The 132,401-nt window shown below is 51.1% G+C and overlaps 2 protein-coding genes and 1 pseudogene across 5 annotated transcripts in view; 2 read left to right on the top strand and 1 right to left on the bottom strand.

The window, feature by feature from the left end:
• Tspan18 (tetraspanin 18) overlaps nucleotides 1–20,014 on the top strand; it is a 135,756-nt gene extending 115,742 nt beyond the window's left edge. For both annotated transcript variants that reach the window (XM_041641278.1, XM_041641279.1), the window contains exons 3-9: nucleotides 226–298; nucleotides 2,954–3,148; nucleotides 11,103–11,177; nucleotides 12,079–12,177; nucleotides 13,182–13,364; nucleotides 16,279–16,362; nucleotides 17,562–20,014. In XM_041641278.1, the coding sequence (XP_041497212.1) occupies nucleotides 236–298; nucleotides 2,954–3,148; nucleotides 11,103–11,177; nucleotides 12,079–12,177; nucleotides 13,182–13,364; nucleotides 16,279–16,362; nucleotides 17,562–17,609 (747 nt within the window). In that variant the 5' untranslated portion in view covers nucleotides 226–235 and the 3' untranslated portion in view covers nucleotides 17,610–20,014. The remainder of the gene's footprint in view (nucleotides 1–225; nucleotides 299–2,953; nucleotides 3,149–11,102; nucleotides 11,178–12,078; nucleotides 12,178–13,181; nucleotides 13,365–16,278; nucleotides 16,363–17,561) is intronic.
• Nucleotides 20,015–20,051: 37 nt separating this feature from the next.
• Nucleotides 20,052–35,092, bottom strand: Tp53i11 (tumor protein p53 inducible protein 11). 3 transcript variants are annotated; one of them, XM_041641280.1, is made up of 8 exons: nucleotides 34,781–35,089; nucleotides 25,745–25,829; nucleotides 24,918–25,204; nucleotides 24,358–24,416; nucleotides 24,134–24,182; nucleotides 23,663–23,759; nucleotides 22,376–22,477; nucleotides 20,058–22,040 (listed from the first exon to the last, which is right to left on the bottom strand). In XM_041641280.1, exons 3-8 carry the CDS (start codon nucleotides 25,089–25,091, stop codon nucleotides 21,907–21,909), a joined length of 615 nt encoding a protein of 204 aa, XP_041497214.1. In that variant the 5' UTR covers nucleotides 25,092–25,204; nucleotides 25,745–25,829; nucleotides 34,781–35,089; the 3' UTR covers nucleotides 20,058–21,906. The 3 variants fall into 3 exon arrangements, with proteins under 3 accessions (XP_041497216.1, XP_041497215.1, XP_041497214.1); XM_041641281.1 differs by lacking the exon at nucleotides 25,745–25,829 and having other exon boundaries at nucleotides 20,057–22,040; nucleotides 34,781–35,092; XM_041641282.1 differs by lacking the exons at nucleotides 24,918–25,204; nucleotides 25,745–25,829; nucleotides 34,781–35,089 and having other exon boundaries at nucleotides 20,052–22,040; nucleotides 23,740–23,759; nucleotides 24,358–24,397.
• Nucleotides 35,093–42,924: 7,832 nt separating this feature from the next.
• LOC121440538 lies at nucleotides 42,925–102,905 on the top strand (annotated as a pseudogene).
• Nucleotides 102,906–132,401: the final 29,496 nt, after the last annotated feature.

Raw genomic sequence — 132,401 nt, 5'->3', positions numbered from 1 at the left:
GAGGACCGTGACAGACAAGAGACAGGGTACTAGAGAATGAGAGCTAAGGCTCCAGATTGAAGCTCCAGCTGTCCTTGCCCAGTGCTGACCCAACAAGAAGCAAATCTTTGCCCTTGAAAGAGGAATTGTTACTGGGTCTCCTGGCCGAGGCTGGGCCGGGCTCCAGATGGAGGAATCTGTCTGAGTGTCTCCAGCTGAAGAATTGCTTGGCCTTGTGTTTTCTAGGTGGAACACCATGGAAGGCGACTGTCTGAGCTGCATGAAGTATCTGATGTTTGTTTTCAATTTCTTCATATTTGTAAGTGACCCTGGGTCTCCACTGGGTGTCCCCTAGGTCTCTGGTCTCTGCTGGTGACAAGCCTAATCTCCTCCCTAAAATGCCCACAGGAAGTTGATTACCCAGAGGTAGATGAGTCTGACCAGTAGGCTTCCTGGGAGGCCTGGCACTGACTGCGCTAATCCTGAGTCCCAACCGCTACTCCCTTCACAGCAGACATTTCAGTCAGGCCCTGAAATGGACAGCCTCTGGCCAAGGATAGGCTAGAGGGACCAGGGAGAGGGCTCATTTACAACCCACGTTTAGGGCCTAGAACCCACATAAAAAGCCAGGGGCTTTGCCTAAGCTAACACTGTCAAAAGCAGTATGGAGGGCTCCTGGGGAACAGCACCTGGGATTGACAGGTGGCATGCACATGCACACACATGCACACATATGTATGTGCGCCTGCTTACCACCCCCCCTCCCCACACACACACAATCAAGCAGTGACCTCAGTGCTGTTCAGGCCAGCCTTGTGGGAGCCTCTCAGGGGAGCCTGCCTTGACACCGAAGCTCTGGAACTGGAAGCACGCTTCATCACTCTGAACCTCAACGTCTTCATCTCTCTTTGTTTGATTGTTCTATTTTTTTTTTTCAAGACAGGGTTTCAACCAGCAGTGATGGTGCATGCCTTTAATCCGAGCAGTCAGGAGGTAGAGGCAGGCCGGTCTCTGTGAGTTCAAGTCCAGCCTGGTCTACAAATGGAGTTCAAGCGTTGGCCCCATGGCTACTGAGAAACCCTGTCTTGAAAAACAAAAGACAAAAAACAAACAAAAAAAAAAAATCAAGACAGTGTAGCCCTGACTGTGCTGGACCAGGCTGGGTTTAAACTCAGAGATCCTCTGCCTTCTGAGAGCTGGGATTAAAGGCATGCACCACCACTGCCTGACTGTGTCTTCATCTCTTAATGACTTACCCAAACAGGCTTTTTGAAAATTTATCAAGATAGACAACAAGGTGACTAGAACATAGCTAGTACAGAACAAGTTTGTCCATATCCTCCACACCATAGCCTGGTTATGAAGGGGCAGAGGTGCTGGCATCAGGAAACCTTGTCCATGCTAGCAGCCCACCAAATTCCCTACTCGGCTTCTTCCAATAGCAGAAACACACACACACAAACACACACACTCTTCTTGGGCCTTTATGGGCTTCCCTGACCAGCCCTGGCCCACTAGCTCAGGCACCATGGCTGGTGGCTGTGGCAGGCTGTCTGCACTTATGCTTGTCCAATTTCACATCTTTTTGTGTTTCCCTGGAACCCGCTTCCTGGACTTTGGAGCTAGGCAGCCTACAGACCAAATGACATTCTCCTAGCTGGGGACCCCAGCCCATTTTTCCTGTGCCTGAACCCTCCTAATTAACGCTCATCAGATGACTATATAGCTCCAAAGCCACCCACAGTGATGAGGAGCAGAACTTACTGGAGGATTTGTGGGGAAACTGAGGCAAAAGTTAGGGTGCAACAATCAGTGCTGGCCTCTCTTCCAGCCTGCCCTCTCCTCCTCCAGTCTCTCCACCCACCCCACCTGATGCACCTGTCAATGGCCTTCACCCGGCTTTTCTGCTCTGCCCACGGCTTCTAGACCTGCTGAGTCAGCCAGGGCCAGCAGTGATCCCAGCTACCTACCTGTGCCACCAGGAACATCTGGCCCCGCTAGACCCCAGAATCAGTGTAAACAAGTTCCACACACAGCAGCCCCACTTCTGTGCTATCCTTTCTCTAGAAAAATGGAATTCCCTGCCCACTGGAGTCTGCTGTGTCTGCTTATGGGGCTGCTGTGGGAGGTGGGAATTCAAGCTGCTGGTTAACCATGAGGGTGCTGAGACTCAGAAAGAGTCGGCCACTTACTTGAAGTCACACAGCTAATAAACAGCAGCCCTGCTCCAGCTTAAGTGGCTTCTCTCCCAAGACAAGCAAGGCGTGGAGAGAGATGGGCCATGCAAGGACATCAGTGAGAGGCTTTGGGAGTGCAGCTGGGCCGTGGTGGCACATGCCTTTAATCTCAGCACTTGGAAACAGAAGCAGGTGAGTCTCTATGAGTTCGAGACCAGCCTGGCCTGTAGAGTGAGTTCCAGTACAACGAAGGCTGCATACACACAGAGAAACCCTGTCTCCAAGAAAAGGGGGGAGTTGATTGAGCAACTAGTGTGGCCACTGTGAGCCACCCTCACTGTGAGCGTCACCCTCACAGCTTGTCCGTGGAGGTTTGTTCTGTGTCAGGGAGATCTAAGCTGCAGTCTTGACTCTGCCATGAACTTGAGAGGTAACCTTTTGCAAGTCATTGACCTCCCCTGGGCCACAGTGTGGAAACATCATAAACTTGAAGCTGTGACATTTAAGAAGCACGTGAAAGTCACAAATAAACCTTGTGTGGCACAGTTCTTCACAGCCTGAGGTGCCACACAGGTCAGAAATAGAGGGTATGAGCTACATGGAAGGCCAACGAGCTACAGGCCACTTTGAGTCCCACAGAGACTGTGGGCTGTGGAGATCTGGGCTCAGCATGTTGGGATCCTACCCAACACTGCAGGCCGCAGCACTTCAGACCCAGGCCTCACTGAGGGAAGGGTGTGGAAGAAACATCTAACTGCATTGTCTGCCCTCTTTTCTCCGTGCCTGCCTGTGGACAGCTGGGAGGAGCCTGCCTGCTGGGCGTAGGCATCTGGGTCCTCGTGGATCCGACTGGCTTCCGGGAGATTGTGGCTACCAACCCCCTACTGACCACGGGTGCCTACATCGTCCTGGCCATGGGAGGCCTGCTGTTTCTTCTGGGCTTCCTGGGCTGCTGCGGTGCTGTCCGAGAGAACAGGTGTCTGCTGCTGTTTGTGAGTGACCCGTCCCTCACCTCCACTCTACCTGTGGCTACTGTGGGAGGGACAGAGGCTGCTGACTCCCAAGCCCAACCGGGTTTCAGAAACTAAAAAGTTCTCCCCACCTCTATGACTGTCAGCATTAAGGCCAGTGGGTCCTGGGATCTGGGGATGTTCTCTAGATCTGGGATCTAGAGAACCAGTATCCACCCATGAGGCTCTGGGTTCAATCCCCAGCCCACTGATTGTGGTCAGAGGTCTGGAAGCCCCGAGATGTCCAGTTACTTACCCATAGCGCTGCAGAAGGTTGATGCTGAGGCTGTTGCTGGAGCGTGAGAGTGTCGTCTCACCCTTGGGTAAGGTCTAAGGTCAGGACACCGTCCCAGAGTCCCTTTCCAGAAACATGAAACAGAGACTAGAAGAAAGGTTGAGAGAGCTTTGAATTTGGCGGAAGTAGAAGGACACACTTTGGCGGTGTGAGAGAATGAAGAACCTGGTTCCTCAAATAGTGGTCCAGGGAGGTGGGCGTGAAAACCGAGTTCTGCCCAGGATGATACCTGAGCTTTTGACATGAAAACTGCTCTCCACTTCCCTAGACCATGGAAAACTAACTAACCACTTTCTGTTTGTTTAACTTTGGGTCTGGTAAGTCTGTTCCGAGTAGCCCCTGACCCAAGATGGCTGTTAATGATAGGGGATAACTAACTCTACTGTCGCAGATACCTATTAGCTGGGGGCCAGGAAAGGGTTGGTATCTGTATCTATCATCAGTTTACATTTTAACTTTGTGACCAGTTGAGAGGATCACGGCTGTTCTGGTTCATTCATGGCTCAGCAGTGACAGAGCAGTTTAAGGACTGCAGTTTGGTGGAACGCTAGTGTCTGAAGATTCTTAGCTGCTTCTTAAGCCAGTCTTTCTCCTCTCCCCAGGCTAACTCCTTGCCATCCCAACACACAGATCCAGTGATGTCCTGACTCCCCTACCTCCCCTCAGGAAGTCAAACCAGTGCCCTTGGCCACTGCACACTTGGCCGTGTCGTCCCGATTCTGAGCTTAGTGGACTGACCTCCAGGAGCAAGGCAGACTCTGAGCTTTGCTGTTCCAACTCCTAAGCCTGCTGTCTGCATGGGGCCTCTGCTCCCAGTTCTTAGAGAGGCCTTGGCTTCTTGAGTTTAAACAGTCAGGCTTCTCCGGGTCCAGTCCACTGCTGTTGGCTGTGATAGTCTCCTTCCTCCAAAGCCCCATCTGTGCACCCTCAGTAACGAAGCCACGCTGGCTGTTGGACAGATCACGTGCCCTGCAGCTCTCCGAAGCTGCTTGTTAGCTCTTCGTGTTTGTTACTTTTCTCATGGCTATGACAAATTGCCTGGCAAAAGCAACTTCGGGAAGGAATGGTTTCTTCTGGCTCAGTTCAGAGGTGCAATCTATCAAGGGGAGAAGGCACTGTGGCGGAAGCTTGAGGCAGCTGGGTCACATTGTCTCTGCAGTCAGGAAGCAGAGAGAGGCGCGCTGGTGCTCGGCTCACTTTCTCCTTTTAATTCATCCTGAGATCTCAGCCCATGGAGAGGTGATGCTCAAGTCTAGGGCACATCTTCCCTCTGTGCTTAACTTCCTCCCAGGCAAAAGCAGAGACTTGTCTCCTCGGAAACTCTAGATCCTGCCAAGTTGACAATCCATGTTAACCATCACAGTCTTCTACTCCTGCTTTGGGGGTACCCTTGCAGCTCCCTTGATGTTAGAAACGGGTCAGGGACCTGCAGTAGCTGTCCCCTCCCTCATGCCCAAACTGTGAGAGGTGACCTAGCCACTGAGGATGTTCTAGGCAGGAGGCAAACCTGGTTGTGAGTGTGCACCCTGATCTGTGCTCCATCTGGTTTTTCAGCCTCTCAGCACAGTGGTTTTGACTGTCAAGGGACCGCCCAGCTCTGCTGGAGGTTGAAGCTCTCTAGACAAAGCAGCAGCAGAAGGTCTTTCTCTGGATTCTCCTGGGCTCTGGAGAGGTGGACTTGCTGTCCTTGATGGGTGGCTTTCTCTCCCAGGAGCTTCTGTGGGCCTGGGGCCAAGAGAACTTTGATGTTGAGCCCAGCCCTGCTGCAGGGCTCCTGCTTAGGGCTGAATATGTACCTCAAACCTGCAAATACTCCTTGTGTATACATAGATGGCAGGCAATTCAGTGATAGGGCCATCTTGGTTGGTGGGCTGAAGGACTTCCTTGTAGGGACCTGTGGAGGGTACTTAACACACTATGGACTGAGGCCCAGGGCAAACAGCAGGCTCAGGAGCTGGGGCCGGAAACACTGGTCAATGCCTCTCTCCTGGAGGACAGACCACTCATTTTAGACCCCCAGGGGGATTCCCTGAGTATGGACAGTGTGCAGAGATCAAAGGCTCTGCCTTGCTAGTAGTGAAACTGTCTTTGCTACAGACAGCAGCAGCAGGCACGCTAGAGGAAGACATCTGGCCAGGGGCTCCTCCCAGATTTACACACCCCCGTGTGGCTCATTCCTACCATAGCTGTGTGTGCCACCTCCCACGGAGGAAGTGCAATGGCCTGTGACATGAGCGGCAGGGGAGCTGTAGTTCCTTTTAGTTCTCAGAGCAGAACACTGGCCAGCTTTACTGGGAGAGACAACGAGACCTGCCGGTACCCCCTAATGGAATGTCCCTTCCTCATCAGTCAGCTCCTGAGTGCAGCAGCTCTAGCTGGGGACCTGGTCTCAGTGTGTGAGGACCCATTTGTGCTGCTCCCAGGAAGGTGCCCAGAGGGTCCCACAGCCCTACCACGGAGAGGCTTGCTCATCCATGTTCACTGCTGCTCTGCTCACAATAGCCAGGAAATGGTTGAGTGGATAATGAAAATGGGATGCATAGGCACAATGGAATTTTATTCAGCCATAAAGAAAAATGAAATTTATTAAATTTGCAGGCAAAATGGGTGGAACTGGAAAATACTGCATTAAAGTAAGGTAACTCAAGCACAGAAAGACAAATAGCTCATGTTCTTTCTCATGCAGATCCAAACTTCTAATTTTTATTTATGTGTATTTATTTATGTGGGAATAAGTACTTCGTAGAGGCCGGAAAACTAGCAAGGGGCCCAAGAGAGGAAAAACAGAGGCTTTAAGAGAGGGAATGGGAAGATACCAGAATATATATGATACGAAAGGTGAATTAGGTGTGCTAAGAAGGAAGGGGTGAGGAGATGGGGAGATGGGGGAGTGCATAGAAGGAGCAACCAAAGCTAACGAGGTATGAAAATGCCATAAAGAAACTTGCTACTTTGTGTGCTAACTGAAATACATATACAAACAGGCACACATAAGGAGAGGGTTTGTGAACCCTGCATGGTGCTATCCACCTGTAATCCCAGCATAAAGGAGGCTAGTGCAGAACTGCTGTGAGATCAAGGCCAGCCAGGGGGCTACAGTGTTAGATTCTGTCTCAAAAAAAGAAAGAGAGGGGAAAGAAAAAAGATGCAGAAAACTCACTTTGGCCCCCAGGGACGCATCTCTGTTAATGGGTCCATCCCTGCAGCCAAGCCCGGAAGGCAGCCTGTGCTCTTGACTGAGAGCAGTCTGGGCGCTGCTGCTTTGCCAGCCTCAGCTAAGTGTGCCCTGCACCCTGCCAGCCTGCACCCTGCCAACCTGCACCCTGCCAGCTGGAGAGGAGAATGGGGCATTTGTTTTCCATCAAGTTGTGGAGAAGGTTGAGAGCTGGGACAGGCTGAATCAGCCTAGTCCTCTTAGGACAGCTAAGAGCTGTCCCAGCCAGGTCCTCGCTGGCCCTGTCTCCACATGGACCCCTCCACTCCCCTCTCGGCTTCAGCCATCGCTCAGTTCCTCTTCCTGCTCATTTTCTTTCCCACACTACCACTCTGCCTCTGTTTCCTGCTCACCCCGCTCCCAGGTCCAGTTCACAAAAGCCTAAAGTCAGTGTGGACCAGAGGCAGAGCAGAATACTCAGACTGCTGCCATCCAAACCAGGGCTATTCAGGCCCCAACCCAAAATAGACCTTTACAGGCCAAAATCATACACAATAGGGCTACACTAGAGCTGTGGGCATGTGTGTAGGTAGAGACTGCTCTTTCATTTCCTGGTCGCCCAATCCCGAGATAATCACACAGAAACCATATAAATTGCAATACTGTATGTCCAATAGCTTAAGCGTATTTCTAGCTAGCTCTTACATCTTAAATTAACCCATTTCTATTATTTTATATTTTAACATGAGACTCATGGTTTACCAGTAAGGTTTCCAGGGCATCTGTCTCCTTTGGCAGCTACATGGCATCTCTCTGATTCCACCTTCTCTCCATATATTTCTGTTCAGATTTCCTGCCTGGCTTTACTCTATTAAGCCATTGGCCAAAACAACTTCTTTAATAACCACTGGCAATAAAACATATTCATAGCATATAGAGGGGAATCCCACATCAATGTGTGTATGTTCTAAGTATGTGCATGTATGTGTGAGTACACATGAATGTGTGCTGGGTGTACATGTATGGTATGTGGTACCCCATATAGTTTGTTACAGGTGCATGTGTACATATTATGTGTGCATTTATGTTTCACCATGTGTATATGGTGTGTGTACCTGGGTTGTGTGTTTGGTGGGTTATGTAGTAGTATGTGAGTTGTATACAAACACATGTACAGGGGGCATGCATGTGGGAGGGTGAAGCTGAGGAGGCACTGATACTTTAAGAAGCTTTTCTGTGCTTCTAAGCAGGGCCTTATGTAAGCCCAGGCTGCTATGGGAATGAGGATAATGATGTTGAGCTTCTGAACCTCCTACCCCCACCAAGTGCCAGGATTACATGTGTGCCCCCAAACCCAGTTCATGCAATGCTAGGGACCCAGTCCAGGACTGAATATGCTAGGCAAGCATCTGTCTCCTGAGCTACAGTCCCTACTGCAAGGCTTTCTGGTAGGTTCTAAGCAGTCTGCTGTGTGGTTGCTGCTGTAGAAGAGGGCCACTGAGTCAGACCCTGGTGGCCTCTTGGGGCTCCCTGGAGGCTTTAAACTCATCCTGAGCCTGGTTGCCTGAACAGGAAAAAAAAAACATGGCTTTAGCCATTCCGGGACCCTGATCCCAAGGTCTGCAGCAATGAGGCCTAGATACGGAGCAAACCTGCCTGGTTCTGGGACTAAGAACCCGAAGTCTAAGGACAGTTGGCCCTGTGACTAGTCACCTAATGACCAACCTAGCTAACAATGGCAGCACACATGTGGGTCAGTGTCCCCAACACTAGCTCTTGCCATGCCTCTATTAAGGGTCTTCTGGCCATTTCCTGTGTCTCCTCTGAATGTCACAAGAAACCCTATGTCCAACCTACCTAAAGATTCTAATTTTAACGAAGATGGGGAGGGGAAAGAGAAGGAAGGGGAGGAGAGTGAGTGTATTTAGCAATTACCTTAGCTGTACTGTGTGGAACTTGGTGACTGTTTATTAGGAAGGAGAACCAGGACATTCATCATGGGGAAGAGCACCCAGGCTTAACAGAGGTGGGGATCAAAGGGCGGGTGTTCCCTGGGAGGGTATCCTAGCCCTGTAAACAGAGACTACTCTGTCATTTCCTGGCTGCCCTGACACAGATAATCACACAGAAACTATATTAATTATAACAGTGTTTGGCCAATGTCTCATGTGTATTTCCAGCTAGCTCTTATATCTTAAATTAACCCATTTCTATTATTCTCTGTTATACTGGTAAAGTTTCCATGCCTGTCTTCTTTGGCAGCTACATGGTGTCTCTTTGACTCGGCCTACTCTCTCTCTTTATCTCTGTTCGATTTTCCTACTTGGCTGTACTCTGCTAAGCCATTGGATGAAACTTTATTCATTAACCAATAAAAGCAACACATGTACAGAAGGACCTCCCACATCCTAGGCCCCCTGGGGAAAGTCCCAAGCAGTGAGAAGCTGCGGGAGTGGGAGGGAGTAACTGGGCTGGAGGAGCCCAGGGGGCTGGAAATAGCATCGCCTCTGGTGTAGGTGTTGCAACCTGAACTTTCCACTTGAAATTCACACCCTGTGCAGGGCAGATCTGTGAGTGGGAGCTCCCAGCCTCCCTGCCTCTGCTGCTCTTCCCCTTTCCCAGACCAAGATTTGCCCCATTCATTCTTGGCCTCTTTCCTGAGGCTTGAGCAGCCCAGCCCAGGGTGAGCCTGCATCTGCCTTGTGTGCGTTGGTTGGTCTGTCCATGCCAACATTATCTCAGCACAGGCACTCTATGGAAGCTTTGGGAAGGAGGCGCAAGGAGGAGACAGATCAAAGACGTTGGTGAGCTTGAGCTTTGATATTTGGCTGTGCAGCAAGAAGCCCCAAGTGGGAGAGGGTTGGTCTGAGGCTTTTCAGTCTTCACACCTTTGGGCCAGTCATCAACTCCCCAGCCTCAGCTTCCTCTTCTATGGACAAGGGAAAGCAATAGAGAAGAGTCATGGGGAAGACAGTGGTCATATATCCCAAGGCCATCTAAGATAGGCCTTCTCTCTTCAGACATGTCATTAACAGACCATTTGACAGGTCTATGGGTCTTTCTGTGTCTTACAGCCGTCTTTCATTCTTCCCAAAGTGACCCATGCAAAACAGTTTGGGACCTCTGTGGGGAAGCTGTGTTAAGGCAGAAAAGCCACAGTGGGAACATGACTGGGGTCTCCCAGGATGAGGATAAAGTGACAGTTTCTGATGAGGAAGAACATAGGAGAGAAACCTCCTCTGAGCCATTCACTGTGGCCCAGGGCATCCGGGAAGTCATGGCTAAGTGGCTGAGTTCTGAGCAAGAGGCAGGTTCTATAGCTCATCCAAGTAACCTGGGGACACTTCCACGGCATGGGGACATCTTCACTCCATTACATCATCGATCCTCATTACCAGCCCCATGTTGAGATTTCCTCAGGCTAAATCCAATACACCATCTCCTGGTTCAGTACAACCAGTATAGGCTGAGTGTGGCCAGGAGGATGGGATATAGGGACCAGCCCCTGTGTGTGCCCGCTCACTGTGGATCCTCTGCTATTGGTATAGAGTTTGTACTGCAATATTTTCTGAGCCAAGTCCAAAACAGTGTTGGTGAGGCCAGGGCCTGAGACACACAGCACATCACAGAATCGTCATGACAGTCTGTCCATTTGTGAGGCCTCTCAGATGTTGGAGGAAGGCAGCCTGCAGTGAGCGGCTAAGTCCTACAGCAGGAATCTGCTGGGCACTGGGCGGGGTGTCTCTGTTGATGCTATGAGAGAGGGCCTGCTGGGAGAGGTCAGGAAGGCCTCTCAGGAGTGAGGCTGGAGCTTAACTTTGCCACAAGGGACCACCCAGCATGGGAAGGCCCCACACCAGAGCATCCTGGTTAATCTGTGGAACATAGGAATTTAGTGAGTGGAGCAGACAGGTCTCTGTGTTGAACATCAAACTTCCCTCCGCTGGCCTTTCTGGGAGTCCCACTACCTTCCTGACAATCTCACACCTCTGTTTCAGCTGAAGATAATATGGTTTCCCTAGTTCCACTGAAGACAGCATGGCCTCACTATTTCCATGGCAACCAGAGGCACAGGGGCAGGAAAAAAGTGGCCTTGAGGTTGACAGGCTGGGAAACCCAGCCTGGGATCCCCAAGAATTCAGGATCCCACAGCTTGGATAATTGATAAAGTTAGATGTTTCTAAAGGAAGTCCAAGCAGATTCCAGCAGCCGCCGCAGCCTCCTCCTCCCAGGGCCCCCAGTTACACACGACACAAAGCAGCCTCTCTAGGTGACCATGTACTGGGAAGGCAGATTTATTTGTCTGCATTGCTCATACGTTTTATTGCAACTCTGCGGCTCCAAGGGTAGATCCTTGGTGTGTTTGTTATGAAAACAGTGATTTATGGCGGCGATGGTCTGTCTTACAAGATGAGTGCGCTCCATCAATCACAGGGGGTGTGGAGGACGGTGCCCACGTGGGCCTCATGACTGCCCTCTCTCTGCAGTTTTTCATCTTTATCCTGGTCATCTTCCTGGTAGAGCTCTCCGCAGCCATCCTGGCCTTCATCTTCAGGGAACACGTATGTACCGCTCGGCTTTCCACCCTGCTACCCTCACTGCCCACTGAGCTCTGGGGCCTCCTCAAAGAGCCTCTTAGAGCTAGCTGTCTCAAGTCCAGTGCCACAAGCCTAAATGTGGCCTTCACCCCGAGGAGGGCCAGAGCACCCCAGCCCAATGAAGTCTCCTCCTATAGAAGTATTTCCAGAAGTCCTCACCCAGGGGTGCCTGTGGGTCCCCTCTCCAGCCTGGTTCTAGAATTTATATCCTACCCAGTAACAGCCTGTTCGTGGGTGGCACATGGCCAGGTGGTTGGAGAAGACAACCTCGGTCTGGGCATGTGGTATGCCCAGCTAGGCTACCAGCCTCTCTGATTAGTCTACTGCATGGTCCATTCATTCCAGAAACTTCTGTCAGCTCCTTATCCTGAGCCTAGTGGACAAGGCCTGGCAGTACAGGTAGAAGGGCCTGACCTCCAAACAGGGGGGGCAGGAAGGATAAGATGTATGGGCTGGCCTGGGACAAGGAGCCAGCCTGAGGAAGCTGCTGAAAACAGAGACGTTGAAAACATAGCTGGGAGCTATGGGTAATCAAAGGCTTCCTCTTTACCCATACCTTGGCTTCTTGAAGGTTGGGCCTGGCACCTGTTCATTCTGAAGGATGGGATGACAATCGTCTCCTCTCCCCCACCTCCCCCATGCTCATCCTCTGAGAAGAGCCGCAAAGCTGAGCAAAGGTTCTAGTGTGTTCCATCTTGGGGTTAGCTGAGGCCTGCATATGCAGACATTTTTGTCACAACAGTGGTCTGTGATGACACAGCAAGGCCCCAAACCTTGGGAAGGGGTGCCTGCCTAAAATGAACAAACTTAGGATGACCTGGGAGGCCAGGCTGAGAAGACTCAGCTCCTTCTCCTCTGTCCCCAGCTCACCCGTGAGTTCTTCACCAGGGAGCTCACCAAGCACTACCAGGGCAACAATGACACGGACGTGTTCTCTGCCACCTGGAATTCGATCATGATCACAGTGAGTGTCCCTTCCCATGCCATCCTGGGATGCATGAGCATTCAAAGCCATCATGTTGACGGGGAGGTCGACCTCTAGAGCTCTCCCAGGGGACTGCCTGACCAGACATCAATAATCAATCAAGAATCACCGATCCCACTCCTGATCTTGGTGTGTGAAGCACACTAAGCTGTCACAGCTAGCCACTCACAGTACAGACTCTTCACAGAATCTCTCCACTGCCCCTGACTCAAGCCATAGCTATTGCCATTGGTCACTGATGTTAATAATAATCAATACAGGGCCTGGGAGATGGTTGAGTCTGTAAGCGCTTCCTGTGCTGTCACGAGGACCTGAGTTCCATCCCCAACACCCATGTAAAAAGCCGGCTGTTAGGATGTATGCTCATAGTGCCAACACTGGGAGGAGGGGTGGAGACAGGAGAGACAGGGTCTACTGGCCAGTCAGTCTAGCCTAATGTGAGCCCCAGTTCCCGGGAAAGCTCCCCTCTCAAAAAAAACATAAGATGCAGTTGAGTGGTGGTGGGCACAAGCCTTTCATTCCTACACTCAGGAGGCAGAGGCAGGCGGGTCTCTGAGTTCAAAGCCAGTCTGGTCTACAGAGCGAGTTCTAGGACAGCCAAAGCTACACAGAGAAACCCTGTCACACACAAAATAAAAAAGGACAGCACCTGAGATTGTCCTCTGGCCTCCATGCATATATATACATGTTTCCCCCCCACCACACACACACATACTTCTGCACATGAGCAAATATACACATGCCAAATGTAACAATAATAATTAGCATATCATGATGTGAAATCATAGCAACTGTACATGAAGTGCTTACCAGGTGCAGGGGAGGTAAGGGATACACTGCCATGTTCTTCTTACACAGAGTACCCTGTGCACAGAGACACTGGGCATCATCACTGTCACACAGAGGGCAGAGGAGCTGGGCTCTGGCAGAGGCTGACATCCCCTCTGGTCTAGCTCTAGCTCCCTCTTTCGGTTCTCTTCTAGTTTGGCTGCTGTGGGGTCAACGGGCCAGAAGATTTCAAGACGGCCTCGGTATTTCGGCTGCTGACACTGGACAGTGAGGAGGTGCCCACGGCCTGCTGCCGGAGGGAACCCCAGACTCGTGATGGGGTACTGCTGAGCAGGGAGGAGTGCCAGCTGGGGAGAAGTCCATTCATAAACAAACAGGTACGGCCCTGTTCCCAGTGGGGAGACACTCCACAAACAGGCAAAGCTGGGGGGGAAGCAATGTCTGCCCAGAGGGTCTGAAGATGGTGGATAGATTTTTAGACAGAGTTCTGGTTATGGCATGGGCTCCTACTCATGCTTCTGAGATCCAAGGAAGTGGGGAGAGGATCACAGGGACAAGGAATGAGTTGGGTTCAGGCTGGGGTGGGAATTTGGGATATGGTTCCAAGGTGAGTTTTCCAAACTTCTAAGAACAAAAGTTGGGGCAACGGGATGTTCCATAAGCATATATTCTACGTATAAGGAAACTTACCCTGACCAATTGGGACATTCCTTGATCCCAGGGGAGCAGACTCTCATTGACCTGACCCTAGACGATCAGAGAAGTGTCTAGACATCTTTCTTCTCTTGTAATCTAAGGGTTTCATCTCAGCCTTGTTTTTCATAGGAAACGAAGGTCCCAGCTTGGTCCCCTCAACAAGGAGCACAGCTCCACTTCACCCTTAGCTCCCTCCTTCCTGCTGACCAGAGGCCCTGACCTCCATAAAGATAAGAGACAGAAAGAGTTGGGTGGAGCATGCAGGGAGGAAGGAGGGCATGAGGATGAGAACCACCCTTGGGTTTCTCCCCTGGCCAGACTTTGCTGGGACTATTCCAAGTGCCAAGGAACCGCTGGAACATAAGAGACAAGGACCCACTCCCATGGGGATCTGGTCTGGGGGAGGTGGGAGCTGGTGAACCATGAGCAAACGTGATCCTTCCCTATGGTGCTGGTTGTGAGATGACAATGGGTTGAAGAAGTGCTGGAAGGTTCACGGGATGGTCTTAAGGGTCTCAGAGTCCCAAGAAAGGGCATCATGAGCTGAGACCTGATCCCACGACCTCAAGTTGACACCCTGTACCTTGCCTGGGATAGGCCAGAGCTCGGCTCCTCTGCCAGGCATTCTGTTTTCCTACCCCAGAGAAGAGACAGAAATAAAGATGGTGAGCACTGGGGAACGAATGCTATGGAGAGACAGGTCACTGAAGGTTCCGATCTCAGGTACCTGTGTGAAGAGCAAATGGGATTTGGGGAGCACCAAGGCTGTGGGGAGTCCACAGCTGACAGGTCTGAGCTGTTACCTATCCACTGAAAGCCAAGCCTGCTGACCCAAGTGCCCCCTTGCCCCTTTTCCTACGGGGGAAGAAAGTCCACCACAGCTCTGGCGTGAGGCAAGAGAGGCAAGGCTAGGGGATATGAGCAAAGAACATTTGAGCAACTGAGTCACACCCTTATGAGAAAGTGTGACATCCCCACTTCCTTCAGAATGCAGCCACCCAGGACCTTGCTGAGGACAGGGAGCTCTGGAGTGGCAGGAAGTCTACAAAGAAGGAGCAGAATTTCCAGAGAAGATGCTCACTTAAGGAGCTGCTGAGGGCTCAGGGGCCAGGCTCCTGCCCCCTCCCATTCTGATCTTTCTCCTGCAAGTTCTAGACACTTCCCCCATGAGCACCCTCCTGCTGTCTCCTGGGCTGAGAACCACCATATTGATTTTTTGTCGCAGAGTCTCTCCAGGTTCAGTGGGGCCAGCTGTTGGGGCTGCTTCCTTCACTCACATCCCATTGGAGCCATCTCTTCTGTTAGGAGCTTCCGCCGGGAGACCAGCTCCAGTTGGGTTCTCTCAGAACTGCCTTCCACAAATCCCAGGACATATTTGTGGCTGGCACAAGCCAGACTGCTAGGATTTCCCTCGGGGATGTGGAGGTGGCTGGATCGGCACTCTGGCTGCCTTGGAACTAGGAACTCAAGACAGTTCTGCATGAACAGTGGTCCCAGGGAGGAAGGATGGTGTGATAGACTGGAGTGGCGGTGAGGTCATTTGTTGGCCTCGTGACAAGTCTCAGTGTGTGTGCAGGCTTGTGACAAAGGTATTTCTATGCTTTCTGAGTTGAGGGACATTGTGTGTGAATTTGGGGAATGTTGAATGTGACATACTTTTGAGATATCCAGGGATCCCGAATAGGCAGTAGGGTATTCATCCTTGGGCCTGGGAAGGACACTTGAATGACGAAGACGTAGGTGTTGCTACCCAGGATGAGCTGGCCTCTCTGTGGTTGGTTTGGGGTGACCATGAGCAGGAACCAGGGTGGGGAACATTCCCTCTCCCAACAAAGGGGGCAGGTGTTGAAACATGTATCTAGAGAGTGATGTTCTGTCCCCATACCAGGTGGGGTGCCCCATCGTGGGGTGATACCCAGGGTGTGGTCAGTTCCAGGCTCTGACAGATGAGGTTGGCCAGACAAGGACAGGCATTTCTGAAGTACAGCTCTGTCCACTCAGGGTGGAGGAAAAAGGAATCTCAGGCCCCTTTCTGAATCTGGGCTTCCCTCTTTCTATGTGTGTGGCCTCGAGCGAGCCACCCACCTGGTCTCTCTGTTTCTGAGGAGGTAAACCACAGATGGGGGCTGCATGGGGGACCAAATGATGTAGGGCTCATGAAGGAAGCTCCTGGCAGAGGGATACTAAGGGTAGGTAGCACCGTCCCCTCTGCCACTCACGCCAAGGCTTTCACTGGCCCTGGGGAGTTTCCACCAACCAACCTGCTCAGCTCAGGCCTCGTGTGCTAGGGTCTGGGTATGTCTAGGCAGTCTGTCTGTCCACTCGGGTCCCCTGCTTAGCTTCTAGCCAGCCTCCCCTTGGAAAATACCATGACTCCCATCTGGCCACTGTCCCTGATCAGGTCCCACTGTCTCCTTGCTCAGACATAGCCTCCTCAGGTCCACTTCTAGCCAAAGATACTGGGATTCTGGGTAGGAAACAGCAAGAGACTTGAACACCAAGACCCCAGGGAAGAAAATGCCAGCCTGTAGTTACTGAGCCCTGGAGCCCCAGCTGCAGAATGCACCTCCCTCATCCCTGGTCTTTCCTTCACAGGGCTGTTACACTGTGATTCTCAATACCTTCGAAACCTACGTCTACCTGGCTGGGGCCTTTGCCATTGGGGTGCTGGCTATTGAGGTGAGTAGGGCCCCCTGGGAAGAAGCCCCGGGGCCTGGACAGCCAACCTACTTCCCAAATGCATGACTGCTGGCTGCTGCAGATGTCTGCTGCTCAAGAAATTCTTGTAGCCTGAAGTAGCATGCCTGCCTGACCCAGAAGAATAAAGACAGACAGGCCCTGAGGACACCCCACCTCACCCCAGCTCTGCAGTCCAAGTGCACTTTGTAGGACACCTGAGCTGCCTTGAAGGCTGGGGCTTCCTGATAAGGCCCTGCCTTTGCAAGTGTTCGGGGTGTCTTTTTAATTTGTCAGTGGAGCTTTAGTATTTTTCATCCCGGGGCCCCAAACCACACACATCTGAGAGGCTGCTGACCTTTGAGCTACCACTAGGTGGTGCTTCAGCCTTCCCTTCTTACCGCGCCCTGCCCAGTTCTAGGCTACACTTTGGGACAATGAAGCCAGGCAGCTTGATGCTTGACCCTTGCCTCCCACTCTTCAGGGGCCCCCTCAAGAGTGCTCTGGCCACCCGACACCCTGGATATCTCCTGTTCAGTGTCCTCTGTGTCTTGTCTCTCGGGATAATAGTTCTGTGCTAGTCACAGGGGAAATGGAGGTGACATTTGTTAATTCCACAAGCATGTACTGAGCCCTTGCTATATGCTAGCCATGCTGGGCGTGAGCAAGGCCTCCTGTGGGAACTAAAGCCAACAGCAGGCACACAGATCTTCCTGAGGCTGTAGCCACAGGTCAAGGTCAGAGTGCTGTGACCTCTGCAGACCTCCTCAAGTCCCTGTGAAGTGGCTGAGAGTGCAGGGGCTGGAAGCAAGGGCTCTGGGGACAGTGTGTCTTTGCTCAAGCCGGGCTACCCCACTGGAACTGTGTGACCTGAATCAGGTTGTGCAGCCTCCCTGTGCCTCACTTCCTGCTGGTTAGAAAAGCTGCCGACACCAAACTTAAAACATACTTTACATGGTAAGCACTTGGTACACACTCGGAGCCCAAGAAGGGTCATGCTTCGCTTAAAGTCTCTGCTGACCCGAGAAATACAGACGTGAACTGCTTAACCGGATCACTTACTTCCCAAAGCCCACTTCTTAGACAGATGGCAAACACATGCTTGCTCTGGGCGGTGTCAAAAATCCTCTCAGGAAGCATGCTGGGTAGCCCCTCAGTGTAAAGCAACCTGACCCTGGATCACCTTCTTCCTTTCTCTACAGCTTTTCCTTATGATCTTTGCCATGTGTCTCTTCCGAGGCATCCAGTAGGCCATGGTCTGAAGATACGCAGCCTGCCACTGCCCAGTAGCCAGCCCCCTCCCCTTCCTGTCCTCTGGCCCCAGGGGAGGAGGCAAGGCCAGCCTGGAAGGCCAGGAACACAGAGCTAATTTTAAAAAAACAAAAACAAAGACAGACGTGAACTAAAGAGGCCTCACCTTGGTTCCAAGGCAAGAGCCATGAACTAGTCAAGGACCTAGGGCTGACCTGGGACCAGCTAAGACCAAAGGATTTTCAGCCTCAGAGCCCCCGGGCCCTGTCAGACTGGACTGTCCCCTGGTCTGGGTCCCCTCTCTTAGCATTTCCAGGATCTGAGCAACCAGAAGACAGAAACAGGCGCTGGAGAACCAGACTCTTTTCACAAGGACAGAATCTGCAGCACCACCTGCTGGATGGTGAAGCTGTCCCTGCTCCTGCTGGCTGAGGGTGGCTGTGTGTGGCACTGGATCTGATTTCCTCACCTCTCTGATCAAAGCCTCTCCGAGGGCCACAAAAGGGCAGTGACCTGCCCACAGTCACACAGCATATGCATGACAAGATCACCCCAGGGTTGCTGTTACTCCAGCCAGGACTCCATCAGATCTGCCTCAACATCCCAATGTAGACTGGCCAGCAACTGCCCACACCTCGTTCTACAGCTGAGAAAAGTCCATGCTGTGTCCAGTCTGCCCTGCTTGTTCCTTTACCTAAGCCTACTGTCATCCGTCACTTGTCCTCGTGGGCCGTACCCCTCACTCTGCCCCCCGGTGGGAAGACACCCCCAGTATTGTCTATTGCTCTCTTTCTACCGGGAGCTGAAGCTTGAATGTGTTCTTCAAGGTCCCTGCCAAGAATTCACCCCCTGCATACCTCCACCCGAGGAGCTCACTACCTCCCAACGCAGCCTCTGGGGGCACCAGCCCCTCAGAAGACAGAAGGGGGTTCCGTTTTCCTGTGCTTCTGTCCATGTCCCTTCATTGTGTCCTTCCTAGAGGTTAAGGTCAAAACTCTTTTGTCTACAGACAAGAGCCCCACAGCCTCTCAGTCATCCCTACCACGACGTCCTTCCTGTCCTTTTGCTGTCTGTATGGCATTTTGTTATTCTCTAGTCTCAGACTTCCAGACTCACAGGTTCACAACCAAAACACACAGACACACACACCTCAAACTACAGACTACATTGCCAATTGGGTTACAGGATGCCCGACCCTGTCAGGACCGTGCTGAATCCGTAAGTGTTGTCTATCAGGATCTCAAGTTTAACTCTGCTGTGGGCTCAGCAGGGTGGGGGGACGCAATGGTGGAACAGCATGGGGCCTGCTCTCCTCTCAGAGGGAAGAGCCTGGTCTAATCCCAGCTTCCCTCTGCCTTCCTTCCTGTCACCTGAGTCTCACCCATACTGGAGCTCCCCTGCTGCCTGTGCTAGTTCAAGGGACACTCCTTTCTTTCCTTGTGTCCTCACCCATCCTGGCCTTCCTGAGGGTCTTTGAGCACCACTTTTCAGAGCTGTCTTTCTGCATCCCCATAAATGAAGCCTAGAGACTGAGTCACCAGATCAGGGGACCCCACTGCTGCCTCCCAGCCTTGACTAAGAGAAACTTGGCTCTGACTCAAAACCCACCATGTACTGGACTCTGATTGCCTAGGAAGGCAAACGGATCGGCTGGGGTCTGTTGGGAGCTCATGGCCCAGCCGAGCAGGACACAGCCCAACCACAGGGGCTGCTGCCCAGAGCTAGCCCAGGCCTCTAGCAACGGGCAGGGACAAAGAGGGCTGAGAAGTCAGATATCGAGTCCAGGCAATTCCAGGGTAGAACAGAGACTCTCACCAGATGAACTTTCCATACAGCTTTTGAAGAGCCCAAGGCAGCTCAGATCCAACAACTCCTCAACCAGCACCCTCATAGGACCGGGAGGGGCAGGCAGTCTTCACCCTATGAGGTTGTTAATAGCCACCTACAAGGCTGTCTGAGGTCACTCTACTGGGGCTTGATGGGCTGCTCTGTGTACTTCCAGGGGAAGAGAAGGGAGCCCTTCCTTCACCTCTCACCCCAAGACTATCAGCCTCCCCTGAGATGCCTGTGACCCTCATTCAGTAGAGAACAGACCCTGCCTGACCCAGAGCCACCTGCTGAAAAGACAGCCCTATCCTACAGGCTGGGAGCAAAGACCACATCTGTGCCCACTCCTCAGCACTCTGTCCCAAGGTCCTGGCTGAGCCCAGCACCTCCAGAAACTGCACCTCTCTCTCTCTCTCTCTCTCTCTCTCTCTCTCTCTCTCTCTCTGACACACACATGCACGCACACGCACACACACACACACACACACGTTATAGTCTATTTTGGAATCTGTAAATGTCCCTTGTAGTAGGAAACAGAGTTAATTTATCATTGTATCTCCCAAGCCCCTCTTTTATATTCTATATCAAGAGAAATTTTGTAATATAAACAGGACACCACACAAATCGTTCTGCACTGGTTTTTGTGACTGTTTCTTACAAAAAGAAAAAGGACTGAAGAATAAATAGTGACCATGACAAAGGCAGAAGCACAGGAGGAGCTGGGGCAACCAGGGCACCCCAGGCTTGGATTTAAGGTGGGGTTCCTATCTTCTTCTTAGCCTCCTTCCAAGCTTAGTGTCTCCCCAAGGCCACAGGCATGTCTGTCTGCTAGCCTTGGTCTGGCCTTGCCCCCACCCCTGTGAAGTTATCACACCAGGGTGACCTGGCCACCCTACCCCCACCGCAGGGCAGGACCTTCCACCTCCTGTCACTGAGGGGAAGACTGGCAGAAGTCTCCGAAAGGCTGAGCATGGCTGGCGTCTTCCGCTTCTCTGACTACCTCCCTTGGGACTCTATCTGCATTCACAGAGCATCCAAGAGGATAAATCCCATCAGTGCTGAGAAGAGTCAACAATGTCACCCTCTACAGCAGTTGGGACTGTACTGAGAGGTGGCAGTGGCTGGGCCTGTGCTCTGAGTCAAGAGGTGGGACTGAGGGACTGGCACAAAGCCAGCGGCAGAAGATGGATGCACACACTGGTCCCATCTTGAAAGCATAGATTCTCACCACTCTGCCGGACCATGGCTGGGCATGTCTCCACTAAAACTAACCTTCAGTCCCCTTGCTGGGCACAGGCCATTGTCATGGGGCAGTTGGCTGCGGGGGCCGAATGAGCTCAGGGAAGCTGTGCACCCAAGTGCCCTAGAGAAAGGCTCCCCAGGCACAGAGGACCACTCCTCTGCAGAAGGGGAAGAGAAAGGCCTACAGCCACCTCTCTTAACTCAGTGTGCTTGCTGCTGAGGGAAGGAAAGTGCTGAGAGCTAGGACCAAGGGGAGGGGCCACATGGGCTGGTGTCACTAGTGGTGGCTTCAGCTCTAATGGCCCATTGTCAGGGTGCTGAGCAAGGGCAAATCCACTTCTGTTTCCTTACTTCTATAGAATTTGAGGGGCTGTAGGCCTTGGAATAGCCTCTGGAGGGGATATTTAGCAGATACGGGCCAGGTGTAGTTAGCCATACAGGCCTTGGAGGCCATACCAAGAAAATGCCCCTGCTTTTCTTCCCTTCAGAATTCCTCACGCACTAGGAGCCTATGCTAGCTGAGGTGCCAAGGCCTGTCAGGGCCTGTGGTACACTGCTTACCCTGGCCTGTTGGGGAGAGACTCTGGTGCTTTGGGGTGCAGGCAGCCAGTGTATAGAACACTCTACAACAGGCCAAAGAGAGGGTCAGGTATGCAGGCCAAGGAGGGGACCTAGGCCCAATGGAGGCAGGCATTCCCCTGGCTAGCTGACCACAGTGGGGGCTCTGAAAACTCTGTGTGTGTGTGTGTGTGTGTGTGTGTGTGTATGCGTGTGTGTGTGTGTGTGTGTGTGTATGCGTGTGTCTATGCGTGTGTGTGTGGTGTGGAACTAATATGGGGACACACAGTTTTCAGGTTTCTGAATGGAGAAAAGCTAAAACCTGCTGTTGGGGCTGACACAATCTCCTGGAGAGAAAAGGGCTTCCCAGCAGAGGAACTAACCTTGACTCTGCCCAGGCCCCAGTGCTCCACTCCAGACTGTCTATTAGAGTTTAGAGGTCAAGAAAGCCAGGGCAAGCGGTTGCCCCTGTATGGGGTGAGGAGTGGGGTGCTCCAGCCTGACTTATAACTCCTAGAAGCCCAGGAAGTCCAAGTTGATTCCAGAGAGTGCCTGGGAGGGGAGGAAGCTGCGTGCACCCTGCCAGCCTGCAGGCCTGCTTGGGGCCCACAGACAGGGACTTCCCCAGCCACTCTGGCCCAGGTCCAGGCCCAGGCAGGTCCCAGCCAGCTACACTTTCTTGGGTTTCCGGCCAACTTGGTAATAGTAGTAGATGCTGACAGCGACAAAGAGGAGGCGGCTGGCCAGGAGCAGCAGGGTCCCCAGGGACACGAGGCCTGTCTCCGCAAGTGTCGCAGTGACCACTGTGAAGGAAACCAGGGGAGCCAGAGGTCAGGAACAGACATGTTCTCAAGCCCCTCCCACCATGGAGCTATGCTGAACACCTTCCTTCATCTTTGGGACTGGGAGGCCTGGTTGACCTGGAGGAGCTCAACACTTGCCCAGTCCAGCTGACAGATACCTCTAGTCTGCTTCCCCCAAGAGGCAGGTGCCTAAGCAATGCATAGTCCTGAGTGTCCGTGCCTAAGGGAGGGACGTGGATTGTGGATTCCACAGGTGGGCTGTGGATTCAGGATACGGTGTATGTCGCAGGGAGTCCCCAGTGCTCTGCCCCTGTAGTACACCCTACACTACTCACCCAAGGACTGCACCCCAAAGTAGCAGGCCTCAGTGAGCAGCGTCCAGCGGATGATGACCTTCTCGGCTGTGTAGAGCGCGTTCCACATGATCAGGGAGATGCCTGTTGGATCAGCACAGGGTCAGCCTGAACCCCAGCCCAGGGGTCTGAACCTCCTTATCACAATACCCACCCCTCAGATCAAACTGCCACCCCTCTCCTAGTCCTTGTCTCTGTAGACCCAACTGTCTGCTCTTGAAGCTGCTGACACCCTTCTAAAGCCCCATGCGACACAGAGCAGGCTCTCGTCCCTGGGACTTCATGTCTTCATCTACACAATGGCGCCATGCTAGCTCCGTTCTTGTGATGTTGTGTGGAGAGATCTGGGATCTCAGTTACCTGGGCCTATAGCTTAGTGCCCCTAACAGAGGAGCCCTGGGAGACAGAGAACTTGTGTCAGGAAGGACTTCCTCTCAGGAATTCCTGAGAGAGTAGGATAGGCCATGATTTTAGTGGAAGACCAACTATGGTAGCTTACGCCTTGATATCTGATCTCTGGACACCAGAAGTTACCACTGTGTGCTCAGCTGGTGGCAGCCACCCTGAGACCCATCTCCATCTCCACAACTGCTTTGCCCACAGCAAGTTTAGGTCCAGCTGGCACGAGACTGGAGAAAGTGTGTGCGAAGGCCCAGTGGCCCTCTGAAACAGGAATGTGCATCTTCCAGTGTGCCTGCCGTTGAGACCCAACACACAGCTCACAGGAAGCAGGCACGACATGTGGCTAGGTCCACTGATGTGCCCATACCCAACACAGGACCTTGACTGTCAGGCATAAATGCAGGACTTTGATCTGCATACTATGGTAAGCCATAGAACATTTTAGGGAAGAAAGTGATGGCCCCGTCTGTTGAACTTTAAAACTACAATTTGGACTCTGGTCAACTGTTGTGTCCTCAGATTAGAGAAAAAAAATCAAAAGGACCAAATGCCCTGGGGATAAAGAAGACACTGTGTTGAGTCTGCCCTCCTCTAGGCTATGAGACTCTGGAAGGCAGGACCTGAGCTTCCTTCAGCTCTGCTCCTCAAAGCGCACTGCATGCAATTGCAGCCTCAATACTTCCAACTAACCATGTGCATTCCACAAACGGCCACAAGGTGGCAGCCCATGCTCAGCACAGCCACCTATGAAGGGAGCAGCCTGCTGGGAATGAAGGGAGGCTGTATAGGCATCCCCAAGGGTTCAGGTGTTGCCCTGAAGCCAGGTGGGCCTCCCTACTCTCCCACCATTGGCCCACAATTACTCACTAAGGAGGGCACCACCGTACAGACGGATGGGGGTCTTGCTGGTGACCTCAGCCCCATCAAAAACTGCATCGTAGAGCTGGTCAGGGAGGGCGAGGGCCTGTGGGCAGCAGAGGATCGCAGGGTCAGCTCTAGGCTGAGATGAATGCTGGGGACAGCCTTTCTCCAAGGACATATCCAGGGTTCCCCTGGTAGGACCTGATTGCCCCCTTCCTGTGGTTCCCAGAGCCCAGATCAGGTGGTGCTGGTTGCTTTGGAGCACAGCACCCTGGGGAAGGCCAGAGTGTCAGCTCTGGAACTAGCAAAGACCCTACAGGGTGGGTCTCAGTGTGGAAATAGCAGTGATGGGGTGCAGAAGCGGGGGGGAGGGCAAAGGCCACACCAGCCACCTCCTCCCTCCATCTAAGTCTCAGGGGTCACCAGCTGACAAGCACCAGACCTGCCTGCAGCCAGGATCGGGGCACAAGGACTCACCATGATGGCCACACTGGAGAACAGCATAGCAGAAAGAAACTGCCAGACCCTGGGGAGATGCAGAGGGGAAAGTTACAGTCACACTCTGCACCTGGACCCCAAGGGAAACTCTGTGAGACCAGACACCTAGGTCTGGGGAGGGATCCAGAGCAAGGCCCAGTAATAACGTAAGACCCTACACATACCTGGGACACAAAACTATCAAAACAAGACCTGCTACTCACCTGAGCCCCAGAGGCTCCCGAACAGCAAACTTGATCTCATTGCCCAAGACCTGGCTGATCTGTGGACACAGAAGTCAGAGGCATCAGGGAAGGTGGCCTTCAGCATCCACCCACCCACCCTGTGTACACCCAGGACCAGAGCGCCTCTGACTGACATAGAGGTCTCGTCTCTGACCTCTCCTGTCTCCTCTGGCACCCAAATAAGAGGAAGCTGAAAAGAGGAGGTTAGGAAGGAAAGCCGGGATCTGCCCGCCATGGGCTAGAAGCCTGGTTCTGTCATCACTGACATAACTTCACGGAAGTTACTTAGTGTCTCAGCTTCCTCATCTCTACGTTGGGTCAATAAACAAAGGGAAACCTTGCAGGGTCAGCAGGGTCCACTCAAGTCTGTGCCTGTCCCCTAAGGAGCACTGGGTTCTTCCCACAAACTACTGCCCCTATACAAATCATTCCGCTGCCACTGCAGAGAGTCCTAGAGGCACGGGGAAGCCAAAGGCCCCAGCAGTCCTTTGGCCTTGCCTCCTCTCCTCGCGTGGCCCACCTTTGACTGCGTGGCTCACCTTTGACCGGTGCACTTCGCCATCGTCATCCTCCCCGCCCACGCCCAGAATCTTCCTCGTTTTCAGGCGGCTCACAAGGTCTGTCTGGCTGTGTTTCTTCATGAGCGGAGGAGGCTGTTTGGCTGCCATGTTGTCCTTTGCTGAGGGACGTGGGGAGACACTGGCCTCGGCCATCGTTCCTGCTGGACTTCCAGACCCCAGGTCCCAGTGCAAGGCGAGAAGGGTGTGGCCAGGCCCAACTCAGGGCCTGAGAGAAGATGAAGCTGCAGCTGCCTCAGTTTCTTCTCCTGTAAAATGGGTTACGGAGGATGCTACCAACCTGGCCCCTATATAGATATGGCACAGCCCAGGTGATTAGATCAGTCAGCCCTTGAGCAGCATATGGGCTTTAGAAAAGGCATTTGGACCAGTTTGGATCTCACTGACAAAATTTATGGGTCATAGAGACAAAAAAAAAAAAAAAAAAAAAAACACTTCAGAGAGGTAAGGACTCTGTCCAAGCCCAAAGTGAACCACCTAAGTCCTAGGTTGTGGGCCACATGAACCTGTCCAGACAATCCCCACGGCAGCAAGCCTGCTGCTGTCCTCCTGACCCTAGACAGCCTCTTTCGCTGGCCAGGACCTAGGGAAGGAGACTGTTTGTCATGATGAATGGAGGCATTAAGCCCAGAGAATGAGGCTGCAGGTAGTGGTCATACAGCCCAGACCTCACCCACTCCCGGCTACCAGCATCCACAGACTCTGTCCGATCCCACATCTGCCCACCATCTTCCAGAGTCCCCAGCCCTGCAGGCCAGCAATACCACAGGCCAATCCTGGGCACGTACTGTGAGACCAGCAGTGAGCCAGGTGCTGAAATGGGCACTGGAGTCCAAGACGAATGTTCTTCTCCTGTGTTCAGTCCTTAATAGTCTAGAAGGAGACAGAGTTGGGAGGGGTAACAAGGTGAGGCTCTGGCTGACCCTACGTTGCCCAGAACTCTGCATCACAAGGCCCTGAAGGATGGGCGCAAATGAGGATGATTCCACAGGTGAAGAGAGCTCACCTGGAATGTATGGAGGCCAGCCAAACAAAAGGACAAAAGCATCGCAGCTAACCTGAGCACCAGCCAGTGCCAAGTGCCCTCTGTGCCCCAGCAACTAACTTTCCTTCACAGCCCCCTGTACCCCACCCTCAAGCAAACTCATTCCAAGTCACAGTTCAGAAGCTGTCTTTCCTCCTCCAAGCCACCTGCTGCCCAGTGCCATGTCCCTGACTGAGCACACATCTTCCACCCCAGGGAATGTCCCCAGATCACCCTGGTTCCTTTTCAAACCTGTCAGACTCTTGAAATGAAATAAGCCATCCCAACAAACAAGCGGTAGAAACACATGGACTGTGCACGCTAGGGTGGAGTGCACACCTTAGAAGAGGTTCAGTGGCTTTTGTTCAAAATGACATAAAAAGTCACCACTGGGTCAGGGGCCCTGACACCCAGCCCCCTTGTAAAATCTGTGGCTGTGTTTTTCCTTCCTGTGCCTGCTGGGGGTGCTGGAGACACTGGCGGGACCACAAAGGCTGCCTGTGCCCCTCAGCAGGCCTGAGGGAAGCAGGGGTGCCCTTTCAGCCACACTGTCCCAGGGAGGGCCCCAAATCTTTCTTCTGACCCCAAACAGACTGAACACTCTCACCAGCATCTCTAGCCCTCCATTCAAGGGTGCAGAGCCCAGACCAAACCACGCCTCCTCTAAGGACGGGGAGGTCAGTCCCTGGCCACATTCTCCCACGTCCCCTCTGACCTTTCTTTTTAATCCATGCCAATAACTCATGCCACTATGTCCTGCAGGTCAGGACACTGGTTCAGATGTCCAGACTGCAGGGGATGTGTGCCGTCCCAGCTAAGCCCTCATCTCCACTTCCAGCAGTCTGATGTCTGTTCCTCTAGTTTCATTTGAATTTTCTCAAATGCTGCATCATAAAGCATATGAGCACCTGCCTGCCCAGCTTCTCCCCACTCCCAACAGGATGTCTTTTCCGACTCTCCTAGACCCAGTGCCCCAAATGCCCACTCCTTTTTTGTGCACATCAGTATCCTGTGGGATACTTGTACCACATGAAAGACATCCGGTTGTTTCCTGCCTTCCTTTGCGTGTATCTGGAAGGATCGCACATTCTCGTGTCTCTGAGGTAAAGGGGTCAAAGTGGGCCTGCTGAAGGGTGTGGACAAAGTGAGAAGCCAGGACACCACCCGAGCTTCCACAAACCACATCCACTCCTGTCAACACTTGCTGTGGGCCGTTTCTATCTTAGCCCCATTCTCTGAGACCCCTGGAGTCCAGCCAGGTATGAGGATGCTTGACTCAGTCCTGCTGTGCCCCCACTAGTTTCATGACCTTGGCTGAGTCACCTCACTAATCTGAGCCTCAGTTTCCTCACTTGTGAAATAGGACTTTAGCTCCAGCTTCCTAGAGGCCTTGAGGCAATAAGAGAAATTGGGTCAGAGTATGCAACAAGCAGCTGCACAGAAGGGAGCCCGTTCAGTGAGGCCCTGTGAAGGCGTGGGCATGGGACACCAGAGCTCAGCTGGTAGAGAATGGGGCATCTTGTCACCAGCAGTTGGCGCAAACTAATCCCACTCTTCTCATCTGGGATATGGGGACAGCCACCCACCCTCGCTCCCAACTCCACCGCAAGCTGGTCTAAGGAGAAGCAAGACCCTGGGCAGAGCCGAACTCAGAAAGTGACCGCAGTGCCCACAGCAGGAGGGCTGCACACTTGCTGCCTGGACTCACTTTTGGAATGTTCAGTGGCTTAAATGGCCTAACCCATCTGATTAGCATCTGTGCCTCATGTGGGGAAAGAAGAGGCTAACTCACACAACATAGCAAGTCTGCAGGCAGTGTCTTGTCTTAGACTGTCCACTGAAGGTGAGTACTAGACAGGGTACCACTATCCTCCCCAGCACATCCCCTACACTCTGGGCGGTGACTCTGGACTGAGAGGACCAGGAGACTGGCCTCATTACCACCACATGGGACTAAGACCTCAGTGCCCTGTGCAAGACCAGCTCCAGCGTATTCCTCCTTGTTGGGCTGGAAGCTTCTCAGCACTGTTTTCCTCTGCCCAATGCCTCACCCAACACACACACACACACACACACACACACACACACAACATCACAACACACACACACACACACATACGCCAGTGGCCTTCTGGCCTCTCCTCCCCCACTCTTCCCTACCAAAGCCACCTGCCAAGGGTTTCAGGCCTGATATCATTGAACATAAGTGAGGGCACCTCCCCCACTCCATTCCTGGGAATCCTGGTCACACGCTGGCTTTGAGCCAATGTATCTGGCCTTGAATCTTGGCTCTACCTACCTATGAGCCTCAGGGCCTCAGTTTCCCTCTTTGAACTGGGGATAGGGATGCAGAGGAGCCTGTGAATACAGTCGTGTACCCTCCAGCCACCCACCGCCCTGCCCTGGGAGGGCTCTGCCCTCCTTCCTGCTGCCCTCTTTCCAGACCCAGCAGAGCAGAGCGGAAAAGGCAGCTGGCACTCAGACCTGCCCGACTTCCTGCATGCTACTCCGAGGGCCTCCACATCCCCACTGTGACCGTGGGAGGGGGAGGGGTGGCTAATCCTCCACCCTCAGGCTCAGATGTGAGATGGAGGTATCAATGAGGCCATGCCCTGCATGCTGCCCCTGTCAAACTCCTTGGCAGCCATCCCCACCAAGACAGCAACTATCCATCCTTCTAAGAGGGACAGTCACTCTGAGCCCTTGTCCAAGTGGGAAGGCAAGTTCTACCTTGCCCTCCTCCTCAGAGCTCGGCTGGTCTCCTGTGTTCATTTCTGGCCATTTACAACTCACGGCCCATTGCTTCTCATTCCCAGACCTCCCTAAGTCTGAGAGGGAGAGGCAGAGAGGGCAAGGGGCAGGCTCTTGATTCTTCTGTACACCTAAGCTACACGCAAGCCAGGGGTCCAGGACAGGAGAGGGGCGTGGAAGATGAGGGGCCACTCTCTAAGAGGCATGAAGGTTAGGCTAATGGTTTCATTGGGAGCTCTGGTATAAGGGTTTGGATGATAGTGCCTTCCTGGCCAGGGAAGTGGGTGTCTCAAGGCAGGAAAAGGAAGATTCTTGGGGGTACAAGGCCAGAGGATGAGGAATGTCCCTTTTTTCTTCTCTTTCTTTCTTTCTTTCTTTCTTTCTTTCTTTCTTTCTGAGTAGAAGTTTCCCTGAGTAACCTTGGCTGTCCTAATAGACTAGGCTGAACTTGAACTCAGAGACACACCTGCTTCTGCCTTCTAAGTGCTGGGATTAAAGGAACATACTCTTAATGATTAGGAAAACTTGAACTCAAACTTCAGCTCTTTCTCTTCACTACACTGTGACCGCAGGAAAATTACTTAGCCTCTCTGAGCTTCTAAATCCTCATCCAAGAAACTCGGCTGAGTCTACTCAGTAGGCCTGTGGTGTACCATAAAGAGGACAGCCTTGGAGCTGGGCCCCTGAACCGTGCACCACAAAGGATAGCAAAACCCTGTGTTATTAATGAATTCCTAGCTACTAGATTCAGCTCTGGGCAGCAGACCTGATGAGGCAGGGGCTCACACCTCCCATGCTCATCCTGGAGGACTTCCCCATCCTTCCCAGGAAGCCTGGTTACCATAGAAACCAATGGACTACAGCGCTATCCCAACAGGGAGGCTGTGCCCAGGAGGGCTGGCTTAGGAAACCTGCTGCCCTGGGAGGGGGAGGGGAGGAAGGGACCCAGAACACACAGCTGCTCTGGAGATTTCCCCTGAGTCAGTTACAGCCCCTGAGCCAGAGAGTCACTTCCGCCCCAGTGTGGGCAGAGGTGCAGCTGCAACTGCCCTCCTGCCAGTGAGGAGAGATCAGCCTACACGTCCAGCCTGAGCTGGGGACAGCCGCCAGCCACCACACATCCAACCTAGGACCCCCTGAAGTCCACATTATTGCCTGTAACAACAGCCAATTCCATTCCACTTTTCAGATGAGAGCACTAAGGCCCAAGCAAGTTATTTACTCAGGAGTCCCTGGCTCGAAGGGTGTGGCAGCGCTAGAATTCAAGTTCGCTGTGAGCTGAGCTCTCACTGAATCTCCTGAGAGGGTCTAGGGAGGGGAGGTTGAGAAATGGATGTCTGTGTTTGTCTTTGTGAGTGCCTGGTAATGGAGTGTTCCTGGAACACACACACACACACACAACACACACAGCCAAACATAACTGAGCTTCAAGCTGTCTTCAGAACACTCTCCCCTGGAAGTCGTGGTGTGTCCCCAATGCCTAAAGAGCTCTCCTCCCTAGGACTGGCCTCTCTCGGGTTCAGGGCTGCAATGGGGGCAGGGCTCTGAGAACCAGTGCCCCAGATCAGACCCTATTGTTCCGTTATCGCTTTGTTGCAGAATAGCTGGAAGTGGGCCTGAACAGCGCAGCTCACAAGTGGGGACAGCCAGAGGCAGAGTTGTCCTGGTCAGAGGGTAGACTGCAGCGAAGACTCTGAGCCCAGAGCCTCTTCTAGGGCACCCCAGGGACAAGATGGAGGTCTAGCCCCCTTCTAGGAACCAACTACTGGGACCCTGTGGCAAAGTGACCCATATCTCAGGTGTCACAGGGAGCAGAAGGTGAACGCATCAGGTTCCCACCCTAGACCTGCATTCCCAGACGCGGACTCAGGCAGGCCTGCCGCTGTGGAAGAGCCGTGTTCCCTGCACATGAGTGTCATGCCCCGCACACAAAGCCAAGGGCCACAGAACACGGGTAGCAGTACTGACACACATAATGCTCCCTGTGACTCGGTCTCTTCGGCCATCTTCCAGGCCCAAGCAAAGGGAAGACGGAGGGATGCTGCTGTGCACAGTCCCTGCTGGCAGCCCAGCTGCGCCTCGGGCCCCAGAGAACATTATTCTAGCATGCTCCCTAGGTGGACAGAGCAATGATGGTGGCTGTCCTGTCACCTCCTGCCAGCTCACTAAGCTGCTGTGAAAGGGGAGAAAGGAAGGGTAACAAAGAAGGGAGCCAGCAGACAAATCCTTTAGCATGGCAGCCATGACAGACCCATCCCAGCGGCAAAGCTACAGAGTCCATGCCAGGTTCCCTGAGCCTTCAGGAACCTGACCCTAGGATCTGGAGCCTTAGGGTTTGCCCTGCCACTAAGAGGTCAGGGTGCCCTGGGTCACTGTGCTTTCAAGGCACAGCTGGGGTCACTGGCATGATGGCCCAGGGCTTGCCTTCACAACTGGTTTCTGTGTAGATGTTGGAAAATGTGGTGCTGCGGGCTGTCCCCGGTCTGACTAGGCAACCAGGACTCCAGCCACGTAAGCACATTCGTTTGTGTTTCAGCTTGGCCCTGCCCAGCCTCGGCAGCCCTTCCTCCTCTCCTACTACCCCTTCCTCCTCTCCTACTATCCCTCCCTCCTCTCCTACTGCCCCTTCCTCCTCTCCTACTACCCCTCCCTCCTCTCCTACTACCCCTTCCTCCTCTCCTACTACCCCTCCCTCCTCTCCTACTACCCCTCCCTCCTCTCCTACTACCCCTCCCTCCTCTCCTACTACCCCTTCCTCCTCTCCTACTACCCCTCCCTCCTCTCCTACTGCCCCTCCCTCCTCTCCTACTGCCCCTTCCTCCTCTCCTACTACCGTGAGTAGATTTTATCTTCTCACTGGTCAGTCTGACTTCCAAAGGGGCAGAGGAAAAAACCTTGCTGAGTTGAAGAAAGTGGGTGAGGACCAGTCCTGGGAGCCCCAGTCCTGGGAGTCCCATCCCTGGGGAGGGGCTGGGGAGGGACTTCACCGTCTGAGGCAGCAGCCCTATGCACACAGCCTCTCACGACTCAGGAGTCATTGACAGGGCCTTTCCTGTCTCGCTGTCACTTGCAAACGACAAGACACAGCATGGAGAATTACTGCCCTTTTCAACCCAGAGCGGGACAGCCTTCCCAGAGTCTGGTGACCGAGTCAGTGCCCTCAAGGGCAACTGGCCCTATCATCCATCAGGACAGCCCTGCCTCTTGTTCCCACAGGGCTGGGCCTCCAGTGTGAATGGGGCAACGGGGGCTTCCTTAAAGGCATGCTTCATGCCAAGCCCATATCCTCAGACCAAATGGCCTAGAGCCCTGCCTCCCCCTGGGTAGGGACCCCAGTTCAAGGCTGAGATTCTCCTCCCCATACTCAGGTTCTGACAGAGTGGTTAACAAGGGAAGTGACTCCTCAAGAGGTCCGCAGAGCCACTGACCCAATGCTCCCAACAACTTGTGTTGCCTTGGGAGAGGAACCTGCTCTCTGGGCCTCAACTTCCTCGTCTGTTAAATGGGCATAATAATGACACTTACTTTCTCCCATTAGAAGTAGCCAGCAAACACCCAGAAGAGCTTATATTTTGTAGCCAGTGCTCAACAATGCTGCTGTTTAGACCTGAGGATTCAACTACTTGGCCTCATTTCCCCCTTTTACTAAAGCAATTTCTTTAGTAAAGCAGAATCATTCCAGGATTCCATGCCCACACAAACAGAGTGTTCCGAAGAGGGTAGTATCAGGAAGAACTGGGGTGATAAAGAATAGGGGTGACTCTGGGTCAGGACCAGCACTCTGACGGGGGCAGGTGGGGAGAAGCATGAGGGTACTGGGGAGACAGGGCATTGGGGCAACTCCCTGTCCCTGGCTGCTATGGCTGTGCTGGGGGTCTGGGGGTGAGGCTTTGCCACCTACTCATGGCCAATCTGTGGATGCCCCTCCTAGGGGGGGTAGCTTACAGATCCTCTCCAATCATCAATCCCCTCCCCTATGAGATGGGGGATCCCCATCCTTTCTCACCAGTGCTCTCCCCTGCCCCACCGCACAGGAGCAGCATGCTGCTGTCTCAGGCCAGGCGCTCTGCACCAGGTATTCTGCAAGGTTGATTGGAAAAGCAGCTCTGGCCACTCCTTAAAATGTCCTCAACAGTCCAACGCTCTCTGTGTTCTCCTGACCTCCACCCCACATTACAGAATTTGCTTCTCCCTATTTCTGAGACAAGGGTCTTCCTACATAGTCCAGTCTGACCTGGAGCTCAAACTCCTCCTGCCACAGCTCCACCAAAGGGAAGCGTCATGAAGCTTCCTCAGGTGTGCGGGGACCTGTGGGACCTATGCCAGCCATCTGTGTCATCATTTTTTTTGTGTTGTACTCACAGATACTTTAGGCAGTGAATGAACACACAGAAAACCTAAGAACAATGATTGAAGACCCTGCCCCTAGCCAGGAGCCTTTCTCCAGCAGAGGGGGCTATCACAAGTCCAGCCTGAGAGCTGGGGTGGTAGGAGCTGCGAGGTAGGGGTCCGGAAAGATAAAAGCGGGGGGGGGGGGGGGGGGGGGGGGGATCAAGTGGAGGCAGCCAGACTTAAGTCCTGCAAAAGAGAAGTCAGTGTCCTAGGACACTGAGACCAGAGGGTACTTTACGGGAGGGCAACGTCTGGACAAAGGGAACAACAGAAATCTGAAGAATACTCTCATTTCCCAACGACCCTACAGGTCGTTGCCTCAGACTGAGCCTCGGGCTGCCACTAAGAGGCAGATAGAGTCTCTCCGGATTTTTCCACGAATCCACCACAGTTCCGCGGCCGGCTGCAGTTGGTGGCCCCTCTCCGGAAGCCTCCAGAGGTGGCGTTCCAACGAGAAAAGACACAGCTAGATGGGCGTCCCCACAATCCAGGAACTTATCCACTCCCGCCAGGCCCCATCCAGAAAAGTTTGTCTCAAAAAAAAAAAAAAAACGAAACAGGAAGTGCAGTCGCGGGGGGGGGGGGGGACTTCGAGGAGGCCTTGGCCGTGTACTTCAGGCTTTGGGGCAAGGTGGTGGCAGTTCCTGGACCTCTCCCTGCTCCTTCACCCCATAGGCGGGAGAAGCCAGCTTTACCCAGGCTGCAAGAAGGAGGCGAGAGGGGAGTCTAAGTGAACGCCTGACCCTGATGGATGATGCGCTGAGCATTTTTGCGCACTATATGAGACCCCAATACATCCTGCGCCAGCCAATGGCCCCGCGCTGCTCCCTCGCAGCTGACCGCGCGCCTTCGAAAAGAGAGGATCGTCCTGACCCACCTGCAATCCCCTCATGACTCCCCTAGACTAGGATCTGGCCCAGTCACGCTTCCGTCCGCTCCTCTCCAGCAGGGGCTCGGGAGTATCACCGGCCTTGCGCCTTCCCCCTCAGATCTATCTCTCCTCTCAGCGCTGCAAACACTCCTCTACTTTGTGAGGCGGGAGTAGGCGACTCCTCCAGCCCCCGCACCCACACTGAAGGTCCGGACAGACCAATGGGCAGCGGGTACCCTGCCACCTCCTTTGCCCGAGTAGCGGTGCGGACAAAGACCCGGGAACTCGCAAGTTTGCACCGCGCAATCCTCGGGCCAGGAAACAAAGGCGGGAGGGGGTGCGGTGGCGAGAAAGGGGGAGGGGACCGAGAACTAAGCACGGAAGGCACAGACCCGGCTACAGTAGAAACTGCTTCACGCTTCCTTCCCTCAGGCTCCAAAGCAAAAAGCTATAGTCCGGAAGGAGGCCGAGGGCGAAATAAACACCCCCAGGGGTTGGAGGTGGCAGAGAAGAGAGCTGGAGGAGAAAGGGAAACCGAGTCAGTGCAAGGAGACAAACAAAAAGGACAGGTCGGTGCCTCGAGGACCTCAGAGGGGGTCCAGGGCGCCGGCAGACAAGCCGGTGACGTGCGGTCCCGGCGTCCTGCTGGCGTGCGCAGGGTGCTCGCTGACCCCCAGAGTTCCCTAAGGCCCCCAGCGCCCCCGGGCTCCACTGCGCAGGCAGCGGCCGGCGCGGTGGCAGCGGCGGGGAAGTGCGAGGCTCATCAGCTGCGGGCAGCGGACTTACGTTCCTAGCACGCGGGGTGCTGCGCTCGCGGAGCTGGCGTGCCCCGCTGACGCTTCGGCCGGGGGAGTCTCACATCGCGGTGCCGCGCCGGGCGAGCAGGGCAGGGCAGGGCAGGGCAGGGCAAGCAGGACTCCTGCGCCTCTGGGCTCGCAGAGTCTGGCGGCCCGCACTGGTCCCTCCTCTAGTGCCGCGCACAAGCCAATGGCACGCCGTCCCCTCCCACGCTCCTGGCTGCCTCGCCCCCGTGGTGGCCAGGGCGGGCACAGAGGGGTGGGGGGACCCAGGGCTGCATCCGAGGCCTTGCCGGGAGCCACCTGCTGGGGGCGCAACCCCGCTTAGCCAGGGGATCCCCGGTCGGGGACACCCTTTCTCTTCGACACCCAGGACTTTCTCGGAAGTTCTGAAAACAGCGCCCCTTTCCCGGGACTGCAAATATCCCCTATGAATCGATGAAATACTCATTCTCAAGCCTAGGCCAGTGTCTAGGAAGGCAGGGGCCGGCTTTGATTGGCAGCACCCCCTCTCCCCGCAGTGTGAACCAGCACGGTTGGATAGTAATGGTCACTGTTTGCTAAAACACTTTCAAGAATGAAATTTTTGCGTTCTCAACAGCTCAAGAGGTTTATAGGACTAGCCCCTAGATCCGTGAATCATTAAAGCTTAGCCTAGACCTGAAGATGACGGAGAACGGGTGCTCTTTCAGCCCGGCTTGGCTCCTCAGCTTGAAGTAACTTCAAAAGACAAGGACTCTCACCCCACGAAGACCTTCGACCTCAGTCCCTGTGCTGTCTGCTGCACGTGTCAGGGCTGGGGTTGGGGGGGGGGGCATACCTGGGACTGCAGAATATTTGTTGGGGGAACCAAACAGCCTTTTATCTCAGCCCGTGCCGAGAGTGTTTCCTGGGGTCCTGGGAGATCTTCAGGAGCCTATTAGCCTAGAAGACAGGCTCCTATAACATCTGGTCCCTGCCTGGCTCTTTATAGCTGTTGATCACCCAGTGCCTCCCTCCCACTGAGAGACCTCGGGATTTTGTCCTCGGGACTGAAGGTAAGTAACCCCAGCAGGCCTGGGGGGGGGGGGGGACCGAGAGAAGCAAGGTAAAGAAGTGGGGCAGAGAGCAGAGAGGCTGCCCCCAAACTCCAAATAGGTATGCCTCTGGCTGCTGAGTTTTGCTTCGCTTTTCTACTCCAGGCCGCAGAACCAGAATACCTGGGTTCAAACCCAGGCTCTGTCTTTTAGCATGTCCCTGGGCAAGCAAAGTTACCTAACCTCTCCAAGTCTCCTTATCTACAAAATGGGTGTGGCCTAAGCAGGAAGTACTCTGGCTATTGTTGGGATTTCCAGTTCCGGTTGCAGCCCCTGCTTACCAAGTCTGACTACAGTGTGAGGTGCTGAAGTCCCAGGCAGGCTCCGTGGCCCTCCCAACAGCTGGGGCTGCACAGGAGGGGCTGTGCCCTTTGTAAGGAAGAAAACAGAACAGTGCCTGGTAAGTAACAAGCCTGCTCTCAGTGGCTGTTAGCCTCCTGATTACCAAGGCAACTAAACTCCCTTCCCACAGTGCCACCCGCTCTTGCTGAACACCTGGCCAGTGATGGCCAGTAATGAATGAATCACACAGCCAGTCCTGTCTGTGGCTCTGGATCAGGCCTGTCTCGAGGTGTGCGGAGTGAAATGCACAGCCTTCTGTCCCTGACCAGGGCCTTCATCGCCGTCTGTTCTCCAGAGATGGAGTGATGAGTTCATTGCCGCACCATCTGTCCCTTTATCATGCAGGGCTCTGAACTGTGTCCCTGAGCACCCCACCCCCACACTTGGAGACAGCTCCCAGTGTTCCTTCAGAAGAAGGACCTGAAGGCAGAATTCCAGAGGCTAGACCTGATGCTGACTCCTACCCTTCCTTGTTGTAGAAGGAGTGAGCTCACTGTCACTAGACACATACAAGCAGAGCCAAGGAGGAGCCAGAGACGATCACTAGTGGTGCTTGATGTAGACAGAGCCTCTGAGCTCGGGGTGTCTGTGTTCTGGGGTTTCCATGTCCATCTATAAGGAGGTGGGAGCCCCACAATGCTTTGCAAAGGAGGTATAGCTATTCAGATGGGCCCTGTATGTCAGGTAAAGTGCTGGGTCCTGGGGCCTTGGAATTGATAGATGTAGTGCCATTTCAAATATATTTTAACAAGTAAAGACTGCCTGAAATAAAACTGAGAGTAAGTTGTTATGGATAATGGTCAAGACAAAAGCTAAACAAAAGAAATTAGTTTCAAAGTTCTTGGGATTTTTTGTTTTTTGGGGGTTTTTTTCATATTCATATCAGGTATGTTTTCAAGGTCAACAAAGATGTAATTTAAATACATAGGTAATCTTCAAAACGTCAGAGATCTACAGAATATGGCATTTAAGAAGTTTTAATAACTTAGGTTATTCTTTTTTATGACAATGAGACATGTCTGCTCCTGATAGCACCAATCTACTTCAGTGAAGATAATGGGCACTGAAGAAACTTCCCATGGAGTTTTCTTTCTTTGTGACAAAAGTAAGTCACTGGACAAGAAAATGTCCCTGCCTCAACTGCTGACATTATGCTGTCCTAATGAGACAAGCAGGACACAAAACATCCTGCTTCTTAGAAAAGTCTGTTGAATGTTAGGCCCATAGTCTGAAGATGGATGCCCCAACACTGCAGAGAACTTTGGGTGACTGTCCGAGCAGCTATCTGTTTCTGTCATTACACACTTTTTGGAAGTCGCTTGCTTGCACTTCTTGCTTACTCAGTTATTATTATTTACTACTCGGGTCTCTGAGGGAGTTGAAGACTAGATAATTATAGTCGTTGTTTTCCTTGTTTACCTGACTCAGAAAGCAAGTTAAGATAGGAAGTAAATTAGGTACAAGATTTTGAACTCACCAAAATAAGATAAACATAGTACATTTTCTATGAATTTGTCAAATGCAAATGGACTAGACATTGTTAATGTATTTATTATCTGTATCTATTGTTTATAGTCATTGCACTTATTGTATATAGTTTTCTTATATTAGTTATAGCCTTCTTTTTTTATTAGACAAAAAGGGGAAATGTAGTGGCATTTCAACTGTACTTTAATAAATAAAGACTGTCTGAAGATCTGAGAGTAAAACAGTCCCACTGGTCAGCCTTACAGACCAGGTTTGGTAACACACACCTTTAATCCTAGTAACCATAATGATACACACCTTTAATCCCAGTAGCCACCCTAGTTGCCATAGGAATCAGGCTGTGCATGCCTTTAATCCCAGTGGTGCTCACCTTTGATCTCATCCCTAGAGGGGAATATAAGATGAGGAAGACAGCTCTCAGACACAGTCTCCTTATGAGATTCCAGGAGGCAGGATCACAATTTCAGACTGAGGTCAAGGTAAGAGCCAGTGGCTGGCTGTTTTGGTTTTCAGATCTTCAGGTTGAACCCCAATTTCTGACCCTGGATTATTATTAATTGTGCTTCAAACAAGTGGCATCCCTGTTCCTAGAGGATTATCAGCCCCTTGGGGGGACAGATTTGTATCCACAATTGTGAGAAGGGAAGTAGCTCGCAGCCTGAGCTGATAGACTGGGGGACTGAGAGAACACGAAGCTCAGATGGCATCCACACCAGCACCTCCAAGTGCAGAGCCCTCTGATGGTCCTCATCAGCTCTCTCTGGCTTTGGTTTGCACGCTGCCAGACACAGAGTGCTCACTACTACTAAGGCAGCCTCTTCTTAACTGGAAAAACAGTGCTGAGTGGCAAGAGACCACCTACCCATCTTGCCGTCCATTTCCTCTAGAGTGCCGATCTCTGTCCATACACTTCTCCAAAGTAATGTGCATTTGTTTAAAAACATCTCTAAGGCCACCACTCAGCCCTTGACATGTCCTCAACCAATTAATAGAGACAGGATGGGGTGTCCTTCCCAGGGGTTCCTGGCAGTGTAAGAGAAATGCATGCTGAGCCCTTTGTCCAAACATGTTTCTGAGTTACCTCATCTTCCCATTGGCTGAAAGCAAGCTTACCTGGTTGGGCACGTCATAACATGAGACAACACAGATATTTAGCCTGTGTGGATTCTGAGGGTGAAAGCTACTCGATGCCCCCTGTCCTGGTGACCCTACATTGCTCCTTGGAGGGAAATGGACATACGGCCATCACTGATCTTTAGAGCTTGAAGAAGCCAGTGAAGGGACTGGATAAGAAGGTTTGCCAAGTGGAAACTTGAAGTCTTATTGTTCCCTTAGAGGCTGGCCTCTGAATGTGCTAAAATGTTCTACTGAAAGTCTCGGGAGTGTGGCTGGAGTTGGGGAGCAGCCAACCAGTGAGGGTCACTCCTACGGAGACCCGGCAGCTGCTGCTTCATCTGTCTTATCCTGGGCTTCCTCAGCAAAAACGGCAGAGCCTCTGTGCCCTAGAGGGAGGGTGTCTGGGTAAGGGTGTGGGTGACTGTGCCAGGGCTGTGTACAGTGGGCATGACAATGGGGGAAGGGCAAGCAACTCACTTCTGGACTGTGGTCCCCGAGGAAGAGGATATGCCTTCGGTGAGCAGAGCATGGTGATGCATGCTCAACTGTGATCCCAGCACTCCAGAAATGGACACAGGAGGATCATTCTCAGCTCACCATGAGGTCAGAACCAGACTCAGCTATATGAGACACCATCTCTAAATGAAACAAAAACCAAGGCGCAGGTTGGAGAGATGGCTTAGTAGGTAAAAGGCTTGCTACACAAGCCTGATGATTTGAGTTCAATCCCTAGACCCTAAGTTAAGGCGGAAGGAAGTAACTGACTTCTGCAAGTTGTTCTCTGAGGCCAGTGTGAGTGTCATGACATGGTACTTCCATCATACACATCATCATCATCATCATCATAATAACAGCAGTAATAATTAAAAACAAAGGTGCTTACAGTTAGAGCAGAGTTAGCGGGGAATGGAAAGGCTATGGGAGCTAGCACTGGACATGATCTTTAGAGCATGGCCCAGGCAGAAAGGTCTCAGCAATGCTACCTCCCGGAACATGTTGGAGGAGGACAGGACTGTCTGAGTTCAGCAGTAGTTGAACCTGGGAGTATTGGACTTGACAAGCATGGTTTAAATCCTGGCCAGGCGACCACAGGCCAGCAGTTCTACTTCTCTGAGCCGCTGCTTTCCTCTCAGAGTTAAGAGCTGGGTGAACTTTGTAGAAGTCACAGAAACTTCAGCCATGACAATAAGCCTTTAGCTTGGAGCTGCTGTTGCTGCTGTTATTGCTGCTGCTGCTGCTGCTGCTGCTGCTGCTGCTGCTGCTGCCGCCACCAGGAGCAGGGTAGAGGTGTTTCTGAAACTGTAAAGGGTGACTCCGAGGTGACAACTGTTGAGCCAGGGTCAGTTGAGACTCCGCAGGGATACCTTTGAAACCCAAGCAGACGCGGCATCCTCAGAGATCCCAGGCTCCCTCACTTCTACAGTTCCTTTCTTTTTAAACCTGCCTAGCCAGGACATTTGGGGTAGAGTTAGGCTGAGCAGAGCTTTCGGGGTCTGAAGGAGAAGGGGAGGATCAGGAATTCCCAGGCTGGCCCTCCCTCCCTCGTACTGCCTGCTTCCCCCCTCCCCCACTTTAGTCTGTAAACTAGCCCAGTCTCATCCCTAACTCACGCCCCCACGGCTGCCCTCCCTTGCTGACTCATCTCCACTGCCACACTTGTAGCTACCGTGGGAGCAAGAAATATCACACAGCTCCTCACCTGGGAGAAAATGAAGCCAATAGCTGCTGGGGATAGGGGGCGGGGAGTGGACACAAGCCACTCAGGCTGCTCAGAAGAATGGTGGACAACTTGGGAAACCAACCCATGCCAACAATGGCAGGAAAGCTGAGGAGCTGACAAGACCAGCCCAGCAAATCCCTCCTGAACTGTAGCACGAATGATAAAAACCCAGAGACAAATAGTGGAGTTCAACCTGAAGATCAGAAAAACAAAGTAGCCAAGCCACTTGAGAGCTCTTACCTCTAAGAAATCCTCAGACTGAAAGAGAGAGTGAGTTCCTGTCTCAACCAACCTTACATTCCTCTCTAGTGCTGGGGTTAAAGGTGTGTGCCACCACTGCCTGGCCCGTGAGACTGACCAGTGTGGCTGTTTTACATTCTGATCTTCAGGCAAGCTTTACTTATTAAAATACAAATGGAAAATCACGACACTGGACCAAATGAAGTACAAGGCCCTGGTTCTCTCTAAATAGCATAGTGGCCTTTAACAAGTTATTCGCCTCTCTGAGCCCATTCACCTGTCAAATGGAAAAAGAAACCATGATGACATCAGGGTACTGAGGGATTGAGGGAGCTGGAATGTGTCAGCCCGACTCATGATGAATGAACAGAAGATGGTAGAGAAGGGTCAGAGACAGTAGGTGGATGCTGCTACCTGCAAAAAAGCCATCTGTGGGGGCTAGGATAGGGACCTGGAATCCTAAGCTTGAGGGTGCATAGTTCCCCTAAAAGGAGGGATGACAGACACTCCCACAAATCAGATAAGAGTTTCCAACTGGCTGGAGATCTCAGAGTGCTGTGGATATGAGGGTAGAGAGGGCAGCAGATTCAGCCTGGTAGATCCCAGAGGCCTCCACAACAGTCACTCTGGGCTAAGGGCTGTGTCCTGGGCTCCTGGGTGCCACATCCAGCAAGCTTCATATTCTCTCAAAGAAGGACATTCTGACCCCACAGTAGGTGTTTTCCTGGTCTAAGTGATCTTAAGTCTTTTGAGGTTGGTCTCATTATTCATCCATTTTATGGACAAGAAAACTAAGGCTCATACACTAGACAGATCAAGATGCAACCCTGACAGTCCAGTCCAGAATCCAAAATGACTCTGGTTCTGCTGGTGCCACAGCAGAGATTTCCAGACTTCCCACAGACAATGTCCCTTAGGGTCCCAACTCTTCCTTCAAACTGTTACCCGTGTTCACCAATGGAAACCACATGTGGTCCCAGAAAAACATTTGTCAAACAGAGTTTTTAATATGTGTATGGGTGCCTGGGCATGTGCACATGTGTGCACACGCATTTAGAACGTGACAACTTCAGGTGTCATAATCAGGAATGTCACCCACATTTGAGACTGGGTCTCTACAGCTGACCATTTAGGCTGCCCAGTGAGCTCCAGATAGCCACTGTCTCTTCCTCCCAGGGCTGGCATTAGAAGTGCAAGCCCCCACACCAGAGTTTTTGCATGGGCTTTGGGGATTGAACTCAGCTCCTCCTGCTTATGGGGCAAACACTTTACCAACTGAGCTAACTTTCCAAGCCCCTGGATTCTTGATTACAAATGGCTTTACCAAGCTGTGGTTTCCAGAGCACATTGGGGAGGGAAAATGTATGCACCCTGCCCCAGGCATCAGAGTAGAAAGCTGGGTTGAGCAGGAGTTCCCAGGACAGTAACCTTCCCACAAGCCTCCAAGGGATTCCACAGACTGCACTAGACAGGCTTGTGGAAGGCATCAGGCTCCTTCATTAGCTCATTAAAACGGATCCTTTTTCAGGCAAGATGCACACTGGGAAACCCAGCACTCAGGAGGCTGAGGCAGAAAAGTGGTGAGTTTGAGGCTCACCTGGGCTGCATTACCAAGAACCGAACAAAAAGCACCCGGAACATTTGGAGGGCTGGGAGTCTAGCTGGATGGTACAGCATTTGCCTAACACACCCCAAATCCTGGGTCTGAGCTGCAGTACAGAGGAAAGGAAAGGAGAAAAAAGGAGGGGAGCGGAGGGGAGAGAGACTGGGGGGTGTAGCTCAATAGTCCAGGGTTTGCTGTAGTAGTATGAGATTCTGATTTCAACTCTCAGAACCACAGCGGAGAGGAGGGTAGGATGAAGAGAAGGAAGAAGAGGAAAAGAAGGAAGGAATGGGGAGAGAGAGGGAGGCTAGGAGACAGAGGAAGAGTGGGGAGGATGGAGAGAGGGAGGAAGACCAGGAGGGCACAGAGGAGGATTGGGGGAAGGGGACCAGGCAGGGGGAGGAGTACAGGAAGAAAGGAGTGGGGAGGAGAGAAAGAGAGGGCAAGGCCAGAAGGAGGCAGAGGGGGACTAGTGGGAGTAAGCACTTTAATTAACACTTAGGTACTTTTCTCCTGTTTTACAAGGCCAAAGCGAGATACCAGGCACCATGGAAATGATAGGTAAGTGGCTGGAGCCCACACGGGTGGATTCTGGATTACCACTTGCTTTCTCAGTACCCACCTGCTAAGGTGGGTGGGTGGGGAAGGGGGCTGGAGAAGAGCTGGGAGGGAGCATCATCTTCCTGCTGCGGGGAGGGCACCGTGGGTGTCGCTCCCTCCCAGTGCTGCAGCCCCAATCGTCCTGCACGCAGTTCGCCCGCCCGCCCGCCCGCCTGCGTTCCGGGCGATCGGTTTATTAATACTCGGCGTTGCCGAGGCGGATCGCAACAACAAAGGCGGCTCTCCCGGCGCCCAGCGTCCTTATGTAACTGCTGGGAGCTGCGAAGCCCAGGCGGCCTGCCTCACCCGGGGCTGGGCCATCTACATCAGCACCTGCGATGCTGCTCACCCGGTGTTCCTTCCTCTGCAGGGCTAGGCATAGCACCCAGCCTCGGAAGGGGTCTGGTGGAAGAATAATCTCCAGTCCCAGGGGAACTCTTAGGAATGAGCAGGGGCTCCCTTCCCTCAGCCTCCAGAGCCCCAGGCTTCCCCTCCATCACAGAGAGAGAGAGAGAGAGAGAGAGAGAGAGAGAGAGAGAGAGAGAGAGAGAGAGGAGCCCAGTGTTGTGTAGGACTTTAGGGTGCAGATCTTTATGGGTGCATATCAAACTTAGCAACATCTGGGAGGTGGCCCATGGCTCAGATGGGAAACTGGGGTCCACGTTGTCTTTACACACAAAGACACTGAATCCTTAAATCTAGGGGTGGCTGGTGTTCTTCCCACCCACAGATCCTGGAGCTCTCAGACCTCCACAGATCTTATTGTCCCCATTTCTTCAGCGCAGGGATTCAACCCTCCTGACCTCTGGGTTTCCAAGAGCACGCTCATCCATAGAGGTCCTTCCTGCCGAGAGTTGGAAGGGCATCTTCAGTTCTGAGCACACCTGGCCATAGCAGGTGCCACACCAAATCACAGAACCCATTGTCATGTGTCTGTCCCCAGAAGTCCTCAGGCCCTGAGAGGTGGCTCTTTGTCTCGATCCATCTCCATAGCTCCACAGCCTGGCCTCAGCCAGGCCCCAGACACAGCGGGCCTTTCACAGCGCAAGACTCTGGGATCCAACTCTTGGAGGCTTTGCCGAGGGTCTCAGAGCTCATCTCCCAGACCCCACAGTCCCTCAGGCTGCAGCTCCTAACTGCAACTCATTGGCTGGCTTTGGCCTCAATCTTCTCCCAGCAACAAAAAGCCAGGGGTCTGGGTGTCATGATTCTGGGATTCTTGAAGCTCTAACTACTGTGCCAAATACCACTGTGGTGATGACTTCTGGAACTCTGCACACAAGCCAGTGGAGGGACCGCTCAGATGGACACCATTAGCTATGTCTCCCAAGCTTCCTGTTGGCAGAGACAGAACCCTGGTCTCTGTCCCCTTCGCAGGATTATTTAGATAATTTAATGAAAAATCATAAAGGGCACATAGGAGGTATTTGTTGGCCTTGATGCCTTTGTTTGGTCCAGCTCCAGGGCATTGTGGGAGCCTCTGCCTGGCTGGAGAAGATGCAGGGGAGCTGGCAGAAGGCAACAACTGGTTTCTGAGTATAAATAAGTTACAGCTTTATAACTTTATGTGAAGGGCATAGCCGTGTGCCAACCAGCCCAACAGGCATGGAAACCGTGCCCTTCCTGGTGTCATCAATGGCTAACATGCTTTTAGCCCCAGCCTGAGCACGGATATGGTGATACCCGGACCCCGTGTCCAGTGATGAGCAGGGCACCCTCATGGAGACAGAGGGGATGATGGGGATGCTGAGGCAGGGGCTGAGTTCTTCCAAGTCTCCCCAGAGTCATGAAAACCAAAGCAGTGCTGTCCTCATCGGAGCCTGCTGATTCAGTTGCTAATGGGAACACAGTGGGTATACTGCCCATCTCCTTGGTGGGCTGGGCGAAGCAGGTTTAAGTGTGCTTTATGCTCCTGACAGTAGATGCATCTCACCCTCCTTCTCACGGGGAGTAATGGGACCTCTCAACACCCTTACTTATTTTCTAAGTGGCCATACCCATCTCCTCCATGCCACTCCCTCACGCCACTGGCAATCCTAGTTCATCCCCTGCTTCCCCAGGACCATTCTGTACCAACCAGCCCTACAGAACGTATCCCCTCTCGGCTGCCATTGGGGCCACCGTGGTCCTGTGGGCTCTGGTCCCTGCACACAGCCCCTCCTAGGTAGCCATTGGAAACTCATCTTCCCGTGTGTTGCCTCCAGTGATGAGTGTCCACCTCAGGCCTGCGCATAGGCCCTTCCTTCAGCAGCACATGTTCTTCCTTTCCTCCCCTTTTCTCTGCTGGTCTCAGCTGGCAGGACACCTCCGCAGTCCACATGGATGGTGTCTCTCAACTGCTTCATCCTGTCCGTGGACTTTATCACATGTATCCCTGGGTGCCACAAGTGTTCCTGTTCTCTGATCTGCCTTACATTCCAACACATTCTCAGATCTTACTATCTTTACGTTAAATAAACAGGAAGAGAATGGGCAATTACTACAAATAAATGGCAATGAGGAGCAGGGCCACAGGCTGATACTCTCGGAGCAGATGGGGCAGTTCCGTGCACAGCCTGTGCATTGTGGCCACAGGGTCCAGGCCATCATAGAGCTGCCAGTTTGTTTGGTAAGATCTGTGGCGAACTTTAAATGGTCCCATCTAAAACAAACGAAGGAATGAATGCACACCACACACACACACACACGCGTCTGGAACCCATCAGAGCCCCTTGTACGGCTGTGAATGGGAGAGACGTCTTGCCAGGACATCTCTCTGTCTCTTCATCCTTGCTGTCCCTCTGCCTAGCTCATCTCCACCTTCAACAATCCTATTCCTCGTTCACGTTCCTTTTATGCCAACATCGATATTATTTTCTCTGAAAAGCCTTCCTAACCCCCTACCCTGTAGCCTAAGGCCCCCTACAGATACCTCAAACTGGCAGCCAATTCCCAAGAGGCACTGTGGTAGATTTGACAGCTGTGTTCCAAGTGCTCCGGGCTGGCTCGGGGCTACTGTGCCCAGGACCATATGTTTCTCCCTTTTGTCTCTTTTCTTCTTTTTCTTTTCTTTTTTTTTTCTTTTTCAGAGTTTCATGTAATCTAGGCTAGCCAACGAAGAACTCAAACTTTTGGTCCTCCTGCCTCTACCTCCCCAGGATAAGATGTGTGTATCTCCATGCCCAGTTCATGAGATGCGGGGGTGGGGGACTGGGGTGGAACCCCGGGCGTGCACAATGAGCAAGCATTCTACCGGCTCAGCGACATTCCCATCCCAGTTCCTTGTTATTCCTTTGCACCTAACCCAGTGCCAGGCACATGGGAGGCATCTAAAGGGAAGGGGCTTAGAAGTGGGGGCAACTTGAGAGGGAGGTGAGCTAGGCTGAGCTCCCATCTCTCTCAAGCCCTGGACTCTAGACAGAGCCAATGGCAATCTCTTACCCGCCCCCGCACACCTGCTGTCCAGCCTGTTTCTTCTCCCTCCCACTCTAGGTGGCCTCCCAGAGGGTGAGAAAGCAGGCAACCAGGGCCTCTGTGTGTCCAGACCTCTTCTGCGACATTTTCTTTGTCTTCCTTTTGTTTCTTCCCTCAAGCCCAGGCCCCTCCCCCACCTGGCTGCCTGGGCAGTGAGAAAGCGCCGATTTAAGGAGTAATTGCGGCTGCAGTGTTGCCGAAGCCTGAGTCACCACAGTCAATCAGGCTGAGGCCCTGGGACTCCCAGGCTCCCGTGGCTGACTTCTGTGCTTGCATCCAGGGCATCATTGTTCTCACAGGCACAAAGGAGGGGATGTTTTCAGCCCTGCCTCAGTGACTGGCACACAGGGGTGATGGTGGGACACAGCAGCGTCCTCAGGGGCCTTCCTGTCCTGCCAGAGAGGACACTGGAGAAGGTGCCCAGAGAGAGCTGAGAAAGGAGACCAGGAGAGAGAAAATCATCTCTTTTAGAGACTAGCACGTGGTCCTATTCCCCACTTGTCCTTCGTGGGCTGGGAGGTTGAGGTTCTGAAAGGCTGTGGGAATTGGCCAGAGCAGCCAGTTCCAGGCATCCCAGATGGACACCAGCTCTTGGGGACACAAGCATCGTGAATGGACATTTGAGGCCAGTGACTCTGTGCTAAACACCTTTAAAGGTTGTCTCTGCTGCCTTCTTTCCTCAGAGTCAAGGCAGGCAGGCAACGTAGGCCTTGAGTTACTTTCTAAAGCACAGAGAGTTTAAGGGGCTTATTCAGAGACACACGCAGGCCTTTCTGATCACCAGCTTCTCCATGACTCTCTTTGTTCCCATTTCCTAAGGTTCTAGGAGAGATCATCTCTATAGTAAATCGTGGGGGACCTCCTACCTTCCGGGGAAGAGAATTTGGTTGAGATAGAGGTAGGGGTAGGGGAAGTGATGGATGGAGGACACCTGGGATGTCTCTCCAGGCAAGCTGGGTTGTCAAGGAGACAAGAGGGCAGCCTTCCTGGCCCAGAGGATGCTCCTGCTGTCCACCGGCCTCTCACCCAGACTCCATGCTGTGTGTGTGGGGGGGGGAGGAGGGGAGGCACCAAGAAGAACAAGATGAGAAATTGTGTCCTAGACTCAAGACCACTGATAAAATAGGAGAGATGTTTCAACCAATTTCCCTTTTCTCCCCTAGTTTCTAAGAACTACTTTTAGAGTGCTTTGGAACTGTGGGATTTCCTTTCAGTTAATTTGGAGTTTCTGTTATTTTTATTTAGGAATCATTCACTGAGGGTGAGAGAGATGTCATACTCTTTTCAGGACTTGGGACCTTTGAATGAACTGTGCAGAAGAAGGCAGTGTCTCAGGGGATCCTTCCTTTTCCCTGAGGACATGAGTGTCCAGAAATCACTAACTAAGGAGCCACCAGCTCTTCAAGAATAGACGTCATAAAATTTACTTTGGAAAACAGCCTGCCTTTGGAGGGGTGTGTGTGTGTGTGTCTCAGTTTCTTCCTGGGTTAAGTGGAGATCACAATTATTCCCATGCCCCTAGTCACAGACCTCTGACTGTCACCCAGTCTAGAAATAAATAGAAACAGCCAGAGGACAGTATTTGGGAGACCTTAATGGACTCTTGTGAGGTCTATTAAAAACACAGCTGGGAATGTGGCTCAATTGGCCGAGCGCTCTCATAGTATGCGTGGAGGTCTGGGTTTGATCCCTAGTACGACTTAAACCAGGCATAGTGGTCTCCCTTGTAATCCCAGATTAGGGAGTTGGGACCATGAGGATTAGACATTCAAGGTCATCATCAGCTACAGAGGTTCTTGAGGTCAGGGCGAAACAGCCTGCCTTAATCAATCACTCATTCAATATGCAGATTCTGCTGGGCTTGGTACATTCCTGTTGTCCCAGTACTCGGGGCCTAAGGACTGCCTGGGCAACTTAGTGAGGTGCCGATTAAAGACAAAAGAGGGCTGGAGATACAGCTCAGTAACAAAGCACTTGTCTAAAGTGTGTGAGGATCTTCTGGAGGGTGTGTGTTCCAGGGATGTGGTAGGCTGGCTCCATGTCTAGCCCAGGAAAAAGCCTGGTACAGGAGGATGCAGGACAGACCCACTGCCCCCTGATTCTGCCTTGACCTTAGGGCTCTCAGACCCCCTGGATGGCAGCTGGACCATCTGTGCCTACCAGGTCCAGGAAGGGGCAGACACAGGCCACGGAGCTCTGAATGGCCTTTCTGTAGGGAGTAGCCTGAAGAATAGATGGCTAGCCCCTGCCCCCTGCTAAGTCACACAGCCCTCTTCCTGGGAGAAAGGGCCCCTACAGTCTCCTGTGACATTACCAGGGAGGAGCTGATTCCAGCAGAGCAGTGTGAGGAGGGAGAGGTGCGAGAAGCCAGGCACAGCCGCAACCCAGCCTAGCAGTGAAAGACAAATCAGCTCCTGTGGGAGGGAGGCTTCAGAGCCACACCAGGCCAGTCCAGGTCATTTACAGAGGCTGAGGATCAGCCGAGGAGCCCAGAGTGCTAAGGCTCCTTTCTCTCCCTCCTCCCTGTCTCCCTTATTCCTGTGTCTCTTTCAGGCTGTGCCTGATATGATGACTGGCTGGCCAGGTCTTCATCTTAGATGGTAGAAACCGGGCTCTCTATATGGAGCAGCTTCAAGTTGCCACTGAGGCCATTCAGCCCAGTTCATTCATTCCACCATTCATTGTCCATCTGAGCACCTACATTATACCCGGTGCTGGGGGCATAGGACAATGTAGGGAGCAGACCCGGATCCTCTGATGAACCCCAAACTTAGCATCTTACAGAGGAGTCAACAGAGCTGCGTCCAGACTGGCATAGTTACCAAATGTGACAGAAGTCCCAAGACAGATGGAGGCCCTTTAAGGCTGACATTCCGGCTGAGACCAAGGAGTGAGCATTGAGAATGAGGGAGAGATAGTCTGTCATGAGTCCTGCAGGGCTGGGGAGCTCGGCCAGCTCAAGAATAGCCAGGAGACTATTATTATTATTATTATAATCATCATCATCATCATCAACAACAACATGAGATAAGGTCGAGGATGGCCTCAACCTTCCTACATAGACAGGCTGATGTAAGCCTGTGATCCTCCTGCCTCCACCTCCCAAGTGCTAGAATTACAGGAGTGTGCCATCACATCCAGCCTGTGAGAACCCAGAACTTCCTGCATGTTTGGCAAACACTCTACTAATTAGAGCACAGCCCAGATGTCCCCAGATGTGCTGTTTCAAGGTCAGAGTCGATCTGGGAGGAGAGGCTAGGCTACACGAAGAGCCCAGGATGGGACTGCTGATGGCTTCCATAGGAGGTGGCTCTCCGGATGATGACATGATCACTGCCTGGCCCAATAGTGCTGAAGGACCCTTGGATCCTCCTGGCCTTTGTACCCATCTTTCTGTTCTCCTGCCTGTTGGTCTTTCTGCTTTGCTCAAGCCATGATGGCCTATGAACAACACCCCCCTAGCTGACTTTGACCTGGAACAGTGCTCTCTCCCTCTCAAATGAACTGAGCTCCATTCCCTTAAAGGGTAAAGATCATGCGAGGGCCTTGGGATTATTTACTCACTGACCAGTAATAGACTAGAAGACACGCCCTGGCTAGAGAGGAGGGGTGCTGGCGGGGATCAGGCACTTGTTGCTATTCGATACAAAAGCCTGTTTGTCCCACGTGTGCTTATGAGGTGTTTGATTTGGAGATACTTTCTGTGACAACACCCTTATCAGGAGCAGATTCTGCAGCTGTGAACTCTAGGGACCTGGGTGTGCCAGACCCTGGCCATGTCCTTAATGTATGAAGCTGCCAGCTTCCTCTAGAAAGTAGGTCCGAGATTCACATCTTCTTTAGGGCCAGGTTTACTCTGACTGGGCTTGTCAAAGTTCTCTTCTAGGGCATTGTGGCGACCTTGAACTCTGACCCCTGCTGCCCACCGGGGCACAGAAGCTCTGGGAGGAAGTGTGTCCATCTGTCAGTGTCTGGGCCAAAGGCTTCTAGGTTCCATGTGATCCAATGTTCTCTGGTTGTGGGATTAAGACCACAGACTTCCTCCCATCTGGTTCCGCCAAATCCCTGAGGTCCTCAGATCCCCAGGTGTCTTGCCTGGGCCATTCAGTGCCTGGCTCTCTCCTCTTAGGTCCCTATCTGTTTCTCCTGTAGCCACAGCTCAGACAGATGACTCCCCAGGGCACGCTCTGATGCCGTTCCCAGGCAGCAGTTTCCATGCACTTGGCATCAGGACACATTTATTAATAAAATGAGCAAAATAACCAAATGCCTTGGCAGCGCCAAGGCTCGCCAGGGAAGCTTGAAATTCAGAGACACCAGAATGTGGGGGTGGGAGGATGTCTGCGAAAGCCTCAGGGGCCGTGTCCCCGAAGAGAGGTGCCATTTCTCTGAATCCACAAGCTTGGGCACATCTCCATAATTTGATTCCATGGCTTATGGGAAAAGAGCCCACAATGAGGTTCAAGTGGCTTTCAAATGGCCATTTGGGGGACAGTCTCAACCAACTGTCTTCCAGAGAGCGAACCAGTCCAGAACCCCCAGCCTAAGGTGCCAAGGCAGGTCGGCACAGCTGCTGGGGAGGTGCCCTGTGCCCTAAGCAATGCTTGTGAGGTGTCACCTGACATTCCAGTGTTGCCTCTGCCCCTGACTGGTTGTATGGTCTTTGCTAGATCACATCTCTAAGTCCCCTGATCCTGACGGGTCCCCAACCCCAAGTCCATCAATCTCTTTGGCTCCACACCTTTCCAAAAGTCCTGACCTCATTAGGCCCTTCAACTTCTAAGTCCCCTGACCCCACAATCCCCTACCTCCTAGTCCCCTGACCCCACAATCCCCTACCTCCTAGTCCCCTGACCCCACAGTCCCCTACCTCCTAGTCCCCTGACCCCACAATCCCCTACCTCCTAGTCCCCTGACCCCACAGTCCCCTACCTCCTAGTCCCCTGACCTCACAATCCCTTACCTCCTATTCCCCTGACCCCACAGTCCCCTACCTCCTAGTCCCCTGACCCCACAGTCCCCTACCTCCTAGTCCCCTGACCCCACAGTCCCCTACCTCCTAGACCCCTGACCCCACAGTCCCCTACCTCCTAGACCCCTGACCTCACAGTCCCCTACCTCCTAGTCCCCTGACCCCACAATCCCCTAACTCCTAGTCCCCTGACCCCACAATCCCCTACCTCCTAGTCCCCTGACCCCACAATCCCCTACCTCCTAGTCCCCTGACCCCACAATCCCCTAACTCCTAGTCCCCTGGCCCCACAGTCCCCTACCTCCTAGTCCCCTGACCCCACAGTCCCCTACCTCCTAGTCCCCTGGCCCCACAGTCCCCTACCTCCTAGTCCCCTGACCTAACAGAATCTACTTCACAGTCTCTCATAAGGTCTCCCATCTCCATGTCACTGACTGCACAGGCCTCCACTGTTGTCTGCACTGCAAACATAGCAACTTCATCTTTGGCTCTCAAAACTAGCTTCTCCACAAACCCAAATTATTGCCTACTCTTTCTGTGCATGCCAAGAGTCCAAAGAGCCATGCTTTTAACACCTGAATGTTTTCGCTTTCTTCAGAGTAATGAAGGGTGTACCACGGATGCCTCCCTCCAAAGCCCAGATCTAGCCAACAATCCTCAGAGCAGCCCTGGGAGTGTATGCCACTCTAAGGACCATTCACAGAGAGGGAGACTGAGGCTCAGGGACAAAAAGTGATGTGCTCCACCCCACAGATGGTGGTGGCTGGGATCTATTCAGCCGCTTGGCTCAGCGCCCAGAGCATCATAAATACTCATTTTTTTGTGGTCATCTTTTTCATGGGCCCACTCCATGGCTGTCCCTGAACATTCTGCCCTGTCCCATGCCGGCCTCATACTACAGGAAGTTCCCAGCTGCCTGATGGATCTCTAACCAGGCTTGGCATATCGAGTACATTAGCTGCCTCTTCAGACCTCTCCCAAGAGCATGCTGGGAGATGGATCCAACCGGGCTCCTCAGCCCCAGGAACACCCACTGGGCCCACACACTCATCTGCTTTACCCTGAGCCTTGGAAACTCTCGCCAGGTGGAAAGGGAAATGGAACGTATGCGGTCTGTTTCCTCGGCTGGCGCCTGAGCGTTCCAGTTCACACGTAGGGCTTTTCTTAGAGCTGGTGTCACTTACTCTAACAGCAAGCAGAACTTCAACAGAGGGAGGGCTCCGGGTACTGGGACAGGACCTGGGCATGCTGTTTCGTTCGTGTTTTCAGCAGCCCTGCTCAGGAGTGGTTATTCAGTCCATTTGGCAGCCTAGAAAATCACGGCCCTGAGACAAAGCAGCCTGGGTTGGCAATACACAGCAGCTGACATTCCTCGAGGGTTTCTCTGGCAAGTCTAACCTGCATCCATCCATTTTTTAACCTTACCTGGAAGATGAGTCACTGCTCCAGATTCCACAGGAAAGCCAGAATTCAAAGCTAGGTCTGTGTGCTTCCAAAACATTTCCTTCTGCTCTAAATGTCAGCGTTTGGGGACTGCATGTATTTTCTTAGTCTCTGGAAACCCATCCCCAGGTGTGATCCAAACGTTCTTACCGGGATCCCTGAAGTACACACAGTTGGAACCTCCACTTGTTGTATGAACGTGGGCAAGCAACATCTCCTGTCTGTGCCTCCCCTTAACTAGATCCTCTAGGGAGAACCTGCCTGGAGAGAAACCTCACCCATGGAGACATCTCCAGGTCCTAGAGAGGGCTTGAAGGGTACCTTGCTCATTTGGCTTTTCCTGCTCTGGGTCACCCTACTATAACGCTATTCCAAGTCAATTCATGACAACAGAGGCTGGGAACATGTATCCCTAGTGTGCTGGGGTCCAAGGTGAAGAGAGAAATGAGGTTCAAGGAACAAATGACTGTCCGTCCAGCAGACATCTGTGGGAGACTCAAGCTGAAGCCAGCTGAGCCACTCCCCAGCAACCCCACTGGGACCTTCCCAAAGCAGGTTTCCCTCCTACGTCTCCCTGGTTGTCTGAGGTTCAAGCTTGCCCTAAGAAATCTCCCTCATGGCTTAGACATTTCCAGGCATCTTTCCTTGGGGTCTCCTCCTTGCTTTGGGGGAGACCTGGAGAATGGACTGGAGCCTCCCATGTGCATACAGAGCCAAGCTGTGGACTAAGGGCTCCAGCCCCAGCTCTGCCCTTTGTGCCTGGGATTCAGGGAGACCTCCACAAGTGACCATCAGCCATAATTACCAGGAGGGGTATGATTTTAAAGATTCCTTTGGCAGGATCAGTCTTTATGTAAAGATCAACACATTTATTGAGACCTAGATTCAGCTGAATATTTTAAAAATATTCCTTGCAGAAGAACTTGGAGAGTAGCTCTGTGAAGATGTTCTCACAAGCACCTACCTGGGGAGGCACACAAAGGGGCTGAGACACTTCCAGGGAGGGGCAGGGTTGTACTGCCTGGTCCCTCCCTATATGTGGTGACTGGACCCAGGTTAGCCATGTAGCTCAATCTGGTCCAGTCACTTCTTTCTTCCTTAGGAAGGGAGAGGAGAGGACCCTGCCTGGGTCTTCTGTGGCTGGGTTAGAACTTAGGACAATCACAATAGTAAGAAAAATAAGAGGTACTACTTATTTTTAGAGAGCAGGGGTGACAAGCTGGTTGAGGAGAGACAAACTGAGGTGGGGACACAGTGATGTCTAGACTGGCCCTACCTGCTTGCCCAGGCTGGGAAAGATGAAAGATGCCCCCTTTGCTAAACCAGCTTGAGTGGGTTTCTCTGAATCATGACTCAGGAGCTGACCAATATGCCCTGCCTCCATGGAGACAAGAAGGACCCTAAGGCTTCATCCTGCAGGCCTAAGTGGTCAAAGCTGAGACCAGGAAGGTCCTGGAACAGAGATGGCGCTATGTCTCGGGGAGCTGGGTCTCTTCACTGTTCGAGTACCAAGTTGCCACGTGTGTTCCAGTTGAATATTACCATCTCCCTTTTGCATCAGAACAGCAGGAGACACTCAGGAGGTCAGGGACACTAATGTTAACTTGTGGAGGGAAAATGAGACTCATGGGGACAGAAGACACTCGATCCCTCACCTCCTTGAAAGCCAGTTACCACTAAGAGGTGAACAGTGTCTGAAAGGAATCTCCTGCGATGTTGTTTAGATAGGAGTTGAAGCACCCCTTGGGCAAGAAGGATGAGATCCATGGTAGGTCACAAACAAGGCAGGTGGCACACTTGACCCTCCCCTGAATGGCCAAGTGACTCTCCACTGGGCTGAGGGAACACAGTAAGACATATAGACTCCTTGTTGTCATGGTCCATAGTACCCTCAGTACTCACTGAGCAGACCGCAGGGCAGGAAACAGGCCCGTCTCCCAGAGTGAGCCTGAACACTATGAAGCAGGGAATTGAGGCCCTCCTGGCACCGTGTGCCACTGCCGGCTGTATATAGAGAAGTGTTCACACGGGAAGCTGCACAGGGGAAGCTGTGCCATTCCCAAGTGGTGAGAACAGGCTGGGGAGCCAGGCAGGCTTGGTGCCCAACCTGCTGCTCGGCCTCCTTTTCCTCTGCTTAGGAGGGAAGTGTGCCCTGGGTGATTCTGAAGTGGGTGAACAAAGCCAGCTGGGTGCTTAGAACTCACAGGCCCTCTGTAGTATGGCTTCCTTATCCCTGCTCTCCACAGGAGGAAATGAAAGTCGTTTTCTCAGACTCAAGGAGAAAAGAGAGGAAGAAAGGAAGGTTTTATTTAGACTCTGCTCAAATCTTCAGAGAAACTGCGTCTGAAAGTCTCAGGAAAGCAAGCATCTATGAGCAAGGCCTTCACATACTGTGCCTCGCTCACCCAGCAGAGGAAGGGAGCTGGAGGAAGGGAGCAGGAGCTCTATCTTCTAAATGTATCTTTATGCTTCCTCGACTCCGCCTAAGGGTCCTTGGGTTTCCTTGTGACAAACAAGCTGGTTGCTATGGGGACCAGGTTGCTAGAATGTCCATCAGGAAAACAGTGATGAAAGTTCTATCTCAGTTCAGGGAGACAGGAAAATGGGGCGCCCTGAGGTCTCTCCCAAAGGCCCTAAGTGCACAGATCCACACAGTGGCACCCCATTTAAACCTCCAGTCTGCCAGACTTGACCATGATTGATGACATGAATTTGGGAGCAGGTCGTAGCTTCCTAGTCATCCCCATAGCAACACGGGGTCAGGCCACTCAGCAAAGGATTCCCTCCAAGACCCTGGGTAAGGGCAGCAGTGAGTTTCCCGCTCACTGGTTCTGTCATTGCCGCGGAGAGAAGTAGGGAAGGAACTGTCTCAAGACAAACAACAAAAAAACCAAAATGAGTCCACGCTCGTAGTAGCATGGCTCTGGGTGAGGCTGCACCCCGCTTCCAGCAGCCAGCAGCATCTGGGTTCTCACAGGGCTCAGTCCTGCCTTTCTATAGAGGTCTCCTGTTACCCTGTGTCTCAAATGGCTGAGGCCTGTGGCAGTGGAGATTCTGGGTGTGAATCTGCCAGGTAGGTTCCTTACCTCTATGGGTAAGTAACCAAGACTGAGTGGGACTCTAGCCACACCTGCAGCCCACTGCTGTTTTGAACTGGGCCCCTCCTAATTCTCCAACCGTGGCCCCCTCCACCTCCTTGCATCTTTGGGACACCTCTAGAGAAGGCTCCCCACCTTTCTTCTGTGGGGTCCTCTCTAGCTCTGGATTTCCTGGGTGGAGCTGTGGTGTTGTCCCAAGGAAAGGATAAAGACAAGGTAGATTAAGAGAACATGGCAGGAGCAGGGGACCCCTCGCTCTGTAATCTGAAGCCTCTCACCACCAGAGATGCAAAAATTTGAAGACCACACGGTGAATGTACAGATTCATAAAGACAGACCCGCAACTGGACAATTTATGGGGCACCCGTTTTACAGAGCTGCGGGAACACTTGTCTTTTGGGAAAGTCACTGTCATATCTGTAAACACCTTGTGAAGCCAGGATTCTTCCCTTTGAAATGGGAGTCTCTTAAAGGGACAGGACAGTGGGTGCTGGAAGGAGGCTCCTCCCCCACACTCCATGCCTGGGAGCTTAAAGCACCACCCGCACAAGTGGGATGAAGACATATCACAGCCCTGCCCCGACTGTCCATTTCTTCTCTACCACATGACAGTGACAGCAGCTGACCCCGTGTTGCTGTTCTAGGAAAGACCCTTGACTTCACACTTGTAATGTGGTTTATCGATCCACTTGGCTCACGGTGTGTTCTAGAAATGGGGCTATGTTTCCAACCCTGACCCTAGGCAAATCTGTCACAAGGTTGTCATTGGGATAAATGAGTGATTGGCATTAATAAATAATGAGGTTCTGGGCCCATTTGGAGCCCAGGCAGGATGCTTAGGATATGGCACCCCCACTTTCTGCCTTAGCTCACTGGCCCAGAAGGATGCTTGCTTGTGTACGGAGGGGTATTCATTCTGTCTTTGTGGTGCTCTAGGGTGGAGGATCAGAGGCCAGCAAATGTCTGCTAAAGATCAGAGCCTTCTGCTAAGAACTAGATAGGGACCATCTGGTCAAAGAAAGCGCAATTGGGTTTTCCCTGTACTTCCTACAGAAGGCTTTAGGAAGTGGTGGCCAGTCTGTATAGATGGGGCAATCAAAAGGAACTGGTTCAGTCCATGCCAGAAGGGACTGGTGGCTACTGTGACTTCCTGAGGCCATCATAACAGTGATGGTAAGAAAGAGCCACAGAATGAGGCCCCCAAGAGAGAGCTGACAAGTTTGGAGTGCCCATGGCCACCTCCCTTCCTTTTCAATCACCCTGCAAGGTGCCTGGCAGCCAGCCCAGGCCAGCTGAGACCTCCCTGCTGAAGACTGAAGTCTCAGGCTGCAGCCTCAGCCTCAGAGAATAAGCTCTCAAGCTCATAAGCTCAAGCTTGGCAGGCAGTGTGCTGAGTTCCCTGTACATTATCTCATTTAATTTCATTAGCGAGAACAGCCTTTGAAGCCTGGTGACAGAGCTTTGAAATCCGCGAGCACTTTACCCTGGCTGCTTTTAATTTAAAGGGAGATTGAAAAGGCTGTGATCATAGAAATTCCCCTCAGAGTCAACACCAAGCCAGCTCTCTGAGTGGGGCGCATGGGACAGTGGTGACAGTGGGAGCCGGCAGTTTCAGTGACAGAAGGTGCTGCTAAAATGCTTTAAACAATCAAGGGGACTGTGTGTGCGCGCACGGGCGTGCGCGCGTGTATATGAGGTGTGTCTGAGCACACGTGCTTGCACACGTGTGTGTTTATATGTGTTTACACAAACAGGGCACAGTATCTAGGAGAGAAGAAACTGAAGTGGATGATGCTTGCAGCTGCTTCGCTGCTTCCCGGAAACGGGAAAAGGAGGCCTCACATGTCACAGGAGGAGATAGCCAACCAAAATAACAGAGGTTCCAGCAGGGCAAAGCGTCAGGCCGTGCAATGCGGTTCTCTTAGCAGAAGCCCTGGAATCGCATGGAAAATGTGGCCTTCTGTGCTGACCTTGGACGTCCTGGAGCCCCTTCGATCTCTTTCTTGTCCGATGGTGCCAGTCTTGCGGACTGGAAGTGTGGCTTCACCTCCAAACTTGGGTCTAGTCTGCAGCCAGGCTGAAAGGAGTCAGAACTCCCAGTAGCTAGGTTTGGATTCAGCTTGTTTTCTGGGTTGCTTTTATTTAATAAGTTATACTATCGAGGTGTGTACCCAAGTCTTAACTGCCTAGTTTGAGGGTTTCCCGAAAGATGTCTTGGGGTCTGCCCGCTGAATTTGTCATGATGCCTGGCTGAGTGTCTAGGGTATATGAAGGAGCCAGAAAGGGCCTCTCTGTGCTGGCACGGGAACTTGAGGAAGAGAGGGGGATGAGCTCACAGTGCATGCTTGAGGGGCCAGGGCATGAGACTGAGAAGGTAGATCTCTTGCTAGACTGGGCTGGGAGGCATACACCAGGGATTCCGGGAGCTGCTTCTTCATCTAGACAAACATGCACAGGGTGGACACACCTCTACGGGAGAAGCATCCACAGGGCACCTTGGTAACTTGTAAGTCTCCTGGGGCCAGACAATTGTTTTACTGCTTCCCTATCTTGTCGATGCGATGGTTTGAATGAGGAATGTCACCATAAGCATGCGTATGTGTATGGTCCTGGGGTGATGGCATTATTTGGGGAAGTTACTGAAACTTCTAGGATGCAGAGTCTTGCCTGAGAAAGCACATGACGACCAGCTTCCAGTCCACCCTTGGTTTCCTATCTGTGGTTGGAGATGTTATCTCTTAGCTTTCTGCTCCTGCCCCCCCGCCCCCCCCCCCCCCGCTGCCATGCTTCCTTGCCATGAGGAACACTCGTGTCCTTGGGACCATACACAGGACAGACATTTTCATCTGCAAGCTGCTTCAGGAAACCCAAGCAACAGGAAAGCAACTAGCGCTGTCATTTTCCTCATGACTCTGAAGAATTCCCCAAAAGAAAGAACTTGAGAGAGGAAGGTGTACTTTCGGTTGTGGTTTTATGGGGATTTCAGTTTGTCAGGGAGTGGAAGGCTTGGTGGCTCTTTCATCCTCAGTGATTCAGACGGTGTGGCTTGTTGGTGGCAGGAAGCAGAGAAAGAGCCAGACCAGAACCAGGAGAGGCTGTGCCTTCAAAGACCAGCTCCCGGAGACCATCTATAGCACCCAGGCTCACTTCCTAAGGGGCCCACAACTTCCCCAAACAGTGCCACCAGGGACCAAGTGCTCAAACACAAGCCCATGGGGACATTTCATGTTTAAAACCTAAAATACTTTGAGAAAGCTGTGGTACGTTTTCAAAAAGGGAACCCTGAAAAGAAGTTGCTCGGTTTTACTTCACGGGCTATTGGTGCAGGCTCCATACGGGGTGGAAGGCAGACATCTCATTACCTTGCTGAATAGTATAAATTTAACAGAGGGTGGTTTTCTTAGGATGGGCTATTTGCCTAAGAAGACTCTGGATGAAACTCCCCAAGTCTGTGTATGGCTTCATGGGTCAGACTCCAAATGCTCGCAGCCTTAAAGTTAAAGAATGGGAATTTTGATTTTGTTTTTGGGCACCATATAACTAGCATAGCCAGAGGATTCTGGGATGAGGGTGTAGAATCCTTTGTAAGTTCCGAGGCAGTCTACAGAGTAGGGAATAATGGGACATCTGGTACCTGAAGCCCTGCCATGATCCCCAGGTGTGCTCTGTGGGTTGTTCCCACTCCAGGTCCCCTGTGAGCTCCACTAAGATCAGACCACAGGACAGTCTTGCCTGGTGCCTCTCCTTCTCCCTCACTAGGGGCAGATGCCTTTCTGAGCATGCCCAGTGCATCCCTTCCAAAAGACCCCCCCCCCCACCAGGAGACTATCCTCAGATTCTTTTCAGCTCACAGATGGCATTAAGTGTGGAGGGAATGATGTTGCCTTGCTCAAGGTCACAGGCCTGTCAGGGACAGAGCCAGGACAGGAGGACCTCAGTCTCCAGCCTGAAGTGCTGGGGTCCTTGTCTTCCCTGCTTAGCCTGCAGTCCTCTGTAAGGCTGGCGTGGCACCTGGGAGGGTTCTAGGGAACATCAGAGGACAGGATGGCTCTAATTGCTTCCCGGCTCCTCTAATTGCCCACCCTCTCAGAGGGCCCTGCTGCCCAGGCTGTCTGCTAGTCTATGCCTTTCTCAATCTTTGTTAGAGAGATGTGCTCTGAAGAGCCTGCGGGCTTGTTGCTTTAAATTTCCCCCGTGGCCCCTCTGCCTCAAATCCTGACTGCTGAGCAGGGGAGAAGTTATTCCTCATAGCTCCATCATGTGCTGGGGCTGGGGGATGTCTGCTCTTCTTGGAGGTGGGGGTTAAACCCAAGATCAGTGGTTCTCAACCTGTGGGTCTTGACCCCTTTGTGATCGAATGGCCCTTTAATTGGGGTCTCTTAAGACCATCAGAAAACACATATTTACATTACAACTCATAACAGTAGCAAAATTAAAGTTATGAAGTAGCAATGAAAATAACATTATGGCTGGGGGGGGGTCACACAACATGAATAACAACTGTATTAAAGGGCTATAGCATTAGGAAGGTTGAGAACCATTGCCTTAGACCCTGTCCAGAGACCTTTGCCCTAGCATGGGGGAGTTCATGGCTGAGACAGTGTTGTGCAGCCTACCCTGTCTCCCTCACCCTTCTCGTCCCTGCTCAGATGCACCCTGAAGTCTGTTGGCTACTTGCTCTCTGGTTGAGGACAAGCAGCATGGGGCGAGGGGTTAAGGATGCAAACGATAAGACCCACAGGGTGGAGGAGAGTGTTTCTATTCTTCCCCATCCTCACCCTCCAGACTTTAGGAGTCACAACGCTTTCTCATTCTGCTTTCTGTTGCTGTAACTGAAAACTCAAAGCTTTATGAGGATTTATAAAGACGGACGTTTGTTTAGATGGTTCTGGAGGCTAGGAGATCCAGAAGCAGAGTGCCCACACCTGTCCTCAGCTGGTGAAGGCCTTCCACTGTATTCTGGTGTGTCGAGGTCATCACATAGAGACAGGGCAAGCATGCCAGCAGGAGTCACCTCCTTTTACTCTAAAGTGACAGATGCCACCCTGAGCGATCCACCCCCAAACCCTCATGGAATTCTAGTCACCTTCCCAAACTGTACCTACAAAAACCATCAGTACATGAATTTGGGGCACACACTCAGACCTTAGCACTTTCTCCACGGTAACCAGCCCTGGTGCCTCTCCTCCCTCCACAGGTTCCCCTGAGAGCTTCGGGGGAGAATCACACATTCCGTCCAACTTCCTGCAATCCCTTCAGTAGGAGCTTTAAGATACCAGCCCTGTGGCTGAGCCCCTTCATTTAGTGAAAGGGGCTGTGCCTAAGCTAAACCGCTAAGAGGAGAGACTCTTGGTTATCCGTGAAGGCTGATGGTGGGATATTCAGCATCCTTGCTCGATTCGGGAAGGTTAAGGTGGTAGATGTTGGAGGCGTTCATAATAAGGGATGAGGTTAAGGTCTAGGGAAGGCAGGAAGTCTCTAGAAAGTGGGAAAAGCAAAGGTCACAGTCTTCTCTTCAGGCCTCAAAGAAGCCAGCCCAACTGACTTGGTTTCAGTCTCTTCTGGTGCACTTTGGGACTTCTGGTTTTCAGGGTAGAAGTTGCTGTCTTTTTGAGCCACTAAGCACGTGGTCATTTTTACCAGTGATAAGGGACAGCTCTGACTCCCCCTTTTATGGGGGCAGGATGTCATACTCTAATCCTGGCTGGACTTGAACTCTCTATGTAGATCAGACTGACCTCAAACGTGTGGTAATTCTCTTGCCTCTGTCTACAGAACGCTGAGGAGACCGGCCAGAGTCATCACAACAGGCAGTAAATGTCCCTTGATTAGCTTCTCCACAGCCACACCTCAAGCCTGCGGCTGTTTCCTCACACAACGTGATTAACGGCTCCCCGGCAGCTGTCAGAAACTGCATCCGACTGCATTAGTCACACCTTGTGATACATGGACTGGAGGGACCATGATGTCCAAAGGAGCTGGTGACAGTCAAGCCTGACTCCAGAACCCAAGTTGTGCCCGATGAGCTACTGCTGACAGATGTTAGGGCTTGGACCAGGGTCAAGGATGAGGGTTCCTGAGTGGAGGAGGGCAGCATCCAGTCCTGTAGTCAGCCTCCCTGCTTACTTCCTGCTTCTGAGATTTCCAAAGACACTGGTAGCTTTTGAAGTTCTGCTGAAGCCAGGGCGCTACTTGCTCATGTGGTATACTTACTGGTTCCTCTCAAGCCTCGGTTTCCTTTCTCTGTAAAGTGGGAAAGAATTGGGGTGGGATTACAGAAATTAAAAAACCTGCAAGGAATGGCTGGCATATGGTAATTGCCTGCTAAATAGTAAGTATGGTGACCTAAGTGGACCAGACACAGTTCAAGGGCTACCGGGATAAATCAGATGTATCTTCTCTGCTGGGTGAATGAGGAGTTAGGGCCTTAGGGGCAGATTCTCCAAGAGGTGACTTAAAACCTTCTCATGACACCATTTCAGCAATCAGTATCCACCTCTGTCGCTACATCTCTGGTCAGGTGTTGTGTGGCCCTGAGGGAGTCTGGTGCCGTCCTTGTGCACGTACCAGACACAGGCTGTTGCTCGGCCCGCACAGCTGCGGGCTCTACCACAGGGTTGCGGGCTGTGCTGTGATTGTTAAGCTTACAGAGAAAGCCTTTTACTCACTGAGGTATGTTGGCAGAGACTGCTTGTTACAAAGGGGAATCCCACATCAGAACCAACACTCAGGAAAGTCTCTGAACAGCACTTGAGCCTGGGATGAGGGAGGTCTTGCTGATTTTTGAGATTCCTCAAATCATCTCTCCAGATATAAACTCCACAGCTTTTCTTCCACAGCACTGATCTTGTTAGTAACGACACCGGCTCCTCCACAGTGCCGTGAGACACGCTCCTTTTCTGGACAAACTGCGTGTTTTCCAAATCTTTCCACCCCAGCCTTTGCTCCCAGTTCTCACGGTAGAATTCAGAGGCCGCCAGCAATGCTCACTTCACAGTCTGAATTCTGAGTTGCGCACAATGCCCTCTAGCTGATCAGCTCCCCTATCACCTTTAACCTCATGTTCTCCCTACTCGGGCACACACGTCACACACGCAAATTCTCATCTAAGTATGTAACGTGGAAGGCCGCTGCTCCTGTTCCCAGTTGAGTCCTCGCTCCACTCTGATCATGAGCATAACCTTGACTGTTAGATTCCAGTATTCCAGTCCTTGGAACCCTCACCAGGGTCATGCATCAGCGTCTCCCGGGTTCACGGTCTCTTCTACTGCTGTTCTCACGGATGTTACAGTACTGACCCCATTTCTAGCACAAATTTTCTGTGTTAGCTTTCCATTCTGTAGCAAAATGCTTGAGATAAATCAACATATACCAAGGTAAGTCTTGGGGCTGAAGAAACAGATGGTGCAGTGGTTAAGAGCACCTGTTGCTCTTGTAGAGGATCCAGGGTCAGTTCCCTGCATCCACATGGTGGCTCACAACCATCTGTAACTCCATTTCGAGGGGATCCAAACCCTCTTCTGAGCTATGTGGTCACTGCACTTGCATACTCTCACACATAAAATACATCTAATAAAATTTCAGTAATATAGGGGAAGGAAGGGAGGAAAGGGAGGGAGGGAGGGAGGGAGAGAGGGAGAGAGAGAGGGAGGGAGGGAGAAAGGAAAGAAGGAAGGGAGGGAGGGCTGGGTACCTCCATTCATTCTGTGACTGACTGGCCTCGTTTTGGGTCCTGTGATAAGACAGCTCATCATAGTTGGGGGGAAACTGCTCACTTCATGACAGCAGAGAAACAGAGAGGAAGGAGACAGTGTCCAAATATTCCCTTTAAGGGCATGCTCCCACTGCCTTAAGATCTCCCAGCAAGGTCACATGTAATGTCACAGGCTGGGGACCAAGTCTTTTTAAAGTGAGCCTTTGGCAGACATATCAGACCAAAACTGTGGCACCTTTCAGAGGCCCCATTTCTAATGACCGTCACACTGGATTGAAGTGAGCATGTAAATTCTAGGGGACACAAGTGTTGCATCTCAACTTTCTACCCCAGCCACTTCCTCAACCAGGATGGGAAAGGCCTGGGTATGCGATGCCACCGTAGCCCTCACTACTAATCACACGGAGGGGCTTAGTCTCCTCCCAGCACCATGTCCCCTAGAGCCACTTAGCACCAAGAACTGGCATGGATGAAGACACCACTCTGCCATCTGCCCATTTCTGTTACTATGATAAAAGAAAAAAAAACCCTGACAACAAGCAACTTAGGGAAGAATTTATTTTAGCTCACAATTCCAGGTTACAGAGTGTCGTGGGGCAGTCACAGTGGCAGGAGCTGGAGACAACTGGTCACATCACAGCCACAGTCAAGAGGAGAAAGCACACATGCTTTTTGCTTTGTTTCTGCTCGGCTGGGTTTCTCTACTCTCGCAGGGAATGGTGCCTCCTACAGTGGACTGGGTCTTCCCATAGTCATTAATTTAGTTAAGACAACACCTCCCCATATACACATGCCCACAGGTCAACCCAATGTGGGTAATTCCTCATTGGCACTCTCTTCCCAGTTGATCTCGGAATTGAAGTCAACCTTCATACCATCCACACTCTCTCTACTGAGGCAGCCCAAGATAGGAGGTTTCAGGTTCTTCATTGACACGAGTCCTTAGCAATTGGCCTTAGCTCCCTGCATCCATGTGTGCACCATGCGGAATAGGCCTCCTCCCCAGACATGATACTATCCAAATCACAGCCCTCCCTAAACGCTACACTTAGCCCCATCTGCACCTCACCTCCACCACACCTCACCTCCATCACACCTCACCTCACCTCCACCACACCTCACCTCACATCCACCACACCTCACCTCACATCCACCACACCTCACCTCACCTCCACCACACCTCACCTCCACCACACCTCACCTCACCTCCACCACACCTCACCTCCATCACACCTCACCTCACCTCCACCACACCTCACCTCACCTCCACCACACCTCACCTCACATCCACCACACCTCACCTCACCTCCACCACACCTCACCTCCACCACACCTCAACTCACCTCCACCACACCTCACCTCCACCACACCTCAACTCACCTCCACCACACCTCACCTCCACCACCACACCTCACCTCCACCACACCTCAACTCACCTCCACCACACCTCACCTCCACCACACCTCACCTCCACCACGTCTCACCTCACCTCCACCACACCTCACCTCACCTCCACCACACCTCACCTCACCTCCACCACACCTCACCTCCACCACACCTCACCTCCACCACACCTCACCTCCACCACACCTCAACTCACCTCCACCACACCTCAACTCACCTCCACCACACCTCAACACACCTCCACCACACCTCACCACACCTCACCACACCTCACCTCCACCACACCTCACCTCCACCACACCTCACCTCACCTCCACCACACCTCACCTCCACCACACCTCAACTCACCTCCACCACACCTCACCTCCACCACACCTCAACTCACCTCCACCACACCTCATCACACCTCCACCACACTTCACCACACCTCACCTCCACCACACCTCACCTCCACCACACCTCACCACACCTCCACCACACCTCACCACACCTCACTTCCACCACACCTCACCACACCTCCACCACACCTAACCACACCTCCACCACACCTCACCACACCTCCACCACACCTAACCACACCTCCACCACACCTCACCTCCACCACACCACACCTCACCTCCACCACACCACACCTCACCTCACCTCCACCACACCTCACCTCCACCACACCTCACCTCCACCACACCTCAACTCACCTCCACCACACCTCACCTCCACCACACCTCACCTCCACCACACCTCACCTCACCTCCACCACACCTCACCTCACCTCCACCACACCTCACCTCCACCACACCTCACCTCCACCACACCTCACCTCCACCACACCTCACCTCCACCACACCTCACCTCCACCACACCTCACCTCGCCTCCACCACACCTCACCTCACCTCCACCACACCACACCTCACCTCACCTCCACCACACCTCACCTCACCTCCACCACACCTCACCTCCACCACACCTCACCTCCACCACACCTCACCACACCTCCACCACACCTCACCTCCACACCTCACCTCTACCACACCATACCTCACCTCCACCACACCTCCACCACACCTTACCACACCTCACCTCCACCACACCTCACCTCCACCACACCTCACCTCCACCACACCTCACCTCACCTTCTTGCCGACACCTCGCCACTACATCACTTACCCATCTCATTTCACCCTAACACCCCACCTTGTCCTACCTCACCTTACCTTACTGCATCTGGTTTCTACCTCACCGCATCCTCTCCCTCATCTCTGCTCCACTTCATCTCCACATCCACTCACTCCCTCTACATCCCCTCTGCTTATCTCCTCCCGCCCCAACTTCACCACTGTCTTCACACCTCATGTCCAGCTCATTTCACTTCCTGTCGCTTCCATTCCATCTCCAAGATTCTACTCAATGTCTTCCTTGGGGCCTAGGATGCCTTTCTCATCTTTGGCATTTATTGAGTCTTCTCTACCCTTAGGCCACTAATCCCCAGCTGCTCCAGTGTGTCTTTCAGACTCTGCTCTTGGCCTCTGCTGAACACTGGAATCACTAGGGGACCAAGACTCTGATTACTTAATTGGTCTGGGGGTCCCTGGGCACCACGGTGAGAATAACCAGCAGCTAAGGTAAAATCACTCTCGGGGACCTGAGGGAACTTTCTTCAAGGCCCTGAGCTGATGCCGTGGTCAGCCCTTCACAGATGTTCTTAAGGAGACTTGGCTTTCCATGGTCCTCAGTTCATCATGGCTTCTCCTTGTCCACAACTTACTGAGAGGTGTCATGTTGGGTCTGAGCACTCCCCGAGCTTTGCCTTTGTGATGGGGGAAGCTCTGTTAACCAATCACCTTTAAGAAGTGGAACCTATCTACAAGAGCTAGTTCCGGGACAGGCACCAAAGCTACAGAGAAACCCTGTCTCAAAAAACAAAAACAAAAAAAACAAACAAACAAAAAAAAAGAAGTGGAACCTAGTTAAGGCATGGCTACCTGGAGCCCAGGAAGAAAAACTGGGACGGACAGGGGGCGTGCTCTCTCTGGATGATTCCGCGGGACACAGAAGAACTCGGATTTCCCATTCTTGTGGCGTGAGTTTCCCCTTATTATCTTTAAGCTGGCCTGGTTATTTCCCGAATCAGCGAGCCGCCTGCTAGCTCCCTGATCCAGCTCTGGAGCCTCTCTGATCTCTTTCTACACTCAGAACTTTCGGCACCAGAGCCAAGGCCTCAACCAACAGAACCGCATCCCAGAGTCCTTTCTGCTACCTTTCTCTGACTGTTTAGCAGGGTACCTGGTGTATATTTGCTGGCTAGGAAAGAAGAAAGGGTGAAGGCATAAAAGGAAGAAAAGAGTCAGATACTTAAATACCAACTCCAGTTTCCTGCCCTGCTACACCAAACCTCAAAGTCAGGACTGCCATCTTTCCTACTGTAAGCCATAGGAGGCCCCCCCAAAGCAAGAGTGTTAGATGCTACTTGGTTTCCTGGCTGTGTTGCCTTGCTGAGCCTCGCCGGTAGAATAGAGACGGCAGTGGTCAATTGACCAGAGAGGAACAAATGGGGTCATGAGCTGGAGCATCCTGTACTAAGCAGCTCCATCAGCACCTAGGGCTCTCCCCAGCCCACACAAAGTGTACTCTCAGATGAGCGGTCCCTGCAGGCTGCAGAGGAGTGAGGTAAGGCTGGGAGAGCAGACTCCCAGGAGCCTATCCTTCCCAGTGGACCATCCAAGGCTGCCCAGAGGATGGTGGGAGACAGCAGTGAAACAGGGTGAGTCTGTGAGACCTGTCTCCTGCCAACCAAAGCCACATGCCCCCTCCCACATGCCCCCTCCCACACAGCCCCTCCCACATGCCCCTTCCCACATGCCCCCTCCCACATCCCCCCTCTCACGTGCCCCCTCCCATGTGCCCCCTTCCACATTCCCCTTCTCACGCGCCCCTCCCACACAGCCCCTCCCACATGCCCACTTCCACACTATCTCCCAGAAATCTTCTCCTAGGTTCTCTCTCCAATCTAGACACCAGAGGAAGGCCCAATAGAGGCAGTATTTGAAAATCATTTGGACAAGCACCCATGGCCACCATGATTTTGTCTCGACCTTCTCCATTCTGCCAGTAGAGATGCCAAGGATCAGAAAGGTGCACCGGTGTCCCAAGCCAGAATATTTGTCTGTGTGACTTAGCACACAGGGAGGTTAAGATGTCTTTTATAGGAAACTTGCTGGGAACATAGGATGGGAAGATCTGAGTGTGGTCAGGATTAGGGTAGGGCCTGGGAAGATGACAGAATAACATTCCAAGAGTAGGGAACAGAATGAGCACAGAGGAAAGATGGTTGGGAAAGAAATGGAGAAGAAACACGGAGGAGACAGATGGCTTGGCCAGGCTGAGGTGAAGCCAGAAAGGTAAACCTTAGGATTGATTTCCTTTCGGTGTTATTTTCTTTCTTTTTTTCTTCTTTTTCTATTGTGTATGTATGTGTTTGGTTTTGTTTGTATGTTTTTTATCTTTCTTCAAGACAGGGTCTTTCTGAGCAGCCATGGCTATCATGGTACTTGCTCTATGGACCAGGTTGGCCTCACACTCACAGAGGTCCACCTGTCTCTGCCTCCTGAGTGCTGGGATTAACGGTGTGTGCCACCACCATCTAGCTGGTTTTGTTTGTTTTGTTTCAAACAGCTTCTCACTTTGTAGCTCAGTCTGGAATTCTCTATACATATATACAGCCCCAACTAGCCCTAAACTAATAGCACTCCTAGCTCAGTTGTTGAAGTCCTGGAATTATTAGGTTTAAGCCATTACTTCCCAGTTTAGGATTGGTTTTACAAGTGGGAACCACAGAAGGTTTTACTTCACTGCTACATTCTGCGCCCCTATGAACCAGTGGCTCAGATGAATATAAACCCATTATCAATAGCCACGCTCATTGCCATTTTACAAGGTCTGGCAACAGCCTTGGTTCTAGGCTGGGCCTAAAGCCATGTAGTCCAGAATTAGGTCACAGCCTACAGTCAGTTTTCTGAGAGCAGTGGTGGGAAAGTGGAATTCAGCAGCAGTGAACCCCAAGGTCAGGTGATACCTACTTGGTAAGAGCGACTGGCAGGGTCCAGGTTTTCAGCCTGGCTCTGACCTCCATGGGATCTCCACCTATGGCCGTGTTCTCCTTTTTAGCTGTTATCGAGGAAAGCCAGTCTTGTTTTCAGCCCTCGGCCAAGTAGGACAGGTGCCAGCAGGGACTCTGGCACTGCCTGGAGGCCAGCTGGCCCTTAGGGATCAGGAAGCCAGGTTTGGAGGTGGAGACACAGAGCAGGATCCCCTCAGCCCCAAAACCTCCTGGCTCTTTGGACCTTGTGCAGCTCCCTCCCCTTCTGTGCTCCAACCTCACCTGTAAGGTAAGGATGACCCTTCCCACTCTTCTGGGCTCTGGATCTCTGTGTTTTAGGATGATGAGAGCCCACTTGCCTCTCAGACTCACGCTGGGCTGTGGCACAGAGGGGACAAGGCAGGTGTCACTGCACCTGGTGCATCTGAGGGGTCAGCACTCTTTGTTTTGTTTTGTGTTTTGAGAAAGGGTCTCATGTGTGCCAGGCTGGCCTCAATTATGTTAGGTATCTGAGGACGACCTTGAATATATGATCTTCTTGTCTCTACCTCTCAAGTGCTGGGATTACAGGAGGGAGCAGCCACGGCATGTTTACAGTGCTGGGATTACAGGAGGGTGCAGCCACGGCATGTTTACAGTGCTGGGATTACAGGAGGGTGCAGCCAACGGCATGTTTACAGTGCTGGGATTACAGGAGGGTGCAGCCACGGCATGTTTATTGTGCTGGAAATGGAACCAGCTTTGCTCATGGTAAACAGCACTCTGCCCACTGAGCCACATCCCAACCCTCAGCACAGCTATTGGTTAACTGAATCACCATGCAAGAACCAACTGAGGTATGGGTTGTGAAAGCACTCTCCGAATAGGAAATGCCATGACCTATACCACAACCTGGGACCTTCTATCTTACCACGTCCAGGTCCAGGCTCTGCATGCCACAGAGTGGCTCCAGGAGGCTAGAAGGTCAAGAAAACACAAGTCAAAATTATCAACACCAAAGAGAAAGGAAAACAGCTAAGAATTTGCTGATGGGATGATTCTCCACTTTGAAAAACCTGAACAAATGCCCTGACCACGAGTGTCCAGGAACAACTGCAAGCAGCCTTACAAGAAGGACTGCCGAAAGGACCAGGAATCAGAATTAGGAAAAATGAGTTCTCTGTGCTGCTGCTCACGACCGTTAATTCCAAACTGCTATTCCAAGGAGGATGTCCTCCTAATGGAGGCCAGGGCTGAGAGGCACCTATGCAATTTGCTGAATAGTCTTGAGTGTTGCAGGGAGGAATCTTTAACCCTTTGCTGCAGGGTAGGAGTGAAGACTACATATCTGAATAAAACAGAGACACATTCAGGTTTCCAGAAAGGAAGACCCTAAGGGAAAAATGCTAATGTCTTAGTATAAATTAGCAAGCAGAATGTCATTCCAGGGCAGGTAGCAGTGGACTGTAAAGGGTATTTGGAAGAGAAATTGCTGGAGAATAGCTGGGGAAATGCGGGAAAGAAAATTAATGGACGAGTAGTGAGGACCCTGATTGACAGGGTCGGGCGTGCTTGGAAGGACAGCCGGAGCAGAACAGGCCCTGCTGGAACCCTGTGTCCGAGACCGGAGGAAGTATTCATAAGCATGATGGTATGTGCTTCTGCTGGGTGCTGGGGGGCATCAGCTCAGCACCATGTGACCCCTGTGTCCTGAGAGCCACCTGCCCTGTCTGGCTCTTTCTGCAGTGGAGGTCCCTAATGTGGGAAAACTTGGGAATGAAGAGAATTGAGGGTTTCATGGTCTGCATCAGGGTGTCTGCAGTCACCACCGACTAGTTGATTATTTTATTTCCTAAAAATGATTCTAAGTAGACAAGGTGCTCACTGACTTTAGGGCCAGGGGGCAGTCGGCTTGCCTTCTTCCCTTACTGACTGATGGGCTCAGGCTACAGCCCCTGCTGAACTATGGTGGTGGAAGCTGAGCCGGTGGGAGGTGGAGCCTTTGCATGTTGAACTTGGCAGGTCCTCACCCCTCCACACTCCTCTGGGTGGTTTTGTGGTGGCCTCCTGATGACTTGGCTCAGACCAGACTTCTCGCACCTGCTGCGTTCCCAGATGTGAGAGAATAATATTTTCCCCCAAACAATCTGTACAGCGTCAGGCAAAGCTCTTGGGGGGGCAACTTCAGGGTGGCTTCACAAGGAGAGAAGCACAAAGCAGGGCGTGACCTTATGAGCTCAGGCAGGCCACACGAGGCCCTCATCACAGACACGCCCCAGGGTCAGGTCCAGCAGCTGGGGAACGTCCTGGAAGAAGCAGCAGCATGGGCAGACTTTCTTGTCAGAGTGTCCCCTACTTAGGGTACAGCAAGGGCCCTGCTTCTCCACATCTCCAGTCCTGTTAGATGTCCTGTAAGCCCCTCAGATGCTCCTAGCGTTGAGAGGAGGATAGGCATAGAGACTTGGACCTGGGTAGAGTGACACCCATGTGAGAAGGGACCAATTCAGAGACACTGAACAGGGTTCCCAGTCGCTGAAGCTGTCACTGACCCATAGTTACCTGGACACTGGAGGCACAAGCTTCTGCATATCAGCAAAGCCAGTGCTTAGAAACTAGTTAGGGACAAGGGTTTATCTCATTTGGGCTCTGTGTCATGGGCTTCCCTGTGGCCCAATGGCTTTCCTTCTGTCACCTATACTGGTTCCTATGTCTCTCACCTGTACTGATAGAGAGCCGCATCCCGCACCCCACCCAGACAACACACACACAGGAGCTACTTTACTTCTCTCTGGCCCCTTGCCCCCATCATCAAACAAGCACAGGGCCCGGAGCTATCTAAACCTCCTCATCTCAGCTGCTAGTGACTCAGATCAGCTGTCCCTGGCAGGACAGTGTCCAACACTCCAGACAGAGGCTCCAGCTTGACGGATTCCGGGAAGATTAGGAAGCTTATTTTTCCATTTTCTATTGTCAGCATCCTCCAACAAAAATTAGAGAAAATGGAAGGCATTTGGAGGACCCCTGAGAAGCATTAACTTTAAGCATATATATATATATATATATATATATATATATATATATATGTATATATATATATTTTTTTAAAAAAAAATAGAATGTTTTATTAGTACAGTTTAGTACAGTATATTCTGATTATGGCCCTGCCCCCCTACCAACTTGTCCCAACTTCTCTCCACTTTCTTATTCAGTCAAACTCACATCCTTATTTTCTCTCTCTCTCATTTGGATATGGAATGATAATAATAATGATAATAATAATAATAATAAATTAGATAAAATAAAAATAAAATCAGAATAGGAGAGGGGTTTGATGGAGACGTCCTATTTAGTTCTGAGTGTCTGAGGTCTCTCACTCCACACACTGTCTAACTGTGGGTCTCTGTATTAGTTCTGAGTGTCTGAGGTCTCACTCCGCACACAGTCCAGCTGTGGGTCTCTGTATTAGTTCTGAGTGTTCTGAGGTCTCTCACTCCACACACTGTCCAGCTGTAGGTCTCTGTATTAGTTCTGAGTGTCTGAGGTCTCTCACTCCGCACACCGTCCAGCTGTGGGTCTTTGTATTAGTTCTGAGTGTCTGAGGTCTCTCACTCCGCACACCGTCCAGCTGTGGGTCTTTGTATTAGTTCTGAATGTCTGAGGTCTCTCACTCCGCACACTGTCCAGCTGTGGGTCTTTGTATTAGTTCCCAGCTACTGCAGGAGGCGGCTCCTCAGATGATGACTGAGTGAGACACTGACCTATGAGTGTGGCAGAGTGCTGTTAGGAGGCATTTTATTGCTGTGTCCCTCTAGCAGAACAGCAGTGTTTGGCTTCCCCCTAGGTCCCTGGCATATCTACTCTTAGGTTCTTGGCCACCTAAGCAGAATTGGGGAAGGGTTCCATCTCATGGTGTGGGCCTTTAATCCAATCATAGTGGCTGGTTGTCACAAAGCTTTGTGACACCATTGCATTAGCATACCTTGCAGGCAGGCCACCATTGTAGACTGAAGTTTGCAGCTGGAATGGTGTTTACCATTCTCCTCTGGTAGCACATAGAGTACCTTCCAGAACCATGAACCAGTCAGTAGGGATGAAGGCCCTAGGTAGGCACCAGCTCAACTTCTTCATGTTCAATGAGTTATGTAGGTATGTTTTCAGTAACAGGGCCTTACCTGGGTTGTTTTGGGGTTCCCATGGGCCCCTTTGGCCAACAACTCGACAAGATGTAATCCATTCCAGAACTGAAACCTTCATTTGGTAATGAGAGATGTCCATTGAGTCTGCCTCTCCCATCAGTAGGTCAATCCCTTTAGATCACCTTCATATATGATAACTTATAAGGAGTTTCCACTATAGTAGGCTTCCATATGATCTCCACGTGGCCCTTAGCGTGGCCCTTAGCTTTAGCTGTCCCTTACCTCACCTCCCTCTTCCCTTTTCCTGGTTTGATCCTCCCATTCCAGTCTTCTCCCCCACCTCCCACCTATCATACTAGTCTGTTCTAGTTTCCTTCCTTAGGGTGACCTAGCGCTCCCCACTAGTCCCTGACTGTGAACACAGACTCTGGATACATGGGTTGTAGCGTGCTTATTGAAGATATAATAATCATCAGTATTAAACTTTGATGTTACTTTGTATGTCAAAAACGTGTGTGTGTGTGTGTGTGTGTGAGAGAGAGAGAGAGAGAGAGAGAGAGAGAGAGAGAGAAAGAGAGAGAGAGAGAGGATGCACTTGAATGGAGGCCAAAGAAAACGCGTCCTATTCTAATTTTCTATCCTCCTTTGAGACAAGATGTCACTGAACCTGGGCCTAGGCTGGCAGGCAGGAAGCCCCAGCATTCTTCCTGTCTATTCTTCACAATGCTGTGCTTAGCACTGCTCAAAAGACAATACCTGACTTTTTACATGGGTTCTGGAATTCAGAACTGAGATCTGCATGCTTCTGTGGCAAGTGCCCTTACCTACGGAGCCATCTCCTCAGCCCCTGAGCTCAATTCTTGCCAGCACAGTGTGGAGGGGAAAGGAATGAGCCATTGTGCAGGTACACTGTGCAGCCTAGCCACGCCAGTCTTGGGGCAGACTACAGGACAGCATGAAGCAATGGCAGCTTTCTTGGTGGGGTACTGATTACAAGGCTGAGTAGGGTGATGGGAAATGTCCTGCTTCTTGATTGGAGTGGCTGTTACACCAGCATGTCCATTTGTGGGAAGCCACAAATCCAAGCTTTGGGATTTGTGTATTTTGTATTTTATTACCTGGAAAGTGACCTTGAGCAAGGAAAAAGAGAGGTGGGGCTGGACGTCACTGGGCGACTTGTTAAGTCTGTCTACCTCAGTTGTGGAATGAGGAGAACCACAGTCCTTACTTCGTGAACGCTTGTGCGAAGGAAAGGCATTAATTACGTCAGGAACTCAGAGCGGCAGCAGCAGAGACAGCCAGCCTGCTTCTTCCAGTGGCCTTTAGGATGGCTCTTTAGTTCCCAGAGCTGACAGGTGCAGGGACACTCAGAGCTGGGTGAACATGGATTCTTCCACCAGCACAGCTGAGACTCAATAAACCAGAGACTCCTGGAAGATAAACACAGCAGTTCCTCCAGGGCAGAGGTCAATCTGTAGACCAGGCTTTGCCCCAACCCAGGTTCCTAGGCCCCTGCTATCTTCTGGCTAACAGTAGGCTCATCTCCACATAGAGGCCGCCATTTTAATGCTTACTAGGTGCTCACACCCCAGGACCTTCTGGGGATGTCCTCTTTGGGGGTGAGAGAAGGAAGTTCCTAGCCCTCTCTGCTTTCCACTTCATCCTTTGCTCCCAGTTCCTATCTGGGAGCCATGTTTTCCAGGTTCCTGTCCAGAAATGACCTCCTCCCCTGTGGGGAGGTCCTGCCTCCTCCCTTCTGCAGGGAGTTAGCCTGGCAGATAGTGTGCAGGACAGAGCTCTGGGTAGGAGCTGTAGGTCATTGCTTCTCTCCAAGAGTGAGTCTGGGATAAGTTTGGGCTGATCCAATCAAATAAAGAAAAGAAACAGAAGTTATCCATGAGGCCAAGGAAATGAGAGACATTGAGTGGGGAGCAGAGCTCGCTCCCTAGAAAGAGCAAAGGAAGACATATTCTAGGGCTTGCTGGGGCCAGAGCCATCCTCGGGATCCCTGAATGCTTAGCACTTGTGTTAAAAGACACCTATCTCAGGCTGCCAGGAACACGGGGGCAGGAGAATGGACAGACTGTCCATGTTGGTTGACTCAGCTGCAGGGCCTCCAGAGTTTTCACAGAAACTGCTAGAGTTTCCCAGCAGGGTCCACCAGTTCTCTACAGCTTTCTGAGAGTCAAGAGGCAGCCCGGGCAGTCTGCAGGCATGGGAATGAAGCTTTATATGGAAAAAGTCCATCTTTTCTCCATTTACCTGTGTGTCTGATGGTGCGTCCATCTACCCAGCCATCCACCCATTGAACACATCCATCCATCAACCCACCCATTGAACACATCCATCCATCCATCCATCCATCCATCCATTGAACACATCCATCCATCCATCCACCCATTGAACACATCCATCCATCCACCCATTGAACACATCCAGCCATCCACCCATTGAACACATCCATCCATCCACCCACCCATTGAACACATCCATCCATCCACCCATCCATCCATCCATTGAACACATCCATCCATCCATCCACCCATTGAACACATCCATCCATCCATCCATCCACCCATTGAACACATCCATCCATCCATCCACCCATTGAACACATCCATCCATCCATCCATCCACCCATTGAACACATCCATCCATCCATCCATCCACCCATTGAACACATCCATCCATCCATCCATCCACCCATTGAACACATCCATCCATCCATCCATCCACCCATTGAACACATCCATCCATCCATCCATCCATCCATCTACCCATTGACCTATCATCGGTCTAGCAATGTATCCATCCAGGATCTATCTATCCACTTGACTACCACCCAAACTATCCATCCACTCATCCACCACACACACACTCACACACACACACACACACTCACACACACACACTCTCACACACACTCACACACACACTCACAAACACACACACTCACTCACACACACACTCACACACACACACTCACTCACACACACACTCACACACACTCACACACACACTCACACACACTCACACACGCACACACACACACTCTCACACACACTCACACACACACACTCACACACACACTCACACACACACTCACACACACTCTCACACACACACTCACACACACTCACTCACACACACACACACTCACACACACACACTCACACACACACACTCACACACACACACACACACACTGGTCCACCTCATTCATTCATTCACCCACACATCCATCTGCCCTTCCATCTACCACTCTGCCACTTCCACACTCATTCACACACCCATCCAATAACTTATTATTTCATATGTCATGGGTGCTCAGGTACACATAGAATTTAACCTCCAGGTACTTCTGCTCTATTTCACTACCTAAAGTTCCAGTATCCAGGAAGCTACAGAGCAGTATAATACCAAGAAGGATGGGATGCTGGGGCACAGGAGAGGGGCATCTGACCATGGTGCCTGGAGGCTCAAGGCAGGCTTCCTGGAGGAAGCAATAGTGAGCTGGCCATTTGAAGGGTAAAGTGAAGCTAGTCAAAAGCAGTGGGAGCAGTGGCTGCTCCCGGACCTCAGGCTCCCTGTCTATGGCTGGAAGTTGTCATAGAAGTGGGGCTCCATGGTGCAACCCACCCTCCACTCACAGTGTGGGCCAGTGGCAAGATCTTGCTGGGGTATTTGAGCGGAAGGTCTGTGTGCTGTCCATGGACTGGGCTTTTAAGAAGCAGGTGTGTCTTCTCAGGCATCCCTGCCCTTTCGTCTTCTGGAGGCAGACAGAGGCTGGAAGAATCTACACCCCCCACCTCCAGCAAGTACAGAGGACCGGCCACCTGCAGGGGTGAACACCTGCTTCCTGCCCACTGTGAGAACAGTCAATAAACTTATCTTCAACCATGGTGTTTGCAGTTTGTTACAACTCTTGGTATTTCCTTAAAAACACACCAGAAGAGGAGGGTGTAATTCCTGACGATGCCAGCGGTGTCTCCAATTGTTACCCTCTCGGTACAGTTTGCGCACCACTGTACCATAAGTGAGCAGGGCAGGGGCCTGGGGATTGAAAGAACACACAGGAGACCTGGATCATTTGAAAGGAGAGCAGCTGAAGGCCGTTTATTCAACCTTGGGGAAATCCTTAAATACCTAGCTGCTGCACAAGGAATTCCCCCCAGGCAGGTGGGAAATTGCCACACCCAAGATGGAGTAAACAATGCCCTACAGCTAATCAGAGGGAGCACAGGAACAAACAGAATGTTTTAGCTGGCTGACCAGAAACTGTCCTCAAGATGAACCCCAGGAGCAGGGGTAGACCTATGGGCCCTACAGGAGGGAGCTTTGTCAGAGGAAACCACAGTGAGCTTGTGCCCCCAGGAAAGAGGCAGGGAGGGAACTGCTAGGGCGGGCTAGAGGCGACTGAGGATGGCTAAGGGGCTCTAGCCAGGCTAGATGCCCACGGAAGACGGACGAGCCTGTGGAGAACACAGGTGATTTGATCACAAGGTCAGTGAACAGCAGAGCTGGACTCACCCAGGTCTTCTCTGTTGAACACAAGTCACAAGATACCACACAGTGTAGGAACAGCTGGGAGTCTGGCAACAAGGGCTCCTTCAGTGTTTTTCCGGGACTGGCCCCTGCCAAGAATGCTGTTTCCAATAGCTCCCAAACAGCAGCCACAGGAAATCCCCACTTAGATGGAGGCTCTTCTTCCCCCAAATGGATATCCTGCTTGATTTGGTCCTACCTTCCTGGGGAGCCTAAAGAAGGCTGTCGCTGGGAGCCGAGATTGATCACATCTGCTGGCTATCACCTGTGAGTCACGTGCTCCTCTCTGCAGCAAACTGGGCTGGGTAAACAATGGAGCAGAGCTTCCCTACCTGCCCACCGTCAGGAAGCTTAGGCCAAAGCCCCCAGGACCCCTTGCCAGCACACCTCTGTCCACGGCCTTCCTTGATTTTGTAGATGTGTCTGGTTTTGCTGCAGAGAGTGAGGGCTTGTGCTTGACCGGAGCTTCTAGAACCCCACCTGTGTGCTTCCCTGATGCTGTTCAGAGCATCTCCTCCCTCAGTAAGATCCGTTGTCCACACCGCATCTGAAGAGGCTTTTACTACTCTGCACAATGATTTGGAGATAGCAAGCAACATGCAAACTTTAGACTTTCTATATGGAGACTGTTAGGCTCAGAAAACCAGGAAGCTCCACGAAAATGTAAGTGCCTATGTTAGAGAAACTGTGTGTCTGTCTATGATCATCTCTCCATTCATCTGTGCATCTACTCATTCATCCGCCCACCCGTTCATCTAGTCACCCATCCATTTATTTACCCATCAATCCTTCCATCTGCACATTCACCTATTCCCTTCTGCCCTCCAGCCATCCACCTACCAACCGATCCATCCACTCCTCAACCTCCCATTCATCCGTCTACCAACCCATCCACACATCCATTCACTCACCTACACATCTGCCTATCGTCCACTTCTCCATGTATGCATCTCCACCCAACACCCTCTGCTCAACCACCTAGGTATTCATTTGTCCACCCATCTATCCATCAGTCAATCCACCCATCCGCCCACTCATCCACCCACCTGCCCATCCACCTACCCATTCACTCACTCATTCATTCATCATATACCCACCAACGACTCATCTTTGTACTCACCATGTGTGCATTCTTCCATTTCCCACCCACCATCCGCCATACATCTGTGCATTCACCCACCTATCCACTCATCATACATACATGTTTGGTCGAGACCCCCTGACACCCCTTTATCCAAGGACTCTGGGATGTTTGGGTGAAAGCATCACCCCAGCCCCTGGCACCCATCCTTGGAGCAGGAATGGAGCAGGAAGCTCCATTTTAAGTCCCCTCCCCTGGGAGTCACCTTGTTACGGGACTCCACCTCCAGGAAAGGAACACGTGGTCTCCCCTGCCCTCTCCCCCCACCAGGCTTTCCTGATGCCACCTGAGAGTACTGCATTAAATGTGGGCATCTTTTATTTGGTCTGATTCGGTCTGACTGGAATTATTCGCATAGGCGGAGAAGCTCATCTTAAGAAATATACCTAACAATGCATACATGTGTGCACACATGTATACAACAGGTACCATAGGCTGCCCTGCCCAACTCTCTTACCGTCCAGGCTAGGTAACTATACTGACTACCCTCAGCTTTTTTTAACATCATGGAAAGGAAGGCACCTGAGTTCTGCACAGACTGGAACGCCAGCTCCCAGCAATGAGCTAATGTCAGTTTTCTTAACTAGAAAACAGAGCCAATGCTTTCTAGCTCCAGTTCACCGTGGGGATTTAAAGAAGCAGATATTCCGCAATGGGGCAGAATTAGAACTCTGTGCTTGGAGTGCATGGGAAGTCCCTGTTGTTGCCTCACCCAGAAAAGCTCAGGGCCACTAGCCAAGGACAACTCTATGCTCTTCTTGCAGAAAGCCTGACCCTGGCTCTCCCCATGCTGTGACCTAATTTTGGCCTGGCCAGATCTGGCGTCTTCCTTTTCCCTTTATTGTCTCGGAGATCTCAAGTGCATTTGGCCCGGGACATTTCTGCAGAAATAGCAGATGTTAGCCCTCGGGCCACAGTGTCACCTGACCGCCACATTGTATCACACTTTCCTCTGGCAGCACCTGCAGTCTGCACTGTGACCCTGCAGAGCTCACCCAGGTACATGTCCTGCAAGCCACACGGCAGTTATCACACCATGGAGGAGCCACCATATCCTCTCATGGTTGGGATAACTCGGCTCTTGGGCCAACCTGTTACCATTCTACAGCTCATTGCTTGCCTTATCTCACGAGAGCAGAAGCCTCTGAATTGTGTTCTTTACCGAGTCCCTGAGGGCCATCACTTTAAAATGTCACTTCTTCCCTCAGAGTGGGTAGAGACTCCTAAGTGGGGGTGGTGGGCATCTCAGGCAAGGGAAAGGAAGGGAACAGGGCAAGGCTATGCTGGACTGGTTACATGAGGGGCTTCCTGTGGGTCACACCCGCCCTCTAAGAGGACACACTAGAAGAGGTCAGACTCTGAGTCCCAGTTCCTTTAGGGGACAGGGCTGATGGTTCTAACTGTGGAACTGTTCATAACAGAAGCTAAACTTTGTGCTGTGACTTTTCAATTGTATTTTAATAAATAAAGACTTCCTGAAGATCTGAGAGTAAAACAGTCGCACTGGTCAGCCTTACAGACCAGGTTATGGTAACATACACCTTTAATCCCAGCAGCCATAATGACGCGTACCTTTAATCCCAGTAGATACACTAGTTGCCATAGAAACCAAGAGGTTCAGGGCTTTAACCACGGTGGTGCACACCTTTAAATCCTAGCCCTAGAGAGGATTATAAATGGGAGGAAACAGCTCTCGGTCACGTAGTCTCCTTCTGAGATTCCAGGAGGCAGGATCACCATTTCAGACTGAGGTCGAGGTAAAAGCCAGTAACTGGCTGTTTTGCTTTTCAGATCTTCAGGTTGAACCCCAATTTCTGACCCTGAGTTTTTATTAATCGTGCTTCAACTCTGAACACCTGACACAGCAAGTCAGCACACCAGACACGAATGTTGCCCTTGGGCTCATGACCCTGTGACCTTGAACATCACGGCCACTCTTGGTGCCTCCGCTTCCTCACTTGTGTGATTGTGATATTTCCATGACTCACACATGTAAAGTGTGAACATCCATGAAGACACCAGTGATGCTCAAGTGCTGTGTTATTTCACCACAGTGAGGGACCCAACCCAGGGCCTTCTACATGCTAGACAGGTCCTACACCACCAAGGGTGCAGGGTGGTCTTCCAGGGTAGCTTAGGTTTATTTGAAATCGCCTCAGCCTCTCCAGTTCTCAGATTACAGTCTGAGCCACTCCTGCAAGAGTTTTACATTGTATTTACTCTCTGAAAATTAAAATGCATTTATGTGCTATGAAATACACAACTATCTATATATAATTGCTTTAAAAGCACAGTAAGAACAACCTTGTGCAATTATATGCATTACATATATATGCACATGCATTTATGTAGACATGTTTTTACATATGCATATATTATATATGCAAGTATTGTTTTTATAGGTATATGGTTTACATGTATATATTATATATGAATAAATTATATTTATATAGGTATAGTGTTTATATATAGTGTTGTATAGTGTTTGCATATATATAAATATCCACCCACAGTATTTATATATGTATATACTGTATATGTGTACATCATAGTAATACAAATATATGTGCGCAGTATATATTTTATGCATGTATTATGTTTGCCTATATTGCATGTATATATGCTATATCACATTATCTATGATGCACATGCATATATCATACATGTGGATGTGTGTGTGTAACTGTGTAAAACAATGGTTCTAGCATGACTCTCTGAACACTGTCAGCACACGGCAGGGCAGCAACTGTCTCCCCTCTTGACCTCATGGCTGGCTGCCAGCTGCTGCTCCTTGAACGGCAGGCATCTGGGTGGCATCTGGGTGTCTCTAACCCAGGAAGACATACAAATTCAGTGTGGTTTCCACTGAATGCATGTGGCACTCATGCTGTTATCATGTTGGAAACCTGTAAGTGGAATCCTTGCTGGCAGGAAGCATCTGCAGTTGCTGTCTGTGTGTCCCATCCCCATGAAAACAGGCTGTCAGCACTCTGGGCAGTCCCGGAGCATATCCCCCCCTCCCCCCATATCAACTCTTGCTGTCTTTTCTCCAAGAAGCAACAATTACTCTGATGCCTGCCTGCGTCAGTAAGTCTTCTGTGACTGTGACATAATACCCAGGAGATATCAACCTAAGGGAGGAAGATTTGGCACGCACTTTCAGATGCAGCAGGTCACGGCCACCGGACTCCGCTATTCCGGGCCTGTGTGGTGCGTCATGTGGTCATGTGGGGAGCATGCAGCAGAGCCAAGTGGCCCTCCTCATGGTAAACAGGAGGCAGAGAGAGGAAGAGGCTGGGGACAAGACCTGTTCTTCAAAGGCACTCTCTGCTGGCTCTCCTCCTCCAACCGACCTCACCTTTCCATACAGCATCTTGTATGAACTCACTCGTCCTCTGAAGAGTTCCCCATGGAGCCAGGCCTTCAGCAACCTATCAAACCATGACACTAGCACTATGCATAAGTGTCTTCCGTGTGTGGAACTCATGCCAGTGGACTCACACTATGCATATTCTATGTCTGAGTTTGTTTGGCCTGGTGTTCCTGATGTTTATGGATTCTGCTCAGTGTGTGTCCACAGCAGTATCTCACGGTGTTCATGCACTTCCTTTGCCCAGCTCCCTCCTCCTCCTTCTTGTTGATTTTTGGAGGTATTTTTGTTTGGTCAACTTTTTTTTTTGTTTTGTTTTGTTTAGAAGACAAGATTTCTCTGTGTGGCCCTGGCTATCCTGGAACTTGCTCTGTAGACCAGGCCGGCCTTGAACTCAGAGATTTGCTTGTCTCTGCCTCACAAATGCTCAGATTAAAGGTGTGTGCCACCCAGCTTGCCTATCCGCAGGTGAATCATTCACCCTTTAGGTTAATTAAAAAGAAAACTACTAGAACATTCCCATGTCTTTCTCTTTGTAAAGGTGTTTCATTTCTCTTGGGCTTGTAGGAACTTTGTTAAGATATAAGATATAAATGTGTGTTTAACTTTGTAGGAGATGACTGCAATCCCTTGACCTGGGGGAAGCTCATTCTTTTCCAGCCCATAGTCTTGATGAGCACTTCACACACTTGAAACGAGGTTGTCCTGCCACACTCAAATGCGGCACTCAACAGGCCTCAGTGAGCCAGCCGACACTGACTGTGCGCTGTTGAAATCTGTAATGTTTCTGCTTCTTTGTGCTCTGTTTATTGAGGGCAGACTGTCATCTTCCCCAACAGTGCGATTCTTCCACTTCTCTCTGTTCTGTCAACTTTGATCTTACTCGTTTCCCACTGCTGTTACTGGGCACACACACTCAGAACTCTTGCATCTTTCTGACAACTGACTGTTTAATCAATTAATTAAGAAATACTCGCTACTGTTTCCCACCTTATATTTTTGGCCTGATCTTCATAGGGTCAGCAGGGGCTGAGCATTTGCAAGATTTATCAGGAAACTTCTACTTTTATGGGTCTTTGTCTATAACAGCTTCTCCACAGATGGCATATGGTAGACCTTGCTTTTTATACAACCTGATAATCTTCACTTTAACATGCGGTGTTGTGACAGTATATTTAATGTAATGGTGACCTTTGGGAAGTTGGGATGAGCCTGTTATCTGACTGTTTCCTTTTCACATCTCATCATCTGTGGTTTGCTTCTCCTTCCCTACTTCTTTTTAATTACTCAGCGAAGTCTCCCAGGATTTCATGTAGGTTTCCCCTCCCCTGTCACTTTCTCTCTCTCTTTTTTCTTCCTTTCTTTTGATGATCCTGAGGATCAAACCCAGGGCCTCATGCTTGCTAGGTTGAATACATCTTCATCCTTTGTTTTAAAATTCTCTATCTGGAGACAGTGTCCTGATGAGTTGGCCAGGCTAGCCTCAGACTTGTCCTGTAACCCAGTAACTGGTTACTGGTTCAGTAGCTGGACTTGTAGGCCTGCGCCCCTGGCCTGACTCACCTTCAGTTTTCTCAGCATCTTCAAGCTATGTTTCTGCTCTGTTTAATTCTAGGGACATCTCTAGGATGAAAGTAAGAGTTATGTGATAGTCCTCACAGATACCACACATAAGAAAGTGAAATTGGGAGCTGCAGAGAAGGCATAGTGGTTAGAACATTTGCTGCTCTTGCAGAGAGCCCAAGTTTGGTTCTCCGAACCTGTGTCAAGTGGATTACAACCTTCTGTAATTTTGGCTCCAAGGAACCTGATGCTTCCAGCTTTTGCAGGCACCCAAATATATATATATATATATATATATATATATGCGCACGCACACACATACTGAAAGCAAAATAATCTTCAAAAATAAGCCAGAGCTGGGTCAGCGTGTCTTGATTACCCACTCAGCACTGCTTCTTGATGGCTCTCAGTAGTTTCTGCTTTTGGGTGTTAAGAATGTTGCTGCTATGGGCAATTCTTCCAAAATCATGTGTTTGAAAGTCTATTTGTATCTCTCTTGAATAACTACACTTAGGAATGTCATTTCTGGGGTCTGCAGTGAGTTTGCATTTAATACTTTGAAACAAACTATCAAGCAAAACAAGCTTTCCAAACTGCTACTTGGTGCTCTCATTTGCAAAGGATGACAAACTTTTAAGTAGTGAGAGAGGACACAGTCTTTCCCCTTACACAGGTTCTCCCCCTTTGGTGCTCTGTTTCTCCCTGTAGATCAGCATCGCTTCCCCCGACCCCGAACACCTCATTCTGCAGTCTCTCAGCTGTGGAGTCCGCTCCACTGAGATCACCTTAAAGTGTCTTTATTTAAGCCTGATTTGTTCACAGAGTGAAGTGTGCATGTGTGCACATGCAAGTCATTTGCAGAGGTGAAAGGTCAAGGAGGTGGTTTGAGTAGGAATGGTCCCCAAAGGCTCATATATTTGAATACTTGGTCACTAGGGAGTGGCGGGTATTTAACAGGGATTAAGAGGTGTGTTCTTGCTGGGGTAGGTGTGGCCTTGTTGGAGAAAGTGTGTCACTGGGGATGGGCTTTGGGGTTTCAAATGCTCAAGCCAGGCCCAGGGTTTCTCTCTTCCTGCTGCCTGCAGATCCAGATGTAGAACTCTCAGCTTCTTTTCCAGCACCATGTCCGCCTGCATGCAGCCATGCTTCCTGCCATGACCATAACGGACTGAACCTCTGAACCTATAAGCCAGCCCCAATTAAAAGTTTTCCTTTATAATAGCAGCCATGGTTGTGGTGTCTCTTCACAGCAACAGAAACCCTTAACTAAGAGATCTGACATCAGGTGTGATGGCTATTCTTGGTTGTCTGCTTGACAACATCAGGAATTGACTAACAGTCAAACAGTTCTGCATACCTAAGAGGGATTTTTCTTGGTTAGATCACTGAAGGTTAGAAGATCCACCTTAAACCTGAACCTCACCTTCTGATGCAGCCTATACAAAGGACGTGGGAAAGGGGAGAATTTTCTCTTTGCCTGCTTTCCCTAACTCCTCCTGGAAGTTCATTTCTTCACTGGTATTAGGTCTCACTTCTTCGGGATTCTGATGTATAGTGAAGACCTGCTGAGACATGTAGCCCTGTGAATGGAGCAACTGTAGGACTTCCCGGGGAGACAGCCACTGCTAGACAAGCCAGAGTGTAAGCCACTCGGTAAATACCATATCCAGACGACCAGTTCTAGGTCACTAAAGAACTCTGACCATCTATCCTATATCTAGATCTAGATTTAGATCTATATCTAGATCTGTATCTATAATATAGATAGATATCTATATCTATCTAAAGATAGATAGATAGATAGATAGATAGATAGATAGATAGAGATATATAGTGACTTTCTCAATCACTCTCCACCTTACTTTTTGAGGGAGGGTCTCTCACTGAAGCTGGAGGAGGTCAAATCAGCTAGACTGGCTGTGGCCAGGTAGCGCCATGGTTCTGCCTATCTCTGTCCCTCTGGAACTGTGGCTACAGAACATGACAAAACATTCACTTTTTAACACAGATGCTGATGCTTGTGCCTATGTGGCAACCATTGCACCTACTGAGCCATCTCCTCAGTTCCTGTTTTTATTTTTAAAACATAATTTTGCTGGATATAAAATCCTAGGTGAATAGGTTTGGTTTGTGACAGCATTAAAGCTACTTTTCAACTGGGCCTGCTGGCACACACCTGTATTTCCAGCACTCAGGAGGCTGAGGCAGGGGAATTGCAAGTTCCAGGCCAGACTTTACTACATAAAGATCCTGTCTCACAAACATAAAAGCAAATAAAATCAGGCAAGTTCAATAGTAAAGTGCTCAATTAACAAGTTCAAGACAGGGTCAATTCTCTGTCTCCCTCCTCCCCTCAAAGCCACTTTCCATTGCTTATTGATTTTCAGTTTCCAACTATCAAACAGATGTATGGCTTTTAAAATATATTAAAGATGCAGCTATTTATCATTGCTTTAAAATTCAATGTTAGTATAGCATGCCTCACCATGGATTTCTCTGAGCCAATATGGTAGGCTCCTCCCTTCTAGGATCCCAACTAGACTGAAACTGGCTAATGTCAAAACTAGGAGGCTGGTGCTCCACTGCACACCTCCCCGGGTTCTTCCCTGTCAGAGCTGTTTCCCTCATCTTTCTTCACCCTTACTGAGCACCCCCTTTTCCTCAAGTTGAATCTACTATTCACCTGTCATATTCTCAGTTCCAAGATTTTAATTTTTATGTCTAGAATTGTCATTTTGTTGTTTAGTAAAGTTGCCCTGCATAATCCTGAAATATCACTTCTGCACACAGTCCACCTATTTTTGTCCTATAAATCCCCTCGTAAATATTCATCCACATGAATGGTTTCATGTCTGCTCCCATTATCTGCATTTGCTTTCGGTCATGAGTCACATGTTCCCAGCTAGCTTCTAACATATCTCCCGTCTCCTTTCATTATATTTTTGAGAGCTTTTATAAAAAACAATGCGGTGGAAATAATACAATTTCCCCTTTATTTTGTGCTTTGTTTGCTCCAGAGTCTGACCCTCCCACTGCCTGGTGAGTGGACTCACCTCACGTGGAATTCAGTGGGGCTGAGAGTCAGAGTTACCTGTAATCAGCTCCTCAGGACAGCCTGTCTTTGCTTGTCAGTATTGAGCTGCGGTTTCAGGAAGGTTTTATTATTACCTAAGTTCCTCTGCGAATCTGTGTGACTACTCCAGCCTTCTCTATTTCCACCCCTTTCCTCCAATCCTGCCTTCTAGGAAGCTTTAGGTGGGGTGGGTAGGAAGTTGAGTGTCGGAATACCACCTCCTCCTGCGTCAGAGTGGCTCCGTGCTGTTGGCTTCGTTGACTTCCTGTATTCCAAACTCTAATTTGCCCCGCCTGCCACCTGCCGGAACTCTACTCCAAGGCTAAAGTGAGTTCTGGCTGACCTTGCAGAGGCAGTCCTTCCTTGGACCAGGCTCTGCTCCAGTTTCGGCTTCCTTCTAGAACTCAGTTCCCTGGAGAATTTTGATTCAACTGTTTTTGACTAGCACATTAAAGCCTAGTTTGGAGCAGGCTAGATGAGTCAGTGGGAGAGGGTGCCGGCCATCACCCTGACCATTTGAGTTCTATCCCTGGAAGCCACAGTTTAGAAGGAGAGCTCCAACTCCCACAGAGTATCCTCTGGCCTTACAGTGTGCACCTGGCATAAAATGAAAGCCTGGTTTTTCGAATAGTTCTGGTTTATGTTGTTATCTCTTGTGCCTCTCTCTACGTCACCACCAGGAATGCAAGTCTCTGTAGAGTTAAATGCTACTGTCAGAGGACGATTATTAATAAGGTAATCACAGAAGACTATACTTACAATACAGATTAGTGCTTTGACACAGAGGCACTGTTCTCTTGGAGTCTTTTCTGGCAACTGACGGCATCAGCTACCTCCCTCATTACTGTTGTGAAAATGCCTGAGAAAAGCAGCTTCAAGAAGGGAGGGTTTATCTTGACTCGCAGTTCAAGGATGCGGTTTGTCATTGTTGGAGAAGTCCTGGTAGCTGGGATGTGAAGTGGCAGGGTCACATTGTCTCTGTGGCCAGGAAGCAGAGAGAGGCACGTCTTCTTCTTATTCAGTCTGGAACCCAGCCCATGGGATACAGCCCACTTCCCATCCAAGTAAATCTCTGGTATCATCTTAAAGGTCTCCAGGCACGAAGGGAGGCAAAGTGAACCTGTGGTGCAGCACCAGCTCCCCTCCAGGTCCAGTAGCTGGAGACCTTGGTCTCTAGATGTGAGAGTAGCCAAGCATCCTCTCAGAAACAAATGGACCAAGAGGACAGAGCTAAGGATTCTACATGCTTACCTGCTCTTGGCTCTGACTTTTCATAAAGTGAGGATGGGGAAGGACCCTAGGGGCTCAAATATGAAGTCCTAGAAGAAACAGAACTAGAAAGGTAGACAGGACACACTTTTGATAGTCATATGGTCATAATTACCCAAACTCTACAAGAAAAGGTCATATAGACAAAGATTCCATGGAAAAAGATGGGGAATTTGGGAAGGAAATATCAATAAAACAATTGAGGAGACCTCCTCAAGTGAAAACCGTGCATCTTGAGGTTGAGAGGACCCTAAGGAGGTTCAGCACGGAGAGAAAGTCAGTTCCCACCACAGTGTCAGTGGAGGTCCGAGCGACTGAAAGCCTGAAGTAAAGGTAGCCTCGGGCAAGCTCTGGCTTCTCAGCAGCCCTGTGAGCAATGTGATTGGCAAAAAGTTTCCCTAGACATTCAAAATATTATTTGCCTCCAGCTACCTTTTATCCCCCCCCCCCCCAGAAAACTACTGGAGAATGCACTCCTAAACGAGAGAGTGAACCAAAAAAGGAAGATATGGATCAAGGAAACAGGACATGCTGCTAGGGTCCTCACACAACGAGGCCATCTGCCTGCAAGTCCAAGCTGGCCCAAGAAGGTGTCTTGAGTTGATGAACTGGAGAAAGGCCAGTGTGTACAAGAGTGCCAAGAACAGGTCAGGCAAACTGGAGAAGTCGGAGGTTAGGAACGAGTGGTTCACAAGCAGAGAACTAAACAGATGAAATAAAATATACGACAGTCATAACACCAAATGCTAACATCTCAGCCAAACTGTGGAAATAATGCTCAGAGAGGACACAGGAAAGGAAACCGGAGAGCAGAGAAGGGGAGGGCCAGACTGTGAACTGCAGATGTGCTATGCAGTGGAAAGGTGTCACCATCAGAGCAGGAGTGGCAAGGAGCTGCGTAGACGGTGAAAGGCGGTAAAGACAGATGTAGAAGGTGAGGGCTGGAGACGGGATCACTCCAAGTCAGCTCGGGAGAGATGATAAAAACTGAAAATAAGAAACAGTATTGCAAGAGCGTGTGTAATCTAACCTGAGGAAACGAGAGTGGAACTTGCATCTGATGCTTTGGAGGGCAGATCGCCAGATCCCAAAGGGTCGCTAAGGTATCTGTGTGGGCCAGGGGAGTAAGGGTATTTCTGTAGGAATTTTCTGGATTATTTTTGCAACTGTTTTAAGTTTTAAACCATCTCCAATCTAAGTGTTACATACCAGCCTGTTGTGTTGCTCACAGGTAGAGCACTTGCCCAGCAGGAGGCGCTAGGGTGGAGCTTCGGCATTGCTCAAATGTATTCGTGACTTTCAGGGGTCAGGGAGATAGATGGCTCAGCATAAGCATGAGGACCTAAATCCGAATTCCATCATTTGTGTAAAAAGCTGGGTACCCGACAAGAATCGCAGTGGCGATAGGAGTCACACTAAAGCGCAATCACGTCTATTATGTCCTATAACAGAGGGGCCGTCATGGCCATGAAGGGAAAGAACTGTGTGGCCATCGCCGCGGACAGGCGTTTCGGGATCCAGGCCCAGATGGTGACCACAGACTCCCAGAAGATCTTTCCTATGGGTGACAGGCTGTACATAGGCTTGGCTGGGCTGGCCACCAACGTCCAGACCTCAAGTTCCGACTGAACCTGTATGAGCTGAAGGAAGGTCGGCAGATCAAGCCCTACACCCTCATGAGCATGGTGGCCAACCTCTTGTATGAGAAACGGTTTGGTCCCTACTCCACAGAGCCTGTCATTGCCAGGTTGGACCCGAAGACCTTTAAGCCCTTCACCTGCTCCCTAGACCTCATTGGCTGCCCCATGGTAACTGACGACTTTGTAGTCAGTGGTACCTGCTCCGAACAGATGTATGGGATGTGCGAGTCTCTCTGGGAGCCCAACATGGATCCAGAACACGTGTTTGAGACCATTTCCCAAGCCATGCTGAATGCCGTGGACGGGGATGCTGTCTCGGGCATGGGTGTCATTGTCCACATCATTGAAAAGGACAAGATCACCACCAGGACACTGAAGGCCCGGATGGACTAACCCTGAGCTCTGGTACCAGTTTCCTTTTGTTATATTATTTTTTTTAAATAAAATTGCTTTTCTTTCAAAAAAAAAAAAGCTGGGTACCCACAATCCCAATACTATAGAAGCAGAGACAGGAGGATGGCTGTGATTTACTGGCTATCAGCCTTGTTCCAAGTTCAGGGAATAATAGATATTGTTATATGATTTGGTAGAGGAGGACCCCTCCCCCACTCTGGAATCTACATGTGAGCATGGGGAGCAGACACTGTATACACACACACACACACACACACACACTCGAAAAATATGTAAATAACACAACAAACAACCATAGTAAAAGAAAGAATGTACTGTCCCAAAGCCACACCTTGCACAGGAAGAACTATAATGGCCAGGACCCCGGTGGAAAGCTGGGACCTCCTGGGACAGCTAATACAGCCCTCAGCTGATCTTTAGTAGGAATCTCAGTCAAGAGCAAAACGTAAGCTGGCCTGGGCCGTCCTGCCCTGTGAGCCGCTGAGAAGGCCCAGGCTGCTGTCCCTCAGAGATGGCTGTCTCCAGAGTTAAGGGAACAGCTGTCCAGGCAGAGCTGTCTTTCCCCAGACTTTTAGCAGATCTGTGGCAGAGAAAATAAAAATTAAACCATAAACACACCACAGATGCTGGCCTCTTAAAGGGAAATAAACGCCTGCCAATCACTGCCAGCAGAGGAAGCCAGCCTTCATCAAGCCATGGCAGAGCCACATCTGGGCAGAGCCCAACCCATTCTGTTGGCAGCCACCCCAGAGGGCTGCAGGGCTTGTCAGCTCCCAGCTTGGGCCTTGCCATCAGGAGGAAGAGCAGACGCACACTAGGGTCCCCAAGCTGAGCTGAGCCTGCCAGATCTTCCCAGTCGGTTGAGTGCAGCAGGTGAGCAAATGTGGGCCAGAAGAGAGAGAAAACGGTGAATTCAGAGTCACATTAATCTGAGCTTAAATCCTAAAGCGACCTGACTCCCAGACTGACTTGAAACTGCGGCTTGGAGCAGGCAAGAGCCTTGTATTTCCCAGGACTCATTGTCTTCAGCTGAGTTCAGTCTGTGGGTCAAAGCCAAATCCCAGCAGGGTGTGGTATCCTACACCTTTAATTCTAGTATGCAGAAGGTAGAAACAGGAGGATCTCCAAATTCAAGCTGATCTACCAAGCATGTTCCAGGTCAACCAAAGCTACAAAGAGAAACCCTGTCTCAGAAAACAAAATAAAAACAAAAAAAGAAAGAAAAAGGAAGTAAAAAGAAAGAAAGAGGTGGGGAGGAAAGAAGGAAGGAAGGAAAAAAGGAAGTTTGGTTAAAAACAAAACCCTGGCCCTTTTGCATTTTATGTAGAATGATTGCCTCAGATGCCACAGCTGATAGGGACCAGCCGGGATGCAAATACTTTGGTGTGAGCTACTTGGCCAATGTGGTATGGCTCTCCAGCGCATGAGGACATGATGGGAGAGGGCCTTCAGAGCCCTGCAGAAGGCGGTGAAAGAGGAGAAAGGGGGTGGCCTGCTCCTGGCTCGGAGGACACCTTGACTAAGCAGACACAGAGCCTGCAGCTGCAGGAAGCCATCCAGCCACAGAGTCATCCCTGGGAGCCTTTCTTCATGGCAGGACACCAAACTTCTCTCAGAGCTAAAACTTCCAGGAAGGGCTTTAGAAGGGGCTTCTGAGCTTGGATGTCTGTGAAGAGCATTCCGATTTATGTAGGTCCCAGCAGTGTAAGGAAGGGGAGAGAACAGAGCCTTTTAGCTGGAGATCCCAGGCCTGACTTTCTGACCCAGTGAAGCCTGGTGGGCAGCTGGGGAGACAATGCATTTCATAGAGGGCTTGCCTACTGTGGAAGCCCTGGGTTCCAGCTCTAGCATAGCACAAACTGGTTGCCGCAGCACACTTCTTTAATGTCAGCGGTTGGACAGGGACAGCGGGAGGATCAAGGTTTCAAGGCCATCACCCACTGCCTGGGTAGTCCGAGTCCTAGTGGTTTTCTTTGAAGCCTCTCCAGTTCTTTTCAGCCTGATGTTTGATGGACCCCAGGAGAAAGGGGCTTTTGTGAGTGGCTATTGTGATCCCTTAGTGAGCACTCTCTGCCGCTTCAAATCCCTTATAATCCAGATACGTGTGTCCTGTAAAGTGGTGACCTATTGTCGGACTGGGACTGGATCAATCCTACTTATCTGGAGAGGGATGACCAAGTTCAGTCTCAAGGGGAATTGACAACAGGTCTGAAATTCTCCCCCAGAGGAAGGAGATTCAGAGTGGGCAGTGAGGTCGCTAATATGCGCTTTGTGGGAAGGAAGATGTCTCTGAGAGAAGGAATGCAAGGATGGAGTTGCTTGGCTCTGGGGCCTGGGATTGTTGTCACATCATCTGTGCCTGCACTCAGGACTGCATTGTTCCTCTCTCGCTGCAGTCAACACCCTAGCCCAGCTTACAGAAGACAGCTTTTTTGTTTGTTTGTTTTATGGTTCCAGAGAATTAAAGTCCATAATGGCAGGGCAGAGGCAGCAAGCAGCAACTTGCATCTTGTACCACTCTGAGGGAGAGAGAGAGAGAGAGAGAGAGAGAGAGAGAGAGAGAGAGAGAGAACGTGCGCGCACTGGGAATGGGAGAGGTTTTGAAACCTCCAAGTCCAATGCTGAACCTCCTCGACTTCCACAAACTGGGGAGCAAGTATTCAAAGGCAAGAGCCTGTAGGGGACATTTTTCATTCAAACCTCTACAAGGACCCAGTAGGCTCAGCCCTTGGCCCAGACAAAGTCAATGAGCCCAACCCGAAGGGAAAAATGAAGAAGGAAGGTTGATTGCATGAAACAAGGGTGGTTCCCAGAGTGGAGGGACAAGGGGCTCCTCCCTGGAAGAGCCCTCTTACTTCTCCTGGAGTCACACAGAATCTACAGCTGTATGTGGGGCTCAGGACGAGAGTACACTTCTTCATACATGCCATGCCCCAAGACTGCTTACACTAGGTCACCTAGAAGTGGGGAACTCTGTTTGGTTTAGGCTGGTTTAATCTGGTTCCTTGTGGTCTTCCTCCAGTGTCTTATTTAAAGCATGGGTATGGGAGCAGGAGAACTGGCCCCACCCCTTGCTGCTATCTGCCTAGAGTGAGCCAGCAGCGGCGGTGCTGGAGAACCCATGGGGTGGGGGGTGGGGGGGAGAGCTGGCAGGCTGACCAAGCCAGCAACCACTGGGCCCAGAAACAGGGCTATGAACTGGCACATCCCAACATCCGCCCCATCTAAGGTCTACTGGAGCATGTGAAGGGGCCAGACTTTCAGATCCAAAGCTGAAGGCCTCCATGACACAGGAAAACAACAGGATATCCAAGAGGAGTCCCAGTGAGGGCCCAGCATTGATAGTAGCAGAAACCAGAGGTCTCAAACTAGACCAATGACTCATTGCAACGAACACTTGCAAGTAAAGACCCTTGGCTATTTTAAACCACTGAATTTTGGTACTTTGTTTCAGAGTGGTAGATTACAGGTAACTGTCACCTGTCTGCCAGCACCTGAGCCATACTTTTCTTATTCTAATTGCTTCCTGACCCCTGGGAAATACTAAGATCATGAAGCTGTGCTAGACACACCTGAGACAATCTAGAGTCCTATGCCAGCTGCTCCGTCCTCTCAGTCTTTCAGCCTCTCTGGACACCATCTTACCCCATCAGTAAGAGAGCTAATAAGAACACTTGGTGCTGTAGGAGCCAGCCATGATAAGCTAAACAGAAACAGAGCACCCAAAGAAGTTCTTTACTTCCAACCATTATCACCTGCCAGAGTAAGACACAGCCATCGATAAGTTTAATGGAGGCCTAAGTCTCAGTAGTTTACCCTGGCTGTAGGAAGAACCACAAACTGAGATTACTAAGCACCACTCAAGAACAGACCATCCAATGGAAATGCCTAGCATTCCAACCGTTATAGATAGGACCACCTGCCAGCACACTCACCAGGACACCCCTAGGCAAATGTCAGCCAATCAGGGGTCCTGGACCTCAGAAACCCTGCATCCTACCTTTACTACTTTAAAACCTAGCTCTAACTGCGCTCGGGGCTCTCCGTTTATTCCAATATGTTGGACATGCAGAGAGACCGAGTTTGTAAACTTGCATAAAATAAAGGCTCCTTGCTTTTACATACAGGATTCGGTTCCCTTGTTGGCTTTTTGTGGGACTTCGCGGATTTGGGCATAACAGTGCTCTTATCCTGAGCTTGAAGTAAAAAGCTGTTCCTGATGCATTGTTTCATGCTCAGTGGATGTATTAAAGCCATTGTGATCTGTTGAGTGAATACTCCATATGAACCTGGTTATATAATAAGGGGACTGAACAAGACACACAGGGATTACCTGCATAGGGCTTGTATTTCAGAGAAGACAATGTGGGAAAACCAGGTAAAGGCAGAGAGAAGCCTGTGCCACAGAGCATAATGTGACAGAGATATGGGACAACTCTATATATAGAACACACATATATATATTTGAGATTTATTAGAATGACTTACAGGCTGTGGTCCAGCTAATCCAATAATAACTGGCTATGAATGGAAGGTCCAAGAATCTAGTCCGTGAGGCTGGATGTCTCAGCTAGTCTTCATCATGTACGAGTATTCCAAAGGAGTAGGATCTAATGCTAGCAAAAGAATGGATTTGCTAGCTAGGCAGGAGCAAGCAGGCAGAGTGAACTTCCTTCTTCCGTATCCTTATGTAAGCTTCTAGCAGATGGCGCGGCTCAGATTAGAGGTGGGTCTTCCCACCCCATGGATCTGGATTAGAACTGGATCTTTTCTCTTCAGTTAAGCAACAATCCCTTGCAGGTATGTTTCTTCATTTTTTTGGGTTTTAGTTAGTTCCAGATGTAGTCAAAGTAACAACGGAGAATCGCCATCACAGAGGGCAATGGATGACTAGAAGCAGCCACTCTTAGAAAGAGCAGGAATCTAAGAAGTGAGACTGCAAAGTTCCTGGGGTGGAGCTCAGGAACTCAGAGGAACTAGTGCTACTGATGGACAGTGGAGAGAGAAGAGTGGGAGGAGCCGACCATGACGGTCTGATGGATGGCTGCAGGGTTACTCCTGCAACCGTTCTGCGTTCTCATACCTCCGACTCACACTTGGGGACACTCCCCTCAGGCATGTGGTGGGCCTCCCTTCCCTTCTTCTTCCTCTCACCTAGGGCCCCAGCTTTTTGGGAAGACATCCAAACAGTGGCCCCGTAGCTCTTCCCTAAGGCTCCCTCCATACAGGGAGCCCAGCAGGCCAGATGGCCTAGGGCCAGGCCTCACTGTGTACAGACCCACGTCAAGCCAAACCACAGGATGCAGCTGGCCACCTTAGGCGCTGCAGCAGGAAGGGTCACCTGGCTGACTGCCATGGACAAATAAGCTGTTCCAAATACATTCTTAGTGAGACCAAGCCAGCAGCTTGGACATCTGTCCAGTGGACAAAGGCTGTGTGGCCTAGAACCAAGGCCCACAGCTCACTAACAGTCAATGATCCAGGCATGGAAAGTGGAACCTACTTGGAAAACCTGCAGTTTTCACACATGAGCACACAGGAACACACATGTCTAAACACAAATCCTGAACATCACACACATGCCCTCTATGCTTACAATGGACTCAGACACCACACACACACACACACACACACACACACACACACACACTCACAAACACACAGAGGTGTATGCACCAACCAGTCAGCAGGACAGATATGCTGTCCCCTGAGGCCGAGCCACTAAGTACAAAGACACAGGCACAAACCTGCGTCCCTGATGTTCCTGTTCTAGCCTCCTAGATAATTGTGCCAGAAAACAGAAACACCTGCGCCCACCAGGCCCACACCATACTAGAGCAGTAATTAAGCCCTGGCAGGAGGTACAATTCTCCTGGCAGCCTGCTGTTTCTCCCTGCCAGTCGGCCACCCGCCTCATGGTCTTTGAGATGGGCCCCAAGGGCACAACTGGCCCATCTCGGGCAATCTCCTCTCACAGTGGTCACCGTAATGATTTCCTGCCTCTCTCGCCCCAGGACCCAGTGACCTGCCCGTGAGACTGGCCACTGCCTCAGGAGTAATCTTGTGGATTTTCTAGTCTCTGGCTCAAGGATATTTGGGCACAAGGGAGGGCTGCCCTCCACCTGAGCCGGGGACCAGAGGAAGCTGCAGTTTCCTATTCTTGCCCTCCTGGGGCTTCGGTCCTTGGCCACTTATGCAAACCACCTTTCTCCCACCCCAGGCTCCCAGCTGCTTTCCTCACACACCAAGCCTATGCCTGCCCCAGGACCTTGGCACCGGCTCTACTCTCTGAACCCCACTGTCATCAATTCCTGCCACGTACCTGAATCTTAAAATATCACCTCCTCAGGAAGCTACAGCCTGCTTTCTTAGCTACCTCTCTAACTAATCTAATTCAGTGACTCTCGGGCCTGGCTACTTAATATTATTAAAAACTATCCTTGGATGCCAGGTCTCCTGTAGACCAATGAGGGATCCAGATGTGGGCATTGAATAAGACCCCCATGTGGTGCCAAAATGCAGTGAGGACTGAGAACTCTTGGCCTGGAGTCTTCAAAAGTGCAGAGATGAAACTCTGCCGTCCTTATTCCTCGCTTCTGCTGCTGCTGCTGCTGCTGCTGCTGCTGCTGGTGGAGGTGGTGGTGGTGGAGGTGGTGGAGGTGGTGGTGGTGGAGGTGGTGGAGGTGGTGGAGGTGGTGGTGGTGGAGGTGGTGGTGGTGGAGGTGGTGGTGGTGGAGGTGGTGGAGGTGGTGGAGGTGGTGGTGGTGGAGGTGGTGGTGGTGGAGGTGGTGGAGGTGGTGGTGGTGGAGGTGGTGGAGGTGGTGGAGGTGGTGGTGGTGGAGGTGGTGGTGGTGGAGGTGGTGGAGGTGGTGGAGGTGGTGGTGGTGGAGGTGGTGGTGGTGGAGGTGGTGGTGGTAGGGTGGTGGTGGTGGTGGTAAAGCTCTTATCCCAGGTCCAGCCTGCCATGGATGCTTTCCTTCAGTATCTCAGCACATACTCCAGTCACAAAGCTTACCAAACACTACTCCAGCGGAACCTGTTCCTTGGTTACAGTCCTCTCCCCCCCCCCCCCGTCTCTTACCTCTTATATATACACACACACACACATACACACACACAGAGACACCCCATAGCTCCGTGCACCCAATTACAGACCAAAAAAGGGAGGCCCAGAGAGGGGAAGTAACTTACCCAAAGCCATACAGCCACACCTGGGACTTTAACCAAAGCTACGTGGCTTTGGAGCCTGGCTCTCAAATGCTTGTTTTATGTAATCCTCACAACCCTACAAAGTCACCACTTTCAAGGTGAGTTCCTAGGGATCCCAGTCAGGAAACCTGACCAAGATCACCTTGAGGGAATTCAAACTCAGATCAGGCTGGTCTCAGTGGGTGAAAAGTTTGTTGCACAAGCCTGAGAAGTGGCCTTTAGATGCCCAGAGCCAATGTGAGCATGGGCACTCTGGTTTATCTCTGGGCTCAGCATTCCACAGTGAGGCAGCCTCTGAGTGAGCTTGGGCAAGCTAGCAAACACCAGAAACTGCCTCAAGCAAGATGGATGCCATGAGCAACTCCTGAGATTGTCCTCTGACCTCCACACCACCACTTTGGCTTAAAAAATATCCTGGGTCCTAGGGATTAAAGTTTGGTCCCCATGCTAACCCAGCAAATGTTTATTCACCTTGCTAAGCCTCCAGGCCACTCTTGAACTCCGTGGGGGCCCAGGCAAGCCTGGCTTGAACAATACTCTTGCTGTAGCTTCCAGAGTAGCTGAGCTCCGGGTCTGGTGCAGGTCCTGCTAGAAGTAGTCACTGACTGTAGAGCCTACCAGCTCAGACCCACATCACACCCCAGGCTCTGGTCCCTCAGCAGCTCAAAGATGGCTTCTCTGGACTGTAAAACCGGGGAGAATTAGTTACAAAGATGGGGGCGGGCATCTGTAAGATTTCCGTGAGGTTGCAGAAGGCTCAGAACAGCCAAAGCAATTTCCCACAGTTTTGATATGGGTACAAACGGCCCTCCCTGGCTGGTCAATAAAGGAAGAGAAAGGAGGCGAAGCCCCCATAAGAGATCCTTCTCACAAGAGTAGCTGAGTGGGATCCTGGCGCAGCAGTGACGTCATTCCTTCAGGGCCCACGGGATGTGTATGTATGTTTACGCCCGCTGAATTGCAGCATGGACACAGGCGGCGACATTTGGATGCCTCCAGCCTACACTTACCAAGAGGGATTCTGCGTTCAGCCTGCTCTCGCATGCCTGGAGACGGCCGTGCGTCAGAATCGTTGCTATTAGATGGTAATTGAGACGCTCTCTGGGGTCAGATCTGCACCAAGCAAGAAACAGTCCAGCGAAGGGCTGCGGAGGAAATGAAGAGGGGGGAATCAGGCGTGATGACGCCTTCAAGGGAGAAACTGGATTCTTAAGAGGAAGTGAGGGGGCCAATAAGGTTTGCATGAGCAAGGCAGGCCCCAATCTCCCAGGCATCCGGTGGGCAGAAAAGGCAGGGCAGGGCTACAGGCTCTGGATGAATCTGTCACGCTCTCTATATGTGTGTATAGTCATCACGACTTACAGTCGCCAAGGGGAAGAAGGCCTTTTTAATCTGGGGCCCAGTGTCTCTCTCAGGATTGTTGCGACCCCAGCAGCAGCTCCTTAACTCATGGCACATATCTTCCAGAATCTCCAAATGTGTAACGCGAGCTCCTGATGAGCTACACAGCACCCTCTCAAGTTGTCTCGGGGTGCAGGAAGACAGAGCAGCGAGGGAGGACACCATGGCGCTCCACTTTCTCCTGCTCTTCACTTTGAACCAGATTTCTGCTCTTTTGCCAGGCACGCGCTCCTTTCCACTCAGCTGGAATACTGTTGCTCTGGGGAAGCCTGGCATGCCTGCTCCCCCAGTTCTGGGTCATCCACAGGAAGCCTGGCATCCCTGCCCACCCCCAGTTCTGGGTCATCCCACAGGAAGCCTAGCCAGCACCCTTCCAGCTATCTTGTGTATCTGAGTTCCAAGGAACTCAACTATGAGTTCCCCAGCATCAGCTCAAGCAAAACCTCCTCAGATTAGGAACCAGCTAAGCAAGGCAAATGCTGCCCGACCCAGCCCATACCCAGGGATTTCCTTGGACAAGTACCGCAGTGAACTCTGAGGCACGCTCAAGTTTGGAAAGCAGTGTGGCCAGGGTAAGTCAAGTTCATGCTGTCCGATTCAGAACAAATGAGAATACAGAAAAACAACCACAGTAAGCGCAGCCAAGAAACTGTTGGTGTTTGGGACAGAGCCCAGTGCCTCACAAGTCAAGGCATATGATCTACACTGAGCTACATGCCCAGCCTTCTACTCCAAAGACACACCAGGGCTCTACAGGAAAAGTCTGCTCCCACGCTGTGGGGAAGGCTCAACCATAAAGAGCATGCCTAGCAGGCATGAAGTTCTGAGCTCCATCCCAGAACCCATGTAAGAAGGCCAGACATAGTGGCCTGTAACCCCAGTGCTGGGCTGAGAGAATCCAGCCAGCCAGCCAGCCAAGAGCCCTACTCAGCTGGAGAACCCCAGGCGCCTGCCTTCCTGAGTACTCAAGGCTCGGATACCTCTTGCTTCACTGGCTTTAGATCTTTGCATTGGCCTCTCTTGGACAGAAATTGTTTGCTCCCGTGGATCTTTGCAGATCAGCGCGCAGGCCTAGAAGGCCCTAGAATCATGAGGAGGTCCACCACTCCACAGTGAGTTCTTCATGAAAGTCCCCCAGTTCCTTGGCTCCGGCAACACCATCCAAATCAGGATTCCAACTTAGGTGTGCTCGGGTTTCAGTGGCTTATGTTGGGTTCATAGAGGTCGTGCAAAGATGGAGACAGACCACCAAAGTCTAATAAACCAGAAGCAAACTTCATTCCATGAAAAAAAATTAAAAACAATCTCCATGGGACACAAAAAGCTTATCAGCTAGCTGAGACCACAGCCAGAGATGGATTTTAAGGCTGTGGCAAAGGCCTGTTTTCCAAGTCCTCCTTTTATAGCAAGCATTAGGCAATAACAGGAACTTTTACAATCTTGAGGTGAAACTTAGACACAAATCACCCTTCTTTGAAATTCTCAGTAATAGGGTTTTTCAGTTAAACTAGTGTTTGTATTCACTCCACTGTTTCTCTGCCACCTGCTCACGGTGTTTACCGAAGCTCTGTGCCTCCCAGGTTTCGCATGGCAGGGAAGGATATGGGAAAATGTGCAACCTTCAAGTCAGAAGTCACATAATCCCATTATTTAAAAGTTAACTCAGCTCACATCAACGTGTGGTCATGAGTGGTGGCGGGGTTGTCTAAAAGCTGATCCTCGGTTTACAGAGCGACCCTAAGTTCACAAAGGGCCGCTCCAGCCTCACAAACAGAGCTCTGGGTTGTAAAGTGGAGTAACCCACTGTTAATAGTTAATCCTTAAGCTGCTGAGAAAGCTGCTGACAGTCTGCTCCCATTCTCCTAGGCTTACAACTTTGTATTTCTTTATTTCTACATTCTTATTTCTGGAACTTATATTTCTTTATTCTTATTCTTGGACTCTTCAGCTTATATGAGAAAACTTTATTTTTGACCTTTTTTAACTTACAAAAATTTAGAAACAAGTCTAGGAAAGATAGTTTAACAAATCCATGATGATCAAAGAAGCAGGCTGTGTCTACCTTGTTTTCTACCATCAAGGCTCACAGCTCATGGCTGAAAGTAGCTGCTGAGTTCCAGGCATCATGTTCACACCCGAGGGAGGGGATTCCCACTTCACACGACACTCCTGACAGTTGCACATTTTGATTGTTAACCCTAAACGTAGTCACACAGCTACACCTGTGGCATGCCAGCCTTGCCTTGCTTAGAGCACATTGTGTCCCCTCCGCCCTGTGCCTCTTCTCTCTTCCTTGCACTCTGGGTACCCGGGTACCTCCTACTTCTCCCACTGTGGGGCTCTGCTGCCAGTCACCCCTGAGAGCACTTAGCCCAGGGGAGCACTCCATTCTGAGATGAAATAACAGCTCTCTGGAGAACCTTCCTGATACACAGGCAGGGCCTCTCTGATGATCTTACAGACTTTGGGTGGTCTTTCTTCTGGCATCTGTTGCTATGGTAGCCTGCCACTAACTTGAGTTTTTCAGTATCTATCCACCCTCTCTGTTGTTGATGCTGGGCTCCCAGACACAGCACCACACCACCGGGCCAATCTAAAGCCCAGGGTATGTCTGTGGCAAGAGAGGATGCCTCTTCCTTCAGGGAATATTCAGTATGTGAGCAGCGAGTATCAGAGCCCGACTGCAGGAGAAGCAGTTCCTGGTCTCTGCGAGGAAAGGGCACATCCTGTCTCTGCTCTGCTTCCTGGGAACTGTGCTCTGAATCCCAGGCTGCAGCTGTTGGGACATTTTGCCTCACTGTGGGTCAAGAACCAACAGAGCATAGAGTAGAACTGATACCTCTGAACGTCTAAGTCAAAACAAGTCATTTTTAAAGCTATCTTCTGGGCACATGTGAATGACTGGGAAACAGAGGAAGCATGTCCTAGCGCTCTCTCTCTCTCTCTCTCTCTCTCTCTCTCTCTCTTTCTCCCCTTCTCTTTCTCTCGGTTTTGGTTTTCTCTGTGTAACAGCTCTGGTTGTCTGGGAACTTGCTTTGTGGACCAGGGTGGCCTTGAACTCACAGAGATCCTCTACTTCTGTCTCCAGAGTGCTGGGATGGATTAAAGGTGTGTGCCATCACCACTTAACTCCCAGTTCCCTCTTTGTCTGACAGGGCAGGAACTCTGTGTCCCTTAGCATCATACTGGAGATAGAAAATTCCACTCTCTCAAAGGCTCATGCTGTGGCTTTGGACTCTCCATGTGACATGTGACACCCAACCTTAGCTTCTTTGTCCTCACCTGATGCTGTCTGATCTACCTTCCCCTCTCTGTGTGTGTGTGTGTGTGTGTGTGTGTTGAACCCTACCCTACATGCTTCTCTCCTTGGGCCAATGGCTACAGTACCTGGGGTTTTGTTTTCCACTCAGAGATCAAAGGAGTAGAAACACTGGGCTCTGGGTCCACAGGCAAAACAAAACAAGACGGTGTGGAGTGGAGGCACTCTCATTAACCTCACAGTTGGCACCAGAGTTCTGTCACAGGAATGACACACTGTTTGGAAAAAATATTTTGACAAGTGCTGGGGAAGGAGGGAGAGCTTGTGAACTTGTGCCAAAGTCTCAGAACCCAGGAGGACGGTACTTTGGAGGAGGAGGCGCACAGCTGGTCTAAGAGCAATACTGATGTTTACTGATAACCTGTGCTGTTTAGGGACCATGTGAGGAGAACCTAACACCCCGCGGACAGTCAGTGTGCTTGATTACAGAAGAAACAAGCTAGACGACCACCTCTGGCAGCTAACACAGGGAAACCACTGGCAGGCAGGTGTGTGAGCGAGACCTAAGGCACCAGCTCCGGGAAGCCCAGAGACGGTCATTGCTTCAGCGTTTAATGTTTCTCGTTCTCTTGTGTCACTAAAACACAGGCTGACAAAGGCTGGGGATGCCGCAGCTGATAGAGCCCATCCGCAGCATTCGCAGAAGACCTGGTGTTGATTCCAGCACTGCATAACCACATGGGAAGGTGGAGATGGGAAGATCAAGAGTTCAAAGTCAGCCTTCGGTACACCATGAGTCTGAGGCCAGCCTGGGATATGTGAGACCATCTTTCAAAAAGGAAACCAAAATAAAACACAGCAAAAATTTAAAACATTAGGCTGACTTTCTCTTAAGTCAGCAACTGGAACAAAACGCTTTGCACTGTGTAATTCATAAGCAGCAGAAAGGTTTTTGTTGTTTTTGTTTTGTTTTGTTTTGTTTCTCCTAGTTCTGCAAGTTTAAAGTGCAAAATTACGGAGCCAGCAGCTCAGCGTCCACAACGGCACCTGTGACTGTGTCCCCACATAGTGCAAAGGTTGAGGGGTACGAGGTCAGGCTGAGTCCCTCAGACTTCGTGGTAAGATCCCTAATAAATACATAAAGTGCCCCAACTCTCCTCATGGGGGTTTGACTGAGAACAAAGAGCTATTAAATACTGTGGCCATGTTATTAAAACATAATCATACACTTGGAGCACTCGTTTTAACTATTTTACTTTTAAGTATGCTGTAGGGCTGTTAGGGCACTTTGACTCCTCGCTGACAGCTATGACACACTGCCCTGTGTCCCAGCTGCCAGAGGAAGGGGTTGAGCTAAATGGCTGCATACACACCGGCCTGACTGAATCAGGGGTTGTATGAACGCCAAGAGGAAGCTACCCTGCAACTCCAGCTGCCCCCTGCCAGTGCATAGTCTGACTCCAGGAGGCCCTGTCCTGGCTCTGGTTGTCCCAAATGGTTTGCACTGGGCTGATTGCCATGGTGAGCGCATGCCTCTATGAACTCTAGCTGCCAATGTCACCTAGACCAGACAGGGAGCAAGTCCCCTGCTGGCCCAGTGAATGGCCTCTGGCTGTTGAAAACACACTTTTATTTTTCACTTTCATGACCTTGAACTTCTGCCTTGTGCATCATCACACCCTGTTTATATAACGCAAGAGATTAAGCCTAGGCCAGATGCTAACAACTGAAGTACACCGCTGCTTCCTGGTAGAATGTTCAATGTCTGCAAATTTCTCCCATCCCAATCTGCTGGCCATGTGGCTCTATATCTCCCTTTTAGCAGTGATCTAGTTTTCCATCTCTTTTGATCTCAGCAGAACGTCAAAACTGGTTGATGTGAGATCATATTGGATTTTAAGATTAGACTCCAAGAAGCCCTTGCTGTCTTAGACTCTACATGAGGCCTGGAGCTGTGGCAGCCATCCTGTGACGATGAGACCTCAAGTATAGCAACGAGGAGGAGGAGGACAACAACACAATAAGGTAAAGTCATCTAAGGAGCAGCTCCATACAACTACTAAAACTTTCGAGGGCTACATAATCACCTTATCATATATTGTAACATGAAAAAAATTCTAGTTTTTTAAGAGTTTAAATTTCAGGCCAGTGGTTCCTAGTGTCAGTCCCAGCATGGTTTGCAGCCTCTGTCCCATGGAGGAACTTGTGAGGGAAGCAGATTCTGTGCAGGCTCAGCACTTCTGAGCTGTCTGAATGTCAGGAACTGGGGAGGGAGGGAGGGAGGGCGGGAAGGAGAGAAGGAGGGAAGAGAGAGAAACAAAAACAGGTAGAGAGACACACACAGAGAGAGAGAAATAGAGAGGAAGAGATAGATTGAGAGAGACAGACAGACAGAGACACACAGAGAAATAGAAACAGGGAGAGGGAGGTAGAAAGAGACACACAGAGATAAATGAAAACAGGAGGAGAGACACACAAGAGAAATAGAAAGAGAGACAGGAAGAAACAGACAGAAAGACAGATAGAGAGAAACAGAAACAGGGAGAGAGGCATATAGAGAGAGACAGACAGAGACACACAGAGAGAAACAGAATGGACAGAGGCACAGAGAGAGGCAGAAAGAGAAGAGACAGGAAGAGAGACAGACAGAGACACACACAGAGAGATGGAAACAGGGACAGAGACAGAAAGAGAGACATATATACACATAAACAGAGGAGAGAGAGGTAGGAGGGGGAGGGGGAGAGAGAGAGAGAGAAAGAGAGAGAGGGAAAGAGAGAGAGGGAAAGAGAGAGAGAGAGGGAAAGAGAGAGAGAAAGAGAGAGAGAGAGAGAGAGAGAGAGAGAGAGAGAGAGAGGTTTAGAGATGATTTTCTTGGATACCTGTGAAACCTGGTACATCTGCTTGCATCCGAACACATAATCTATTGTTGCCATGTCTCTGAACTCCTGCTCAGAGCCATCCCCTACACAGCATGCCCATTTTCCTTCTCTGCCAGATTTTCATCGAGTGAATTAATTTCCATCACCAGAGTCGGGCACGACAGGAAGTTCAGTGGTGGCAATTTGGCGAGGGAAATGACTGTTTTCTAGCTCTGGCCTCAGCAGTGCCTATGGGTTGGACATCAGCAAAGTGCTGTGAAGTTGCTCCACTTACAAGTGTGCTCCTCCAGGGGAAAACCCCAAGGGGGTGTTCATAGCTGTGCCACCGTGTTATTTCGGAGGACTGGCCTGTGGGCTCCAGGTCCTCCTGCTCGTGTATCTCCCCAGAGTTTTTCTCTCCCCCAAGTCACTGTCTGAACCTGTACTGTAGGAGGCTGGGAGTCAGTGCAGAACTGTCCAGAGTCCACTGCACACCAAAACAGCCCAACTCTTGGTAGCTTAAAACACCGAGGACCTATTTGCGAATTCCAGAGGTGGCCAGCGGAGCCTCCAAGGGTCTGCCTGTGTGTATAGCAGGAGGGTCTGCAGGGGCTGGGTAGACATGGTATTGGGCCCTTCTTTCTCCACATAGCCAAGGTCATAACAGAACAAGAAAGGACAGTAGATAGACCACAAAGAGGGGAGTTGGAACCCCACCTGGAAGGACCACTTTACTGCTCACTCTGCTTCCTCCGGTCCCCCACATTAGCATGTACACACTATAGTGATGGGACCTGGGAGACGGGCTAGCAAACCCAGGGGTTCAGTATTTCCACTTCATGGAAAAGTAGGCATGCACAAAGGGGCCGCCGTGGTGGGTGCAAGATCCTTGTCAAACAATCTAGTACCAGTGTCTGAAGCCCAGAGTTGCTGAAATCAAGTTAGAACCTAGTGTCTTTCTTAGTAAGTGTTTAATGAATGTCAGAGGGTATGAGAAGAACCCAAGGACCCATGGGCATGATACTGAGGGTGCGGGCTCAATGTACCCCATATCTCAGTCTCTCCCTCTACTTCCTCCCTCCCTCCTCGTTCCTTCCTTCCATCTGTGCCCCTCCCTTCCTTCTTTCTCAGGCAGTCCAGGCTAGCCTTAAACTTATTATATGACTTTGGTTAGCAGAGGCTCGGCATAGCCAGATTGAGAACTAGTGGAAGCTAGGCTCTGTGAGCCTTCGAGAGATTGTGACTCCCAGCAGGACAGGAGGCCCCCAAATCCAAGTGAGCAGGCTGCAGGCTAGGGTTCAGCAGGGCAGGGACAGCTTGGGAGTGATTTGGATGTAGATGGGAGCGGTTCCCTAAATGAGAGGACTGCTGGGCTAAGGGAGGCTGAGGAAGAACACATCACAAATATGCTCCCATTGGCACCTCTCTAAGGTGAGGTCACTAGCCCGGCCCCCAAATAACCTGTTCCACAGCAGTGAAAGGTACAAATCTCTCTCTCTCCCTCCCTCCCTCAATCTCTCTCTCTCTCTCTCTCTCTCTCTCTCTCTCTCTCTCTCTGTCTCTCTCTCCCTCCCTCCCTCCCTCCCTCCTTCCCTCCCTCCCTCCCTCCCTCCCTCAATCTCTCTCTCTGGTTTATATATTTGTATTTTATGTGTGTGGTGTTCTGCCTGTGTGTGTGTCTATGCTCTGTGGCCGTGCTGTCCCTGTGCAGTCTAGAAGAGGGCATTGGTTTCCTGGAAGTGGAGTTGCAGATGGTTGTGAGCTGTCTTGTGGGGGCTGGAAACAGAACCTGAGTCCTCTACAAGCAACAAGTACTCCTAAACAGCTGAGCCATCTCTCCAGCCCCACCCCTTCTCTTCCCTGTTTTTGTTCCATGTTCTTCATAAGTTCAACTTTGTTAGCAGTCAAAACATACTGACCCTTCTGCAGGAACTGGCAGTCCTGTCAGTGGCAGCAGGGACAAAGGCACAGCACCATGCTGTCTCCTGCAGCAGCCTGAGGAGCTCCCTAAATCTTTTAGTGACTTCGACATGGATCAGCACCCATCCTTGGCCACACTAGACAGTCCAGGCCAGTGTGAGGCTGGGTTAGGGGTTTTGAAAATCTGTTTTAACATCGATTTTAAGATGAAACCAGGAGCTACAGGTTGCATAAGGCAGGTTAGGTGTGTCCTTTTACTAGAAGGGGGATTTCTGATGAGATTTTTGGAAACTGGTGGTTTCCCACTGGGAAAGGAGAAAGGTCATGCAATCTCAGACTTTAAGCAGGGCTCAGAGTATTCCTGTTGGAAATAACGCAATAGAAAAGGAGTCTCATTGTTGGGCGGCAGTGGCACACACCTTTAATTCTAGCACCAGGGGCCAGCTGGTCTAGAGAGCGAGTTCCAGGACAGCTAGGGCTGTTACAGTCTCGAAAACAAACAAACAAACAAACAAACAAAAAACCCAACAACATAAAAGAAAAAAAAAAAGGAAAGAAAAGGAATCCCATCTTTCTGTTGGTATCTTCCAGGCCTTGACTCTCCTCTGGAAAAAGATTCATTCGGACTATGGGAAGGGGGACTCCTTTCCTTCCACCTTCCCACTATTCCCCAGGCAGGGCCTGATGGAGGAAGGTCATTGGTTAATTAATAAAGAAACTGCTTGGCCCTGATAGGTTAGAACATAGGTGGGAGGAGTAAACAGAACAGAATGCTGGGAGGAAGAGGAAGTGAGCTCAGACGCCATGCTCCCCTCTCCCAGGCAGACGCGATGAAGCTCCGACCCAGGATGGATGTAGGTGAGAATCTTCCCAGTAAGCGCACCTTGGGGTGCTACACACATTAATAGAAATGGGTAATCAAGATGTAAGAATTAAGCCGGGCGGTGGTGGCGCACGCCTTTAATCCCAGCACTCGGGAGGCAGAGGCAGGCGGATCTCTGTGAGTTCGAGACCAGCCTGGTCTACAAGAGCTAGTTCCAGGACAGGCTCCAAAACCACAGAGAAACCCTGTCTCGAAAAAAAAAAATTTAAAAAATTTAAAAAAAATTTAAGATGTAAGAATTAGCCAGTAAGAAGCTAGAGCTAATGGGCCAGGCAGTGTCTAAATGAATACAATTTGTGTGTTGTTATTTCGGGGCATAAGCTAGCTAGGTGGCCAAGAGCCAGGCTGTGGGAAGAGGCCTGCAGCTCTTACTTACTACAAGGGCCCATGGTAGGAACACTTTGCAGCCCAGAGGAGTAGGCTCAATCTGCCTACAGGAGAACTGTTCAAGGTCATCCTCAGCTACAGGGTGAGTGTGAGGCCAGCCTGGGCTACATGAGACCCTGTCTTTAATACTACTACTCTAAAGAAGGATAGTAAAATCCCAGAGTGAAAAGACTTTATTTAGTCCTGGCATTTTGTGGCATGTGGTTACCATCACAGTGTCCTCTGTAGAACAGTCAGGTCCACCTTGAGGACTGTCATGTGTGAGACCCTGTTTACTTCTACCAGACTGGATGGACATGGTCATCCTACTACAAACAGTGAACATCTGGAGAGAGTGGCGAAAGGTCTACAGAGCGGTCCCAGGGCTTACGGCAGGGGTTCATCTGCCATTATGAATGGTATCCTTCTGTGAAATCACCAAAGCCAGACCCAGGCTAGGCTGGAGCTTCCTCCAATAGGAAGGACGGTGTGGATCTGTAGCTCAGCCCATGAGCACTGGAAATAATTCTGCTGTGGACGGTAGGTCTGCGACTCTCTGACTCACACCATGAAGCCCCCGAACCTCATGAGTTGGCGCTAGGTGAAGGTCTTAGGGAGGCGATGGGGTAGTGTTATTGGAAAAAGTGGGTGAGCTACGGCTTCCATGGGGGTCTTGAGAAGGGGGTATACCGGTTCCCACAATCCACGTTGAGTGCCAGATATTACTGGAAAAGGGGGGTGAGAACACTAGTCAAAAAATCCCAAGCTAATTCCAATTATATTTCTTTATTATAAGGGGCAAACTCACAAAACAGGAACAGAAAGTCTAACCTCAGGTATATAACGCAAAAAACAGAGGGAGAAGCATTGGTGAGGAGGGGGTTGTAGGCGGCGGTTTTCTCTGGGTACCCAAAAGGTCACGTCCTAACCTGGTCCAACCTCCTGAAGATCATTGGCTGACAAAGGCTGCCCATCAGGGTTGGGCGAGTTACATGGGAAACATTCCAGATTGGTTCTCCTGTAAAAGAGGAAGGGAGCCCACCCAGATTTAGTCTGTCCTCCTGCCTCTATCTGTCTCTTTTTCATGTATGCTATTTGTTGGTGTGTGTGTTCATGTATGGGCGTGTGTGGAGGCCAGAGGTCAATGCCCAGCATCTTCTCATTCTCTACCTTGCTTTTTGTGAGGGGTCTCTCACTGAACCTGGAATCCCATTGCTCAAGAATCAGGGCTTACTGAACTTGACCAAGGCCCAGCAGTGTGTGATGGGGATGGGGCTGAAGGCCTAGGGACTCCAGCAGCTTCTGAGCAGAGCCTGGGGAAGCCAGAAGGGCCATTTATCTATCACAGGCTCCACCCTACCCGAGAGCTTTCTTACCGGCCCAGAAACGCCTCACACTCTCCTGGGTCACCCTGATGTGCCCGGAAGTGGCCAGGCAGGCGTGCAATAAGGCAGGTTGCTGCCGTGTGAGTACATTCCAGATCCCTGTGGAAAGGAGAAGACAGTCAGGCCACACAGAGTCATCATCCCTGAGGCTGAGGTGGAGGGTGAGGTGTGATAGGGTTTCAGGTGGGGCTAAGGCCTCCTGACCCAGGAAGTTACCACAGGCTTTGAGTGACACCCAAGCTCAGGATGGGATGAAAATCGCACAGCCTGAAGGATGTGTAGTGGGGAGGCCAGGGGTCCTGGGTTCCCCAACTTTAGAAGTGCTGTGATCACCTCCAGAGCTGGTGAATGTCCATGTGATGAGCTCCCTGCCCATCACCAGCCAGAGTGTGCAAAGCCCAGGCTGTGTCTGATGCTCATCCTGTGAAAACCAGCTGGCTTAGCAGCCTCCTTGCCAGCCTCCAACACAGCATCCAGACGATCCCCCAACCTGAAAATTCACCCTTCCACTTGAAATTTGACTCCTAACTGTGGTTTTTCTGTCACACTCTAAGTCTTCCTCATGCTACTCAAGGCACCAAATGTCCTCATCCTCCACCGCACGCTCTCCAGGCCAACCCACCCTCTCATTTTGCTTCCTTCCCCAGCAGGCCAGCCTCCCTAGCACCTCAGCTGCTCCCTCTACCTGGAAGTGGTCTTCCCCACGTCCTCCCAGGGAGCAATTCTTTACACTACTCAGTCCCCCCCCACCCCACAGACTCTTCCAAACAGCACCCCTGCCTCTCTCCAGGCCCCAGTTCTTTTCTATTTCCACTGATCTCAGTGTTGCTACCCGCCAGCCTCCAGCGTGCTGTCTGGACATGCTTTGTGACCACAGTCACCATCCTCCTACTGCCAGTGAGCATATAGTCACTGTGACGGAGAATCTCAGTTTTGAGATTTACTTCATTAGGTTAGAGATAAGAGCCTCCGCACATAGCTGGTGGTTTTCATGATGATGGTACAGTTGTGGTTTGTTTCTCCCCCAGAGGACACCAGGGTTGCTAGGAGTTGCTAGGGAAAAGATGTCACTGTGTCCATGACTATAAACTACATAGTGACACACAGTAGGTGCTGAAAAAGACCCATGGTGAGCAACTAGTACCACCCAGTTACGCTCGTACCCCTTCCTCTTTCTCAGCGTGTTCCCATTGATTAAGCTCTCTCTGCTTCCAGGTGACTAGTGCGGGGGGGGGGGGGGGCGGGGGGGGGGGACAGCCTGCTGTGTGTGACTTGAGCAGCAGAGGTGAGAGAAGAGTCAGAGTTGCCGCCTTAATCTCCGCCTTAATCTCTGAGGCTGCGATCCCCAGGGCGTTTGAGTCACAGGCTGAGTGTCCCAAATTGCTCTGTAGCAGAAAATGGAGTGAAGAGAGAAAATCCAGGAGCCTGCAGGCCGTTAGGGCTTTAAAAAATGCTTCCTGGTATTCTGTGGGCTAGCCTTGGGAAACTGAAATCCAAGGAAGTCCAGCTTGGGACGTGGTGGGGAGCTGTAGCTGCCTCCCAGTGCTGGTCAGCGACAGGGAGCAGGAAGTATTATCTTTAAACAGAGGAGGTAAGAAAGAGCCCAGAGGCCGCTGATTCAGCCAAACAGTGCACATACTAAACCGGGATGTCAAGTCGAAGATGAATTTCAGCTAGGCTATCGTTTCTTAACTAAAGTGTACAGACGCCAGAACATGCTTTTGTTTAAAGTGAGCGGTGGAGCTTGTGGGGGTGAGGGTGAGTCGATGGAGCCCTTGCCTAGGGTATAAAAACCCTGGGTTCCATCCGTAGCACTATATAAACTGGATATGCTCTTGAGAGATAGAGGCAGGGGGATCAGGAGCTCAAGGTCAAGAGAAAGCCAGTAAGCAACCAAAGGCACTCACCCAGCCACCAGTGCCCGCCAAGTCCTACAGTGCAGCAGGGGAGGGGCGGGGTGTCAGCTGGCAGGTGAAGCACCACCAGACTGTGCCTCTGGCACCCAAGCAGGAACCAGATTTCACCCAGCATCCTGGGCGGTTTGCAGTGTAGTGAAAAGGAACCAGGAGGTGAGAGTTAGTGCATTTGTGGGGCAGAATGGAGGCTGGAGAGGGAGGAGTCTGGATGGGTGCAGCTTGCTCTGGCCACCTGGAGGACTCCTGGTGCTCCCAATTCCCCAGAATTCCATCCCCCCACCCAGGAGCACCATCCTGGACTCCCTCTAGCATCTACTAGACTCCACTCTCAGGTCCCCAGCCTTGGCCTAGCTCAGTGCTGCATGGTCTGCCAGTGAGCCCTGAGTCTTTGGCTGGCATCCCTGGAAATGAGGGGAGTATTCCCAGCTGGGGGAAGACGTCCTGGCGAACAGACTCTGCTTTAGGAAAGGCGAGAGCCCAGCCAGAGCTGAGTGTGGTGGCTCGCATCTGGAATTCTGGCCCTTGAGAAGCTAAGCTAGAAAGAATAAAAAACAGGAGAGACCAGAACAGAGTAGGAAAGCAGAACTGGGTGTGCACCTGCCAGGTAATCCCAGCACTCAGGAGGTAGAAGCAGGCGGGGGCCATGAGTTCAAGTCCAGCCTCAACCTATATAGTGAGTTGGAGACCAGAATGGGCTATGAGACTGTCTCAAATAAAAACAAAAGGGGTTGAAGGTAGAACAAAAAAGATGGGAAAGAAAAGAATGGGCCCAGATGACATGGACTGAGTGTCTGGATCCACAGCTCCTGGAGCTGAAAGCCAGGCTAACATAGCGGAGTTTCAGTGACTCAAGACCCAGAGAACCGATTCCCTTCTGTCCTGTTTGGCCAGACAAGCCTGGTACAAACCTCGGCCACATGCTACACATCCCACTGTAGATAGTTGCTAGGGTGTCAACCTCACCTAGGAAAGCCCCCCAAGCATAGTTTCCCATTCCATTCATTTCTCCCTCTACCCTGTGATCACATCTGCTCCTAGGAGCACCCCAAGATGCTCCCTCCTGCACCCCACTGTAGCTTCTGGGCTTTTGTGATGGACTCCCGCAGGGCAGAGCAATGGTTCTTGTATGCCTTTAACCTCTTCCTGCGCTGTGCCCAGGGCAGGCTGGGAGAACTCTCCTGTTGCCAGAGTCATTGCTACTTCCATCCAACAGGTGCCAGGGCCAAGATGAGTGCTCTTCCCGTGCAGAGGAATTTCCAGCAGCTGAGACTGCCCCAGTTTTACTAACCTTTTGCTTCAATGGTTCGTGGGAAAAGTGTCAGAATAAAGCAGGTGCATCCCTTAGCCTCTCCTTGTGGCTTCCATTCAGGCGCTCTTCTTGGCAGCTGGCAGCCTCGGGCAAATTGCCCCCTGAGTTCTTTCCACGGTGATAAAGCCACTTACCATGAGCATCTGCAAGTGTCCAGGTCTGTGGAGCTAAGTGCACTTGCTTTGCTTTGCAGCCACAGCACCGTCCGTCTACAGAGCTCTTGTCACCTCACAGAGCACAGACTTAGCCGTTTGACTGTCCCCTATCCTCCTCGTCAGCCCCAGATCGCTCCCCTTCCAGCCTCTGCCCTCATTCCTCATAGAAGAGGAATCTCACAGCGGCTGTTCCTCTGGGACTGGATAATTCCACTTGAGGTAGTGTTCTCAGCCCATAGACCAGAATCGCTTCCTTTTCAAGACTGAGCAATATTCCGCTGCCCACATTCTGCTTTGTAATGTAAGGAAAGGTTGGAGCTGACTTCCAAAGCAGCTTGAGCCACTAGTGCCCGGGTCCTGTGCAGTCGAAGGCCCCTGCACCCAAGTGTTTTTCAGTGAGAGGGAGGGTAAGGCCATGTTAAGTCCGGCATCAATTCTGTCCACTTCCCAAACAACTGAAGAAAGGGAAGGTCTCAGAAGAAGGTCTCATTGTTTTGGTTTTTTTTTGTTTGTTTGTTTTAATTTTTTATTTTTGTATACAGTATTCTGCCTGCATATATGCTTGCAGGCCAGAAGAGGGCACCAGATCTCATTACTGATGGTTGTGAGCCAGCATGTGGTTGCTGGGAACTAAACTCTGGACCTCTGGAAGAGCAGGCAGTGCTCTTAACCACTGAGCCATCTCTCCAGCCCCTACTCATTGGTTAAAGTGATTGCTATGTTGAGGACTGGAGTTTGTATCCCCAGAGCCCCCACACATGCAGAAACATGAGTGTGTGAAAACATACACATAGAAACATACATACACACACAGAGACAGACACAGACAGACACAGACACACACACACACACACACACACACACACACACACACTGAAAAGAGAAGGGCAATGGAAGGGCACCCTAGGCTCCACACCACTGAGTCTTCCGCTGAGATCCAGGAGCCAAGCTGGGAGCCCACATGTAGGTCCCCAGCTGCCCTCCTCACTGCCCAGGTGGTGCTCACAGGGGGAATGACAAGGTGGAGACAGAGAGAGTGGCCTAGGTGACAAAGGAAAATTGCACCTTCCCAGGAGACCTGCAGTGCCACTTCTACAGGGGATGAAATTAAACACCTGTTTAGTTTCCGGAAGCAGCCTCTGGAGCCCCGGGGAATGGAAAGACTGGAGGTTGCTGGGGGTGGAGAGAACAGTGTTCACAGACGCCAGGACTCCATGTTCTGTGTCCCGCCCCTGGAACTCCAAACTCTCTGCTAGGTGTGGGAATGGAGCAGGCACCTGACTGGGTGCCTTGGAAGGGAGGGCAAGGGGAGGAGGGAGCTTCTCCACCACCAAGCCATCTCCCTGGGCCTGTTTGTGGGGAGGGGTGGGGGCGGGGAGGTGAGCTCAGCAACACAGGCACCTGCAAGATTCTGGAAACCCAAGGACCTCTCAAAACACACCTGCACTCCTCAGAAGCATTCTAAAGAAATCTAACTCCTGGAACCCAGCCTGCTGGAGGAGTTGCTGAGGACTGGTGGTAATCATACTAACAATGGGTGGCAGGGAAGATGAGCACACAGCTCTTCCAGGCCACCCTGAGCAGAGATGAGCAGCCTCCAGCTACAAGAGATAGGGCTGCCTCTGCCTCCCCACCACTGCCTCCCTGGATAGAATTCCAGCCAGGTGCTCAGCCACTCACCTGGGGCCATACCCGGTGACCTGCTTGTACTGATGACTAAACACACACACACACACAAACACACACACACACACACACACACACACACAAATACACACACACACACACAAACACACACACACACACGCACATGCACACACAAACGCACTCCCCTTCCTTTTTAACAGCATATAAACAGGTACTGGTTTCTCTACTTTAACTGGAACCCACAAAAGCCCCACTTCCACCCCCTCCTGCACACCTGTGTCCTCTGCTGCCTTCTACAGTGAAGGCCTTGGAGAGGAGCCAGGCTGTCTGAGAATAGCCCTGTTGGTCCTAGCCTATTCTCATCAGGTTTTACCTCTCCTCCAGCTTCCCCACCCCCTCCTCATCTTCCACCTTTTTCTCCTTTTCTCCACCTCCTCCAGCCTCCCATTCCTGGTTCCCTTCCAGCTTTCCATTGTCAGTTTAGGCTTCTAACACCAGAGTCCTTCAGTTTCTCTCTACTCCTTAACATTGCTGACCAGTGGCACACAGTGCCCAGACTGGGCCCTCTGGTCTATGGTCCCTCGGCCTCAGCCCCTTCTTTCACTATAGCTGCCCTGCCCCATCCCTGTCCTTCACAACACCTCCCATCTGCACACCTGCCCTGTCCCTCACACCTTCCCATCCACACACCTCTCACTTCCTCCCCTTTCAGCGTCACCCCTGAATGTCATCTTTATTCCCTTGATGACCGTGCCCCCACGCAGTCATAAGCTTCTCTGCTCAGAACCCTTCATTACCAATCCCTCGGTATATTGACAATTCTAGCCCCTCACCCAACTCACTCTGAACCCCTCAAGGGGTGCCTTGCTTCCCTCAAGGGCACACCCCACATAAAGCCTCCTTGGGACTGTCTACTGAGCTCTACTGGGGCCTCCTGGCCTGTGTGCCAATCTCCTCCTGATGACAGGGTCCCCCCATCCTCCACCCAAGACCCCCCAAGTCCTCCACCTTCTCGACTTGTCTTCCTCTCTACACCGTAATTATTTTTTTAAAGATTTATTTATTTTATGTGCTTTGGTGTTTTGCCCGCATGTATCTGTGTGAGGGTGTTGGATCCCCTGTAACTGGAGTTACAGACAGTTATGAGTTGTTGGGAAATGAACTAAGGTCCTCTAGAAGAGCATCCAGTGCTCTTAACCAGTGATCCATCTTTTCAGCCCCTACAGTAACTAACCCCACCTCAGCCCTCGGGATGGAGCCTCTGATTGTGTTGGCTATCATTTCCAGGTCGTGAGAGCTCTTGGCAGACACTGAGTTAGAGAACACACAGCCCAGAAGCCATGACTGAGGACTGCTGCTGCCACCACCGCTGTCACCTCCTGTGCACAGAGGGAGGATGTGGATTTCCAGGGGAACAAGGCTTAGCTCAGGTTCCAAGACCTGGTGGGCAACCATAGATCCTTAGATTGGCCTTCCTCTGAGAAAGATGGTGCCCCCCCCCACTGTAAGACCCCAAACTGTAAGCTCAGTCAAACCTGTGGCCAGGATGGAGCCACTGCCGCTTTGTGGAGTGGTCCAAACGTTTTCCCTCTGCTGCAGGGATCCTGGACAAACATGAGCCAGTCCGAGGGAGCTGTTCCACTGGGTTCTAGAAGGGGCTGTCCTCAGCACACTAGCCCATGCCCCGTGGCTTTGCCAACTGCCAACTGAAGATCCAGCTATCCCTCTTGATCTCCCCACCCCACAGATGAAGCCCTGGATGGCGGTGAAGGACAGCTCCCACAGGGCTACTCACACCTTCATTTCCACCCGGCCCACGTCCTGTGCCTCCACATGCCTCCTCCACCCAGCCCACTTAATTGAAGCCAATTATTTTCTACAAAGGGACAGAGAGGGATGCGTCTATTCATGTCGTGGTCCCAGCTGAACAAGGAGCTGCTGTCTTTGTCTCCAGGGGTGCTCATTAGGGGCAGCTGAGATGAGTCTGTGGTGACAGGGCAGGGCTGGTCACCCCTGCGTGCCCAGAGCCAGCTGTGCTGTGAGAGACTTTGGTGTGGTGCTCTGGAGGTGGGCATAGAGCTCTTGAATGGGACAGAGGCCCCTGGACATCAGCAGGCTGGGAATGATAAGAAAATAGGCAGCTAGCATCTTGGGAAAGCCCCAGTGTCCTGGCCTGCGAGTGCTCGTGCCACATCACCTGTACTTGGTATACGCTAGCAGCTCCTGTGATTCACTGTGATGGCCACCCCATTATCATCAGCAGCAGACGACTGGGCTGTGTGGCCTCACAGGGTCTCCCTTCTGCACTGGAGAGTGGCAGCAGGCTGAGCACAAAGGCTTGTGGTGTGAGTGGGGCTGAAACAAACCTGCAGCCAGGTAGAGGATGGATCAGGCAAGATCCTGCACCCACAGTCATCCACCAAGAAAGGTTCAATGCATGTTTCTGTGGGAGACTGCAGCCTTGCTCTGGGTCAGGTGGCTGGGCAATGCTGATATTCGCTGGGCTTAAGTCCCTGATATAGAAGCAAAATAGGCAACACTTTTAGCAGCTGGTGTTCCTGATTGCAAGAGATGTTCCCACAGAGGAGAAAGGTGTGGGCGGGGTCACTGGAGCCTCACCTGAGTCAGGCTCCCTCCTCTACCTCCCACCATGTGCATGCGGTTCTGCTCTAATAGCTGTGGTCTTGAGGTCTTTGGGAGGTGCTGGGGTCACAGAGTGTGGGAGGTTGTTTGAGGGGAAAGAACATCAGTGCAGCCGTAGGGAAGCCATCGTCCATGTTGGGTGAAGACGCTCCATGCGGCTTCTTCTTGGTTCTCCATGCTCCTGGAAGTAATCACCCACGCTCTGTAAGCCCAACAAACCCATTGGTTTCCCAGGTGGAACTTTGGAGAAACTATGGTTTGGTTTGTCTTTGGGTTCTTCTAAGGAGGGGTGGGTGCACATCACTTGTGTTTCCCCATGAAACAAATCCTCTAAATAGTCCTTCACCTGGAAGGTGGAATTAGTGTTGATACCCACAGGAAGAAGCATTTAGGGAGTTGGACTTAGACATATAAACTCCTAGCACGAGTCAGGCGATGTTGGCGCACACTTTTAATCCCAGAATTTGGGAGGCAGAGGCAGGTGGATCTCTGTGAGTTCAAGGCCAGCCTGGTCTACAAGAAAGAGTTCCAGAACAGGCTCCAAAGATACAGAGAAACCCTATCTCAAAAACAAACAAACAATAAAAACAAAATACTCCTAGCTCGGCTTCACCTGGACAGACAGCCCTCAGCCTCTGCCCTGTGCTGAGCTGAGCTAAGACATTATAAACATTGACTCTTTTGGTTGTATTTCAGATACAGAAACTTTGTGATCTCCAAGAGGACTAGCGAAGTCTAAGAGGCAAGGTGACAGGATGCCAGCTGCTGTGGCAGGAGCCAGGGTCTGCTCAGCCACTTTTGGTCTCCTCCACTCCACCCCACCCACCCCACACTGATCCAGTCAGCAGGCCATTTCCTGCCTGGGCCAATGAAGGAAAAGAGATTATCCACACTGACACAAGGGGACTAAATCTAAGCGGGTTTTCTTCAGGGAGCAGCACTCAAGTCTGTCAGGATGGGTCTCCTCATAACTAGTAGACTAGAACCGGAAGAATGAAAAGGCAGGGAATAGCGTGCAGAAAGCGCAAAGGAGTGTGGAGCATGCTTACAAATCAGCTTGCAGTCTATAACCCCATATGGTGAATTGACAGTGGGGCAGGGGTTCACCCAAACCAAGAGATTCTAATGAACCTTGGCCTCCAAAGCCTTAAATAGAATTGAGTTACAGGGAATTCCCCAGCCGCTTCCCTGCTCAGTGTCAGCTGTCACAGGCAGGGGAGCTGGGCTGTTTCCTTATCAGGACCTTTGCTACTGCCAGAGCCTGTTCATTGTCCTGATTCTGGGCAGAGTAACCTGCTGTGAGTGGTTGTCCTTCTCATCCCGGGATTCCAAGTAGCACCTTTGACCTCCTGCTACTAGATGCTAGGAGGACCCTTCCCCAAATGGCGTTGTCTGCAGACATGTCCAAACGCCCTCCCCCACCCCCCAGAACTTCAAACTCACCCCCAGCTGAGAGCCAGTACTCTAGGGCCTCCTGAGCCTATGGCGTGCAGAATCGCTCTCTCAACAGCTCTCCAGGCAGTCGTCCCTACTCTCCAGGGCACCCTATATAACCGGCTGCGCTTGCACCCCGGGTGCTCGCAACCCGGGCTACAAATGGTCCATAATTGCCTCGGTGCAGTACACCCCGCTGAGGTCGCCAATCTTTCTTCCCCGAGCTTCCGTAGCTCTGCCCAGTGCACTCGCACTGAGAGACCCGTGGCATCAATTCAGATAACGATGATAAATGGTGGCTCTCCAGAGGGTCCGCAGGGCCTGGGCAGAGAGGCAACTTCGCTGTTAAACTCTGATGCAATTTCTGTCGCCATGTGGGAGAACAAAGCCTTTTTTTCTTTTTCTGTCATAAAGGCAGCGAAACTACAAAAAGTTTAGAAAGAGAAGGGATGTGCGCCACCATGTCACTAGCTCTGATTCTGCTGCAGGAGACCTAATGTTTATTCAAGTCTGTCATCGGGAGTCTCTTTTTTTTTCTTTTCTTTCTTTCTTTCTTTCTTTCTTTATTTATTTATTTATTTAGGATTTCTGTCTCCTCCCCGCACCCGCTTCCCATTTCCCTCCCCCTCCCCCATCAAGTCCCCTTCCCTCATCTGCTCGAAGAGCAATCAGGGTTCCCTGACCTGTGTGAAGCCAAAGGACTGCCCACCTCTATCCAGGTCTCCTAAGGTGAGCATCCAAACTGCCTAGGCTCCCACAAAGCCAGTACGTGCAGTAGGACCAAGAACCCCACTGCGATTGTTCTTGAGCTCTCATTATTCCTCATTGTCCGCTATGTTCAGCTAGTCCGGATTTATCCCATGCTTTTTTAGACCTAGGCCAGCTGGCCTTGGTGAGTTCCCGATAGAACATCCCCATTGTCTCAGTGTGTGGGTGCACCCCTCGCGGTCCTGAGTTCCTTGCTCATGCTCCCTCTCCTTCTGCTCCTGATTTGGACCTTGAGATTTCTGTCCGGTGCTCCCTTGGGGGTCTCTGACTCTGTCTCCTTTCATCGCCTGATGAAGGTTAATATTCATGAGGATGCCTATGTGTTTTGCTTTTGGATTCACCTTCTTATTTAGCTTCTCTAGGAACATGAATTATAAGCTCAATGTCCTTTATTTATGGCTAGAAACCAAATATGAGTGAGTACATTCCATGTTCCTCTTTTTGGGTGTGGCTTACCCTCAGGTCTTACAGCTCTGATTGTATTTCTGTATATTTGATTGGGCGACCAATTCTCCTGTTGACACAGACACAAGGCATGTGTAATGGGGTATTATGTCTTATTTTTTATTCAAATTTTATATAATAATACCTCTGCATGCCACTACACAGCTCTGTCACGCCAGAGCTACACACAGGGCATATCAGGCTAATAGGGATCATCAGCAGGCACAGCCCCTTGCAGGCTTTAGAGACACAGGATGGGGTCTCATACAAAAGTAAATTTTCCATGCGATCAGATCCTTGTGTGGACCCTAAAATTCTGCTGCACCCAAATAAGAGGATGTGCTAATCTGAAAGAGGGCTCCAGGGCCAGGAAGGGACAGCTGCCCTGGGTTGTGCCCCTGAAGGACTGAGGTTTGGAAATTGTAAAGGTATGCAAATGTTCAGGGCGTGTGTTTCAGAATTAAGACCACTAAGCTTTCTGACAAGAGAACGTGTTGTTCTGTTATTCATAGCTTTGTTTTATTCAAGGCTGGACCCCTGCTGCTGCAGATACACGGACTAGGACTCTAGTTCATGGGTAGAGTAATTGTCCAGTATGCACAAGGACCTAGGTTTAATCTCTAGTGTCACCACACACACACACACACACACACACACACACACACATCTGATAAAAACACAGCCCCCAGAAGGTACTGTAAAGAATGTGTGGCCACCACCCTGGAATCTGGCAGAGCACCTGTGTAGGGAGAGGCTAAGTGCCAGGTGCAGGTGGCCTCTTCAGGGTGATCAGGCAGCTGTGGGAGCAGATGAACTTTAGGTCATCTCACCAGGTTCATAGGCCCAGACCCCTCCTACTGCAGATCCTCCTCCTGCAGACTGTCCTCCTGTAGACCCTCCTCCTGCAGACCCTCCTCCTGTAGACCCTCCTCCTGCAGACCCTCCTCCTGCAGACCCTCCTCCTGCAGATCCTCCTCCTGCAGACCTCTCCTTTTTCAGATCCTCCTCCTGCAGACTCTCCTCCTCCTGCAGACCCTCCTCCTGCAGACCCTCTTCCTGCAGACCCGTCCTCCTGTAGACCCTCTTCCTGCAGACCCTCCTCCTGCAGGCCTCTCCTCCTGCAGACCCTCCTCCTGCAGACCCTCCTCCTGTAGACCCTCCTCCTGCAGACCCTCCTCCTGCAGACCCTCCTCCTGCAGACCCTCCTCCTGCAGACCCTCTTCCTGCAGATCCTCTTCCTGCAGACCCTCCTCCTGCAGACCCTCCTCCTCCTGCAGACCCTCCTCCTCCTGCAGACCCTCCTCCTCCTGCAGACCCTCCTCCTCCTGCAGACCCCTCCTCCTGCAGACCCTCTTCCTGCAGACCCTCCTCCTCCTGCAGACCCCTCCTCCTGCAGACCCTCTTCCTGCAGACTGTCCTCCTGCAGACTGTCCTCCTGCAGATCCTCCTCCTGCAGACTGTCCTCCTGCAGACCTCTCCTTTTTCAGATCCTCCTCCTGCAGACTCTCCTCCTCCTGCAGACCCTCCTCCTGCAGACCCTCTTCCTGCAGACCCGTCCTCCTGTAGACCCTCTTCCTGCAGACCCTCCTCCTGCAGACCCCTCCTCCTGCAGACCCTCCTCCTTCTGTAGACCCTCCTCCTGCAGACCCCTCCTTTCAAGGGGTGAGAGTAGTCACTTCCCACAGGGGCTCCACTCTGATCTGTCATCCAGCCTGGATGAAAATTATGTAGTGTCAGATGCCGAGCCAGACCACAGAGCCCACAGGTGAGTGAAGCTGGACCACAGAGCCCACAGGTTAGTGAAGCCAACCACTTTGAAGACCTTGGAAAGTTCGCCTCCTAAAGGTAAAGTGGCTAAGTAAGTCATAAGAAATCCTACACCAGGATGCAGAAGAACCAGGAAGGCTGCTCTCTTAGAAATTTGTCTGTCCCACTGCAGTAGGCCAGGGGACATCCCGCCGTACTGTTTCCTGCTCTTTCCCTATGAGCATGCATCCTTTCTGAAGAATATTTAGTGTCCTATTTTCCAGATGTTTGTGCTTTGGGCTGGTGGTTTTCCTGTTTAAAGTCAGGCTGAACAGTCACCGAGTGCCTGTCTTGGCCTGCATTACGGTGCTGACAGTCAGGAGTTCACTTTCACAAAAGTGTCTCTGTACAAACGTGTACACAAAACAAACTGCACTCAGAGACTGAAGACTGAGCAGGGCTCGCGGGCCTATTGCACGCTAGCACTGTAGGTCAGTATAGCTTGGGTCACTGGGTAACTAAACTGAAGCATTGCTGTAGCCCTTAGTCCAGGCTGGATTTTAGGCAGGCTTTGACCAGGGCTGGGGAGATGGCTCTGTGGGTAGAGTATTTGCCATGCAAACCTAAGGATCTGAGCTTGAATACCCATTGCACATGTAAAAGCCCAGGTGACTCTGGTGGCCCACCTGTGATCTCAGTGCTCAGAAGGCAGAGGCAGAGGATCCTAGGGCCAGCTGGCTTGTTAGGCAAGCCAAATTGGAGAGCCCCACATTCTATCTCAGTAAATGAAGAAGAAAGAGATTGAGGAAAACACCAAATGTCAACCTCTGATCTCCACACCCAAAGTGCACCCACACACGTGTGAGCATGTACACAACACATACACGTGCAAACAAATTTAAGAAAGCTGTTACTGTTCTCAGTTTCTGTCCTTTCTCTTGAGCTCTGCCAACTAGCATGTAGGTAGCTGCAGCTACCAATGTGAATAGCCTGAGCTAACCCACTACAAAGCAAGAAACTATGAGGGGCATCTGGCAATCAGAGTCAAGTCAGCTCCATCGTCTTAGAGAACACCATCTGTGAGGAGTCAGCCAGTTCAGTAAGTGCCCATCACTGAGCAAGCCCTGTACAGCTCAGTCAGGTAGAGTACAGAGAAGCTGAACCGCCAGGCCAGTTAACATTCTTTGCTTTAAGTGACTATGTTTGGGGTTGTTTGTTATACAGCAAAAGCTAGCTGATACATTGAAATTTTTGGAGCGTAAATCTGGGTCAGTGTCTGCCAGATCTGATTCCCAAACTGAAGCTCTTAGCCATTATGCTCTCTCTATCCCTCTAGACTACACTGAGCTCAAAGCTCTGAGCTAAGACAGGGAGAACTAGGCTTAATGATGAGGGAAATGTGGCCTCCCCTGCCAGCAGTATGAATGGCTGCCCCATGCTGCGTACCTTCAAACAGACCACCATCTGAGCTGTCAGTGCTGGAATGAAACATTAATGATGAAGCCTGGCAGTGCCTTCCTCATTAGTGTTGATTACCTTCTTGCCTGTGTCTGTCTAAGGTCCCAGGGAGGAGCTGTGTGTGGATCCTCACCAGATCTTTCTCATTCCCCCACTCACCAATCAGCTAGATGTGCAAACTGTCTGCACACCACCCAGATCATTAGATTTGCCCTGGGAGTGGATCGGAAAGCTACTCTGATGACCTCACCCAACATGTATGCCCACTTTGCCCTTGGCAATGTTTCCCCAGATCTTTCCTTGTCTCCCTGTGAGCCAGGGTGGGAGGCACCAAGTAGAGAGAGGCCAGGCATGGCAACGCCCACTTCTCCACAAGTGAGACCCGTGGAAAGAGGTTAACTTGCTCACTGCCACTCAGTCACCAGAGGTTCAGAGGTGTCGCTGTGGATAAGGGCCGTCTCTCTCATGGTTCCGATGTGGCTGGGTGTGCCGGTGGCTCTCTTAGGTCCTTTTCTCCCACCTGTGGTAGCATGCCTGACAGAGCTGACTTACAGGAGGAACTTACTTTGGTTCACAGTTTGGAAGGGTTTGACCCTTGGTTCCCGGCCTCCCGCACCAGAGCAGAGCTCCCTAGTGCTGGATTGTGGTTAGAGGATGCTCTTCACTGCTTCGAGGATGGGAACAAACTATTCCCCAGGATCTATCCCCAGAGATCCACTTCAAGTTAAGCCCTACCTCCCAAAGTCTCCACAACTGCCCACCCCCCCGCGCCGCCATTAGTGTCACCTAGCATCAATCCTTCCACCCATGTCCCTGTGAGGGGGATAGTCCATATTCACACTACGGCAGTTCTTACTCCCCATAGTCCAGGTGGTGGCCAGGCCTGCAGTCTTGAAGGATGGGGCACAGTTATTCCTGTAGTTCAAGGCTTGGGACCACAGTTTCCTTGTTGACACTTTCAGCTCCTCCTAGCTACCCATCACAGGGTCATTTCCATATGCCTATCACACAGTTTGTGGCTGGTTCAACTAGCTCTGCAAAACATAAAAAGAACTACTTTTTAAATAACTTCTTAAAAATTATATTTACTTACTATTTATTTAGTGTGCAAGTGTGTGTATGTTTGCATGTGTATGTGTGCATGTGTGTGTTATGTGTGTGTGTGCATATACATGTGCATGCCATAGCTCACATGTAGATGCCAGAGGACAAGTACCAGGAGTCGATTCTCCCCTTCCATCCTGTGAGTCCCACTAATCGAATTCAGGTTGTCAGATCTAGTAGAAAGTGTCTTTACAGAATGAGCCATCTTGTTTGTGTTCTCTCTCTTCTTTCCTTTTCCTTCCCCTTCCATCCCCAGTCAGGTAAAGGGTTTGTTAGTGCAGATTACAAGACACATGGAGTCTCAAGGAAACATTGAGCCTCGTTAGATAGAAGGGAAGGTGTTCTTTTAAGTGGGCCCGAGGTCAGTGGTCATCACCAGATAGGGCGTTAGCACCATGTTCTTTATGGATGGGCTGAGGCTGTGTTTGGAAATCCCAGGAACATATCTGAATAAATGGAACAATGGGTCTAGTTAATATACCACCTCCATAACCCTGGAAGTCAGGTCAGGCACACTGGGATGTCCCTGTACCACCTTCAGTATTTCCTGTCTTGGGCCTTGCTACCTGGAAGGCCGGTTTCCAAGAGGAACAGGGTCCCCACTCTTGGTCTGATGGCCATCACTGGTTCTGTTGAACAGCAACTAGGAAGCCCCACTGCTTTTCCTGAACCCTGAAAAGCCTCCTCCCTACTCTCAGAGCAAGTCTTTGAACAAATCAGGCCCAAGGTAGAGGCAGGCTAGACCTGCTGTGTTACTTAAAGAAAAGTGCAGCTTGAACCTCTCTTGATAGAGGAGAGGCAGGGATGAGGAGGCAGAAAATCAAATATGGGTTTGTGATGCCCCAAGTGGATACAGGTATCCCAGGCTAGATCCAGACATAGCAAGCTCAAAGAGGCTTAGAGTGGAGGAATTTGAGGGCAACCCAAGGACCCAAGGGGAAAAAAAATCAGTACAGTGTTCTACCGGAGTCTACAGTGCAGAATTCAGGAGATCAACAAATGGTACCCCAGGCACAGGTTGCTATGCCTGGAGGCCAGGAGGGCTGAAGACAGGCAGCCCTTGCTGGAGGAGGGAAAGGCACAGTTTGGGGAGGGTCAGAAGGGGAGCAACCTGCAGCTGCTATAGCCTGAGCGCTCAAAGCAAGTTGAAGACCAGAGCAGGCAGGAAGGGCTGAGGAAAAGTGAGCCCCATTCCTGGACACAGAGAGCATCAAAGATGTGCCCTGGGAAGGAATGCAGAAGGGGGCAGCACGGGGAGGAGAGGAAAGGAGCACTGGATGTCCTTATTCTTTGAAGTCTCTAGTTGAAGCGCTGCCTCTGCTGAGAAGTCCTAGGTAACTCCCCAGACAGAGCCCTGCCCCCTTGCTGTTTCTGCTGAATAACTGTTTCAGGGGAATTGAAATGCCCTGTCCAATGGGAAGGCTCCTGAGACATGGGAAGCGAAGGAAACTTACTAGGCCCAGGAAGATCAGAAAGTTAACAAGGTTCACAAGGCCCCTCCTCGACGTTATAGGTGCAGTAAACTTGATGACTGGGAAGGAGAGGCTCTTCAGAAGAGCTGCCTACACCGGCTGGGGATGCAGTTTTGGTGAGTCACATGCAGAAGTAGGTTTTTCTGTTATGCAGTTGCTTGCCCACACTCCTGTAAATAATCCCAGTAAACTCACTGCTTCACTAAGCTAGCCAAGAATGGATTGAGCAGGGTGGTGGCGGGCACGCCTTTATTTCCAGCACTTGGGAGGCAGAGGCAGGTGGATCTCTGTTTTCGAGGTCAGCCTGGTCTACAGAGTTCCAGGACAGCCCAGGGTTACACAGAGAAATCCTGTCTCACAAAACAAAGCAAAGCAAAACAACGGATTGATTTTTTGCTCTGCGGTCATTTCCCTATCTAGAGTAAGCAGGCATTTGCTCACCTCTCCCCAGCGTCACCCCACAGTTCCCGAAGCCCATCACTCCCTGGGGGCCTGCCTCACAAGGAGGGTTGCGAGCTGCTGAGCAGTGGCTATGGGTCATGCTGTTCTGTCTTTTCTGCTGGCCAGGCTGGCACAGTGAGGCCACTTCTGTGTCCTTGGGACAGGAACACCTCCCACTTTTGAGCATAGGCGCTAAGCCTAGGCACTGGGGGAGCTCAGAGCATGCTGATCAGCTGGAAGACCATGACCGGCCTGTGGGCCTAGAGTCCTAACCGTGGCTCAGGAGGCTGGCACCTCACTGCCAGGTAAGAAAGCTCAGAAAGCCCTCACACCTGCCCAAGACCAGAGCCTGAAATCTGCCTGCACGCATCTCTTCTGTGTACTCCATGCCAAGACTCGCTGATCTGGCTGAAAACAGTCTTGTTTAGGAAACAGAAATCACTTCAATGGCTGTGACAGGAAGAAGCTGGAACTTACGGCTTTGAACCAGGGTGATCCAGTGGTGTCTGGTTCTAGGCTGAGCAGTGACTTCCGCAGCACAGAATGCAGAGGTGAGAGAGTGCTGTCCAGGGTTTGTGCAGGAGGCTGTTGTCTCTGTGTTTGAGGTGGGGCCAAAGGGGGTGGGCACCAGGGACAGCATGCAGTCAGCAGTCTGATGCACGGAGCAGCTAATAACACATAATCACAGAGACACCCCATCTGGGGCCAGAGGGTGATTACAGCCCAATTATGAGCAGAACAACTAATAACAGCTTGGCTCACAGGACGACAGCCTCCAGTGGGATTCTATACACTCCAGGCCTCAGGCCCCAGGCCCGGGACCCTGCCAGTCAAGCTGCCTCCTACAGCAGAGCCAAGGGGCTGTATGACACCCTGTGCTCTGGGGCCAGAGCCTCTGCAGCTGTGGAAACACCGGAAGCTGATGGCTGGCAGAGACTCAAGCCGGAAGCTCATTCACTGCAGAGTCAGCCAGGCTCCCTGCAACTCCAGGACTTCTTCCTACACCTGGGCATGGAAGGGGAGGAAGGAAGGGCCACCCTGCTTCCAGCAGGAAAATACAGCAGAGCACTGATTTGGTTTGTGAACACAATGACCACCAGAACAACTTGACCAGTCTCACTTACGACCAGAAGATAGGGAAGAGAGGTTAAGTAACACAGACAGAGACCTGGTGGAAGCAGATTCAAACCCAGGCCTTTCTGAGCCTAAACTCAAAGTCTTTTCAGGGACCGTAGGAGTTCTCTGGGGACCTGGAGGGAACAAGGTCAAATCAGTTCTCAGCCAGATATGGAAAGGTGCACCTGCTGTGGTTAGAGCGCCCCTGACATAGGGACAGAGCAAGAGGCCAGATGTGGGGCTCCTCCGCTCTTTCCTCCCAGAGGCAGGGCAGACTCTGTTAGGAGGAGCAGGGCAGGCATGAAGGGGCCCTGCTCCTTCAGTTAAGAGGCCTTTCCCACCTTCCCCACTGCTGAGTTCAGTGGGAAGGGCCTTGTGACATCTCTTGCAGGACCCTTAGGACTCACTCAGGCTTGTAGACAGTTTCCACTCTACCCTTCTTCCCTACCACTGCCTCCTTCCCCAGTGCCAGGCTCCAGACTGATGGTTTGCCTGGGGTCTCAGGCAGGAAACTCAAGCTATGAAGACAGTCCATTCTTCAGGCGGCTGGGGGCCACTGGGGTGGAGGGAAGTCATGGGATGCTGGACAGAACCATCCCCAGTAGGTTATCAAAGAAAGGCCACTTCCACCACAGCCTGAACCATTCTAGGAGTTCCAGAAGAGCAATCAGGAGCTCATGTGGAAACTGAGCCAAAAGGGGGTGTCTTCTGCTGGACCCCAGGCCAGACTGCTCGGCCTGGGAGGGAGGGAAGGAACAGAAGGAAACAGAAGAGTCACTGGAGCTGAGCAAAAGGATTCAGGGGACTGAGCTACTCACTGCACTCATGACTGGCCTGGGACTAAAGAGAAAGAGGAAGAAGGAAGGGCTCAGAAGCAGGGGCTCTCTGGTTTAAAAAAAAAAGGCACTCTTTCTTTCTTTCTTTCTTTCTTTTCTTTTTAGACAGGATTTCTCTGTGTAGCCCTGGCTGTCCTGGAACTCTGTAGACCAGGCTGTACTTGAACTCAGAGATCTGCCTGCCTCTGCCTCCTGAGTGCTGGGATTAAAGACATTCACTACAATACCTGGCTGGAAGAAGGTATTTCATAAAGATCCCAAGAGGAGTCACAGTCTCCACCAGTTCCTGGATGCTGCTAAGATGCACATCTGCAGGCACCCATGGCTACAGGATGCTGCTGAAACAGCAGACAAACGATCTTAGTGTTAGGAGGGAGCGAACAGACCTGCTGCCACTCTCCAATAACAAGCCATCTCCCTATTCCAAACCCCCATTCCAACCTGCCAGGTTCAACAAGCTATGGGATTAGCCAGGAGTGACCCCTGAGCCCCTTAGTAGCAGCTCAGCACAACCAACAAGGGAGAAGGGACCCTTTATGCCGTGAGGGAGGGAGTGGCAGAGAGCTGAGCCGTAAAATTGGCAATTTCTTCAGTCAGCTGGACCACTGCAGCCAGGCAATACTTGGAGCCTCTCCAGCCAATTGCCACATTGTTTACACAACCAGATACACCAATGAAAGAGCATTCTGGTCCCATTATGCAAATGACCAAAAGCTGATTGGAGATGAGACCATCACAATCCTCACAGTTATCCCCTGCAACCTGGGTTTATTAATTTGGAAGTGCCAGTCACTCATCCCTGACATTTGGGATTCTTGACCTTAACTGGCTCTCCTAGAATGCTGATTCAAAGTATTAAACCGGAGGGCTACAGAGCCCCACCCTGAGGTTTCTCAGCTACCATCAGCAGTTTCACTCTGTTCAAAGGAAAGAGCAGGCTGGGTGTAGTAGTGAGTGTCTCTAATCACAACATTTGAGAGGTAGAGCCAGAAGGGTCTTTGTCTCCAATAGAAAAGAAGGAAAAAAGGAAAGAAAGAAAGGAAGGGAGGAAGGGAGGGAGGGAGAGAAGGAAGGAAAGGGAAGGCAGGACAGAACAAGGCAGGGAGGGAAGGAAGGGAGAGATAGCTCGGAAACTAAGAGCACTCTGAAATCATGAGGACTGAAGCTCAGATCTCAGCATCCTATAGGATATATATATCAAACCAGCATCCCACACATTCCTGAAATCCCAGGTCTTAGGAGTTCAGAGATCAAAGGACTGTGGGAGCTTGTTGGCTTCCAGCCTAGCTGAGAAAATGATAAATCTAGGTTTAAGGAGAAAACCCTGCCTTGAAGGAATAGACAGAGGACAAGAGAGGATGATAGAAGACACCTGACCCCCTCTTCTGGCCTCCTTAGGTGCAGCACACATGTGTGCACACACGCTCACACATACACAGATTCATATACTGCACACAAGCAAATCCTTTTGGGTTTTGTCATTGTTGTTTTGTTGTTGTTCTTCAAAACAGGGTTTCTCTGTGCTCACTCTGTAGACCAGGCTGGCCTTGAACTCACAGAGATCCACCTGCCTCTACCTCCCAAGTGCTGGGATCAAAGGTGTGCACCACCACAGCATAGGAACAAATCCTAAAGAAAGAAAAAGAGAAAAGGTTGGCAAAGCCTGAGGTTTTCAACATGACTTGGTGTTGGGAGACTGGATGAGAGGTCATTTGCCAATCTCCTTTAGGACTCTGGACGTTGACTCTGAAACAGACTTGAATGCTCATTTTAGATTTGTGGCAATTATATTAGTGGTTGTCAGAACTGAAAGATGATACACAAGTTTTCTTTGAGCTTAAGCAATTATAACTCTTTTTTTTTTTTTTAGATACGTTGTCTTAGTTACTGCTGTGAAGAGACACTATGACCAAGGTAACTTAGGAAGCATTTAATTATGACTTGCATACAGTTTCAGAGGTTTAGTCCATGTCCAGAAGCATGATGCTGGAGAAGTAGCTGAGAGCTTACATCTGGTTCACAAGTGGTAGACACACGGAGAGATTGGGCCTGGCATGGCCTTTTGAAACCTTATGCCCGCCCCTTGACAGATCTACAACAAGGTCACACCTCTTAATTCTTCCTAACCAGTCCAGCAACTGGAAAGCAAGTATTCAAATATATTAGCCAATGGGAGCCATTCGTAGTCAAACTACCACCTGGGGTCTCATGCAGCCCAGACTGGTCTGCAACTCAACCTGTAGGCAAGGATAACCTTGAACTTTCGATCCTACCGCTTCGACCTCCAGAGTTCATGCCCCCCACCACACCTGGTTTAGGTGGTCCTGGGTAAAGAACCCAGAGCTTCATGTATGCTGGGTCGGTGTTCTACCAACTGAGCTCATTCCAGGCCTCTAGCGTTCAAGTTATTAAGGAAAACTGTGACCTTGATTCTATCTTAAGCTTCCACGTTCACTTACAAATCTTTTTTCTGTTTATAGTAAGCAGGTTCCCAGCAACCGCTTGGAGGAGGCCTTGGAAGGGGATTTAGTTCTGTCTGCAAAGGTAATGAATTAAACCTGACTCTGACAATTTAGCTGGAGTTTTTCATGTCAGATGTTTTGACGCAGGGAGCCTTGCATGCTTCCAATTACTGGCAAGCTTCTTAGGGTTGGTGGGGGGGAGGGGTCATGACATATCCCTTGTAACCTCAGGACTTTTCTGGGTGTGTAGCCAACCTTGGTATAAATGTAAAAGACTTCTGATATGTCTTTTTGCTGCTTTAGATTGTTTTAACTAAAAATTCCTTCCATCTAGTAAATGAACCATCCGTGTGCAGTAAACCTTCGCTTCTCCCAGCTACTTGGTTAGTGACTGTGAGTCTCATAGGATTTCAGCGGAAACACACACATCTAAGTTAATTACTCAATTGCGTTTTAAATCAGAATAATTAGGTCTTCTCTGCAATAGGATAAAACATCTCGTCATCACCAGTGAGCCCATAGTGATAAAATAAGATCCTCCCAATTCAACTCCTACACACCCAGCCACAGAGAGCTCGGAATCTTCCTGGAGTGAGAAAGTGCACACTCCGCTAGGGAAACCCTGAACCTGGGAACGAGGGTCACCTAGCTGTCTGAGGGGCGCTATGAGATGAGGCACTGTGTTTGAGGCAGCTCAGAACAGTGTGGGGTGTAGGGGTGGCCTGGGAATCCCCCAGACCCTGTCTAATGGTTCTGACTCTTGGGCTCTGCACCGCAGGAAAGTATCTCCCTCCCAGCAGCTGCTCGGTCTCTGGCTACTGGTGAAGGGCAGGAACCCTCATTCCATTATGCAGCATGCCCTGCCCTGTGAATTCTGACCTCAGGAACATGTGTTTGTTTTGGTTTTATGTCTCTGGGGTCAACCCCCAGGACCTATACACATTAGGCCAGTACTCTACCACCGACCCTTATGCCTCTTAATGTTTTTGAAAGCATGTCTCACAATGATGTCCTGGCTGGTCTGGAACTCGTGAACTCAATTGATCTTTCTCTCTCAGTTCCCCATGTATCAGCTCGTCATAAGACCAGCTACCTTTTTGGGCTTTTGGGGAGAGTGGAATCCCGCACCCTTAGGAACTTGCAACTCGTGCAGGCTTTTAGGATCTGCTCTAAGTACACAGGGCACCCTTGCTGCTGCCAGCTGGAGTCAATGAACTGGGAGGCCAGTGGAGAAGCAGAGAGCTCTACTAACAAGGACACATGGAGCACAGACTCTGCCCTCTACCCTCTCACCCTCCCCACGGCCCAAGCCATCTTTCATATGACTTTTCCAAGGGAGGTTTTGAGATGCCCAGACAGGTGGCCATCTCAGCTCTTCATTGGTTTTCAAAGTAGCCAGGTGTTGGGTTTAGTGACACACATCTATAAACCCAGCCCTTGGGAGGTAGAGGTGAGAGGAGCTTGAGTTTGTGGCTAGCCTGAGCTACATAGAGAGTTTTGGTTTAGCCTAGGCTACAAAGAAAACCATTTCCTTAAAAAAAATCAACAGTCAACAATGAAATGAGGAGGAAGAAGAAAAGAGAGGGATGAAGAAGAAGGAGAAGGACCTCAGGTAACTTGGGACAGGGGAGTGTCCAGGAAGGAGGGCATCTGAATCCCAGGCTAACTTCAGTGTGAGGGAAACCTGTGAAGTCCTTAAGCAATGGCAGTTGAGAGCAAGGAGAACTTGTGGAATTGGGTCTGGGGAATAGAGGTGTTAGCATCAGATTGCATTTTCTCCAGTGCAGCCGGGGCTGGGGACAGCAGAGAAGACGTCTAAGCCTTTCGAGGACCGGATATGTTTCCTCTGCTCTCCTCCTGAAGGCCAGTGTCCAGCTCAACC

Source organism: Microtus oregoni, unplaced genomic scaffold, assembly GCF_018167655.1.
Source record: "Microtus oregoni isolate MIOR12 unplaced genomic scaffold, Mior012 000068F_ref0000429, whole genome shotgun sequence".
NCBI lineage: Eukaryota > Metazoa > Chordata > Mammalia > Rodentia > Cricetidae > Microtus > Microtus oregoni.
This window is presented reverse-complemented; position numbering and strand designations above follow the sequence as displayed.

Excerpts from the sequence above, each read along its gene's own strand:
- Tp53i11 (XM_041641281.1), bottom strand. The coding sequence starts at position 25,091 with ATGGCCGAGGCCAGTGTCTCCCCACGTCCCTCAGCAAAGGACAACATG. Across the intron at positions 24,417-24,917 it reads GCGAAGTGCACCGGTCAAAG|ATCAGCCAGGTCTTGGGCAA; the intron begins GTGAGCCACGCA and ends CTGTGTCCACAG. Across the intron at positions 23,760-24,133 it reads TCTCCAGTGTGGCCATCATG|GCCCTCGCCCTCCCTGACCA; the intron begins GTGAGTCCTTGT and ends TGCTGCCCACAG.